At 46.4% G+C, this 122,257-nt stretch overlaps 4 protein-coding genes across 4 annotated transcripts; 2 read left to right on the forward strand and 2 right to left on the reverse strand.

Annotated features, from left to right (window-relative positions):
- The first annotated feature begins 50,905 nt into the window (after window positions 1-50,905).
- LOC146176745 (uncharacterized) lies at window positions 50,906-53,970 on the forward strand. Its single transcript, XM_084582946.1, has 2 exons — window positions 50,906-51,037; window positions 52,194-53,970. The coding sequence occupies exons 1-2, from the start codon at window positions 51,017-51,019 to the stop codon at window positions 53,625-53,627; spliced, it is 1,455 nt and encodes a 484-aa protein (XP_084439072.1). The 5' UTR covers window positions 50,906-51,016; the 3' UTR covers window positions 53,628-53,970.
- Window positions 53,971-57,736: 3,766 nt separating this feature from the next.
- LOC146176746 (uncharacterized) lies at window positions 57,737-62,764 on the reverse strand. The gene is made up of 4 exons (XM_084582945.1): window positions 62,219-62,764; window positions 62,052-62,159; window positions 61,896-61,967; window positions 57,737-61,204 (listed from the first exon to the last, which is right to left on the reverse strand). Exons 1-4 carry the CDS (start codon window positions 62,520-62,522, stop codon window positions 60,090-60,092), a joined length of 1,599 nt encoding a protein of 532 aa, XP_084439071.1. The 5' UTR covers window positions 62,523-62,764; the 3' UTR covers window positions 57,737-60,089.
- A 13,401-nt stretch (window positions 62,765-76,165) lies between these two features.
- Window positions 76,166-117,966, reverse strand: LOC146176747 (uncharacterized). The gene is made up of 10 exons (XM_084581375.1): window positions 117,660-117,966; window positions 105,216-105,304; window positions 99,126-99,483; window positions 97,152-97,235; window positions 95,202-95,252; window positions 94,994-95,038; window positions 90,050-90,133; window positions 83,030-83,148; window positions 82,257-82,479; window positions 76,166-76,813 (listed from the first exon to the last, which is right to left on the reverse strand). The coding sequence occupies exons 1-10, from the start codon at window positions 117,859-117,861 to the stop codon at window positions 76,674-76,676; spliced, it is 1,395 nt and encodes a 464-aa protein (XP_084437501.1). The 5' UTR covers window positions 117,862-117,966; the 3' UTR covers window positions 76,166-76,673.
- On the forward strand, window positions 107,411-108,926 carry LOC146176748 (uncharacterized). The gene has a single exon (XM_084580736.1). The coding sequence runs from the start codon at window positions 107,411-107,413 to the stop codon at window positions 108,614-108,616; it is 1,206 nt and encodes a 401-aa protein (XP_084436862.1). The 3' UTR covers window positions 108,617-108,926.
- Window positions 117,967-122,257: the final 4,291 nt, after the last annotated feature.

Raw genomic sequence — 122,257 nt, forward strand, 5'->3', positions numbered from 1 at the left:
ACGTTTTTTGCGGGGACGTATCTTTCGGGGACCTTTTTTCCGAGCACGTTTTTACCTACACCCGGTATTTGACCAAATGTAGTAGGGCAAGACTGTGGGCTAAAGATTATGTGCGATCGGAAACCGGTACGTCAGTGAAATGAAATTTATTATTTGGTCTTACCGCGCTAAATCGACTGTAATTTGTTTTTCACCAGGCAAAGAAGAAAACGCCATTACCGAGCTAGGCAACGCTGTGGCGGCGTTGGACGCCGTCGTGGCTGCTGGGGCAGAAGTCGAGTACTCTGTGCTCCGTGGCCTGCGATCAAATGGCCGCCATGAGGCTGAGCGACGACAGCGACCGTTTAACGTTTTACAGTCACGTTTAGCAACTTACTCCTTTGCAATGAATTACAACCTAACCTACCTGCCATGGTTACGAATGTCATTGGCCTAGCTAGAACAAGCCGGCATGGTCAGTCATACTGTGATATAGATATGATCTAGGCCTAATGCATCACCAATGGCCTAGTTGATCAGCCGGCTTAATATGAGGTGGCTGAGAGGTGTGTAAACGTGTCATGCAGGGCCTGCTACCTCGGGTCCACTGGGTTTGCAAATATTCAAATGTCCTTGACTCATAGTGCACCAGCCCTTAACAGATCAGACACTGCATATTTAATCAACCAGCTGTTAAAACGACCACTGCCAGGATTGGTCTGTCGCGTACAATGCGTGCCGTGCCGCGTATTTGGGTTTGCTCGGTACGGTGGCTCCGCAAGGGACAGAACGACAGAAGAGACGAAGAAAGCGGGCTGTTCCGACTAGCATCCACCGCCCCCAGGAGCCGAGCAGCCTAGCGATTAGGGGCGCATGCTTTTTCAATGGGCTTCATGTTGGACGCGGCACTAGCTTGAGAAAGTTTATAATACTATTATTATTATTATTATTATTATTATTATTCACGTGGTGATTATGTCGGTCTTTTCAATTTCTTCTCTTCCGTCGACTGGTCCCTTTTAAATGACATTAATGATTCAGATGGACAAGTCAGTCGCTTTACAGAAATAGTTCTTGATGGTATGCGTCGGTACATACCTTTGCATACTCCTACGCGTAGGAAGTTCCCTTCCTGGTTTTCAAGGGAACTAATAACGGCGTTAAAGCTCAAGGAACGGGCCCATCGTAAAGCGAAACGCCCTGGGTTTCACAATTGGGCAGATGAGTTTCGCCGTGTGCGTTCTCTTTGCAAACGCTTATACAAGCGGGACTACGACTCCTATCTTGAGTCTTTAGAGAGGTATGCCTCAAATCGTCCTAGTCAGTTCTGGCGTTACGTTCGCAAGCGTTCCATTAAATCAGATTTAAGTATCAGCTTAGTTGACTCTCAGGGTTCGGAAATTCGGGATGTTGCCGACAGTTTTGCACAACATTTTTCCTCCGTTTACAAACATCCACATTGTGATTCCGTTTGCCTCCCATCTGGTGCACTATCTAATTCCATTCTCTTTGACGAGGAGTTGATAACTGAGAGTCTTAAGCGTCTGAGACCATCTTTGTCTCCTGGACCTGATGGCATTCCAGCTGCCATAATAAAAGCCTTCAGTTATATCTTCGTACCAGTACTGACTGCCATATTTAATAACTGTTTAAAAAATGCTGCCTTTCCTCGCGTGTGGAAAATGGCACGCGTGTTTCCTGTCTTCAAGTCTGGAAACAAAACTGATGTTTCCAATTATCGTCCGATTTCTCTTCTATGTGCAACCTCTAAGCTTTTCGAATTAGCTTTGCACAGCGTACTTTCCTTCCATCTCAAACATATCATAGTACCGAATCAACATGGCTTCATGTCGGGTCGCTCTACTTCCACCAACCTAGTCACGTTTATGACGTATGCCTCTGCAGCAGTCCTTCAGAGGGGTCAGGTTGACACTGTGTACTGTGATATGAGCAAAGCTTTCGACGTTGTTACTCACTCACTACTTCTTGAAAAACTTCTACTCTCTGGCGTTGAAGTCTCTCTCGTAGCCCTCCTACGCAACTATCTCCTTGATCGCTTCTGCTTTGTCAGTGTCAATGGACAGACTTCTTTCGTTTACCCTGCAACGAGTGGAGTTCCTCAAGGTTCAGTACTAGGCCCGCTTCTCTTCTCCGTTTTTATTAATGATGTTTCCTCGGCGATAAAGAACTCCTCGTTTCTTCTTTATGCTGATGATATAAAAATATTCAAGGTAATACATTCTTTTCAAGATTGCGTGTTGTTGCAATCGGACATATCTGCTTTTTCTGATTGGTGTGCGATGAATCGACTTACCCTCAATTCTTCCAAAACTAGGGTTGTGTCCTTTACTCGTAAAACACATAGCTTTCTCTACCATTATTCTGTCAATTCTGTGCTGTTGGATAGGGTTGATGAAATTAATGACCTTGGTGTACTTTTTGACCGCACCCTCAGCTTCTCCTCTCACACTAAACGCATTGCTCAGCGGGCTATGCGCACACTCGGATTCGTTTGCAGACTTTCGAGAGAGTTCCATACTCCACTTCCGTTCCTAAAACTGTACCTGTCCATATGCCTCCCGGTCTTGGAGTATGCGTCGGTTGTTTGGAATGGCACTTGCAAATCGAACTTGGACAAGGTTGACAGAGTACAAAAAAAATTTTTACGGATATTTCATTATCGCTTTCCTTTCGCAACTTCCCCCTCTCGCTCCACCAGGAGCGCCCAACTGAATCTTCCTTCCCTTCACTGCCGTCGTATCAGACTTGATATCATATTTCTGTACAAACTCCTTCATGGCCACATTATGTGCCCTCAGCTCTTAGAGTACATCCTACTGCGCGTTCCGCGAAAGAGCATGAGGGAATTCAGACCATTTCAGGTTTCTCCTCTTCATTCCCACTCCCCTCTGGACAGGATGCAGTGGTTATTTAACTCTTTTTGTCCTCACCTTGACATCTTCCAAAACTCGCTCTGTTCATTTACATTGGATGTTCGTAGCGTTGTATTCTAAATAGTACTTTATCACATATAACTCCCACTTTCTAGCCTTAAATTGTATTTACTTCACTTTTTGCTTTTTCTCCTGTTCAATGCTGTCTGTATCTTGAACTACTTTTTATCCGTTTCTTGCTTATATTTCAATTTTAAACTTTATATTCGAATCTTACTGTCCCTTGTTCAATTTTACTTCTTTATTGTATTATTCTGTATTTCTAGCCTGTGTTTTAAGTACCATGCACTTGTTGCGCCTGGAATGGTTGTTTATTTTATGTATATTTCTATATTACTATAATCAATGTCAGTCATCTGTTTTTTTTTTTTTTTTTTTTTTTTCTCTTCTACCTACCGTTCTTTTTTTTTTTTCTTTATTTCCTGGTGTGCTAAAAAATTCTCTCACTGTGTATATAAGTGATGATACTCATTGTTTGCTTAATTTCCGTGATACTTTTCGTCTCAGTTTCATTTCATGTATTATTTATTTCTTTTTTTTTGTGTTCTCTCTGTGTGTGTAAACATGTTTGTGCTTTTTCTTTTTTTTTTTTTTTTGTGCTGCAGCACAAAGACCACATGGTTGTTCCTGCGCACATTAAATAAAGATTGATTGATTGATTGATTGATTGATTATTATTATTATTATTATTATTATTATTATTATTATTATTATTATTATTATTATTATTATTATTATTATTATCAGTAGTAGTAGTAGTAGTAGTAGTAGTAGTAGTAGTAGTATAGAGGAAGACTCGTTTCACTAAGTTGGCACTGAATTTTCTGTAGGTAACGGCCGAATTAACTGGCTAAATATTATCCTCACAGTTTTAATTAATGATAATAATAATAATAATAATAATAATAATAATAATAATAATAATTGATTCACAGGAAGGGAAAGGCGCAGTATCTATCACACTTGTGTCTGTGGACACCAACAATCGATGAAGGTGTCCACACACAAAAGGGAGGAAAAGGGAGAGGAGAGCCGTAGCGGAGGGCTAAGGAGTAGTTCAGGTGTCCACAGACACAAGTGTGACAGATACTGCGCCTTTCCCTTCCTGTGAACCAATTATTATTATTATTATTATTATTATTATTATTATTATTAATTAAAACTGTGAAGATAATATTTAGTCAGTTAATTCGGCCGTTACCTACAGATAATTCAGTGCCAACTTCGTGAAACGAGTCTTCCTCTATACTACTACTACTACTACTACTACTACTACTAATAATATTAATAGTATTTAGTAGAGAAATATTACTGTGTATTATTATTATTATTATTATTATTATTATTATTATTATTATTATTATTATTATTATTATTATTATTATTATTATTATTATTATTATTATTATTATTATTATTATTATTATTATTATTATTTACTTCTACCAACCTTGTCACGTTTCTGACGTATGCCTCTGCAGCTGTCCTTCAGAGGGGTCAGGTTGATACTGTGTACTGTGATATGAGCAAAGCTTTCGACGTTGTTACTCACTCACTACTTCTTGAAAAACTTCTACTCTCTGGCGTTGAAGTCTCACTCGTAGCCCTCCTACGCAACTATCTCCTTGATCGCTTCTGCTTTGTCAGTGTCAATGGACAGACTTCTTTCGTTTACCCTGCAACGAGTGGAGTTCCTCAAGGTTCAGTACTAGGCCCGCTTCTCTTCTCCGTTTTTATTAATGACGTTTCCTCGGCGATAAAGAACTCCTCGTTTCTTCTTTATGCTGATGATATAAAAATATTCAAGGTAATACATTCTTTTCAAGATTGCGTGTTGTTGCAATCGGACATATCTGCTTTTTCTGATTGGTGTGCGATGAATCGACTTACCCTCAATTCTTCCAAAACTAGGGTTGTGTCCTTTACTCGTAAAACACATAGCTTTCTCTACCATTATTCTGTGAATTCCGTGCTGTTGGATAGGGTTGATGAAATTAATGACCTTGGTGTACTTTTTGACCGCACCCTCAGCTTCTCCTCTCACATTAACCGCATTGCTCAGCGGGCTATGCGCACACTCGGATTCGTTTGCAGACTTTCGAGAGAGTTCCATACTCCACTTCCGTTCCTAAAACTGTACCTGTCCATATGCCTGCCGGTCTTGGAGTATGCGTCGGTTGTTTGGAATGGCACTTGCAAATCGAACTTGGACAAGGTTGACAGAGTACAAAAAAATTTTTACGGATATTTCATTATCGCTTTCCTTGCGCAACTTCCCCCTCTCGCTCCACCAGGAGCGCCCAACTGAATCTTCCTACCCTTCACTGCCGTCGTATCAGACTTGATATCATATTTCTGTACAAACTCCTTCATGGCCACATTATGTGCCCTCAGCTCTTAGAGTACATCCTACTGCGCGTTCCGCGAAAGAGCATGAGGGAATTCAGACCATTTCAGGTTTCTCCTCTTCATTCCCACTCCCCTCTGGACAGGATGCAGTGGTTATTTAACTCTTTGTCCTCACCTTGACATCTTCCAAAACTCGCTCTGTTCATTTACATTGGATGTTCGTAGCGCTGTATTCTAAATAGTACTTTATCACTTAAAACTCCCACTTTCTAGCCTTAAATTGTATTTACTTCACTTCTTGCTTTTTCTCCTGTTCAATGCTGTCTGTATCGTGAACTACTTTTTATCCGTTTCTTACTTATATTTCAACTTTAAACTTTATATTCGAATCTTACTGCCCCTTGTTCAATTTTACTTCTTTATTGTATTATTCTGTATTTCTAGCCTGTGTTTTAAGTACCATGCACTTGTTGCGCCTGGAAGGGTTGTTTATTTTATGTATATTTCTGTATTACTATAATCAATGTCAGTTATTTTTTGTTGTTTTTTTTTTCTTCTATCTACCGTTCGTTTTTTTTTTTCTTTCTTTATTTCCTGGTGTGCTAAAAAATTCTCTCACTGTGTATATAAGTGATGCTACTCATTGTTTGCTTACTTTCCGTGATACTTTTCGTCTGTTTCATTTCATGTATTATTTATTTCTTTTTTTGTGTTCTCTTTGTGTGTGTAAACATGTTTGTGCTTTTTCATTTTTGTTTCTTTTTTTTTATTTGTGCTGCAGCACAATGTCCACATGGTTGTTCCTGCGCACATTAAATAAAGATTGATTGATTGATTGATTATTATTATTATTATTATTATTATTATTATTATTATTATTATTATTATTATTATTATTATTATTATTATTATTATTATTATTATTATTATTATTATTATTATTATTATTATTATTATTATTATTATTATTATTATTATTATTATTATTATTTCTCCCCAAGATGGCGCCCAGTAAGGACGCATGTGCGCTGTGCTCCCACCCGTTTTTTGGCAAGCAGCAGTTTTTACGATGTGCCGACTGTGCGAAACGTGTTCACACGAAGTGCGTCACCTGGGCGGATGACGAGCTGCAACTTCTGAAGTCCGGCTCTCGGCCATTCTTGCGTAATTTGTGTGCGTCGTCGTCGCCTGACGGTGTTAGGCTTAGCGACGGTGGTGCTAGAGTCCCTGGTGACCCGCTCCTGCCCAGCCACCCGACCGGTTTTCCCCCTTCAGCCGCGACCGGCGAACATGGCGGTGAGTTTGCCTCGCTACGGGCTCTCCTCCTCGACGCGCTTGAGGGAATCTCTTTTCTGAGCGATGAGGTTGCCCAGCTACGGGAAGAGAACGAGCGCCTTCGTGTAGAGAACTCGCGGGCTTTCGTACAACAAGCCGAGGTTATCGCCTCTCTACGTTCCGATGTTCACGGCCTACGCCAGGAGCTTGTGCGGTGCGCTGCTTCGCAGTGTGAGCGTCCTCTCGTCGAGCGTCCTCTCGTTGTCTCCGTGGGCAATCCTACCCGTGAGGAGCAGCCATCTGTGGACTACTCCGCCGCTCTTCATCGAGGGATGACTCCTGGAGATATTACCTGTTCATCTTCTGCCTCTGCTAAACGCCGTGCGGTTGACTTACCCAGTGCGATGAAGAAGCACCGAAGTCGAGCCATTACTGGCGCATCGAGCACATCTGTCCTGAACGTTGCCATTTACCAAAAGAAGCGTCCGAAGACTATTTTCGTCTCTAAACTCAGTCCCGATACTACATCGGTAGACCTTACCAACCATCTAAAATCAGTGAATATTACTCCCATTTCCTGCCGGCAGCTGAAAACAAGGTACGACTCCTACTCGTCCTTCCATATTGAAATTGATGAAGAATCCTACAGTAAGCTTGTTGAGCCTTCGATGTGGCCGATGGGCTGCATATACAAGGACTTTCGTGGGAAGCTTTACGACGATATGCTTCATCCCTCTGAACTGACGCAAAATTGCAGTGGCCCCTAATTTGGATATCTATTATCAAAACGCCCGAGGTCTTCGGACTAAGGGATCAGAATTTTTTTCTAGCGTCTTGTCCTCTTGTTATACCGCTGTTGTGGTTACCGAAACCTGGCTGTCAAGTGATATTCCTTCCAATGATTTCTTTCCAAATAATTACTCTGTTTTTCGTAGCGACCGCCCTGAAACAGGTCCCAAATCAAGAGGAGGTGGAGTGCTCATTGCTATTGACAGTTTTGTGAAGTGTGTTCGACGTTCCGATCTGGAAACTGTTGAAGAATGTGTGTGGCTCGAGCTCACTTTAAATCGATATGAAAAACTTTTACTTGCAGCTTTCTACATTCCTCCGAATCTACCTCCTTCAGCCTATGATGATGTTCTGCTCTCAATCGAACATGTTATAACCCGTCATAGCAAACACAAACTTCTTATTTTAGGTGATTTTAATACTCCTGGTATCAACTGGAACTCACTTATTTCTTCTCACAACAATCATTACATATTAAGTAAGTGTAACGCTCTACTTGATTTTATAGCCTTTAACTCTTTGCAGCAACACAATTTCATTGCAAACTGTTGCGGTAATATTCTTGACATCTGTCTATCGAATTTTGAAAGTGTTCGAGTCTCGAGTTCAGATATACCGCTGACTCGCTGTGACAAATTTCACCCTCCGCTTCTAGTTACTACTGCTCTCTCTGCCTCACCTTCTACTAATTCAGATCGGGTGTGGAATTCGCCCCGTTTCGCGTATGCACGTGGTGATTATGTCGGTCTTTTCAATTTCTTCTCTTCCGTCGACTGGTCCCTTTTAAATGACATTAATGATTCAGATGGACAAGTCAGTCGCTTTACAGAAATAGTTCTTGATGGTATGCGTCGGTACATCCCTTTGCATACTCCTACGCGTAGGAAGTTCCCTTCCTGGTTTTCAAGGGAACTAATAACGGCGTTAAAGCTCAAGGAACGGGCCCATCGTAAGGCGAAACGCCCTGGGTTTCATAATTGGGCAGATGAGTTTCGCCGTGTGCGTTCTCTTTGCAAACGCTTATACAAGCGGGACTACGACTCCTATCTTGAGTCTTTAGAGAGGAATGCCTCAAATCGTCCTAGTCAGTTCTGGCGTTACGTTCGCAAGCGTTCCATTAAATCAGATTTAAGTATCAGCTTAGTTGACTCTCAGGGTTCGGAAATTCGGGATGTTGCCGACAGTTTTGCACAACATTTTTCCTCCGTTTACAAACATCCACATTGTGATTCCGTTTGCCTCCCATCTGGTGCACTATTTAATTCCATTCTCTTTGACGAGGAGTTGATAAGTGAGAGTCTTAAGCGTCTGAGACCTTCTTTGTCTCCTGGACCTGATGGCATTCCAGCTGCCATAATAAAAGCCTTCAGTTATATCTTCGTACCAGTGCTGACTGCCATATTTAATAACTGTTTAAAAAATGCTGCCTTTCCTCGCGTGTGGAAAATGGCACGCGTGTTTCCTGTCTTCAAGTCTGGAAACAAATCTGATGTTTCCAATTATCGTCCGATTTCTCTTCTATGTGCAACCTCTAAGCTTTTCGAATTAGCTTTGCACAGCGTACTTTCCTTCCATCTCAAACATATCATAGTACCGAATCAACATGGCTTCATGTCGGGTCGCTCTACTTCTACCAACCTAGTCACGTTTATGACGTATGCCTCTGCAGCAGTCCTTCAGAGGGGTCAGGTTGACACTGTGTACTGTGATATGAGCAAAGCTTTCGACGTTGTTACTCACTCACTACTTCTTGAAAAACTTCTACTCTCTGGCGTTGAAGTCTCTCTCGTAGCCCTCCTACGCAGCTATCTCCTTGATCGCTTCTGCTTTGTCAGTGTCAATGGACAGACTTCTTTCGTTTACCCTGCAACGAGTGGAGTTCCTCAAGGTTCAGTACTAGGCCCGCTTCTCTTCTCCGTTTTTATTAATGATGTTTCCTCGGCGATAAAGAACTCCTCGTTTCTTCTTTATGCTGATGATATAAAAATATTCAAGGTAATACATTCTTTTCAAGATTGCGTGTTGTTGCAATCGGACATATCTGCTTTTTCTGATTGGTGTGCGATGAATCGACTTACCCTCAATTCTTCCAAAACTAGGGTTGTGTCCTTTACTCGTAAAACACATAGCTTTCTCTACCAATATTCTGTGAATTCTGTGCTGTTGGATAGGGTTGATGAAATTAATGACCTTGGTGTACTTTTTGACCGCACCCTCAGCTTCTCCTCTCACACTAACCGCATTGCTCAGCGGGCTATGCGCACACTCGGATTCGTTTGCAGACTTTCGAGAGAGTTCCATACTCCACTTCCGTTCCTAAAACTGTACCTGTCCATATGCCTGCCGGTCTTGGAGTATGCGTCGGTTGTTTGGAATGGCACTTGCAAATCGAACTTGGACAAGGTTGACAGAGTACAAAAAAAATTTTTTACGGATATTTCATTATCGCTTTCCTTGCGCAACTTCCCCCTCTCGCTCCACCAGGAGCACCCAACTGAATCTTCCTTCCCTTCACTGCCGTCGTATCAGACTTGATATCATATTTCTGTACAAACTCCTTCATGGCCACATTATGTGCCCTCAGCTCTTAGAGTACATCCTACTGCGCGTTCCGCGAAAGAGCATGAGGGAATTCAGACCATTTCAGGTTTCTCCTCTTCATTCCCACTCCCCTCTGGACAGGATGCAGTGGTTATTTAACTCTTTTTGTCCTCACCTTGACATCTTCCAAAACTCGCTCTGTTCATTTACATTGGATGTTCGTAGCGTTGTATTCTAAATAGTACTTTATCACTTAAAACTCCCACTTTCTAGCCTTAAATTGTATTTACTTCACTTTTTCTTTTTCTCCTGTTCAATGCTGTCTGTATCGTGAACTACTTTTTATCCGTTTCTTACTTATATTTCAACTTTAAACTTTATATTCGAATCTTACTGCCCCTTGTTCAATTTTACTTCTTTATAGTATTATTCTGTATTTCTAGCCTGTGTTTTAAGTACCATGCACTTGTTGCGCCTGGAAGGGTTGTTTATTTTATGTATATTTCTATATTACTATAATCAATGTCAGTTATTTGTTTTTTTTTTTCTTCTATCTACCGTTCTTTTTTTTTTTCTTTATTTCCTGGTGTGCTAAAAAATTCTCTCACTGTGTATATAAGTGATGCTACTCATTGTTTGCTTACTTTCCGTGATACTTTTCGTCTGTCATTTCATGTATTATTTATTTCTTTTTTTGTGTTCTCTCTGTGTGTGTAAACATGTTTGTGCTTTTTCATTTTTGTTTCTTTTTTTTTTTATTTGTGCTGCAGCACTAAGACCACATGGTTGTTCCTGCGCACATTAAATAAAGATTGATTGATTGATTGATTGATTATTATTATTATTATTATTTAGTAGTAGTAGTAGTAGTTATAGTAGTATTATAGGCTCTCTCAAGCTAGTGCCGCGTCCAACATGACGCCCATTGAAAACGCATGCGCCGCTAATCGCTAGGCTGCTCGGCTCCTAGGGGCGGTAGATGCTAGTCGGAACAGCCCGCTTTCTTCGTCTCTTCTGTCGTTTTGTCCCTTGCGGAGCCACCGTACCGAGCAAACCCAAATACGCTGCCGTGCCGTGAATGCGTGCCGTGAATGCAAATGCAAGACTACGAAGAGGCATGTTTTTCAGCACCAACTCGGTCGAGGATTCCAGAGTTCGCCGGATGCCAGACCCCTCGAACACAAAAATGTTCAACAGCCATGGCGTCTATTGGGCGGTTGTGGTGAAAAAAAAAATCTGATTTATTTATAGGAAGGGAAAGGCGCGGTAACTGTCTCACTTGTTTTTCTGTGGACACCGCAACCGCGCCGTAAGGGAAGGGAGGAAGATGGGAGTGAAAGTGGAAAGAGAGAAAGAGGAGCCGTAGTGGAGGGCTACGGAGTAATTTCGACCACCTGGGGATCTTTAACGTGCGCTGACATCACACAGCACACGGTTGTGGTGAAAACATTTAATACGATACATAAACAGAGAGGTGTTGAGTGTAGTGACATGAAAGGTCACACCCTTAGAATCACTAGGAGGGATTCGGCGCTGCAATTCGTCCGCAACGACGCAGGTCTCCCGTGAGACGCGGTATAGAAACAGGAAACCGCTATACAAACCGTGTATGCGCTAGCGACCTCCAAACAACACAGCTCAAAATGCCATTTTTCAATTCTGGTAATCGATCAGCGATATTACGAAGGAAGACGATGCCGAATGCTTCGCTAATCATAGCACGCGGAGTATGAGACACACGTGCAAGTAATAAATCATATTGTGTGATCAATGGGAAGACGAAATAACTATTGCCTCTTCAGTAGGTCCCTGAACTGCATATACTGCCATGGAATGAATGAGGGGTGGAAGAAAACGATGCAGGGTATATGAAAAGTATCGGGTTATTTTTGGAAAAACCTAGAAAATTAACTTTTGGTGATATCGTACTGCACACGGCCGCTAATTCAATTTACTTTCGTTCCAATGTGGTGGCCTCAGCGATAATTAGAACCTGCCAAAGCCGGCTGATCCGTAGTACGCCTAACTAGGGGTGCGGTCGCTTCCGTAGGGCGAACATTGCGCACCGCTCACTACACTCCAGATAGCTTTTCGTTGTTACATCGACTTCCGCAGCGTCCTCGGGCCTTTCCCAGTTCTAGTAAGCCTTGGACAGTGCTCCCGAAACAACGCATTTTTAATCACTGCTACCTGCCGAGAAGTATATTTAAAACTGGTGCATACAAACCGGTTTTATGACGACAGAACAGTCGTGAAAATCCTTGCTTATTGTGTATTAAAGGGCCATAATCCGTCTCTTTTGGCTTTACGTATTAAATCGAAAGCTTTACTGGCCTAGGAGGAGCCGAGGACATCGCGGGTGGTGATGGTGAAAGAGTTTTAACCGTTCGAAAGTAGTATGCATACGGAGGTATGATTGGATCGACACTTAAGGGGCCGGCCCTCACAAGCACTATCGGTGGGGTCACAAGTAGGGGACCCCAGTGGTGTCAGCCACTGCCTGGGTGCACTCGACCAAGCTCTTTTCGGCCTGCAGGTCAGAGCCAAGGAGGTTAGTCAAATCAGCCGAGCAGAGTCATGTCCCAGGCCTGTAGGCCTGGGAAGGGGGATTAGGGGGATACCAGGGTTCGATAGGCAGGCCCACATCATGTGGAAAATGTGAGATGACTTCTCCGCACACTGCAGGCAGCTGCCCGAGAAAGAAAGAAAAAATTGTTTGAGAGCTGCCGGTCACAGCAAATTATTAGCATAAAGGAGGAGCAGAAGCCGCTCCTCAAACTTGTCTTTACGCAGGCGGGGATAAAGACCATGGCCAGATTGAGAGTTTCAAACGATATTTATGAAGGAGTAGGCCGGACTAAATTTCAGTCTCTGATTAACGATGTCGGAGAGGAATACCCGGCGAGAGGAATACCCTGTGTCACCGGCCTTATTTACATCAAGGCCCATGTGAGCAGGAGCCCAACTAATATTTCGGTGAGCGGGGTCCCCAGCACAGACGCTGTTTTGGAGAAGGCGGTAGGCTAGGACGGCACCCAGCCCTGTTCGATGTTCCGACAAACCCCTCACGAGTCAGAAACCATTGTTTTGGAAGTGGGATGAGATGTAGCGTAGAATTGGCGACCTCCTCCACGAGTATTATGTCACAGTGACCTTCAAGTGGAGGAGCGGTGGGGTTGCTATGTGGCTCAGGTGTCTACGAAAAAAAAATGTAACAGACGCAGCACTTTCCTTTCTTATAAACCAATACACAATGCCAACGGGGACTAAAAATGAACCTCTATATATGCCTTCCAGGAGTCAAAGTGCTGCTATGAGTATACAGCGCCGTCCATTCCCCAAAACTTCCGGTTCTGGGGCTTCAAAAAGTTGTTGTTGTGACTGTAGGAAGAAGGAAAAGAAAATGCACGGGCCTACTACTGGCTCTGTAGCTGAGCCACCTCCGCTGCCTCGTGCAGACAGAAGAGAAAATAGAGAAGAAAGAAAATGAAAAGGGAGAGAAAGACGCGCGAAACAGAAACAGCCATCGTCCATCACCGAAATGGTGGCTGGTGCAGTGACGGCTTACAAAACAGATAAAAATTCTGAAACAGGCTAGCCCCCGCCGCAAGCGGCGGTGACCTACCTGTCCCAGCCCCATCAGGGGAGTAGCTTCAAAAAGGCTATGCGACCTTGGTCTATATAAGTGCAGGTGTCCACCCAAAAGTATACTGCACCTTCATTTCCCCAAACCTAACACAAAATGAAAAATATGAAAACGTGACCTCTATGTGACGTAACCTTTTAAGGTGTTCACTATTCCGTGATGTCCACCCAAAAGTATTATTCGCTATTATTTCCCTAGCCCCGCCGGGGTGGTGCAGTGGTAAGACGCTGTCCGGAATTCCCGGGTTCGATCCCGACCACGGCGACTGCGTTTCGATTGAGGCGAAACAAAGAGGCGTCCGTGTGCTGTGCGATGTCAGCGCACGTTAAAGATAATAATAATAATCAATCAATCAATCTTTATTTAATGTGCGCAGGAACAACCATGTGGTCTTTGTGCTGCAGCACAAATAAAAAAAAAGAAACAAAAATGAAAAAGCACAAACATGTTTACACACACAAAGAGAACACAAAAAAAGAAATAAATAATACATGAAATGAAACAGACGAAAAGTATCACGGAAAGTAAGCAAACAATGAGTAGCATCACTTATATACACAGTGAATAATAATAATAATAATAATAATAATAATAATAATAATAATAATAATAATAATAATAATAATAATAATAATAATAATAATAATAATAATAAGGTGGTCGAAATTACTCCGTAGCCCTCCACTACGGCTCCTCTTTCTCTCTTTCCACGTCACTCCCACCTTCCTCCCATCCCGTCCGGCGCGGTTCAGGTGCCCCAAGACACACGTGTGACAGATACTGCGCCTTTCATTTCCTGTGAACCAATTATTATTATTATTATTTCCCTAAAACCTAAGCTAGAAAATATGAAAAAAACTCGCGGATCGAAAAGGCGGTGTTACAGGGATTACAATGGCTACTCACACTGCTTTAGCTCATATAGATAGGTTTAATCAATACCTAAACCCCCACAATTTTTTTTTGCCGCTGACGGCGAAATGCTGCGTGTGACACAAACTGCAGAGGCGCGGGTTGTCACGGCGACGGCAACCACGCCCCGCCTCATTTAGCAGAACGTCAGCAAACAAGCTATCTTCTATAATTATGAAACCTAAATGCTACAACTATAATGTCTCCGTCTTCGTTGATTGAAAAAGAAACATTTTTCAGGGAAGAAATCTGCAACAGCGACCCCTTGCAATGCCAATGGTTGTCTAAAAATCAACGCAAGTATGTCATGGGCCTTCGTTAGAAACTTGACAGTGGTTCAATAACTCTTCGTGCTTGTGCTATAGGATTCGCTATGAAGTGCTATGAAAACATTGCGAGCTTACGCTCGACATGCTCGAATCGATTCATGAGAAGCTGGAGGTTGATAGCCTCATATAAAACGCAATCACCCGATCTCCGGACGTCATGAATCGCGCGATTCTTTTACGTACATTGTTTGTCTAGATGGCCGCATTTAATGTCAACAAATGCCGAGATCAAAGGCTAAAGGTCAAAGCTCAAGGTCAAAAGTCAAGTTGATATAGCTCGAGGTCATGAGGGTCCACATTTACTTTACTGTAGATCGAACTCAAATGTTTGATCTTGAGGTTGGCTAAACGTCAAATGGCCGCACAAGCATGAAACTCAGTTTTTGCATTTAGTAGAGCTACTGTTCGTTAAGGAAAGGCTGCTGTCCCGTCCAGGCTCACGCAAATCTTCAAGGTTGCAAATGTGCAATGGTTTAGCGCCATGTGTTGCGGCGCGCAGGACACATCAGGACACACTGAGCATTGCAGATCATTAACTGAGCCCGGAGGGTAGAGCTGAGTGTGACATTTGCAGCGTTTTGTTTTTTCCTCGTGAACCTTTCTCGCAGTATTTGCCACATAAGCTCACGTGCCCTCGAGGTTCTTTGACTCTAGGGCTATAATTTAGAGTCCTATTAGGATGAGAAAATAACTTCGAACAAACGTTTCTATGTAAACGACGCACGCTTATGCAAGGATGTCCATCGTCTTCGTCACCCCGTTATATAAGCGTGAAGCGCGGTTCAGCTCAATGCTGCATTCCACATTCAGTAATGAAAGTATTTGTTTTCACAAGAGTTAAATGGAAAATTTTCAAGTCGGAGACATAACCACAGTGGGCCATATAAGTCAGGATAACCTTGTCCCCATGACGACGCCAAAGATACAAGCGAAGCGGAAAATTCTATTTGAGCAGCTTGTCCTCGTTTTACTGATAACCCAACGAGGCATTAGTGGAACAGCATAAAACCTGGGCAAGACAAACTAGTTATAAAAGACGCTTTTTAGCTATACAGATAACATTTATCGTTTCCCACGCGAGACAAGGCGAAAAAGCAGTCTTGCAAAGCATTCACGCTTAAAATACTCACTTAGTGGGGACCGCGGTATCGGCAGGTGTCGTTTTGGTCGCCTCCTCAGTGGTCACCAGCGAACCTATGTGTTGCGGCGTGCTCTTGTAAAGAATCTGTCCCAGGCGGAAGGTAACAAATAGCAGCGTACAGGGCACCATAACCATGAAGAACAGGAGCAGGCACCTGACCAGGAGTCCCACACACGTGGCACGCTTGCGCCGGCGCCTGCTAGACGAGCCGTTGGACTGCGAACGGTAAAGGCGGGAGGGGTTTGTCAGAGCCGTAGCTGAGATAAGGGAAAAGCGCTGTCGGCAGAGACAGGCGGAATCCCATTGTACGCTGTTACATCTTACTTGTGAGCATGTTTGCGAAAAAGAGCTCACAAAAGCGCATGTTCTCTATGGAGCGTTACAACCGACCCAAAAAACTTGTTTAAACAGGAACATGAGGACAAATGTAAGTTGCATCGTATCGGTATATCCGATATGATAATGACAAAGCAACTGCTTTCACTGAAAGCTAGGCTTTTTCAATTTACAATCTGAAAGTTGCTGATAATATATAATATGTAGGGGTCTCCACTATAGGCCTTTCTGGCAGAAAAGTTCTCGCTAACGAGACTACAATGCTCTTCATTTCTTAAGGACAATGGAGAAAGTCTGTTTCAGTGTAAACATCAACAGTGCGATTGGAATGACCGCAATGATTGTTTACAGCTCTTTCACATTGGTGAAACTTTGGTCATTCGAGTCCTTTAGAAAGTATTCAAAACATTGTAACACTTGAAGACGTGGTTATTTCTAGAGGCCGCTTAACAGATGTTAACGATTTGAAGGCTAGGCTTGAAATCAGATCTTACTGGCACCTGCACCTTTTTTCTTTCGACATGTTTCTCGAATATACGCCTTTTCTGCCTCCCCCTCCCTAACACACACACACGCACGCGCACGCACACGCACACGCGCACACACACACACACACACAGAAGCAGGAAGATCAATTTTTACATAATTGATTTAACTGTTATCTATCATTATGTTAGCATCATAGTATTATAAAGTTAGTGCTTAGCTATCGGGAGCCTTAACCCACATGAAATATTTGGGGTAGATTTCTTTAAAACGTTCACCTGGACAGCGTGGGTGAAAGAGAAATGAAGTCTAGAAACAATTTCGGCTTAGACGCTTCAAAGAAAAAATGTAAGCCAGTCTTTTTTTTTTTTTCTTTGCTGGTCCAGCTCATGAAGAGGCCACTCGTTGCCATTGAACGGTTATCAGAATATCTTCAAGTGTGCGTCTTTGTTGAAATGATTTGATGACTTTGCTTAGCAGAACTATGCAGGCCGTTTTGATCAACTTTGCCCTTGAAGACAGGTGGGTTCTGCCGGAAGAAGGCTGATGTATTGCTTAGAATCCGAGGTAACGCTTCCGTTGACGTAGGGTTACCTGACATTACATTTGGCAGGAGCTGCCAACTCCGGCCCCTCGTTTCATACGGGAGGGTGAAATCAGAATCAGCTTGCCAGGTCCCTTTCAATCACTCTACCCCTATAGACTACGAAGTGGTGTTCAACGGCTTGGTTAAAGCCAGACTTTATATGTGGACGGGTAGCCTGGGCTATCGCGCCATACTCTTAAAGGCGGGGCTTAAGTGTCCCCCATAATTTTCGTGCGGAGCAATGCAGTTCGCCCTGCGCTTCCTCGTGTGTGAACCCGCTTAGGCACGAAGTATCAACAGATTTGGTGGCTAACTATAATCGCACCCTACCGGAGTCAATATCGGTATCCTAAAAAAGGGGGATTAGGCGTGGAGCATGCACCAGTATTTGAAGAGGCGATTTTAGCAATACAACGGTCGTCGGTCTACCATTGTACGCGGTGAACAATTTGTTTCTTTGCCGTTATAAGACCGCTCTGAAGTTTAGCTCTTTTCATGTGTTTTACGTGTGAAGTGTAGGTGCATTCTATCGCCTCTGCCCTGATTGATCGCACCTCATTCACATTGCAAAGGAAGACGCAAGGCCGCTGTAGGGGAAATGGGGGCAGCGAATTATTCAAGCGTCGAATACAAGTCAATGTACTATTCGCCTGATGTAGCTGTACCCGACCACAAGGCCTTCAGGTGGCGTAAAGTCTTTTTCTCTGAACATTAATTTGACTGAGGCCTATTATCCACATTGTGAAATTTGGGCACCAAATTGTCACTCACGTACTGCGCCTGCCTTGTACTGGCTGAGCGTCAAGTTAAACCGAATGTAGACTGAACTTACTGCCCCGCATGCTCAAAGGTGTCGCGGTATACGCCCACAATCAGGGACTGTTGTATGAGGATTTTTGCAAAGGCATTAGTGCGTGCGTGCGCGCGCCTCAGCTTTCCCCATTTCAGGGCCAGTAGCAGATGAGAGGGAATCGGGGCATCTTCTAGGCACCCTATGCATCAGTCCTAAAGGACATCAAACAGAAGACAAGCTTCTTGTCACTGGGAGCCTCCACCTCTGAAAGTTCAATCTGCAGAGGAACAAAGAAAGGGACATCTAAAATCAAATTCAGTGACGCCCTCAGATGGGCGATCAATGCAAAAGGGAAAAAGGCAACCAGTACCATCCATTACGACTACCACATAGCTTTGCATTTCCATTGCATGATCACCGGCAAATGTTTAGAGCTTGCCTTGAATCGTGGCGCTTACTATTTCGGTGTCTAGGCTGTGCTGCAATCGTTGATCGATGTCGTAGTCCAGATAGTCCTCAATCACAGGCTGCGGGGCGGGCCTCCCGATGGCGGCAGGCGGCGCTCCCGTCCATCGATCCCCAGTGCCTGGAACTAAAGGACGCCAAGTCAGGTACGCAGAGTGGACGCGACAAGATGAGGTGCGTGGTCGAGTAGTTGTCCTGGTTAACATGGATTTCAAGATGCGAATATTCCAGGAGGTGGAGGCAAAGTACAAATCAGTCGTACAGACCTTGACTTTGGGACCGGGTTCATATAATCACACGCAACCGAACGTTATGTGGAAGCTCATTTCGTCCCTTGTCTGACTGCCTCACAAAGGCGCAGGAGAGATTGAAAGAATTGAAATCGTTTTGACATACATGTAAAATCCGGCAGTCGCCGAAAACAAAGGAAAACGAAATGAAATATTGATCTTTTTTTAGGATTTTCTTGGTGATTTTCATGAATAGAGATTACCAACATAATTATTTTGCCCGTGACATTATTGAGTAGAAAGCGGACGAAAGGACAACTGTGTGCCTCCTGCGGGATCCAAACCAACGACCTCCGTATCTGGTAAACCGGGTTTTACCAATTTGGCGATGATGAAGAACATGGTTTTTTAATCTTTCCTAGAGAGCTTCTTACTCTTCTCTAGAGGGGAACTGCGGCCCCATCTATAGCCACAATAGGCGCCCTAAGCCTCATTCAAAAATAAGCGTTGTTCAAGAAGCAAAATGTCCCAACCTTCAGTATAGAGTAAATTGCAAAAACCTATAGCAAAACAGCATGTAAGTGTACAATTTGTCTAAAATAAGTGATGGGTATCTCTCCGATTGCTTAAGTATAGAGCAGCACGGGCAATGCTTCGAAACTATTAGGGACACTTTAAAAAGAAAAAAATCTTTAAAATATATGTGGTTGCTCAATCACTTTAGAAAGTTATTTAGCGGCATTTCGGAAGACAGCACAATTTTCATGCAATCATCTCTCTTTGCGCCTTCGCTCAGTGGCTTTTCTGGTCGACGTTCGCGCCTCGAGATGATTGTGATGAGACAGCTTAGTAATGCCACTCAAAGTTTTCCAAAAAAAAAATAAAAAAAAATGACTGTTCCGCACCGAGCAGAACACCGGCCCATACGATGGCGCGCCTACGGTGGCTGAAGTGCAGGGCCGCCAGCTTTCGCTCTAGGTGAAGAATGTCCAGCCTTCTGTTTACGAGCGAGTTTGCGACAGTGGTCACCAGCGCCACCCTCGTCCAGGCTGTGGACGCAGAACCAGAGTCATTCAGTACTTTCAAAAGTATTGAAGGACGCTAGTAGAACGGCCGAGGCTATCGAAGAGTGATACCGTATACGCGTCACATAGAACGTGATCTAACGTGGGCAGACGCTGTCCAAGACGCTTTCCGTGCTGCATATGGCATCAATTAGGCGACTGGGCAGGCTAGACATTCATAAGCGTTTGGTGACGTATGTCTTGTAGTTGCTTGGAGAAAGTGAACGCGAAATTTGAACGCACAACTACACCCTTAATACTGTTTTCCCGTAGGCCTGATCGGTTCGGCATTCAAATCCTACCAAAACTTATATTTCTCACATTCCAGTCTGAAGAACGCTTCGTTAGAGATATAACATCGTGTTGTATCTTAAACTGCTTCACACGATCTCTTCTCGCATTTTTTTTTCGTTGTAATGGGACCACATTTAGTAGAACACTCTCCTTTTTCAGTAAATTCTGTGAACAGTCCCATGCGAATTGAGAGAATTAAAAGGGAAAGAATTGATATCTATCAAAGAGAGAAGGATGATAAACATTTATTGCTAACAATTCAGAGCATTCTTATTATGCAATAAATATGCATAATGAACCGGATTGAAAAGCATGCAGTCACCTGTTATGTCAAAAGTGAACACCGAAGGAAAAAAAAGTTGTTCAGATGAGGGTTTCTGGCTGCTATATGGAACGAGAAATCGCGTCCCGCACAAAAGGCTAATTTTGGATGGATGCTAGCGTTCTGTGTCCGTTGAACTGCACTGGACAGAAACGCCTTGTACCATTTGTAGAGCATTTGCTCTTGGTTGCTGCCCCATTTTCTATACTGCGGTTGTCTATAAAACAATCCAACAGCGCCTCTAGATGCGCTGCCGAAACACGACGGCCTTGAGCAACGCACCCGCATCGAGCGCGGCGGCATATTCCTTCAGCTCCTCGGCCATAGCTGGGGCCCGCTTCACCCTCAGGTTGGTGCGACCCAGTGCGCGTTGGGTATCGGCGACCGCCATAGAGTGCCGCCTCGGATGAGAAGCAGCGGCCCCTTCCTCGTGTCCAGCGGCCGAAGGACCCGGGTCCGCGTTAGCGAAAGGGCTCTGGAAAAGCAATGTTCGCGAATTCGCTCGATGAATTGAGAAATAGCAACCGGTCAATCAATGAAAGACATAAACCGCCTTTGCTACACAGCAAGTTCGATCATGATCGAGCCAGGTCCTGTTCCTTCCCAATTTCATCCCTGAAGCGCAATCGAGGGCTTCTACCACTCTTTTTAGAAATCAACAAAATCCGAAACAAAAAGAAAATGCTCAGAAAAGAAGAACTCTCCAGAATTCGAAACACATCGAAAGATGGCAGCCAGCACTCTCAAACGGCAAGCGCTCGCACTACAGCTTTGGAGAAGAACGTCAGAACAGTATTATTTTCGAATATGGAACTTAAAAACATACATCTTTGTCGCACATAAAAAGACAGCCCAGGAGACAAAACAGCGCACGTAATATACCATTGTTGCTGGCAACGCCAAATCAACCAGCACCAGATTAGTAGCACAAAAGGCATGTATGATATTACAGCTTGTAGAAGAGAGAAGTTCATCTCAAGAGCGATCAGAACTGCTATAAAAATTTGACGAAAAAGTACTTTAACTCGTGTCAAGTTGAACTTATTGACTGAGTAGTAACTTGCCTGTAAAATCATACAAAATGAACTAGCTTGCGTTGGCTGTCCATTATTGTGACATCCGGCGCAGTTTGATCACGAATATCAGCACTTCTGCTTTGCGTTTGGATGCTAAGAGCTGCTTAGGACATATACTCTGACTGTGCTGCAAACGCAGAGGCCAGCGCACTCAATCATTCACTAATACTAATACTTGTTAGTATGAGAGAGTGGACGTGAGTGTTGTCATGAGTGCAAAAAGTGAGTGAGTAGTAGTGGGTGTGAGTAGCCCGGAGTGCGAGTTATCATGAGTGTGCACGTGAATGTAATTGTGAGTGAGCAATTGAGTATGAGTGGACTTACGTGTGCTATATAATCGTGAATATGGGTGGAGACAAGTGAGTATGCGAGTGGATTTGAGTTTAAGTGCGAAGATGAGTGCTTGGAGGATGACTAGATGTAAGTGGCAGCGTGTGAGCAGTTAGGGTGAGTGGGTGTGAGCTTCAATGTTCGTGAATGTGATGTGCTAGCCGTCTGTCCAAATAAAGACCAATTCTGCAAATAAGAGAATGTCGAAAACAAAAGACCACCAATGGATCACCCAGACTGCTCCCCTGAACTGCCCTTTCTGCCCAGCTCCTGCTACGGAGGCCACACTTCCTAACAACTTGTCCTGGTCTTCGCGTAGACCGCTAGGCACACCTTAGAAGCCACTCTTACCACCATAGCAGACCGCCTGACACAAGGCCTGACCCCACACCTCCACCACTTGTAAAAGAAGGCAAGGTTGAGACGGCAAGGTCGTGACGGCAAGGCCAGCGATGCCTTGTCTAGCGTTTTAATCCGATGACAAAACTCAGGCACGTGCCGGAGCCGGTGCCACGGGATGATGATGATGGTATGTATAAATGAAAGAGGAAGATCATGGCATGAACAAATTAAAGAACATCCACGGAAGGCTCACAATATGGTCACATGGCCCACACCACCGAGAGCTGTCGGCATTCATTGGGGCCACAGGCCTGCATCAACCTATTTAGACCCTTATGCCGAATGGCATACTTGCGCAATAAAAAAAAAAGAATACAACGGGACACCAACTTGTGTGAGCAAATTCGTTTTGCCTAAACAGAGTGCGAGCGCATATGAATAATCTTCATACCTAGCACCAAATTAGAAGTACCACTTGCCGCGTTGACTTTTTAAATATAGGGCCTGCAATGTCGTCTATGGCAAAGAAACTTAAATGAATCACCTCTGTAAATCTAAAGTTAAGCTTTTCTAATTACAGTTAACTTCCAGCTCGTCTGAGCTATTTGTGTACCCAGAAACAAAGGATGGCGATTGTATACCATGTTTATAGTCATTTCACAAAATTGCGCGACAAGGGCAAACGTAGGCTAACTTTTCCGAGCTGGAAATGGATAACTGCTCTTGATTTGGCAGCGTTCTAACTGTGGCAGCTGTATGTGCCCACAGCCAAGATCGAGGAAATCCCATGCAGTACTGTGATGTTTTTGGTGATGACTCTCGAATTCTTTAAAATTCTGCGACATGAAGCGCCGCCTTGCGCAGGGAAACGGAACAATCGTATTTGTCAGTTTCTGCGGTATATCAGCCTACTCTTTACGAAACTAGTTCGGAGCAGGCATGAATGTTAACGATAAATACAGCTTACGTCTGCAGTGACCGTCACTGAGAGTTACTATGGTGAGAAAAAGTAGTCCGTTATTAAAGCTGTTTTAATCCCAACAAAAACTAGCCTCCGGACAAAATGATAAACTCAAAAATGCTGATGCCACCGGCTGACTATACCCACTACAGGGCGAAGGCCTCTTCCCTATTCCGCCACTTACTTCGGTGCTGTGCTAGCTGCATCCACTTGACTCCTTCTTAACCTCATCTCCCCGGGCACCTAACATTCTGCCTCACCCTGATACGCTGTCCTTCCCTTGGAATCCCGTTTGTTACCCTAAGCAACCATCGGTTACTTTCTCTGCGCCCTATATGCCCATTTCTTCTTGATTTCCACTAGAACGTCATTAACTTTCTGACCCACTCTGCACGCTTCCTATCTTTTAACTTTGTTTGATGCAGTACAGCATAAAAAAGGAGGTTTCGTTTCCTTTTCCGGTACACTGGAGTGATACGTTACCAAGTGTTACCAGCTATATGGTGTTTTTATAAGTTGTGTGCAGTTGTAGCGAAAAGGACAGCGAAAGATTGCCCGGATCTCTTTAAAAGGAAAACGACGCTGGCCGCGCAGTTTACCTATCGTATCTATTAATAATGTACAATTACCCCTCTCATTCCAAACCACGCTCCCTTCTACCGCGCTAAGAACACTAGCCGAATAATAAAGCCTCTGGAGAGAACTCGGCAAGTGGAACCCCCCAATGTCTCACAATATGTGTGTGTGCGCGCGCGCGCGTGTGTGTGTGTGTGTGTGTGTGTGTGTGCGCGCGCGTGTGTGTGTGTGTTGTCGTGACGCTGGGACTAAGTCGACCCGGCCTTCACTTGGTAGCGTGCAGAGACTCGGGGTTGATGAAGGATTGAATCTTCGAAGTTGGTGAAATATGTACAAGCAGGTTTAATGGCACTTTGAGAAACTTATTTACAAGATTATTTACACGAAAAAGAAGGGTACATCAGCAAAATGGCAAGCGTTAAGAGTTCATAGCGAGAAGCGACTGGATGAGCCGTTTACCCAGGGCCCAGAGCGACATATCGTGCTCTGCAGCGTCCTTAAAACCCCCTATGTCCAGCCCCTCTCTGAAGATGCTGACCAACCAAATCCAGGGCACGCCCCTCAGATATCGGCATCCAATCGAACACATCACTGCACTGATGGTCTGAAGCACTGACTGGTCCGGCATTAATTCGTTGGGCGTGATCACTTGTTGGCGGGAAAAGCTTGGGAACGGCGAGGAGAGGAGGTACATTTCTATTCTTCAGCAAAGAAACCACAGGCTGGTTCTGACAAGTGGGTTTACTTCTCAGAAACCCAAATGCACGTGGGCGCCGCATACGCTCCCAGCATTGTCCGTTTTCGCCAATTGCAAATCTTTCCTGCATTCCTGGGAAATCACTTAATGGCTGTATGCGTCATGCTCCTTTCTTGTCCTGCACGTCAGCGGACATGTCACTCTGTCGTCTCCTTTGGAAAGTAGGCATTCCTCACTGGACGATAGGGCTTCTCGACTGGAAGGGTGAGCAAAAGAAAGAAAGCACTTCCTGCATTTCCCGCAGGGGGACGTTTCTTTGTGTTTTTCCAGACGTTCTCTTGACAGGGTCAATTTGGCATTTGCAGGGTGTCCACAAAGCAAAACAGGCTTACAAAACAGGATTCCTGGAAACAGGCTCACTTAGAGCCATTGGACCATCACCACATATTCACAATACTTTTCCATGCCCACAGGCGAACAATAGAGCGCGCAAATGCGGATGCACGGTCGTAACAGCCTCCTCCCCCGCCAGAAGAGTCACGGAGGGCAGCAGTCGCCGCTGCTGCATGAAGAGACGACTTAATGGCCTGCACGTGAACGCTTGAAGCTCGCTGTTGCTTGTCGCGTTGTCTTGATTGTTGTAGGCCAAATTGCTCGAGCTGTCTGAAACTCAACCACATGTCTAAACAAGCACTCGGCTCCCGTCTGAAGAGACCAGGTTAAAAGAAAACTGCCATTGTTGTTCGAGAAAAGCCCACTCTCAAAACGTTCAGGACCCACGTATGCCTCAAAAACCAAACGTGCTGCTTTACATAGTCACACATATACAAGCGCACGAGAAAAAAAAAATAAAAACCTGATTATCAATTTGGATACATGGTGAGGAACACCTCGGACTGCTTAGAAACAGCGGCTAAGCGCGTCCGCATTCCCATTTAGCTTCCCCTTTTTGTATCTTATTTCAAAATTGTACTGCTGTAAAATCAAGCTCCACCTAAGAAGGCGACTGTTCTTCGATGTCGCAGTTTGCAGCCAAGCCAGGGGACAATGGTCCGTCTCTACGGTGAATTTGGCCCCTCCAAGATAGCACTGCAATTTTTGAATGGCCCATACAATGCAAGCGCACTCTTTCTCTGACGCGCAATAAGCCCTCTCTCTAGAACTCAGTTTTCTGCTCAGGTAGAGCACGGGGTGCTCATTACCGTCGTCATCTCTCTGGCAGAGAACAGCACCTAACCCTCGATCACTGGCATCACACTGGACCGTGAATTCTCGGGCATAGTCTGGAGCTCGCAATACCGGACGGCTAATCAGCACAGCCTTCAGGTTTACGAAGGAGGCTTCCTTTTGTTCGTCCCAGACTACATTTGTCGGTTCTGTCCTGCGGAGAGCGTCGGTCAGAGGGCTGGCCAAAGCTGAATAGTTAGGGATGTAGTGATTGTAGTATCCCAGTCAGACCCAGGAATGCTCGAATTTCCGTCTTCGTGCTCGGTCGCGGGTAGTCTGCTACCGCAGAAACCTTAATCTCGCTGGGTTTCCTGAAACCTTGACCTACATTGTGACCCAAGTAGTCCACGGTCGCCCTTGCCAGGCAACATTTCTCGGCCTTTACGGTTAGTCCAGCTTGACGCAAAAGGCTCAGTACAGCTCTTAGATGTACCATATGGTCCGCCCATGAGTCGGAAAAAACCGCAATGTCATCTAAATAAGGCACTGCGAATGTTTCACACCCCTTTAAAACCCTATCCATGAGTCGGGAAAAACAAAATGGAGCATTTTTGAGCCCGAAACTCATCATTGTTGGCTGGTAGCTGCCCGTCGGAGTGACGAAAGCCGCGTATCTGCTGGCGCGTTCAGTGAGCGGTACTTGCCAGTATCCTCGAGTAAGGTCCAGCGTAGTCACATATGCCGCTCTACTGACCTGTTCTACGCTCTCCTCAATATTCGGAATAGGATACACTTGATCCCTGGTGAGAGAATTTAGCTTTCGGTAGTCTACCACAGGCCTAGGGTCTTTACCTGGAGCTTCTACTAAGATCATAGGCGAAGCATAATCGCTTTCCGAGGGTTTTATTACTCCTAATTCCAGCATGCGAGTTACTTCCCTATCCAGAATTTCTCTTTGCCTTGGAGAAAATCGGTAGCACCTTGATCGCACTGGCACGTCTGAAGTCAGCTCAATATCGTGCTCAGTCAAATCAGTCCTGCCTGGCCTGTCCACGAAGCAGGCCTCAAACTCTGTTATTATCTCGCCCAGATCGGACAGCTGGGATTTCTTTAGTACTCCTATCTGCTCCGTCCTTTTGAGAAGCTCCTGTATCCTAGGATCATTGGCTTGCTCCATAGCTAAGTCCTCTCGGGTTCCACTTAAAAGTCTCGTGAGATTACTAGACACTGGTGGCAAGAGGTTACTCTCAAAACCGTCCTCATTCAGTGTCTTATCAAGCTCACTTTCATGTTGACTTATCTGAAATGCCTCGCTCTCAAAGTTTTCTGACCCGCTATCTTCCACATCGACCACTGTTTTAACTGCCGTTTCCTCCGCTGTGGATTTTTCTGGAATGAGCAGTGTAGCTAGTTCTCGCGCCTTTGAACGTGTTAAGGCTTGCACAACTCTGTCTCCGAAAAGGATGCCCCTCTTTCGCAGCAGCATGTCCGATTTGTTGGAGAACAAATACGGATAGCACTTAGGAAGCTTTCCTGAAACGGCAGCCTCGGTTGTTAATTCGCCGAAAGGGCCCTCGATGACCACGTTCGCGATCGGCAAGCACACACTCTGTTCCTCAACTACCTGTCGGATCCATGCACACTGTCCTGTATAGTCGGAAGGCGATACATACGCCGGATGGACAACATCCATCGTTGCGGCCGAATCGCGCAGTATCTTGCAAGGCTTCCCGTTGACTACTAGGTCATGCAGGTAGGGTTCTAAAAGCTGCATATTTTCATCGCAGTCACTGACATACGAGAAAGCAATCTTTTCTTTCCGGCAGTTGACGGCAATGTGACCCTGCTCATTACACCTAAAGCATGTGAGCGGCTTCCTAGCCTCAAACTTTTTCTTTGTGTTCTGCGCGTTGGTCACTTCCCCACTTTTCTCACTGCCGTCCTTTCTAGGGCGTTTGCCTGAAGAAGCCTTCCTTTCTTCGTTTGCAAATCTAGCAAAGTGCCTTTTCTGACGGTTATTCACACTCAACTTGGGATTGCGGAGCCTATCCACTGTTGGGTTGCTGAATTGTCGGCGCGAAGCATACTCCTCAATAAGTTCGGCAGCTTCCGTTGCCGACTTAATTTCGCCTCGGTCCTGTAACCAATTTCTTTCTTTTTCTGGGAGGCAGTTATAAAACTGCTCCAAAAGAATTCGCTCGACTACAGCGTCCCTATCACTGTAGGATTCTGTGCTCTTTAGCCACTCGCCCAAATTTACTCTTAAATTGTAAGGGAATTCAGGGTAACTCTCGTCCCTGGACTTAGTAGCGTTCCGAAAACGTTGTCTGAACGCCTCGGCGCTAAGCCTATACTTTCTCAGAAGGCAAGCTTTGACCTTCTCGTAGTTGTCCGCGTCCTCCTTGCTTAGCCGCGCGACAACCTCCGCTGCCTCGCTGGGCAGAACCGTCAATAATCTCTGAGACCAAGTGTCTCGCTGGAAGGACAGTTTTTCGCAGGTTCGCTCAAAGTTAGCCAGATACAGACCGATATCCCCTGATATCACATATGGCTGCATGTACTTTGACATCTTGAAATCTGCCTCCTTGTTGAGACGAGGTACCGCTAGCTGGGGACAATCGCCCGACCTCTTGCTCAACTCTAGTTCTAATTTCCGGAGCTCAATTTCTTGGTCCAGCTTTTTTGCTTCTCTTTCAAGCTTCTCACGTTCATGCTCCCTTTCCTCTTTTTCCCTCTCAAGTTCACGCTCCCTTTCCTCTTTTTCCCTCTGACGTTCGCGCTCCCTTTCCTCTTTTTCCCTCTCAAGTTCACGCTCACGCCTCTTTTCCTCTTTTTCCCGCTCTTTCTGCTGTCTGAGCTGCTCCTCCTTTTTTTGGGCGATGAGGTTCCATGCTTCACTGAGCTCCTCATCATCGGCTCCCAAATCTGTGATTGCCTTTATAATCAAAGGTTTTCGTGCCAAACCACTTGTATCAATTCCCAATTCCTCACGCAATTGCAACAGTTCCGGTTTCTGCAGCTTTTGTAGGTCCATGATCGCTCCGAGTGTCGGCTACTTCCAAAACAACAGTGCAAACTACCAAACCTAAAGGCGTTTCAACACTTTTTACCAGTTCTAAAATCTAACCCTGTTCTAGAACCTGGTCCACATCAGAAGAAAAGCCAAGCACTCACCCACACATGCGATCGATGTTCCGAGCTGCTCTCTTGTTGGCCGATTGTTGCTCCTGCTTGTTGCTTGAGACGCCACCTCCGATCACCAGATGTTGTGGCTTGTAGATCCTGATCCACCTCGAATCACCAGATGTTGTAGCTTGTAGATCCAGATCCCACCTCCAGTCATCAGATGTTGTGGCTTGTAGATTCAGATCCCAACGCTGGACACCAGTTGTCGTGACGCTGGGACTAAGTCGACCCGGCCTTCACTTGGTAGCGTGCAGAGACTCGGGGTTGATGAAGGATTGAATCTTCGAAGTTGGTGAAATATGTACAAGCAGGTTTAATGGCACTTTGAGAAACTTATTTACAAGATTATTTACACGAAAAAGAAGGGTACATCAGCAAAATGGCAAGCGTTAAGAGTTCATAGCGAGAAGCGACTGGATGAGCCGTTTACCCAGGGCCCAGAGCGACATTTCGTGCTCTGCAGCGTCCTTAAAACCCCCTATGTCCAGCCCCTCTCTGAAGATGCTGACCAACCAAATCCAGGGCACGCCCCTCAGATATCGGCATCCAATCGAACACATCACTGCACTGATGGTCTGAAGCACTGACTGGTCCGGCATTAATTCGTTGGGCGTGATCACTTGTTGGCGGGAAAAGCTTGGGAACGGCGAGGAGAGGAGGTACATTTCTATTCTTCAGCAAAGAAACCACAGGCTGGTTCTGACAAGTGGGTTTACTTCTCAGAAACCCAAGTGCACGTGGGCGCCGCATACGCTCCCAGCATTGTCCGTTTTCGACAATTGCAAATCTTTCCTGCATTCCTGGGAAATCACTTAATGGCTGTATGCGTCATGCTCCTTTCTTGTCCTGCACGTCAGCGGACATGTCACTCTGTCGTCTCCTTTGGAAAGTAGGCATTCCTCACTGGACGATAGGGCTTCTCGACTGGAAGGGTGAGCAAAAGAAAGAAAACACTTCCTGCATTTCCCGCAGGGGGACGTTTCTTTGTGTTTTTCCAGACGTTCTCTTGACAGGGTCAATTTGGCATTTGCAGGGTGTCCACAAAGCAAAACAGGCTTACAAAACAGGATTCCTGGAAACAGGCTCACTTAGAGCCATTGGACCATCACCACATATTCACAATACTTTTCCATGCCCACAGGCGAACAATAGAGCGCGCAAATGCGGATGCACGGTCGTAACAGTGTGTGTGTGTGTGTGTGTGTGTGTGTGTGTGTGTGTGTGTGTGTGTGTGTGTGTGTGTGTGTGTGTGTGTGTGTGTGTGTGTGTGTGTGTGTGTGTGTGTGTGTGTGTGTGTGTGTGTGTGTGTGTGTGTGTGTGTGTGTGTGTGTGTGTGTGTGTGTGTGTGTGTGTGTGTGTGTGTGTGTGTGTGTGTGTGTGTGTGTGTGTGTGTGTGTGTGTGTGTGTGTGTGCGTGCGTGCGTGTGCGTGTGCGTGTGCGTGTGCGTGTGCGTGTGTTTAACCAACGTTTCCGGTTTATGCCCCCTTTTCACAAAGAGTTCACTCCAGAAGAGCCGAGCACCAGGCCGGGGGAAATCTTGCACCTATTTCAAACCGGTGGGTACGCGGCGGCTACGGGGGTCGAACCTGGTACCTCTCCCGAATGCGATGCGGCCACCGCTTCCGTGGAACCCCACAATGTGTGTAGCAATATCAAAGATAGCAAATGCCCATTAGTGGCCACACAAGCGCATGCTTAGATGGCTGCCACCAATGAACTGAAATACTCTACTTACAGTCTGCCAAAGTATGCCTTAATATTCACATATATCAGCTTCATGTTTTGTGAGAAATTTGTCTGCATATAGCATGATAGTATAGTATAAACTCCTGCAACCCATAAAGGCGTAACGGTGAACCGCAGAAAAGCAATGTTGTCGCTCTCTCAACGTACCGAAAGCGTGTACCACCAGCTGGACTTGGGCGGAGGCGCTGGAGAGGTCGGAGAAGTGGCGAGTGATGCTGCGGTGCTACCGCGTTTCATGTCCGCCTTTGCAAGTGCGGCGATCTTGGGCAGAGAGGTCGCGTCAACGCTCGGTGGTGGTGGTGGAGGTGGTCCTTCTTCGGCCAGCGACTTCTTTAAGCCCTGTCCTTTACCCGTTACCTCTGCTTTCTCAGGTGGCGCCGCAACGCTCCGTTCTGGTGCTTTCGAAGCAGCAGCGTGTTGTGGCGCACCGGCCGATATTGACGGATGACCGGAATCTGCCGATGGACGTTTGGTATGCACTGACGGGCGTTTCTCGTCTCCCGGTGCATGTGTGGAGTCTGCTGACATACGTTTGGCTTGTACCGGCGCATGTATTGACTCCCCCGACATAGGTCCGGCTTGTACCGGCGCAGGTATTGACTCCCCCGACGTACGCCTGGCTTGTAGCGGCGCATAGGCTGACTCCCCCGAGGTACGTCTGTCTTGTACCGGCGCATGTGTTGATCCCCCTGACGTACGTCTGTCTTGTACCGGAGCCCGTATTGCTTCCCCTGACAGACGTCTAGTGCCCACAACAGGCGCATTTACAGTCTCTACCGACGAACGTCTGGTTTCTACCGTTGGACGTCTAACATTTAGCCGCGGGTGCACTGGAGTCGACGAGCTGTCATCTTCACTTCCCGAGGATGTCGACTCATCCTCAAGACGGCTTTGCATCACTTGCACGCGGTCACTATGTAATGCCGGCCTTCCTTCCTCAGGGGACAACACCTCCTCTTTCTTCCCTGGCAGAGGCACAGCAGCTCGCAATTGCAAAGGGAGGCCGACTGCCGGTCTCCCTTGTTGCACAACAGGTGGTGCGGCGACCGGCCTAACGGCTTGCCGGACTTGAGGGATGAGCTGCACCGGGACGAGGCCTCTGTCCCTGGTGAGCATCAGCCGCGGTTCAATCGGCGCAGGCCCACTGGTAACATGAGAGGGTCGGGTTGCTAGTAATGGCGGGCGAGGGCGTGGTATTGCAGATGTTGGCTGGGACATCGATGCCACACCACTAGCGGAGCTGTTGTCTCCGGGCAGCACTCTTATCTGTTGCACGTTGTCTGGTGCGGCACGTGCCTTGGGCTGACCGCCGTGCTGGTTTTGGCTTCGCCTCGAGCCCTGTGAGGATTTAGATGATGGTGTGAGATCCTTTTGCTTGATGGGACGGTCATCGTGTTCTGCGGAGGCATGCCTTGCACCGGTTGCATGCGGCCCAGCTGGCAAGGTAAGCGTCACAGGCTGTTGACTGGCTTGGTTGAGAGCCGTCTTGTCTGGATGCGAGAGAAGTCAAAGTTCTGTGCTGAGTTCGACGCACACTTCAGATAATATGCGGGGTGTGATATAAAAAGTGCAGGCTTATTAATAAATTCAGGGAGTTAAGGGGAATAAGTTAACATTTATGCGCTGAACCAATATGTACGATTGAAATTAGCTCAGGGTAACACTTCATCTGAGGAAAACAAAGCGCTGCGGCATACGAACGGGGGTACGGTGGCTCCTGTGTCTCAGTTTCTCAAACTGAAAATGTCACCTCGCGGTGGCGCAACTTGGCTTTTGAGCCCTTATTCAAAAGGCTGGTTTCTACCGCATAAGCGCTAATAGCTGTGGCGTAGACAAACAATTTTGGGGGATGTTATACGTCTCGGCGCTAAAAAAAATAGAAAAAAAAAGAATGGGAAGCCAGCGAAGGATTCAGCCCTCGGAAAATTTTGGAGAATGTTTTAAGACCCCCCCTCCCCCCTCCCCATCCCTACGGTCTACGCACCTGACTAGTAGAGCTATTTCTCTAACTCGCAGTATCAGAGTATTAGGAAGGTTATCAGCCGATCATTGATGAACGTGTGATGAGAAATTTTTTGTGGAAAGCTTTCAAGTCAGTGCCACAGTAGCTATGAGACTGACATTTCACATTCATTGCTAGTAACAAGTACTATTAACTCATTGCATTCACACCCTCGCAGAATGCTTAGTGTTTACTGATATCCGAAGTGTTCTGACCTAACGTGAATGTTTATCTTGCATTTCGGTTAATCAACAAAGGGGTACAAAAATCGCAGAGGAACGTGTCATAACTTCGCGATTTTCTGATAATTATGTAATTCGTTTACACTACGCGTTCCTGGTAGCTAAGGCAAAAGCAGCGTAGAGAAGGGGAAATATATTAAAAGATAAGTTCTTTTATGTCTCTTTGTTTTATATACACCTACGCGTCCATATTCTCTCCATAGTTAGCCCATCACTATAGTGCTCCCTTGTCTTCGCAATGACAAAATTATGAGTGAATCCTTAAGACCAGTCCAAAAACAAAGGACCGAAGGAAGAGAAAACGACAGCGCGTGTCATCTTCATTTCTGTTGGCTCCTTATATTTGAGCTGGTCCTAAATCTTAACTACTTCCAAATCGCCCAACACAGCATGCTGTTAAAGTTACGAGTTTCAACCGATAGGTATGCCTTGGTTACAGCTAATCGTTCAATTGTTTTTACAATAGAGAGATTAAATCGGTGAAGGGACGAATGTTACACGTAATTCGTCGATATAGGGAAACGACCGCAAAGTATGGTAGAAGTTAGCAAAGAGATGAGCTAGAACTTTCATTTCATCCTTGCTACACTTGTGCTTCTCTGTAGACTTGACAGGGACTGAATACGAGCGACCGAGTGTAACAAATGCCGCTGAAAAGAGTTGCGCACATCTGGGCACAGCTCTGTGATTTCTCGGAATGTTTTCCAATTGATTCCAAGTAAGTTTTTGCCGGTCTCAGTTTTTAATGAGATGTCTACGTCCTGTGCATTCAGGGCTGTTAAGATCTTCAAGCGTCATTTGCGGCGTGCTTCGTGGAAGGGAAAAATTTGGCTTCTCGCAATATCTGCAAGGATTAAGTGAATACTTACCACCTCTACGGCTTGCAATCCCGCTTTCTAAGCCAAGCTTCGGCGCCGCGACGGCGGGGGGTGCGGGAAGGGAGCCCATGCTCCTGGTTGCGGCGGCGTCAGTCGGCAGAACGGGTGGTAATGGACTGGTCGACAACACCGCCTGAACCAAGTTTGACGTAGACGAATGTTTGTCGTCATGCCTGTCCGGGATCTCGGTCTCTTCGGTGGTCGAAGACGGCGGTGGGAACATGGCGTCCGGTGAGCTCAACGGTTGGCTTCTTCTCGCCTTTGAACGCGCTGCACGCGTACCCCACGCGAAGCCGCCGTTTCTTCCTCTTTATTCATGGCATTTTCTGCAGAGAAAAGAAGCTGAACTGCATTATTTGCTCGACTTACCCTACTTGGAGATGTTGAAGCAAGAGACTTGCCCTCCCGTCGCCGCTGTTCATGTGGTACTAAAAACACAAACAGCCCATATAGTTTGACTCATGTATACGTGGAGAAAAGATCGCGCACGGCATCTCGCTTTGTTTCGACGGCTAATGCTTTGCCCTTTCAACCGAGCTGCACACTGTCACCCAGGAAGCAAAAGATACTTTAATGTCACCTCATCATAGCATGGTACTTCAAGTGAGGAGCTCCACTTATAAATTTCTTGGTCGTTTATAAATTCCATGCGCGTTGTGTTAGGGCCGTCTCATCAATATTGCCTCTTGATAACTTTTGCCGACTTACTTTTCGCTCCTTTTATCTCTTATAGGCCCACGGTAGTCTGTCTAAAAGGACTTGTGCCTGAAGAGAATCCCTATCGATGGAATCAATTTGAACTAACATAGCAGAAGGCAGAGCTCTCCTATTTCTGAGATAAGCCTAAGCGTTGACACCAAAACGAAATTGCGCAAGCCACCAAGAGAAATGGCCGTTATATAAACGCTGACCTGACACCATTTTAAGATGAAAGGTTTACATGGCTCCCACGATGCGAAATGTGAAGCCGGAAGTTGCTCGCAGAGCATCTCCGCAAAATGCGTCCATGAAAGTGGTCCCAGTCACGTGATCGCAATAGTCTGAGGATTGTGATTGTGGGAAAGCATTACGTTAATGAGGTGTGTAATATTTTGTAACCTGCAGTAATTGATGACGCCTCCCACTCATCGCAATTTTATGACGAGGCTTGCAAAAATACGTAATTAGCTTCATGGCAGTCATATGACAAGGATGACTTTTTAAGGAATGGTAAAATAGTGAAAGGCCATTGCGCTTTAGGCTCGCGTATTTTTTTTTTTTTTTCATTGTTACGCCGGACGCGTATTTTGGTTTGCTCGGTACGGTGGCTCCGTAAGAGAGAAAACGACAGAAGAGACGAAGAAAGCGGACTGTTCCAACTAGCATCTACCGCCCCAGAGGCAGCGCAAGTGATTCAGGTGTCCAAAGAAACAAGTGACAGATACTGCGCCCGGCTAGCACATCGAGCCGGTAGCGCGGGAATGTGTCGACGGACAGTCGTCCACATGCGCCGATTTTAACATGGGCCCCCACATGGGTTCCGCTTATTGCAGTCGCGACACCAGAACGAGAGGTCACCGAATAGGCAACAATATTTCATCTTGTGCTCATCTTGAGGTGCTCATTTTCTGCCATACACGTTGTGGCCTGTTCACTTCCAGCGGCGTCACAGCGTCGGGATCTATTGTGGATCCTGCCTGCATTCTCACAACTACCGGAACGACTTTAGTAGTATGCCCTTACTAATAATTGATGACGTCATCAATTTGTATAACAGCCTCATGAGAACTGCTTGCAAAAGTGATGACAGTGTCATGACAATTTCATATGACACGGGTGAGTTCTGAAAATATTGGAATGGTGTGTCGTAAATAAATAAAGTCCTAACATGGAAAAGTCCTAACGGAGAGACTAAAAATGAAATCGACTTCATAATGTGTTCAACCCCCGCCATTATGCCAGATGTAGAGGTAATCGGGAAAGTGCGATGCAGTGACCACAGGATGGTGAGGTCCCGAATTAGCCTAAATCTGAAGAAGGAACGCTACAGATTAGTAAGAAAGAAACCCATCAACGAATTAGCGGTGAGGGGGAGGGCAGAAGAGTTCAGGATCTCGCTACAGAATAGGTATTCAGCTCTAACTGAGGATGGCAACATTACCCTAGAGGCAAGGAACAATAATTTCAGAGATATCATTACTGAGTGCGCGGTAGAAGTAGGCGGTAGGATAGTTAGAGAGGATACCGGTAAGCTGTCAATGGAGACGAAAGATTTGATTAAGAAACGCCAGAGTATGAAAGCTTCCAATCCAACAGACCAGGTCGAATTGGCCGAGATATCAAAGCTAATCAATAAGCGCGAGGTGGCCGATATAAGGAAGTATAACATGGAGAAAATTGAGCATGCTGTAAAGAACGGGGGAAGCCTTAAAGCGGTAAAGAAGAAATTGGGCATAGGCAAAAACCAGATGTATGCGATAAGGGAAAAGGCGGGCAACGTCATCAGTAATATGGAAAAGATAGTCAAAGTAGCCGAGGAGTTCTATACTGATCTCTACAGTAGCCAAAGTAGTCAGGACCGTAATGAGATTGGCGGTAGGGAAAAACAGTCAGACGTTCCACCAGTGACGAAGGACGAGGTCAAGAAAGCACTAGAAACTATGAAAAGGGGGAAATCAGCTGGAGAGGAACAGATTTGCTGAAGGACGGGGGGGATATCGTGCTAGAAAAACTGGCCACCCTGTATACGCAGTGCCTGGTGTCATCGACGGTACCGGAAGCATGGAAGAATGCAAACATTATCCTCATTCACAAGAAAGGGGACTCTAAGGACCTTAAAAATTACAGATCAATCAGCTTACTGTCTTTTACGTATAAGGTATTTACTAAGGTAATCGCTAATAGAATCAGGACAACCTTAGACTGCAATCAAGAAAATGATCAAGCAGGGTTTCGGAAACGCTACTCTGCTATCGATCATATCCATACCATCAATCAGGTGATAGAAAAATGCTCGGAATATAACCAGCCCTTATACATAGCATTCATTGACTACAAAAAAGCATTTGACTCAGTTGAAACCTCGGCGGTGATGCTGGCATTGCGAAATCAGGGGGTAGACGAGTCGTACGGGAAAGTGCTGGAAGATATACACAGTGGCTCAACCATAGTTCTGCATAAAGAAAGTAACAGAATTCCCATAAAGAAAGGTGTTAGGCAAGGAGACACAATCTCACCAGTACTATTCACAGCTTGTTTAGAGGAAGGATTCAGAGACTTGAAATGGGAGCAGTTAGGGATAAGGATAGATGGAGAATACCTCAGTAATCTGCGATTTGCTGATGACATATTGCCTTGCTAAGCAACTCGGGGGATGAACTGCAAATAATGATTGATGACCTAGACAGGAAAAGTAGAAAGGTAGGCAAAATTGGGATGGAGAGCATTTGGCAAGCACTCGCAGATTATGACTAGCAGCTTACCGGTATCGCTCAAGAGGAAAGTATACAACAGTTGCATCTTGCCTGTACTCACCTATGGCGCTGAAACGTGGAGGCTAACCAAGAGAGTTCTACTTAAGTTTAGGACAACCCAGAGGGCTATGGAACGAAAAATGGTGGGGGTAACATTAAGAGATAGGAAGCGTGCAGAGTGGGTCAGAGAAATAACTCAAGTTACCGACATTCTAGTGGAAATTAAGAAGAAGAATTGAGCATGGGCAGGACATATAGTGCGAAAAGAGGATAACCGATGGTTGCTTAGGGTAACAAACTGGATTCCAAGGGAAGGAAAGCGTAGCAGAGGGCGGCAGAAAGTTAGGTGGGCAGATGAGGTTAAGAAGTTCGCAGGGGTCAAGTGGATGCAGCTAGCACAGAACCGGGTTAAGTGGAGAAATATGGGAGAGGTCTTCGCCCTGCAGTGGGTATAATCAAGCTGATGATGATGACGATGATGCAATAAATAACGGCAATGATGTCTTCAAGCCATGTGACAGTCACATGAGCAGGATGACTTGCAAATAAAACTGACAATGTCCTCAAGTCACGTGACAGCTACATGACCAGAATGACTTACAGAAGGTGATGTCATGAAGTCACATGACAGTCACATGAACAGATTGGCTTGCAAAATGGTGATGACGTCATGTCACGTGACAGTCACTGGACGACTTACAAGTGATGACGTCAAGTCATGTGACAGTAATATGACCGGGATAGCTTTCAGAAACATACTGCTTCATTTCTGTGGCCAAGCATAGCACCACCAACTGAAAAAAACAATCATTGAAGTCAATAACTGAAAAAGTTTTTGAAATGGAATTTCTAACAATCGCACTGAAGCAGTAAGGTTTTGCGATCACACAAGCTGCAGCTATTTATAAGGCTGCTACGTTGTCTCGAGTACCACGGCTAATTTTACCTTTGCAGGCCTGTAGTCTAACAATCTTCCCATAGCACCCATGTTATGCGGGAAGACGCGCGCGGCATGCCGCCGGCGGCTGCTACTTCAGTAGTCGCCCCTCTTCGCAAAAACGGCGATTGCTGGAAATTCCGGTTTAGCAACACGATTTTTTCCCGTATTCGGCGGTTATACTCTCTCTTGGGGAATCTATGCTTGGACAAGCAGCGAAAGTGCATGCTCTGCCATTGAATGTTTTTTCTTCTCGAAACAAAACGCCTCCCTGTATAATTTTATACTTCTTTCATATTGCCAATCGAAAGGACGGGGTAGTGGCAGTGCCGTAGTAGAGAAATTAGACGCTAGCAATACCCTGAAGGAAACTTTTCTTCTAGCGTGCTACACTGTCCACACTCTCGCTGGCTTCGCATGGTTGTGGGGCGACCGTACTGCGCATGCTCGACGAGCGAGTGACGTCACTGCTCTCGGACTGCCGCGGCTTCCAACGAAAGCGAGCGCTCTTGCAACAGCACTTAGAGCAGAGCGAAGAAAAACCTTTAGCCCCTCAGGAAACAGAAAAAGGTCTACCAAAATTATCGGGATATCAGGCGTTCCACGGTGACCGTGGAGAAAAATCCCGCGTCTCCACGCTAGTTAAAAGATCCATAGCGGTAGTCGAGCATGAGGTCAACTCGCGAGACATCGAAGCTGTAATAATAGAAATTATCACTTGTCGCAAGGAAGAGGCTAGTCTCTTCATCTTAAACGCGTACAGCACCCCCCAGCAGAGGGCGCGGAAACGTGTACGTTTCCGCGCCCTCTTCCGCAAAGCGATCAAAACAGCAGGAAACAATACTCTTATAATTCTAGGAGACTTCAAAGCCGCCCACCAAGAATGGTGCTACAATAGACACGACCCCAAGGGTAGGCAACTGTGGGAGGACATACATGAGCTCGCGACCTCACCCTCCTGACGGACCCTAGCTGTCCGTCCAGGATGGGAAACAGCGTCTGTGCAGACACAACCCCGGACCTTACCCTAGGAAAAAACACGGGAGACGCAGTCGGGAAAAACACAGCTCAAAGTTTAGGCAGCGACTAGTTTGTTCTGGCTCTCATACTCAGCAAAGGCGTCAAAACTCGTCGCCTCGAAAAACCCAAAATCACCGATTAGGACAGGTTTAGGCAAATCAGAGAAAACTGCGAATCGGGAGATGAAATCCAAAACATAGAGCAATGGGCAGAGACGCTTAAGAAACAAGTAGAGAAAGCAACCACGACCCTACTGGAGGACGATGCGCCGTGACGGTTGACAGCAAACTCCTTCATATGTGGAAAGCACAATGCGGCATGGAGAGGCGTCTCCGGTCGCAAAGATGGAACAGGAACCTTAGGCGAAGGATAGCAAGATATAACAAAGAGATTGAAGATTACGCAGTAAAACTTTGCGAACAAAACTGGTGTAGTAGGTGTGACGAGATGGAAGGGAACATGAGCCTTGGTAATACGTGGAGCCTACTCAGACACCTACTTGATCCTGACAATTCGAAAACTCAATCGGGCATAAGACTGACGAAAGCCAGACACGCGTTCGAGGGCACGGACGGGGAACTTATGGCGAAATTAACATGTACGTAGGCGACGGATTACGAAGGACCCTTAAACGAGGCCCTAGACGCGCCGATCACGGAGGCGGAGGTTCGCGCCGAAATATTAGGCCTAAAAGCAAAATCGGCTCCCGGCCCAGACGGAATCACAAACAAGGTTCTTCGAAATTTGGACGATAATTCCATCCGCACGCTCACCAAATACACGAGAATCGTATGGGACAGAGGCCGCCTCCCACAACAGTGGAAGACGGCAAACGTAATTTTGATACCGAAGCCAGGCAAACCCCCTAAACTAGAGAACTTGCGATCAATCTCTCTAACATCCTGTATAGGGAAATTGATGGAGCGGGTAGTCCAAACGCGACTAACGCGTTTCATGGAGCTTAACGACCTGTGGCCGCACGAAATGGTTGGGTTCCGGCCCAGCCTGTGCACACAGGACGTAATGCTCCGCTTGAGACACGACATCATAAAAAGCGAAACCAGGGACGTGAGGGTACTACTAGGTCTAGACCTGACAAAGGCGTTCGAAAACGTAAAACACGCGGCAATTCTTTCTGGCCTCCAAGAATTGGGGGTCGGAAAGAAAACGTACGACTACGTAAAAGACTTCCTGTCGGGTAGAACGATAAATTTTCAGGACATTGAATCCTCCACCGTCAAACTATAGGAAGCAGAAGTACGCCACAAGGTTCGGTGCTGTTCCCGTTCCTCTTTAATGTTGCCATGCGAAACCTCCCGGCAGAACTGAGGAAAGTGGAAAACTTGAAATTCAGCATGTACGCGGACGACGTCAACCTGTGGGTCACCCAGGAGAGTGACGCGAGCATCGAGGAGCGCTTGCAAGCGGCGGCGGACACCGTGGTGTCCTACGCGGCCGAAAGGGGCCTCTCGTGCTCTCCACAAAAATCGGAACTGTTTATCTACAAGCCGAAAGCGCTCAGGTGTAAACGCCAGATAAACATCACTGTAACAGTAGACGGCCAAATAGTGCCAAAAGTCGAACAAATTAGGATTCTGGGGCTGTTTATACCAGCAGATGGGTACAACGATACAACGGTAAAGAAACTGAACGCGTACGCCACGCAAGTCACGGGTCTGTTCAGGAGAATCGCACTCAAGGGTCGGGGCCTTAAGGAACGAAGCCTCCTGAAACTAATGCAGGCTTACATCACTAGCCGCATATGTTACGCCACACCATTCCTAAACATTAGATCAGACGAAAAGCAGAGAATAGACGCACTCATCAGACGATGCGCGAAGAGGGCTCTGGGACTACCCATCTCGACCTCGACTGAACGCCTCCTCGAAATGGGGGTGCACAACAATTGGACGGAACTAGCGAAGGCTGTGCGCATGGCGCAGCTAGAAAGATGGAGTAGAACCACCACGGGCAGAACCATCCTCGGCTGGGTGGGACTGCAGTCAGATAGAGGAACAAGCCACAAAGTAGACATTCCCCGAAAGTGTCACGAATATATAATAGTGCCCCCCCCCCCCTACCTAAAAACACGCACCCTATGTACAACAAAGAGAGGAGACAAAAGAGGGCCAAGACTCTCGCAAAGAAAGCGGCGAAAATGAAGCCGGGGGAAGGTCGCCTACGTGGACGCTGCTAGCGGGAAGTCGGGGGCGGCGGTGGCTGCGGTCGTCAACGGCCGCGGCGTGCCCGCCGCCGCCGCGTCCGTTAGAAGCCGAAATGTAGACACGGCTGACGAAGTTGCAATAGCGCTCGCTTGCGCTGGAACGGAAGCCAGCATAGTTATTAGTGACAGCAAAACAGCTATCTGGAACTTTGGAAAAGGGAGGGTCTCGAAGGAGGCAGCCAAAATTTTAGAGAAAGGAAAACTTGAAAGAAATATTCGAATTATTTGGACCCCGCGCACGAGTCCGTCCCCGGCAACGAGGCGGCGCACGAGCTAGCCCGAGCTCTTTACTTCCGGGCAGCCGTAGAGCCGCCTGATTGCGATGGGATGGACGAGAGGCTGCAAACTTATAAGGAAATTTTAGAACACTACAGACTTAGCAGAAGGTCCCTGCCACCACCGGACCGAACGCTAACTAACAAGGAGGCCGTCGCTTGGCGGCGCCTGCAAGCTGGGAATTTCCAAAGTCCCGTCTGGCTTTTCCACACGCAAGTGGAGGAAAAGGCGGACGATAAATGCGAAACCTGCGGAGAAAGGGGTACTCTGGATTACATAATCTGGCAATGCCTTGATTCCCCTGGCACCAAGGAAAACATAAATAGTAGAGAAGCCTGGGAACTGCTACTGCGGAGCGAGTCCCCCGCCAACCAGCAGCAAGCTATCCGGCTGGCGGCTGAAGCCGCGAAGAAACACTGTCGCTTCGCCTGTCTTTAGTCGCGGAGGCCCCGGCCTCCGTCCCATAGGCCTGCGTGCCGGGGGCGGGGAGTAGGGGGCCTCCTATAATCGTCGGTGGAAAAATAAAGTTCATAACAAAAACTGGCGAGCCTCGACCCACGCTCGACCTACTTAATCTCTCATGTTGGGCGATTCTCAGCGCTTCAGCAAGTTCCGTACTCCCATGCACTCCCATTTCTACCAGGTGTTCTGTAGAGGAGGAGATGGGTAGACCCAGCGCCCTCTTGACGCAACGCCTGATGAGTGCGTCTATCTTATCTTTTTCTATGGTCCTGATGTTGAGCAAAGGTGTGCCATAGCATATTCGGCTTATTATGTACGCCTGCATCAGTCTCAAGAGGCTTCTCTCTTCGAGGCCTCTGCCTATGAATGCAATCCTAAATATCCCTGTTACTTGCGTCCCGTAGGTAATGAGTTTTTTGTCGTTCCGTCGTTATACCCGTCATCTTGAATAAAAGTCCGAGGATTCTGATTTGCTGGACTTTTGGTACGGTTTTGCCGTCGACCTTAATTTCTACGTTAAAGTCGCCCTTGCACCTCATTGATTTTGGGTTATATATGAAAAGTTATAATTTTTGCGGAGAGCACGCAAGACCCCTTTCGGCCGCGAAGGACACAGTGGTGTCCACCGCCGCCTGTAGGCGTTCCTCTATGCTGCCGTCGCTGCCATTGTTCATCTAGAGATTAACATCGTCCGCGTAAATTCTGAACTTTAGATCTTTTATGACCTTAAGAGCGACGAGAAGGCCTCTCATCACCACGTTAAAGAGGAAGGGGGAGAGCACCGAGCCTTGCGGCGTTCCTTTACTTCCCAGGTGGACAGTGGAGGATTCTGGGTCCTGAAAATTTAGTTTCAACGTCCTGTTTGCCATGATATCCATTACGTAATTGTATGTCCTCTCGCCGACTCTTAATTCCTGTAGTCCTGCGAGAATTGCCTGGCGTTTTACGTCAAAAAACAGATAGGAGCACAGCCGACGAGGTTGCCCTACAGCCAAAATGTCGCGAGAACATCATAGTCCGTCCTCTCCCTCGCAACATGCACCCAGAATACCACAAGGAAAGACGAGAGAAGAGAGCAGAATCACTGGTTAAAAGAGCAAAAGAATTCAGAGTAAAAGAAGTTGCCTATACGTAGACGCTGCAAGCGGCCGATCGGGGGCGGCAGTCGCCGCGGTAGTCGATGGTAGCGGCGCACCAGTCGTCTCCGCCACCATTCGAAGCAGAAACATAGACACGGCTGAAGAGGTCGCAATAGCGCTCGCTTGCGTCGGAACGAAGGCTAGATTGATCTTTAGCGACAGTAAAACTGCACTATGGAATATCGGAAAAGGCAGGGTCTCGCAAGAAGCCGCCCGAATTCTAATAGCTGTAGCTAAAATCGCTCGCAAAATCACCCTAATTTGGATCCCAGCTCACACACCCATACCCGGCAACGATGCGGCTCATTTTAGCCAGAGATCTCTACTTCCGGGTAAACGTGGAGCCGCCCGATTGCCAGGCGATGGACGAACGTTTGCCAACCTATAAAAATAATCGAAAATTATAAATTAGAAAGACGTCTGATGCCGAAACCGGATCCTAGCTTAAATAATAAAGAGGCCATAACCTGGCGGCGATTAGAAGCCGGAAATTTCCCAAACCCTGTCTGGTTGTTTCACACCCAGACAGATGAGAGAAAAAATGATAAATCTAAAGCGTGCGAAGCGAGGGGAATTTATACTTTGGGAATGCCCTAAGTCTCCGGGCGCTAGGGACAACATTAAAAGTAGAGAAGCCTGGGTAACCCTGCTGCGAAGCAACGTCCCCGCTGACCAGCAAAACGCCGTCCGCCCGGCGGCTGAGGCCGCGAATAACCAATGTATATTCGCCAGTCCTTAGTCGCAGAGGTTCCAGTCCCCGTTCCTCAGGCCTGCATGCCAGGAGCGGGAAGAAGGGGCCTCCTCAATCGGTGGAAAATAGTTTTAATTAATCAATCAATCAATCTGGCGAGCCTCGCCGTCACCGCAGCTGCGAGAAGCCAGGTGACCTCAGGAGTCTGGTGACGTCACTCCATCGGCGCCGCCACATCTGGCACCTTCTGGAGCAGAAGCGGCGCGCGCTCATGCACTCTAAGAAAAAAGGGTGTGCGAAAGGGGTAAAAAGGGGTTAGCATGGTCATTTCCCCCTTTAGAAGGCCTTGGGGGTACCTTTGCACCTGCTGGAAGCAGGTCCCTATTCACTTACCCCCTCTTAGAAAACTTGCACCCTACTGCAACCCTACTTACCCTCTCTACCAGCGTTTGTGTGTTTGTGTGTGCGTTCGTGCCCCTTCATTCATTCATTCATAAACCTTTATTCATGAGGATGACCTGAGGCCTAGAGGGGAAGGGGGTGGGTTAGGTGAGGTTGAGGGCACCAGACTCCGACATGAAGTCTAGCAGGGCACTAAGCTTGCGCTTGGCGTTGGTATTGGGGGCTGTCCAGTCTTCGTAACTCTGAATGTGGTGAGCAGATGTGTAGCGTGCGCGGAGGCCAGCCGTGCCAGGACAGGTCCAGACCAAGTGCTGCAGGTCAACGGAGTCAGCAGGGCAGTTGGGGCAGCTGATCTTGGTTCGGCGCCATTGACTCAGGATGTCCGGTGTGTACGCTGCACCGGCTCGTGCCTTGTGAGTTAGAACTTGGGCTGGGCGAGAGAGGCCGGAAGGGATCGGAGGATTAATACCGGGGACAAGGTCCCGCAACAAACCCCTCCGCTCACGTTTAAGCCGCGTGATGACAGAGTCCGGTATGATGAAGGAGACGGGAGAACAGTAAGGGTGGTCCGAGTTGGACGGGCCCACATCAAGGCTATGCCGGCGGTCTTCCTCTAGCTGCGCGCCAGCGGCCTCGTGGGCCATTCTGTTCCCAGTTCCTTGTGCGTGATGTCCAGGTGTCCAATGAATTCGTACCGAGACTTGTGAGGTCTCTCGCAGGTATCGGCAGCGCTCTTTGATGCTGTGTTGTACTGAGGTCTTGTAAGAAGGGGCTTGCAGGGTTTCTATAGCCTCTTGACTGTCGGTGTAGATGTGGATGAAACGATCTGTTCCTTTGGTGCAGTGTTGAAGGGCCTCGTCGATGGCTGTTAATTCGAGTTCAGTTGCGGACCAGTACCTGCGACCACTGTGGCTAGTAGCGTGCAGCTGTGAACCCTCTTGGTAGTAAGCGGTGGTTGCAAACGTGATGCCGGTGTCATCGTCATGATATAGGGCGGCGTCGGTATAAATGCGGAGACCGATGTGCTGGTCTTGTGTATCAATTATGTGGCATTGTCGGTGATCTCTTCCTGGCCCTTTGGTGTTGGTTAGAAGGGGTTTTGGATCTGTTACCAATGTTTCTGTCCATGGTGCTGTAAGGTGGTTCAATATGGGCAAGTGTAGGTTAGCTTCGTCAAAGATTCGAGTGAGGAGGCGATGCCCGTTGGGTGTGTGACGCAGGCGAGTTTCATGATTGGCTCGGTGCGTAGCAATAAGTGCATCCACTGGTGGGAGCTGAGCGAATCTGTGGAGCTCCGTGGTGCGCGTGTGTACGGGTAGACCAGTTATAACCCTCAAGGCAGAGTTATAAAGTAAGCCAAGTGTTTTGTAATTGGCTGCGGTCAAGTCAAAGTAAGGGGCACCGTAGCGGAGCTTAGCGAGCAGAATAGCGACGGTGAGGCGACGCGCTACCTCCGTCCCTGCGCCCCCACTCTTGCTGCTGAGCCGTTTGATTAAGTTGAGCGTTGGCCTCCATTGAGATTTTAGCTGTTGGATCCAATCCTTAGCAGTACCATGCTGATTGATGGGAACGCCAAGTATCCGGAGATAACCTTCCGGGGCCTTCGTGCCCCTTAGACAGCGCTGTGATTAGTTTGGGCACATGTCACGATGGGGCGCTCGTGCAGCATTCTGTCCCATCATGTCTCGTTCCTGCACCGTCGCTTTCAGAGAGGGGACTCCTTTTGTGCCACCTTCGCCACCGTTTCTCTCTGGCGGCGTTTGGGTCCCTCTCCATGTTTACTCTTCCCAGTCAGGAACTGCAAGCTGCAGGTGTGTCATGTTTTCGATAGGGTGATGTCATGACTGCAAAACTGCGCCTAAATTGTAATGAAACAGCAGATACTTTTGTTTTGCTTGTGGGAGTAATGCTCTGGCAGTGCACAGCTGTTTCAGGCTTATAGTGGAGCCACTCCGACTGCATAGCGAACTGTCACGGGCCGTTCTGCAAACGTATTTCCTAAGCTGCTTAAAGGAAAGAAAAGGCACAGTATCTGTCACACTTCTTGGTAGAATCCTGAACCATACCATAAGGGGAAGCTTGGGAAGCTTCGAAGGAAGGTGGATTAAAAGAAAAGAGAGAAAGAGGTGCTGGTTGTGTTCAGCAACAAAATTATGCACATATTTGATTTTACCTGAAGCGCATACAGCTCGTTCGGCCGAAAAGGCATCGCCATTGCCATGGTCGTCGCCGAAACTCGCAACTCGTGGAAAAATATATGCTCTGATTTATATTAAATCTTGATAAAATCAATTCCTTATACAGCTTTCAGGGTGGTGTCATACCCTTTTCGCGTCACATTTAGCATCCATCTGCTAGTCATGTTGAAGGTTAGTTTGCGACAGAGATTGGAACCAACGACATATGTACAGCTGCCGAAATCTTAACTGACGTTCGTGACGGCAGTACTTTCTGTGATTCTGAGCGTTACAGAGCAGCTAACCTGAGAAAATTCAAGTATAAGAAATGGCTCACCAAGCTCTTGCGTAATCTTGATCATCTGGCAAGTACTTATTAAGGCGCAGGAGCATAGAAAAGGAGGTCGTCATGCGCACGCCATTTAAAGATTTGGGCGGCTCTACCTCCGGTTTTATGCCTTTCATTTTAAGGTTCGCCGTTCACCGAGAAGTAAGGCAGATACAGCACCTTCCGTTCCTCCAAACAAAGTAAACTAAAGGCGTTAATCACATTGCCAAACTCTGCGTCTCTTAACGGCAAGAATTCGCGGAATGAAAAGGCCGTGTTAACGGCGCTATCGCGTCTACAGCTTTGGTGTCATGCTGGCTTGAAATTATTTAATTTTATAGCGTTAACTAGAGACAGGCTGGTGGGCAGCTGATAGCTGTGACACTCGAGGACAAATTTCATCAAAAGTTGTTTCTTTCTACTCGTTTTTTGGTGAATGCGACCAGCTACACTGAAAATAAGGATTTCTTCACCCTCATTTACTGTACCGCGGAAAGTATGTCAGTCGGAAATTCTTAGTTTACAAATGGACACACACACACGTATAATATATATATATATATATATATATATATATATATATATAGGCTTAAAATTGAACATTAAAAAGACGAAGACCACGGCGTCTTCCCCTATGAAGTCCTGGAGGATCAAGGGACAAGAAGTGGAAGCTGTGACAGATTTTCTCTTCTTGGGCTCCAAGATTACCCCGGAAGGAGACTGCAGCCATGAAATTAGGAGACGCCTCCTTCTGGGCAAGAGAGCCATGGCTAGCCTTGACCGCCTAGTAAAGAGCAGAGACATTAGACTGCCAACCAAGATCCGTATAACTCGTGCTATGGTCTTTCCAGTTGTGATGTATGGATGCGAGAGTTGGACTGTGAAGAAGGCTGACCGCCGAAGAATTGACGCGTTTGAATTGTGGTGCTTGCGGAGACTCTTGAGAGTTCCTTGGACGGCCAGAAGATCAAATCAGTCGATATTGTTGACCATAAACCTTGACTGCTCATTGGAGGGTCAAATTCTAAAGTTAAAGCTCAGCTACTTTGGTCAACTGATGAGAAGAGAGGAGTCGCTGGAGAAAGATTTGATATTGGGAAAGGTTGAGGGTCACCGGAGAAGGGGTAGGCAGCGAACGCGATGGTTGGATGGCATCCTCGAGGCGCTGCAGACGAAGTTATGTGATGTTAGGAAGATAGTGGGAGACCGGAAAGCATGGCGTAATATGGTTCACACACACACACACATATATATATATATATATATATATATATATATATATATATATATATATATATATATATATATATATATATATATATCAGTTCAGGCGTTCAGTCGTGTCCGACTCTTCGTGACCCTATGGACCATGTCACGCCACGCTTTCCGGTCTCTCACTATCTTCTTAACATCACATAACTGCATCTGCAGTGCCTCGAGGATCCCATCTAACCATCGCGTTCGCTGCCTACCCCTTCTCCGGCGACCCTCAACCTTTCCCAACATCAAATCTTTCTCCAGCGACTCCTCTCTTCTCATCAGATGACCAAAGTAGCTGAGCTTTAACTTTAGAATTTGACCCTCCAATGAGCAGTCAGGGTTTATGGTCGACAATATATATATATATATATATATATATATATATATATATATATATATATATATATATATATATATATATATATATATATATATACAGCTCAAATTTCGGGCAGAAATGGCATTTTGTCGATGGTATGGTTCTTGCCTGATTCGATCAGAAGTCGGATGTTCCCATAATATGCGGCGGCGGCGATGCAAGACAAGCCACTGCCTCAGCGATAGCACCGGCATCGCCGCCGCATACGATGGGAACATCCGACTTCTGATCGAATCAGGCAATTACGCCTAACAACTTTAATATTAAAAATACTAACGGCAACATGCCATTTCTGTGCGAAATTTGAGCTGCGAGGATTTTGCGGTTTAGTTTGGAGGAGCATTCTACAGGAATATACAGTGCAATGCCCTGTATATTCCTGGGTCTCGTCTTTTAGAGAGTTTTTATGTTTCTGCAAACGACCTACCTGCCTGTCTGTCCTATAAATGCACTTTTCCACGTGCCATCGGAATGCGGTAAATAACTCGTCTTGCCTCAGCCAAGGTTTTCATTTGCTTGATCTTACTGTTCTACACACATGCTCCCTTCTTCATTCTTTTTTTTTTTTTTCAATTTTCAAAAATAGGCTAATCAGTTTGGAAAGTGAAGAAAACAGAATGCGTACACCGTGTCGTCGGGCTCTGTATTAATATTGCAGGAGACGTTATTTTTGCATGTCATCATTCATAATTTTTTCATTCGTTCCAATCTCAGCAGGTTCTTCAGCGTGTTTCGTACTTGCTGCACCAGGCTGTCGGGTGGTTCCAATCGCCGCTTCTCGGACGCTTTTGTGATGAAACACGACGCATGCATATTTTCCGCCACACCCCACACCAGGCACTTCGCGTTTTTCAATGCAGCACACACGTGTTTGCAGCAGCATTGTGCGACACGATTCCTTCGAGCATAAGTTGAGTGGAAAACTTACAAAAGACCAGCTAGCTGGCTGCGGAGCCACGTAGAGCCTGTGATACTTGCACGTGGTCACTTATCCTTTCTAGTTCCGAGAACTCAGGAAACTGGGCATTGATTCCTTCGCTCGCCGTATGACACAGCGCAAAGGTGACGCACGCTCTTTTGTCCTGATAAGCCTGCCCCTGAAGTGAACATCGGAATTTTGGACACTGAATCTCAAGCGCCAATGATGGAGGTGGGGTAAGGAACAATCAGAAGAACCTGCTGCTCCCCGGAACTCTTTTCTTCACAGCATAAAGTCATTTTTCGTCGGACTTTCAAAAACCAGTTTGGCTGTAGCTTCCACAGTGCCTACGCGGGGTACACAAGACTGTTCATTGTGAACAATATGGCCGGGCCCAGTGAGCCCAAAATGTGTGCCTCTTTTCGACGGCGAGCACGTGGTGGCTCTGGACACACACTCCTCTCAAGGCTCCGTGGGGTCGCGACTCGCGAGTCATTTCAGCAGAAGCGATGTCCTGTTCGGACGCGGACGCATCGAGCGGTCTCAGTCTTATGCCTATGGGCTGCACTGCCCTTGAGTTGTAAATATTTGTATCATACTCAAAATGCAAACAGATATGTGAGAGCAAATTCTTTCGTTGTTACTGCAGGGAACTACCCCATGTAGAGACGTAACCTTAAATTAACTGACGCGGCAGAATTCTGTTAAGGGCACAGCTCACCACGACTCTGCAATCAGCGACGACGTGGAGCTTGGATAAAGCAAGAGGTACGCATATTCTAGCGCTGCAACAGTCTTGGGTTGCCCAAAAGCAGCAGCGGAGGAGAGATCACGTTAGCGGATTCGCTGGGCCAGCGTTGAGAACAAGTATGGTATGGACTTGAAAGGTTGCTGCGGCTGCGGTGGCGCCATGTACCAGCTTCGAACTCCATTACGCATGTCAATGATGGGCGACAGCAGCAGGTGCGGCGGCAGCGGTTAACGTAAACCGGCGCATGGTGCTTGTAAGTTCCATTTTTCAAACTTTTTGCTGCCCTTATTGTGGGTTTAAGCCGGCATACTCGGTCAATCAGCATGCGTCGCAATAGTGAGCACAGTGTTGAGTCCGATGTTCGAGTGGTCCCAATCTCTATGATCAGCAGGCGTGACTGCATTTGAGTGACCACCCATACGTATAGCATGTGTTTCAGCGAAGGTGAACTAGAAGTTTTAAAACTGCTTTTTGTGATATTGAGGTGGTTTCATATTGCAATTGTTTACATCAGGATACAGTTTAATCAAGCTAATTTGGTGGTTAACTAAACTTGTAACAATTGACTTCTTATGGCACTTACGTAATCAATATTCGTGGTTACCCAAGTTTGCAAGTGCGAGATGCCAGGTTAGTGGCTACTGCATTCTTAAAGAACAGCGCAAGGAACAACACGGAAACGCACAGAATGGATGGACACTGCCGCTGACTATACTTCGTCTCACAAGATGCCTGCAGCACTGCGAAAGGCAGAGGCACCCCAGTGTAATCAGGATCACGTGCACTGCAATAGGCAATGGACCATTTCGGAAAGTTGCGCGCGCCCCCTACGCGACCGCCGCAAAGCAGGCTGGGAATTGTGAGCGTGGCTTGCCGGGCAGGATCCGGCGCAGGAGTGGTTCGACATGGACGTCGCGCAAAAGCAGGTAAACAAAACTTTTTTTTGGGATGCTAGCAATGCTTTTGTAGCATGCTTGCGCCGCGCAAGTGATCTTTGCATTGCCGTACAACTTTTTTTGTGGTTTTGCAGCCGACGCTACGAGCGCGAAGCGAGTATTTTCGCACGTGAGCGCTCGTGAAGCGCGCACATGTGCCAGTGTATAGTTTTAGCTATACTTCAGAAGGCACGAGCGCGATCCTACGGCTAGCAGGCGTGTTTTGCTGGTAAGCGCGCGCTAACAGTGCATTTATTTACTGGTCGCCCGTCGCGAACCTTCAAAGTTTCTGCGGCTGTCCCGGCGGCAGGCGTAGTACGTAGCGTACGCATTCATGTTTGTTGCAACAGTGCGACATAGTCTTGTGAGAATGTACGCGCTATATTTTAGCAAAATACGTCGTTATCGCGCACTGCCCATTCAATCTTTTGGTTATAGCGTGCTATTTAGTCTACGGACGAGTCTGAAACAAGTATATCGTCGAAAGAAACGGACAGCGCATTCGTTCAATGAGTACATCTTGGAAGAAAGTAGTAGTTGAGTTGGTGCTTAGCTTGTGCGAGCGCATTTTCTTGCCTATAGTGTTGTTCGAATAGCACGCAGCAAGTGCGAAGCAGAACCAACAAGCACTGTTACATTGTGTGTAGCTGAGCATATTTTTGCGATACAAATAGTAGTTGCTGTCTGTGCCATATTCAACGAGTTTGACGGCTCGTACTATCTCGGTCGCGGTGTCCATTTGTTACTACCGTGGAGTGCAGATAGGCGCAGCCAAAATATGAACGTGCCTCGGTGGCTACAAGTAACGCGAACGCGGTCGAAAAAAACTGCGGCGGATATTTTGCTAACGTGAAAAACATGGACGCGCCAGTACCTTGTACTTGGGCGGCCTCGGAGTTTTAGTTAGCTGGTGGTTTACCGAGGCCGTCCTTGTGCAACATTCTTCACGACCGCGCGTAGTAAATGAAATGGGTTCAGCGTTGCTTTTCAAGCATGCTTGCCACAAGTAACCAAGACACAATGAATGAATACTTTATTTCAAGATCGCATTGGTGATGCCATGATCAGCTGTGTATGCTTCCATGCTCTGTTTATATGTGGAGTGCCAAAGAAAACATTTTGACACTTGCTTATACCCATGTTGCAGGTACCACTGCAAGCCATTCATAATGCACTTCCTCTCCAAGCAAGGCTACCGAAAGGGCCATGGACAAAACAGTTAAAAGACGTTCCAGATGGGTTCTCAGAGCAAGGAATCTTGACACATCAGAATTCACGTGGTGCTCAGAAGCATACTGTAAGCGGATACAGGATGTTCAAAGCAGAGAAGGTGCACAATGTTCTTATTTGCAAGGCTGACAGATCCACTTTTCTTAAAGCAACAGTGGAGGCATCATTCTCTTTGGCAAAATTATATGACACTGCTGCTGTGCTCTCGTCAAATGGAACTGTGGACGAAGGAACCTGCAACTGCCGGGCTGGAGCTGCAGGTGTTTGTAAACATGTAGTAGCAATTCTATGGTTTGTATTAGACCTGAAGCGCTCTGGGGCAGCCTACGTGCAAGACACACAGTCGTGTACAGACAAACCCAGAGCATGGGGTACTGGGGCAAAGAAGGCCAACGTGCACACACGCGAGTTCTCAAAACTGCGTTTTGTGAAACATATGCCAATGAAAGCTGGCAGGTATGCAACTCAAGAAACCACAGTTTCTCTGACAGTAACAGAAGACCATATTAAGAGAATGTATCAGACACAGAAAAATATTCCAAACGCCATGCTATGCAAGACGCTGGAGGACAACCACTTTCAGCCCGTACAAGTGAAAAGAACACGTCAGGAGGAGGCTCTCAGCCAGATGCCAATCAGGTTGCCGGTGCAAGCCCTGTGGGTTGAGCATGTGCCAGCTGGGTACACGTTCGGCTCCTGTGAGCTTACTTTAGAAGACTCATGGGCCCTTGAGCAAGCGACTAGGATGCAGAGCGGCTCTACAACATGGAGCTTCGAGAGATCCAAGCGCCTGACTGCTTCACACTTTGGAGATGTGGTGTCACGGAAGAAGCCAGCTGATGAGAAGTTTTTTAAGAGGTTGTTCGGGTCTAGCCAGATGCAGACCAAATACATGGCTGATGGTTTAAGGAATGAAGATGCAGCCGTGCAGCGTTACATAGACAAGAAAAAGGTCCCAGTTAGGATTTACTGTTGTGGGTTGTGCGTCAACCCTGGTGTCCCTGTTCTTGGTGCAACGCCTGACCGTGTTGTAGAGCAGGGAGGAGATTTTGGTCTCCTTGAAGTTAAGACCCTCTCAGCTGCCAAGGAACGGGGTGAGGAATTAGAAAATGCTGTGAATACGGCACCCTACCTGAAGAATGGAGTTCTTAAACCAACGCACAAGTACTTTTACCAGGTCCAGGGGCAAATGGCTTTGACTGGACTCTCCTGGTGTGATTTTGTGGTTGATAATGGCACAGACTGCACTCTTCAGAGGATCACTTTTGACAGCTCGCTTTGGATTTCCAAAATGCTGCCTCGTCTCCTGGAATGTCACAAGAACTACCAAGAGCACTGTGCTTGTGTGTGAATTTCAATGACTTATTTTATGTTACATTGGTCTGCAGGACAAAGATGCTCGGACTCGTAACATGCTTTGGCATGTGTTCATACTTATGTATATTTGTTTCTTAAATATCTTGTATTGCATTTTTTTCCATGAAGAAAGTGTTTTTCTGCGTAATATCGTTATGGCGATGTGCACGTTGTGCCACAACCCATTTAAATGTGTGTGCCACTAATCTGTGTGTAAAAAGTAAATGTCAAGCACCACACGTCTTGCTGCCTTGTCCTCCAAGTTCCTGTCTCTACATTTGTCGGCTACCTTCCTTGTGATTTTTCCCTTGTCCTTTGCCTGAATTTTTTTTTTTGAACCAACTTTTTTTCTCGTGTTGCTTGTCGATAAGAAAGTCGTGCTCTCTTGGCAGACAGAGGAAAGGTATTTTTTGGATTCCTTGTCCACTGTCGTTTCCTGCCACTTGATTTTCCCACCTCCATTTGCTAACCTAACCTAACTATGAAGGAGCATTTTCACATTTCAAATGTGTTTTGAATACCAGAGCATCACTCCTCATCGATAATTTTGTAATAAAAAGAAAGCGCTTAGGTTTAGCCAATAGGAGCAGTGCGACCTTTAAAGTTGAAAGTCAGGTTTGATGAAGGAGAAACACTGTGCAGCCTGATGAGGTTAAGGTTTGTGTTCATCTGTTTTGTCTTGGTATCAATGCTCATTAAGTCTGTTGGTCTGTCGGGTAAACTCCTAAGAAAAGAATGTAGCCACTGCGTAGCAACATCACGCACCTTCCTTACAGTCGTTGTAGCTTCTCCATCTGTTTTGCCAAGGTTTCATGCGACATCTGGAATTTAATTCATTTTCACTGCACGCAATTTTCTCTTGTAGCTTGACAGTTTGGTAATTGTTTTATCAACCTCACTTGTAAGGGTAAGGAGAAGCTGAACTCAGCATTGTCTGAAATGCCTTCAAGTAGTAGTGAGTTAAATTCTAAATGCTCTATTTTTTACTTCATCCAGTCATCACATTGTGAAAGCTGATTTGGTTCGACACACATCATTGCTATGTTTTGAGTCGAGCCTACGTTTTTCTGGTTTAACATCCTGTAGGCAACGAGGGACATGGGGATGGAGGGCTCCCAAACAGCTTTGACCATCATGGATTTTTAATGTGCACATTATATTTTGCCTCCACCAAAATGGGACTTTCATGTCTGTGATTTCATCCCATGACATTGGGTCAAGCAGCCAAATTCCATAGTCGCAGAGCCATCGTGGTGGATGCTTAACTCTTTGCGGACGGAGATGACATTCCTTGGTGGTCTCGTGTCATGCCTAATAAAGACAAAACGGCAACTTCTAATGAACAGATCGGCCACTTTGATTCGGAAGATGTGGGGTCCTTCTGCTGAAGACAGATCAATTGATTTGGTACACAGGCGCTTTGATACATCTTGATCAAGGCAAGGTGCAGAAATGCTTGTATGTAAAAAGTTTTGTGCGTGATAATAGGCTTCACATGGTTTCATCTGGTCTGGAGCCCTTGACAACTGTGTGCCCATAGCGGAAGTATGGAATGTAAAAATCGTTTCTCACTTTGTGTGCTGCTGTGTCTAAAGAAAGGAGGACTGAGATTTGGACTGCTGAACCATGTTTACACTGACCCTGTGCTTCCTTTACCTTTTTTTTTTGTTACTTTCTATTGGCGGCATCCTTCTCCCCTTGTACTGAAAACCTAAATAGAAAGAAGGGAAAGCTGTCGAGGCTTTGGATTTAACGTCTAGAAATGAGAGTGTCAAAACCACTGCCAAACAATGTGCCCCTCTACTGTGGAGGTAGACGCATCTTGTCTGTCTGCGTTTTGGTGCGAGTCGTCCTATGCTTCATTTGTTTTGGTGTCCCCGACGCTTTTTTTCTTGTCATTTGTACGAGCTAGAATTCATGAGTGTGACTCTGTATAGGTTCTGCTACCTGATCCTATGAAGTTCATGTGCCTGCATGTTAAATCCTTCCTGCTACACTTTCTGGATGTCAGGACACACGCACTGATTGATGTGTTGCTGTCTAGCAGGTTCGCGTGTGGTTAATTTGGGCAAACTACCGACTTGATGATAGTCATTTATATTTGAAATATGATGTTTAATTCTGTTCACACCATGTTTTCTCATGGTTACTTTCATCTTCTATATAAAATCAAAGAAGAATTTGCAAATGCGGCGGTTAGTTGCTAGTTGGCATACACAGGTTCAGTATGTCTACTTGCTGTGTAGCTGTGATTGAGAGTTGTGTGCAAGTTCTTGCTTGTGTACTGCAATCATTGCTGTGCAAGCGAAATCTGTGAACATTTTGATTTTGTGTCTGGCGTAGTATTTGTACTTTTTAGGATGACTTGTTGCCGTAAGAAAGGTAATTCTTGTGCAAGGTTTTACTATGTACTTGCAAGCTGATGTATATGCTTCGATGCAAAATGAGTGTATTGAGATCATTAATTTAACAGTTTGTTTTTGCTTCATCATTATTGCTCATTTGGAACCAGCACTTCATTCGATGCAAAATGAGTGTATTGAGATCATTAATTTAACAGTTTGTTTTTGCTTCATCATTATTGCTCATTTGGAACCAGCACTTCAGAAACATATGAAAGTCCTTCTTTCTTCCTTGCAGAAATACGTTCTTTGGGAGGTGCACAGTTTATATGCTCATATTGGTTGCTTGGCTTTCTTCATTTCTGCACTTAAGGCGTCAAGACAGTTTTGCGTACTTCTTTTTTGTTATTGTATTTTGTAAGACTGCCACATTACATACTATATATTCTTGATTCAAAGCAACATTTTGTTTTTTAAACGTAATAGGTAGGAAAAAAACTCCCATGTGCGCATAAAAGTAGCCAAATTACAAGCGAGTGCTCGGTAGGTGCTGCATCTAAAATTTTACATTCAAAATGGAAGCAGTATCCTGGAAGATGCATGCACTCTTGTTCTCCAAACTGTCATTTAGCTGTGCATCCTCTTCTGTGATTAATGGACTCCACTACACTTTTGAACCAATTTCATTGACCCACCATCTAATTGTAGGGAATTCAAAGCACCAAAAAGAATGATCATGGCATAACCCAATAACCTCTCAAACCAAACCAGAGCTCAGCACCGTAGTGAGGCTAGTAGGAAAGCCTAACTACTAATTGTTAAGAACACAAATACCTCTTGCATAATGTCACGCATTGCAATGTTTTGTTCATTTTTTCACACCAACGGAGTTGCTTGAGATTTTGATAATTGAAGTTATTTATTTCGTTACACTTATGTTTGAACAAGACTGTATTAAAAAAATTTTTCTGCAACGTGCTTATACATAGAGATGCATTGCTTAGCATGCTTTTGTGTTATGCTCTTAAAATATATTGGCACAAGATGTTTAAGTGAGCTGTGCAATACAAGAGCCTTTCTTTGTAAGAAAGCCTTTTATTTATTTATTTATTTATTCATATACCCTCAGGGCCCGAAGGCATTAAAGAGGGGAGTGGGAAAGATACATTGGTACAGGGTACAGTGCAGCATAAAGCATCATAGGAGAAACAATAACACGGCGAAAAGTGATCAAAAAAAAAAAAAGTATTGGCGGAAAAAAAAAGAGAAAAGCAGGTGAGACAAAAAAAAATCATTTCCGACAGTCAACAATGTCACCGAAAACGAACAAAAACATTTGACTACCATTTATAAATATAGATTACATACGGCAGTCTTAAAAGAATTTGGGTCCGTAATATCAGCAATGTGCCTAGGAAGGTGGTTCCAACTGACAGAAGTGTTTGGAACGAAAGAACAAGAGGTGTGTTTAGTACGACATGACGGAACACCTACTTTGTGAAGATGATCAATGCGACCTGAAACATATGTGGGGGTAGTTAGTAGCCGGCTCTTAAGGGCAGGATTGTGGTAATAGATTTTGTGAAATAGACATAAGCGGGAAATATTTCTGCGTAGTGAAAGCGGTGGCAATGATAATGTTGTTTTCATAACGGTAACACTGGAGTTACGGTTATAGTTGGAAAGTATAAAACGTGACGCGCGGTTTTGAACAGATTCGATTTCAGATTCTAGAGATGCAAGGCCAGGGGACGAACAAGGGTTTTATAAAGAAGCAGTTTTATTGAACTAAAAGAAAGGTTAAAGTTTCGGCGCAGGTACCCCAACATGCGGTTAGCATTGTTAGTAATAGATTCCACATGCAGATTCCAAGAAAGATTAGAAGTTATGTGCACACCAAGGTATCTATACGAAGACACAGTTTCAAGAGGAGTATTATTGAGGTTGTAATTAGCTACTTCATTGTTACGACGAGAAATACGCATATGTTTGCACTTGTTAATGTTAAGCTTCATGTGCCATAATTTACACCACTCTGAAACTTGGTTAATATCAGACTGAAGAACAGAAATGTCAGAGTCACTGTTAATTTCACGGTAAATTACACAATCGTCAGCAAAGAGACACACAGAAGAAGCAATGGTGTTAGGCAAATCATTAATATAAATTAGAAAAAGTAGGGGCCCTGGTACGGAGCCCTGGGGAATGCCTGCGCCCACTGGAGAGGAACGAGAGTTCCATTTATTTGCTGTCACGTATTGAGAACGGTTAGTGAGGAAAGACTCAAGCCACGAAACGATGCTAGGGTCGAGTTTGAGGTTACTTAATTTGAAAAGTAGTAATTGGTGAGAAACTTTATCGAAAGCTTTGGAGAAATCGAGGAATATACAGCCTGCTATGGAACCCCGGTCAAGAATGAAATGAAGGTCTTGTGACAAGCATAGAAGCTGAGTCTCGCATGAGAATGTTTTACGAAACCCGTGGTGGGAATGACTGAAGAACGAATTTGATTCAAGAAAATTGGCGAGATGAGAGCAGATGACATGTTCCATGATCTTACATGGGATGCTAGTAAGTGAAATGGGTCGGTAGTTATTAGGAGAATGTTTGTCCCCAGACTTGTGCAGGGGAACCACCTTGCCCACCTTCCAGTCACTAGGAACACAGCTACAGTCACAAGCACATGGGCAGCTACATACTTCACATTGGTCTCTGTAAGGAAACCGCAATGAAAGTTGCAAGCAAAATCTTTGCAAAGTGACAAGTGTGTTGTCCGTATTGTAGATACTCTTGCACTCGGTACGACTTGTAACATATGTGAAGTGAACCAATGAAGGCTTATGCTTTACAGTAAATCAATGTGCCGTCATAGACAGTGCCCAAGGTGCAGATTCAGCATACTTAATCTCTGCTTTGAGGGGTTAATGCACAAGTTTCGAGTAGCACTGAGCTCGCACTTCTTTGACGACAAGCTCAAATCTGTCGCATCTCGGGTATTGTAGCTGATATAAGTTCTTTCTGAAGGATTCCATGCAAGACATTACATGAGAGTTGGTAATAAAGCTTTCAAATTTCAGTGCCATGAAATACTCGCATACATGTACAAATTTTTTACATATACAGTACACATATATACAATACATATCACTTTTTTTTAAAATGAGTACATCACTAACACATGTAAAAATGACAAAGTGAAATTCACTTTACAGATTTCATTCCAAAAAGTTAGGAAAGACAATCTGTCGTAGAAAAGACAATGGCTGCAAACACCAACTTTCCATCTTGTCTGTGTAGATCAGCAATGAGACTGGTGATTTCGTTTCCAGTCATGACTTGGATATAGTACTGCCACAATCTATGCTCAAATCATTTGCACAACACCGACAGAGAAATAAGGCGTTGCAGCTCTATATAGCCTGTACATTGACTTCAGATTTACTTCAGCAGAGAAAGAAAGGCTCCTCTAGTCTGCTGTACATGAAATAGTGTAATTCAGTGCAAGTTCGATGCCTTGCACTGCAGCAGGGATTCTCAAACTGCATTTTGGGGAACTCTAGGGGTTCTTGGAACAGTTCCTAGAATCCCCAAGCACCTATGTTCATGCATGTCTTCATCCACTTTAGCCAGTTATTTTGGGACTAATGCTGTAGCTGCTTACAGCTATCTCACTATACAGTCAGTCATAACAGAATTTAAGTACTTGTTCATGTGCTGCGCAGCTTGCATACCCCTTTTACATATGTCGGCCAGCACCTTTTCAAGCCTCAGCCGCAGCGGTCGAATTTCGATGGAGGCAAAATTTTAGAGGCCAGTGTACAGTGCGATGTCAGTGCACGTTAAAGAACCTCAGGTGATCGAAATTTCCTGAGCCCTTCACTACGGCGTCTCTCATAGCCTGAGTCGCTTTCGGACGTTAATCCCCCATAAAACAAATATTTTCAAGACAGGCTCCGTGACCAAAGCTGGCCAGAACACAAATGAAACATGTTAGAAGCCGACTGCATTTTAGCGAAATGATTTGGTCTTCAAATGAGAAGGCTAAAGAGTTTGAGCACCCCTGCATTACAGTAGATCATGCATAACATACAAAACATTAAGAACACTACCATCGCTCATCGGTTTAGAATGGGCTCATGCATGAAATTATTGAGATAACAACAAATTTTCCATATCTTGTTCAGCTTCTCTGCCATAACATTAGGAAAGACAGCACGGAGTATTCTGAAGTTTTTAACTTCCCTGATGACACGCTCAACATGAATTCGCAAACTCGCTATCTGCCGTGTTGCTATCTCATCTGCCAGTGACAACTGCGAGCGGCCATTCAACATAGGTGGCATGTTTAATTCGACTCCAAGCTGACGGAGGTCATCTTCAATGAGGAATCCTCTATCCGCCATTACGCTGTCCCCTTCCTCGAGCAACTCATAGAGGCCACTGTGTCTCGTGATTTCTCGATCGGAAAGTCTCCCAGGTGCAAGATTTGACACGAAAGAAACGAAGCCGTTTGGAGTGATGCCAATGAGTCCTTTTGCAGTGTTGTGTCCTTTGTACGAGCTGAAAGTGTCGCTTTGCGTACTGTAATCAGACGGGTTCTCGATAAAAATTTCTGTGCAGTCCAGTACAATGCGTGTCGATGGGTACAATTCTTTAAAATTGTCTGGCATGAACATGTCCACTGTGTTACGGGATGGCCACATTGGTATCTGGATTAACATTTCGAACAAAAAATTTACCCAAAATGTGAACATTGCACTCACGGTTGACACAGACACTTTCAGGCGATATGCCAAATCCTGCTCCAGTAACCCAACCCGGAGCCTGCAAAGCACTGCAATGACCTGTTCTTTCATTTTCAGTGCTGGTGGCCTGCCAGCACCTGTTTTCAGTGTCTGGTACATGCCTTCAACATGTTCCAGAAACGCATCAAATTTTTCAAAGGAGTTAAACCCTGTATAAAACACTAGTCGCTTTTGATCTGAAACAAAACCGTGAACTTTTGAGACAAGGTTTTTTGTTTTTAGCTTCTCTTTAAGCGCCTCAACTTTCACATGGTGCAACTGAGCCTCCAGATCCTCAACCGTTTTCTGGAGCACAGATTTCTCTTTTCGAAGCAAGTTATTTTCATGCTCCAGTTTTCCACATACTTCGAGAAGGTGGTTGACTTTCCTTAGTGCGGCAGCAGATGCTGTGTCTGGAGGCCCCATGGAGTATGAATGCTCGGCACCTAGAAAATAAAAACTGTTTATTGATTTGCGAACAGTTAGGCCGTGCTTTAATACAGATTTCAGGGCTTGAAATAGTCACTTCAGCCCACAATGTGTGTTCTGAACCCTTGCTCTCAGCTTACACTGATATACAGACAACAAAGAACTAGGATGACAAAGCCATAGAGCCCAACTCTCTTTCACTCCACTGATCCACCTGTGCAAGCAGCTTACCAACCAGCATGGAACCATAGGTTTCATGCACCCAGCACATTAGCCAAATCTACACTGTATATGCATTTGGATAGCCTGACTTTTGTGTCATTTTTACAAGCTGTGGTGAAGGGAATAATGTCGCGGTGAAAGAAATGAAATGGGTAAGTTTCACAATGCGTGCACTGGTGGAAGAGGTACCGCGTTTATCAGAAAACTCGCTGAAGTAATAACACATGCACGGTACAAATCACTGATGACATGTCACAGAATACATGAGGTTATGCAACTCATAACATGTAGACTTCCCATGGCTAGCTGCAAAAGCTTGCGAAAAACTGGCTTCGCGGGAAAAAAGTTTGGTCCATTTATTAATATACCGGTCGCCACAGCACCCGTGGACCTCACAATGAGTGGGCGCGATAGGGGTCCGTTAAATGCGAAAAATAAGTTTTCATAGTGGAATGGAGAAAGTGAGAATTTTGAACCATCACTAACCTGTTTCCGTGCGAGACGAAGCCGGTGCACCGAAGGTCAGCTGGGTGGGCTCCTGGGAAACTACGTCGCTCTCTGCGTACAAACGCTTTGATGAAAATGCGAACACACAAAATCGAAGCCTCAGAAAAAAGATGGCACAGTTAAAGCGTCTCTTACGTTGATCGCATTGGGGCACGTCAACTACGTAGCCGATCTCCAACTCGTTCAGGACGAGCACAGGGCTGGCAGAGGCAGTTTGGGAGCTCGTCTTCTTGCGTTTCGCGACTGGAAGAGATTTGGCAGTAATGATAATATGCGATAACCGCCTGAATATATATATTTACCGGTATTAAAGGAAGGAGATAGTTGACTGATGACTTTATGAGGGAAAATTGTCGGCAACCGGTCCATATAGCCACGGCGTCCACTTGCGTTGAAGTGAGCTCCGCAGATCCGGTGGTGCTTAGAAGGTTGCCACAAAGAGAAGCGACCAGCACTTCCCTGGCGGTTGATTCTTCTCACCCACTCCTTTTTTTCTTTTTCATTTGCAGGGAACGCGTGAAATGAAACGTTCTTGTCTTTCAGCGTGTTGTTGTCGCAGCCAGGCACACAACAAGTCTGACCACCGCCTCGGCACTTCGACGACATCGCGCGCAGTAGTGGCAGCGGCCACTAAGTAACCCACAGGCACGTAACACTTTATATAACGCACCTGCAACCGCCCACCACCAAAAAATACACGAAATCTTAAAGCAATCGAAGCACGTACACACACACACCGCAGCTATGCGAACGCAGGAGGCAGGAAAGACGGGCGGTCGGTCGGCGTTCGCTCACTTTTCCCATAATGCGTCGCGCGCCCGCTAGGTTTTTTCGCGGCGCTGCGATTTCCGAAATGGTGCATTGTGCTCCTACGCGGCTCTTGCCGCCAAATTGGCGGGGGTAACAGTATAAAAGCACAATTCTCTATTATAGTGTGCAGGGGCGATAGGCACTTCGGAGCACAATTGCAAGGACTCCCTGCCTTTTGCAGTGCTACAGATAACTTGTGAGACGAAGAACAACAACTGAAATTTTATAACCGAGCAAAACATATATAAACATGCAAAAAGAGGGGGAGCCAGGGCGATTACTATAGTCTGTTTTCAGTGATCGCACAGCATCACTTTGGCTTCACACCTTTATGCATGTTTATATATGTGGTGCTCCGAAATAAAATTTCAGTTGTTATTGAGCGCCTGTGTCCGTCCATTCTTCTATGTGTTTCCTTGCTGTTCCTTGCACTATTATTTAGGCATACCTAAGTTTGGTCTAGTTGTGGGAGATGTCCTTCAGAGTTATCTGGCGTTGAGAGCTTACGTTGTTGATTACTGTCTTAACAGAATCATGCACACAGCTTTGAACTTCAGGCCAGTTCGCGCAGCTTAATTTCATGTCTCATAATGGACATTTTTGCAGTAGCTTCCTGCGATTGCACAAAGCCCCCTCATCTACCATTTTTGATGACCATGCTTGCGAAAATGGAGGAGTTTTCTCAGCGTGATTTTTCACGAACGTCCCCTCAGTTATCGACGCCCTGGCCTGCTGCACAATGGACCTTTTTTTAGCTGTGCACCCATCTTGTGACCGCCAGGTGAAGTACCCTTGACGGGACGGCTTACTGAGGTTCCCTCGCATATTTCCAGCAAACATTTTTTCACAATAGTTGAGTGGGCTTATTTTCTGAGCAGTAGTTGAATGCAGGGCTGTCATGTATGAAGCAGGTCAAGAGCAGGGGGAAGGTATATCAGGGAGTGTCCACAGATGTCTCAAGCATATCACTGCACATACTAGCTGAAAGCAGCCCAGCACTTATATATACTGCTTGGAAAACAGGCCGGCACCACTACTGCGAAAGAATTTGTGTAGAAAAAGTAGGAGCGATCCTCGGTAACCCGCCCCGTCAGATGTTCCTCGCTTGGCGGCCACAAGAAGGGTGCGGTGCTGGAAAAATGTTCTCCATGCAAGAGAAAGCGCTTGCTGTATTTGCAGCCGCGACGCGGTTCCAACACGCTTCCATTCTTTTTTTTTTTTTTTTTTTTTTTGCCGCGCCGCCGCAGTTTAGTCGCCGAGGTGTTTCCATCGCTTGCATGTGTATACATTGTGAATGTGTCTATTCCCTCCACATCTCATTTTTCTCTCGTTTTTCTCTCACACAGGTTCCCTCGGAGTATGGATTCAACCACGACGATGACAAAAGACTGCTCGGTTATCCTGCCATTTTCAAACGCAATAAAAAGTAAACCCTGCCTTCCGTCCTCATGTACTAATATCGGTGTGCAAACTGCACCCTGAATGGCTACATGGCCCGTCACAAATATGTCGCTCTAGCACGAAGAAACCAACAATGCGCTTGCGTTGCAAATAAAGAAAATGTATGTCCCGTATCACTTCGATAGCGGCGATGTCTTGTGACTGACTGCACAATCAGTCGAAGTGTGGTTGTTTTCAAATTACTAGCGTACCAGTGTGCGCCTAGACTATATTTAGAAGGGCGCAAACATACCCTTCGAAGGAAAATAACATTATCTTAAATGGGTGCAAAAACACTATAATATGAATTTATTTTATTCCTCTGGTGGTAATATTACCCTTCCAAACGAAGCATAATGTAAAAGTGCAAAGTTACGCCCATTCATAGGGCGCAAAGATGCACTTAGGGGTGCTGTAGTAAGCTCATTACGCTGGCATAAATGCAGGCCCTGTGAGGGTAAGTTTACGCCTTATGATTAAGCATAAGCTTATTCCAGCTGGGAGCAAACATGCACCCGATTTTAGAGCATATTTTTGCACTTTTATGGCTTAACCTTTAGTCCTTCTGAGAAAGGGTAACGTTACTCCCCAGAAGCATAGATAGATAGATGGATTTATTGAAAGGAAAAGGCAGAGAGGTTGGCCCGAATAATTCAAATCTGGCCTGCTACTCTGCACTGGGGAAGGGGAAGGAGAGAAGAAAGAAGGTCATGATGGGTGACGATGTGGGAGAAGGCATATGAAATATATATACAGACACAGCAGCTTGCTTTACAAACGTGAATCAAGTCCGCTGGCGCTCAAATAACGGCAAAGAGCGCGCACTGCCTGGACGCCCTTCCCCTTGTCCTGCCAAGCGCCCAGCAGCAGTTCCTCCGACAGAGGCCTCTTGTCTAAACGCTTCAAGGAAGCAGCTAGCACATTTCTTTCGTTCGCATACTCTGGGCACACCAATAATACATGGTCCACAGTCTCTGGGATGCCACAAGTTGAACATTCCGGTGAGTCCATCTGTCCAATTAAATGTAAGTACTTGCGCGTGAAAGCCACGTTTAAACGAAGTCGATGTATCAAGCATGTCTGATGACGCGGAATATCACGCGGAACATTAAATTTAAATATTCGATCGAGCCGTCTTAGACGGATGTGTCGGGCGTCTGGTTGAGCCCAGTAAGCTGCTGTAGCAATATTCATATAACTCTTTAGAAGACACGTCGTATTCGCTCTTGAAAAGGCACAGCTGTTTGGAAGCCATTGATGAGTGCGCTTTTCGCTTCAACATCGGCCTGCTCAATCCCATGGAGGCCGCAGTGGGCAGGGATCCATTGAAACATTATCATGTGGCCTTGCAGCTGGGCAGATGTGATGAGCTCCATAATGTTTAGTGTCAGGGACTGATAGGCAGTGTGGCGCAAGAAGTTTTCCAAAATTTGTAATGTAGTCTTCGAGTCCGTGAATATACACTATTTTTGAGGTGGTTCCCCACATATATAGCGAATAGATTCCCGAATGGCTACAAGTTCGGCAGCGGTTGATGCAGAGGTATGTCCCAAAAGGAAATGCAGAGTCGTTTTCTGAGCTGGTATGACCACAGCTGCAGCGGATGCCTGTGCTGACACAGATCCATCGGTGTATACGTGAATATAACTGGGATATTCTGACCAGATGTGTGCCAGAGTAAGTTGTTTGAGTCCACTAATTGGTACCATTGATTTCTTTAGTATTCCGGGAACACGAAGGTGCACCAAAGGTTTATCCATCGTCCATGGTGGTTGGGTGGGACGATATGGGAGGGCATATCCTGTCGGTACTTGCGACTGATGGCAGCGGAGTGCACTTGTAAAACTGCAGTCCGGCCTCTCATCCAGAATCTCGCTGAGTGGGTGAAAACGGTGTCTTGTAAGTGCTCGTAAATATACACGAAGTGGTTCGTGTGACAAGTATATGGACATTGGGCGAGCGTGTGCCTCTTCAATTGTGCCTTTGTTAGAGGGGCATCTGGGCAGTCCAAGGCATATTTTCAGTGCCTGCGCTTGCACGCTCTCTAAAGTCCGCAAGCAGGAAATGCTCATACTAGAGAGTACTGGGAGACTGTACCGGATGTAGCCAACAAACAGATCCTCGTAAAGCCGTATTAAGGAGCGCTCAGTTGGACCCCATTTGATGCCAGCTATGTAACGAAGTACATGGCAAAAATTAATTAGCCTCTTTTTCACCATAGCAATTTGTTTCGACCTAGATAGTCGGTGGTCAATAATTACTCCCAAGAATCTGTGCCTGGAGACCTATGGTATTACGACTCCATGAAGGGTAATCAGGTAGCGGCTGACACATTCTCCCGTAAACGCGATCACTGCACACTTTTCTGCCGCTAAAAATAAACCTTGACGCCGTAAGTACATCGATGTTGATGACACGGCTCGTTGCAGTCTCGCACGTAGTTGTGGGCGCGTCGAACCAGAGGCCCAGATGCAGACGTCGTCAGCATATGCACTTATGTGGATGTTAGTTGGCAGTTCACTCATCAGGCCAATTAGCGCAACGTTAAATAAAGTTGGGCTGAGAACTCCTCCCTGTGGAACTCCACGACCGACCTGAAAGTGGGTAGTATCTCCTTCAGGCGTAGTCATGCAAACAGAGCGGCCGCTGAGATAGCTTACAATCCACAAGTACACCGGCCACCAACTCCCACGTCGTCAAGTCCATCAAGAATAGCTTCATGGAGGACGTTGTCGTAAGCTCCCTTTATATCTAAAAATGCAGCAGCTACTAGTCGACGGTGACGCTTTTCGTGTTCTACTGTCGCCACAAGGTCGATGACGCTGTCAATGGAAGAGCGTCCGCGGCGAAATCCAGTCATCAAATTCGGATAAAGATCATTACTCTCTAGATACCACTCAAGTCTTGCCAGCACCATGCGCTCCATAACTTTTCCAACACAGCTTGCAAGGGCAACTGGCCGGTATGAGGTAAGTTCGAGAGGAGGCTTTCCAGGCTTCAAAAGTGCAACCAGGCGGCTAATTTTCCAGTGTTCAGGAACAGTACTAGAAGCCCATATATCATTAAAATAATTAAGTAGTGCAGTTCTACCATCCTTGCCTAGGTTCGATAAGGTTGAATAAGTAATCCCGTCAGGATTAGGTGCAGATGAATGCCGACAAGAAGCAAGAGCGGCGTCTAATTCAGCTATTGTAAAGGGCACGTCGTATTGATCATTCGGCGAAGGTGGTGCAAAAACCTCTGAAATTGGTAATTGTGCCTGGTTTGTGCCCACAACCATTTTACAAAAATCTTCAGCTACGTCAACTTCATTGCGGCGTTGGTAAAGGGCCAGGGCACGAAAAGGGTGCCTTTCTCGCGGAGGTGTGCGCAAGCTTCTCGCAACATGCCAGATACGCGACAGGGGCTTACGGGGATCCAGTGATGAGCAGAACTGTCTCCAACGTTGTCGTCCTAACCTCTCCAGGTGACGCAAAACTTGTCGTTTAGCTCGGCGAGAAAGTGCGAGATCTTGCGCGGATTTCGTTCTTCTGTACTTCCTTTCAGCCCGCCGACGGATCGCGCGAAGCCGCTCGAATTCCACGTCGATGCTGGACACTGACACTGGCCCACTAACATAGCGAGTGTTCTCACTGAGAGAGGAAGTAACGAGTCCCTCTATTTGAGATAGTGACTGGAGGTCCACGCTGGAAGTCTCCACCGCTGCCCTAAAGGCGGGCCAGTCTGTGTATTGCATACGAGGTGAAGTGGCAGGTGCAAACCACTTGATGTATATGTACGTTGGTATGTGATCACTCCCATGTGTTTCCACATCACTACACCAAGAAACGGAGGGATGGAGGCTTCTGGAAACAAACGCCACATCCAAGCAGCTGCTGTAGGTTGTTCTGCGTAGAAACGTCGGTGAGCCGTCGTTTATATTGACGAGATCTTGCGTATGCATAAAGTCTGCCAGGTCTCTTCCTCTATTGCTCATTATTGCACTACCTCACTGAGGTTGGTGAGCATTAAAGTCCCCCACAATAATACGAGGAGCTGCACAACACTGGATAGTTGAAAATAGATATGATTTGTCCAAGCCATCCCTCGGTGGAATATAAGCGCCAATTACAGAACATACTCGTCCTTTCAGGGTTAACGTCAAACAAATGTAGTGGTTCGTGTTGTGGGGCTGCAGAGCATGGCGGACGTGCGCAATGTCTTGGCGTACACCTACCAGCACTTTGCTTGTTTCCTCTGCTTCTCTAGACCATAGCAGAACATATTCAGAAAGGCGGAAAGCAGCCGGCATGTTGGGCTCACAGATCACAATCACAGGAAAGCGGTACTTCTGTACCCGCTGTCGGAAGTCACTCAGCCGACCACGCAGGCCTCGGGCATTCCATTGCATCACTACACTGCGGCGCAAGTGCATCGTCACAGAGGTGGGGTTAGTTTGTTTCGCCATTGTGAATTATTGCAATGCCGCCAAGAGCGGCTCAAATGCGTCCAAAAACTGAACAGCAAACTGCTGTTTGCGTGTTGATGCTGGAGAGCAGCACCCGCATTGAACGAACCAGCTGTTTCAGCATTTCTTTTACCTGCTGGCTGTCGGGGTTGTCGGAATTTTCAGTACGTGTGGCAACCAAACTGGGATTAGGCCTGGCGTTGGCCTTTGATGGTAGAGCTGGCCACTCAGCATCAGAGGCGGTAGGTAATACAACAGCCTCTGTCTGATCCTTGGCCTGTGACACTGTCTGCGACATTACAGCAAGAGTACTCTTAACGGGATTAGACTCAATCTGTTGTGGCACCTGAGCTGACGTTAACTCTGAAGTTGACTTATCCAGGCTAGGCTTGCCTTCCAATTCCTTGTGTCGGCGTCGGGAACGGTGCTTGCGACGACGAATAGACGCGGCCGCTTCTTGATGAGTCGAGTTATCTCTCACCATCTTTTTTAGTATACGTTTTTCATCCCGAATTTTAGGACAGTCCTTAGCCGTCGCTTCATGGGCACCCGAGCAGTTCACACACTTGACAGTCTCCGTCTGGCATGCGTCATGAGGATGCGTACCACCGCATCGACGGCAGGATACCTCGTTTCGACAAATGGCGCTCACATGTCCGATCTTGTGGCATTTGTGGCACTGAACAGGTCTTGGAACATACATCCGAACTGGATGTCTCACATAGCCCACTTTAACGTGGGATGGGAGGGATTCAGTTTCAAAGACTAATTTAACGCACTTTGAGCGGCCGAATCGATGAACATCCACAATGCGCGCCGTAGATTTGATCAGCGTGCAGAGATCGCTTTCACTTATCTCGGGGTCAACGTCGGTGATTACACCTGCAGTAGTCTTTTTCCCATGTGCAAGAAAAGAACGGACCGGCATGTTGCCTAGCGCACCAATTCCTTCCAGCTTGTCCACTGTAGCCTGGGATTTGACATCCACGGTCAGGACATTCTTCCAGGGATTAATTCTGACTTCGTCAACTTCACCGGGAACCAGCTGGTCGAAAAACTGGGTCAGGTGCTGTCTATTTATCACATTCAGATTCGCCGTTGCCGTTGTTGGTACGAAGGCCACGGAAAAGATCCCTTGCTTTTCAGCATTCTTCTTTGGTGTCTCACTCATTACTGATGTTCGGCGCAGCTTCCTTTTCAGGCGGCGCGACTGTACAGGCATGTAGCTGTTGTCAGAATCCATCTCAGTCACTGTGGAGTCATCTGCCGAGTCTGGAAGCTCCACGTCCGCGACGTCAAGGTGACCCGTCGAGTACGCTGTAGCCTGTTCGATGGTGGCGGGTGGGCGCAGGGGTCCTGCGCCCGCCATCCTGAAGGATGTCGAGATCACAAATAGCTCACAGCGATATAAAATCCAGAAAAGTGGAAGAGCGCTAGCTTCAGACGTTCGGAAACCTCCAGAAGCATATACTTGCACTTCACCATATGGCATAACGTTAGCCTCGTTGTAGCGTAAACTTTACACCAGACATAAGCCCCCGTCGAGGGTGTAACTTTGCACCCAAAGGGGCTCCCCAGTGCGTCAATGGACTTACCCCCCTAAAGGGGTAAGATCACACCTTTTTTTCTCAGAGTGTGCGTATGTGCGAGGAAATAGTCGCGAATATAAATGTGGGGCAAAGAACGCAGCCTAGCCCCCATGGTGGGGAGGTGGTGAAGGGTGGCAGTTCCTGGCCCTATGTGGCTGGGACTAGGGTGCCTCGATACCAACGGCGGCGCGCTACATCGAGGCACCCTAGCTGGGACGGTAGGTCAACGCCGCTTGTGGCTGGGGCTAGCCGTTAGCCGGCCACTGATTTTTATCTGTTGTAGACTGTCATTGCACCCGTCACCGGACGACGGCTGTTGTTGCGGCGCGCGTCTTTCTTTCCCTCTTCTTTTGTCCTCACGCCGGGGTGGTGCAGTGGCAAGACGCCCGACTACTGTGCCGGAGTACCCGGGTTCCAACCGGACCTCGGCGGCTGCGTTTCGATGGAGGCGAAACGAAGAGGCGTCCGTGTGCTGTGCGATGTCAGCGCACGTTAAAGATCCCCAGGTGGTCGAAATTACTCCGTAGCCCTCCACTACGGCTCCTCTTTCTCTCTTTCACTCCCATCTTCCTCCCTTCCCTTACGGCGCACTTGCGGTGTCCACAGAAAACAAGTGAGACAGTTACCGCGCTTTTCCCTTCCTATAAATATTGCCACGTGCCTAGCGCCGCGCGACAGCCGTGCTTGGGGTGCCGACGACGACGAAGCGGTTGTTGGCACGAGCGGCGCACTGGTGTTGGACTCTGTGATTGGAACTACAAGCCGACCTTATTCTCAGGTCCTCGGCTACGTGTAGTACCTTCACGGCTCCCTGTGACTTGAGTCGTGACACTGGTGGAGGTGCAGGGTGCCTGTCCCGCTCGCCCGTCGGCCCTCGTTCGTCAGATGCCACCGACGACGATAGCTTCCTCGGAGCAGTCACTACGTCCGATCCCGTTTCCAAACAGCGTGCCGACGACGAGCTGCGACTGATTATTGACCATCTTGAAGGTGGGCATCCTACAATACCCCGGTATCTTGCTCGGGGGTTGTCGTATTGCCTCCGCAATGGGGTGCTTTATAAGAATAATTCTACGTCGAGTGCAAAAACATACCTGCTAGTCATACCGGCTGATCTAAGGCACGAAATCCTCCTGGCCTGCCACGACGAACCAACTTCAGGGCATCTTGGCTCTACACGCACCCTAAACCGAGTCCGGCAGAGCTATTACTGGCCACATCTTTCTCCGAGCGTTAGACGTTACGTACAGACTTGTCGACAATGCCAGCGGCGAAAAAATCCCCCGCTCAAGCTATCCGGTATGTTACAAGCTATTGAACCACCCCTCACACCCTTCGAGCAAGTGGGCATGGACCTTTTAGGCTCATTTCCTTTATCCTCGAACGGACACAAGCGGATCGTAGTCGCCACAGACTACTTAACACGCTACGCTGAAACGAAGGTCATTGCCCGAGGTACTGCCGGCGAAGTTGATCGATTCTTTATTAACGACATTGCGTTCAGACACGGAGGAAAGGCGTTTACAGCTCGGCTACTGCGGGACACCTTAACTCTCAGCCATACCGAGCATCGCACAACTACAGCGTATCACCCTCAGACAAATGGATTAACGGAACGACTAAACAAAACTTTGGCGGACATGATCTCAATGTACATCGACGTTGAACATAAAATGTGGGACGAGATCCTGCCGTATGTCACCTTCGCCTACAATACGGCGCAGCAGGAAACCACGAAGTTTACGCCATTCCGTCTCGTATATGGCAGAGAGGCCCGCACGATGTGAGACGCGATGCTCCCGTGCGGGGGGTGGTGGTGAAAACATTTATAATACATATAGGTATGTACACTAGGTGGGATGCCTAGACAGGCACTCCATTGGCGTTTGCCGCAGCCCGGGCGCGCTGCTTTAAGACCTTTTGGGACTCTAGGGTGCAGCAGCCGGACAGGGTCGCCTCCCAGTTCTCTCGGGTGGGGTTGGGGATAGGGGGCAAAGATGGGTTTTTCTGGCAGGCCCACACCAAGAAGCGGTCGAACCCGATGCCGCCCATTTCGCAGAACAGGCCGAACAAGCCCGTCATTTGGCCCGCTTGCACATCAAGGAGCAGCATGCCACCGACGCTCGACAATATAACCTTCGGCACAAGTCCACTACGAACCAGGGGATCAAGTGTGTGTGTGGACCCCTGTGCGCCACAAAGGCTTGAGCGAGAACCTACTCCACCGCTATTTCGGACCCTATTAAGTCCTGCGCCGCTTAAACAGCGTTAATTACGAAGCCATTCCAGATGGAACTGTGACCGTCAGTGTTCGACGCCAGCGGCCTGAAATTGTGCATGTGGTGCGCTTAAAGTCGTACTTTTCACGTGACTGAGCGCTTCCTGCAAGTGAAACCTTGCGTTATTGTACAGTTCACATCACGCCTAATTTTTTAGAGCGCAGCTCTTTGGCGGCCGTTCCTGGGTTTCGCTGCGGCGTCGGCCTCGTAAACAGTTACGCCCCCCTTTCAGCCCCCCCGTTCGAGCCGGCGCTTTGGCCACCGGAGCCTCGCAGGAGGAGGGGGGGGGGGGTACACTCAGCGGCGAATGATGGGGGCAGGAGCGCGCGCAGCTACCGGAGCACACGAGGAAAAAAAAAAGGGGGTCGCCGGAGGCAGCGCTAGCAGCGACTGACTGACGTCGCTAGCTAGTCAACACAACGTGCTGCGTAGAACACCGTCGCCGCCACGCAGAAAGAGGAGACCCCCCCCTCTTCCTGAGTGGAGGCGAGGGTGATCTCTGGTTGCGGAAACGCCGACCCGCTCCGCAAGTATGCGGGCGCACCGAGACGACCGGTCCGGAGGGGGATACAATAGCGCTCGCATCCTTCATCCGCAGAAAGCAACCGTACAGCGGCGGATCACGGTGCGTGCATCCCGTTCTCACTCGCTTCCAGGCTCGCTTCACTCGCTAGCGGCGTCAGCGAGTCGAGTCGCTGCTATCTGTTCGTTGCGCAACGTTCCTATGGACCCACGCGCTGCCTCCCGCAACCTCCCGATAACTCAATTGCCCTCTTCATTTCTCGGACCACGAAGCTTCTTTCATGACAGCCAAGAACTGTCAGTGGAGTGTTTCTTGACGGAATACGTGCGAAAAATTAAAAAAAAAAGAAGTATGTAATTGTGCTTGTGTGCCTTGCTCGAAATCCCTGCCTCTTTTTTTTCTCTATTGGTTCACGGGAAAGGAAAGGCGCAGTATTTGTCACATTTGCTCTGTGGACACCTGAACCGCGCGTAAGGGAAGGGAGGAAGGTGGGAGTGAAAGTGGAAAGACAGAAAGGGGAGCCGTAGTGGAGGGCTACGGAGTAATTTCGACCCCCTGGGGATCTTTAACGTGCCCTGACATCGCACAGCACACGGACGCCTCTTCGTTTTGCCTCAATTTATCGAAGAGATGAAACAGCTGATGAGCTGCGCTCAAATTTCTCATTAGAAAGTAACACAATCTTGGGCATTTTTTTTCTCCTCTCACCTTGTCATCGGGACGATGTATTCTTTCACAGGGGGGGGGATAATGCCACGTGCCTAGCGCCGCGCGACAGCCGTGCTTGGTGCCGACGACGACGAAGCGGTTGTTGGCACGAGCGGCGCACTGGTGCTGGACTCTGATTGGAACTACAAGCCGACCTTATTCTCGGGTCCTCGGCTACATGTACCTTCACGGCTCCCTATGACTTGAGTCGTGATAATATAAATAAATAAATCAGGTGGCCTAGGCGCCCCGCCGGGGTGGTGCAGTGGTAAGACGCCCGACTACTGTGCCGGAGTACCCGTGTTCGAAGCAGACCTCGGCGGCTGCGTTTCGATGAAGGCGAAACGAAGCGGCGTCCGTGTGCTGTGCGATGTCAGTGCACGTTAAAGATCCCCAGGTGGTCGAAATTATTTCGTAGCCCTCCACTACGGCTCCCTTCTCTCCACTTTCACTCCCACCTTCCTCCCTTAAGCGCGGTTGGGGTGTCCACAGAAAACAAGTGAGACAGTTACCGCGCCTTTCCCTTCCTATAAATCAATCAGGAAGGTGGCTTAGCTACAGAGCCAGTAGCAGGCCCCGTGCATTTTCTTTTCAGTCTTCCTACAGCCACAACAGCGCTGACATCGCACAGCCCGCGGACGCCTCAGTTTTGCCTCCATCGAAACACAGCTGCCAGCGGTCGGGATTGAATCGGGCACTCCGGCAGAGTAGACGGCCAGTTAACTTTCAAAACCATTTTTCCTTCGTTTCATAGAGCATGTTATGGACTACGTCTGTTTCAATATTTTAAAAGGCGATTTTGCTGTAGCAGCCAAATATTATACTTCACTAGCAGATCGCCCCAGATGTGGATTCCAGACTACAGCGTTGCATCTGATGTTGGAGAGCGCGCCTCTTGGAGACCATTTGAGTACTTTCCGCAGTACGTTTCAGATGAAGTGTGGATAATGATAGCAACAGCTATGAATACAGCTCATGTGGCGGAAACCGTTAAAAGCCTCTGCAGAACACCCAGCAAGCTGAAGAAATTTTTTGCCATTTCTATCATGTCGTCTAGGCTGCCCTCAGATTAGAATGCATTAGGCCAAATGAACGGGAGTTCCTTTAGTGGCAAGCATTCTAACTAGGGAACATTATTTCCACCAGTCTTCATTACAGTCGCTGCTTATGGTGTCCAGCAGCGACTGTAATGAAGACTGGTGGAAATAATGTTCCCTAGTTAGAATGCTTGCCACTAAAGGAACTCCCGTTCATTTGGCCTAATGCATTCTAATCTGAGGGCAGCCTAGACGACATGGTGATAGAAATGGCAAAAAATTAAGGTATAATCGCATGTAGTAAGCTCAACTAAACTACCGTTTTCATTAAAACTGAACACTCTTCTTTAAAGGTTGGTTCACATGATGAACAAACGTATGCATGTACTCATTGAAAATTTTCTACATCGTTTTGACCAAAACCGCTATGGAATCGAACATTTTAGACAATCTACCATTGCGCAAAAAAAAAAAAATTCCAAGACCTAAATTCCAGTGTTCTGTCCCTTTAACTCGAGCTATTTCTCTGACCCTCCCTGTACCCATGTATAATCGCATGTAGTAAGCTCAATTAAACTAGCGTTTTCATTAAAACTGAACACTCTTCTTTAAAGGTTGGTTCACACGACGAACAAACCGTCCACATCATCAGACGTCACTAGCTCCGCCTCACCTGCGGGCAGAAACCGCTGGAGGCCAGAGCCACACCTTGCAGCTCCGCCACCAGAGGAAAATGGCAGGCAACGACATTCCAAGCCAACTACGCCGCATTGTTGAATAGGGTGCCTAATGGCCAGGGAGGCGAGAGCATAGACGCACCCCCACGCGCGGACTCCAGCAATTCCACCCGTCGAATGAATCTGCCTTACCATGCACACTTTATTTAAATGACTTTCCAAACTGCTGCTACTACACTAAATCATGTCAACACTGGTTAAAGCAAACATAGCTACTTATGCTCACCACGGTATCTTTACCAGTGTGCACACCTACCTTTCAGTCTCTCGCACTGCTATGAAAAGGAGAACGGTGTAAATGTCACAGCAAAGGTAAGAGTTCATTTTATCTCTAAGCCTATATAAAATTTATACTCTGAAATATTTTTCCCCCCACCTCAGCAACAAGCTAAAATACAGGCTTCGCAAATGAGGTCACTCAGCTTTTATACTCCATCAAATGATTTATTTGCATCTCTCACAGTGTACAGGTGAGGCAGCTGCCAAGAAACATTACCTTGCGTAATTTTACAACACTGAGACTACTGCTATGAAAGTGCTATGCAAGCAGTACGAGCATAACTTTAACATTGCATACAGAGGCAAAATTCAAATGCTCGATAGTAAAAGGATCAGATGCAGCATGCATGCATAACAGAATGAGAGCAATTAAAGCTTGATACTGCATATGCTCATTAGCAAAAAAAAATCATGATGGCATGAAGAGCATTACAATACCGTCGATTAAAAGCAGTAAATATAAAACTTCCATGGATTCCAGAGTAGGTTCAACACTGACAGCACTCACAATGAACCTTTAGCTTTGTACTTAGCATTATGAGCGGTGACAGTGCAACTGGGAGCATGCACTTCGAGAGCATTTAAGAAGGTGATTAGTGCCAGGCACTAATAACCTTGGAATGGCACTAATCACCTACAAGGCAAGTCCTCGCCTAAGGCGAACAAGTGGCAGTGATATCCACGATAACTAAAAAAAAAAAAAAAGACTTCGAAATGACTTTTTAGAATTGCTTTGGCACAATATAAGGCACATTCTGCAGGATTCAAGTTGTCTATCACACTTTCACAGGCAGCACAAACTGACGGCCCAATATTGGAGTCGTTGGCCCTACATAGGGCCATCATAATGCCAACACACCCCCAATATTTGACGCGAACACTTAGTTCTGCCTGGGAGGGTGTGTCCACTAAATGTCGTGCTTAAGTTGCTGGCTAGATGACTTGCGGCGCTTCCGCACGGTGCAGAGATAGGTTGAGAGGTGAGGACGGACGTTTTTCATCCTCCGCGACATTAGTGGGTCCTTGCCGACGTAGACTCTGAACAGGTCTGTAAGGGGGAAATAAAAAGACATCCATCGCATTAGCACACGTTTCCACAGAATGCGTCAGGTAAGCAGTAATCCTAGCGACCAATGGCAGGCCGCAAAGGTCTCTGAATAACTTTGGGCTCTACCTCGGATGACTCACTTCTGCCCGGCGTAAGTTCATTTGCCAATCTGAGACAAGGCACTTTATTCCAGCCATGAAAAGTAAAAATAAAGTGAAACGCAGGAAGAACAAGGCAGATCAGATGGCAAGACAGGGGTCCAGGTACACTAGATGCCCATTTTCTCTCTCATATCTGGCAAGCACAGTTAAACACCAATCATATGGACCATAATTATAAATATTGCAACAATGAATATAATTTGATATAAGAGCTTGCAATAGGAAGAAAAATTATAGTTACATGTGTGCTCACGATTATGATGCAAAATAGTAACTTTACAAAGAACTGATCTGATCTAACACATTGTGAAGCGTCACACAGGCTTGACGTGACCAAAGCTGTTTTGGCTGTGAAGCCTGCTGCGTCACTGCACCATTGATGCACAGTGGCACTATCCGGCCTTTCCTCACAGCCTTTTTTTTTACCCTGCTTTGTTTTATGGTCCAAAGGTTGCCATTAAGTTGGTGTTTTTCCTGGTAACACAACATCTTGGCGGTGGAGCTGCCTTGACGAGCAAGAAAAAAAAAGTACGAAAATAATAATTTGCTTTACGTTCAGACATTGGTATCGAATATTATGCAAAGCGTGTTCTTGGCAACGTGGTTCCTGAAAAAAGAAAAGCGCATTACAGTCGTGTAAACACGGTAGAGGGGAGCGCACCTGACGTTTGCTCCCACTACACTAGCGCTGCCTGACGGTCATTCTGAACTACTGGTCGGGAACGTCGCCAGGGGAGCGCATTGAATCACCCACCTCCCGACTGGTATGCGTGCTTCTTGCGCCGCTGACACCCTCTCCTTCATTATGTGCACTTTAAAGCGTTTTCACCCACACAGATGAGCGGAACTCTGTTCAAGTTTTGTTCACAGTACTGAACATTCTCTTGCATTCAGCATTGCTGTGGGGAATAGAGAGGATGCCCAGCATAACCATTGAAATTCTGTGGAACTTGGACGATCCGTTGACACTTCGAACGTTTCTTAATAGTGGCCACTGCATGCCGCACCTTGACTGATCCAATATACGCTAGCAAGTTGGCAAACTCTACTTCAAGTGCGTAGATTGCATCTTCTCTTGATTTCCCGCTCTGCTGGTGTAGAACAGCAGAGAACGCCATAATAAAATGATGTACGCAGCTAAATGAAGCAGCCTCGATGCCTTGCACTTGAGCAACTTCAGCTATCTTGAAGTTACATCTTCCAGCGGGAATTTGTGGTGAATGTAATCACACGCTGCTCTGAAGTAGAGCCGCACAACAGAGAAGAACTGCTTTCTCACATTTACGCTCAGCGCCACACAACTGCAGAGTAGGTTGTGCTGCTAATGACACTGTCTTCATCCTTTTGTTTTTGGTTCTCTGCAACTCTGTAGTCAACTTCCAGCAATGAATAACATCCCTTGATAACGCCTGGGTGCAAAAATCTAGTCAGGAGATCCTCGAAAGGTGGTTTAAACGGCCTTTCGGTGCTGTGCGATGTCAGCGCGCGTTAAAAATCCCCAGGTGGTCGAAATTACTCTGTAGCCCCTCCACAACGGCTCCTCGTTCTCTCTTTCCACTTTCCCTCCCAAATTCCTCCTTTCCCTTACAGCGCGGTTCAGGTGTCCACAGAGACAAGTGAGACAGATACACTTAAATCTCGTTATAACGAATTCGAAAGGGCGCCGAATTTTTTTCGTTATAAGCATTAGTTCGTTATAGCCACTAACTAATAATTATGAAATTAAATATTGCATACGAGGGCGCACTTACTGCAAGTAAGCCGTAGCCGAGGTATCAGCTTCCCGCTGCGGCCGAGTGGCTGCGTCCGCGGCAAGAGCTATCGTTCTTGCCTGTATCGCATACAGCAAGAACTAGAATCAAACACATAAGTACAGATTTTATTGCCTTTCATGTCGACGGAACAAAAAAAATCAGTGATGCTTCGCTGCTGTGTCTTTCTTAACCAAAGCACGGCCTTCTCGGCAGCAGCAGCTATCTGGAGCCCATCTTCTCCGTTTTCGTGGCCGCCGAAGAAGCGGCGCAGCAGGTCCACCGCGTCCAGCGCCTGGGACGATGTCGGTACATCACAAGCGGAGGGCGGAGTGTCGTTATCCCGAGCGACACCTTCATCGTCGCTTCCTTCGGGCTCCAGGGCAGAAGGCACAAAGTCGTCGTCAGCCGGCTGCTCCGTTGCCACAACGTCGGCGTCCACGCCCACGTAGTCGTAGAAGGTTTCGCCTTCACACACGACGCCAGCGTCATTGAGCTCCTTCCATAACGCTACAGCTTCGTCTGATGCGGCGGCAGAGGTGGCAGCAGCCGTAGTACCACTGGGTGCGGCTATTTCGTCTGCTGAGTCGTCGCTGTCATGGATACTTCCGTTGGCAGCAAATGATGCTCGTCGAAAGCAGTTGGCGATGGTGCTGGCTGTCGCATCCATCCATGCTGCGTGAAGCATCTCTATAGCCATATACAAATCGACCTTCGTGTCGCGGCTCAACTTCATGTTGATCAAAAGTCGGTCTATAACCCGCTTCCGGTACCCAGCCTTAAATGACATTATGACACCTTGGTCAAGGGGCTGTATAACTGCCGTGCAGTTCGGGGGCAAGAACCAAAGTTCAATGTTTTTTAGCCCCACAGTTGTGTGGTGTGCAGCGCAGTTGTCCAAGAAAAGGCATATCTTGCGATTCTCCTTCTCCAACTTCGCGTCCCAGTCACGTAGCCAACCAGCAAAAATTTCCCTGGTCATCCAGGCCTTCCTGTTTGAATGGTAATGCGGCTGAAGTCGCCTCTTTCCTTTAAAGCATCGTGGCGACGCACTTTTTCCTATTACCAAAGGTGGCAATTCTCGGAACCGTCCATATTCGCACAAAGAAGCACAGTGATGCGGACCTTACTATGTTTCCCGCCGCGACAAAGCTCGCCTTTTAAGGACAGGGTCTTCTGGGGCAACATTTGATAGAACAGAGCAGTCTCGTCAGCGTTGAACACATCCTTCTCTTCATATTTCTCAAGGAGAGGACCAACGTTGGCTTTCACCCACGCCGTTGCAGATTCTGTGTCGACGGCCTGGGACTCGCCAGTTATGACCCTGCCAACGATATCGTGGCGCTCCTTAAAACGCTGCAGCCAGCCATCACTTGCAACAAAACTGTCATTACCCATGATGCAAGCAAAGTCTCTCGCTTTTCTTTGCAGCAATGCCCCACTCACGGGCAAATTAGAAGCCCTTGCGTTTAAGAACCACTTGAAAAGCGCCTCTTCCACGGCCTCAAAGGCGGGAGGCCGCAGCTTCTTGCGGCTACCTTTCACTCCACGTACAACAGCGTCAGCGACGGCTTCTTTTTTGCTGAGGATGGTAGAAAGCGTGCTCGGCGCGATGCCGAACTCACAGGCCACTTGAGATTTCTTCTTCCCTGACGCAACAGCCTTAATTATTGCTGCCTTCTGCTCTAAGTCGATGACTTTTCGTTTTCGCTTCAAGTTGCTGCTGCCGGCGCCGCCGCTCATGTTTCTGTCACGAAACTGGTGACTTGGCCAACTCGGCGAAGAAAGCAACCCGACTGCCCTACGCGGTGGTTAAACCTAGCTGACCTAGCCCTACACACCGTGAACAGGCGTACTGTGTACAGAACAAAGCGAGTTATGGCGTGCGGAAGTGCGGAACGGAACGGACTGAGAGGCTTGGCTACTTGGCCAGCTTGGCCTGGCTCGGAGCGTTGCCGGATGGGCTGCCGCAGGAGATTCGAACTGCCGCATCGGAGGTCCACAACGCGCCGTGCAGTTTATCAAATATATTATTTTGTGTGCAAAGTGGCCGGTCAGTCGTCATTTTGGAATAAAAATTTTTCGTTATATCCGTTGATCGGCGAGTTTTTTTTCGTTAAAACGAAATTTTAAACACATTGGTTTCTATGGGGACTTTCAAGGGGAATTACGATTCTTTCGTTAAATCCATTATTTCGTTATAAACCGTTTCGCTATAACGAGATTTAAGTGTACTGCATCTTTCCCTTCCTCTGAACCAATTAAAAAGCACATGAATCCGAGGAGCCTGTGCCTCAAGAAGGGAGTTTGTCTTCTCGGAAATCGATACAACATTCTGGAAAAAAAGGCAGCACGCCCTGCTTAGCTCCGATGACAGGCGTGCTTCACGGGTCACATGGCAGGCTTCTCTGGATTCCTCGGGATGAAGTTTAATTTTTTCGCTTGAGGTCCAGAATGAGCTCCTTTTCTCTTCAGCGAGTGTTCATCACCGTCGGTGCTTTTCTTCGAGAGGCCTGCAGCAGTCTTGAGAAGGTGAATAGCAGACTTTGGGGTCGGTGTAGAGTTCTTGGGGGGGGGGGGGGGGGGGGGGGTTTGTGAGGAGGTTCTTGAAATATTGTACAACTCTTGCACTGCTTTGTTTCTGAGTGGTTTCCACTGGTCTAGCAGCCTCTACAAACACTTCCCCAACGACAACCAATGTGTTGGCCCCCCCCCCCCCCCCCCCCCCCCCCCGCAAATAAAATATTTTCCGTAAAAACTCAAGCAAGAATCGTAAAATTTCAAAACTGCTCAAAATTCGTACATTTTACGAAAAATTCAGAAGAGTTGGCAGGTATGGGATCATTGCTGCAGTTCTGGAAGTGGGTCTAGCAACTTGCCTCCTTCTTTCATTACTCAATTTGACTTGCTAACAGTCAGCACTAAACCATGAGCGGCCATTGCGTTATTTCCTCTTCAGATTCCTATGTCCCACGTGCGCACAGTACAAAGCCAAGAACGCCGATTATAGAATGTCACTAGCCCTATATACATGAACTCAACAGCACCGGGTCGAGCGAGCGTCGAGTAAGCGAGGTCACCATTACTCGACCCCATTTGTGTCTACATGAACTCGCTTTCTAGCGAGTATCACAGCGGCACGTAGCGTCGAGATTTGAAGTTATTGCGCAAGTTTCTTACTCATATTTAATTCTGTTGCCTTTTACTATCGAGAGCTTCGATTATTATATTTTATCATTGATGAGGGCTAAAAAGCATTCAACTTTGCTTACACTCTTCGCCGCTCCGGTTACTTTTTAATCCTAGAGTTCGCCATAACTCGACTCCCTGACTCGACAGTGTCTGCATGCTTTTCGACAAGCGGGTCAAGCGAGTTAACCTACCCCCTGCAAGCGAGTTAACGCGACCCGCTTCGCGGCTATTTTACTCGACCCGACTGCGTATACAAGAACCCGACAACTGGTTTTTTACTCGACAAGCTTACTCGACCCGACTCTGTCGAGTCCATGTATACAGGGCTACTTACTGTACCTTTGAGAGCAGAGAGCTTGTCCGGCGACAGTGGTGGACGTGGTATCGTTTCGCCACGAGATATGGATGCATTCGAAAGTCGGCCGGTCACGCAGCGTTCGGCAAGCTCCGATTCGGTCCAGAAAAGGCTGGCAGCTCGGCCGCAAAAGTTGGCGTCAGATTTCGCACTAAACATCTTGCTCCACTGCCCTTTGGTAAACCAGTATCCGCAACCTCCGTAGACCTGAGAATAAACGCACACACACACAGTTGCACAGCCGCACCAAGGAACAACACCTGGGCATCAAACTGCAGTCCGTCTCAGCAAAAGTGAAATAGTGCCCACAGCAAGGCAACGATACTCTCCCACACAGCTATGTGACTTATTTTGTTTCTTTAACCCTAACCCTTTTACAGTCATTATAGTTTGGCATAGTCACTGATAAATTAAGACAGTAATGTCTCAATGTTATGACACTGCCTTTTCGGCCGCGTTTGGTCGAAGTTACCCCATTTACTGAACTTTATGCCTTAAGTTGAAATACTACAATGTTTGCATGTGGATAGTTGGCCGAACTTTCAAGACACTAGTTACAGTGTCATAACTGCAATAATGCAGGGCCTACATAGTGTACTTTTCCTTAACAATAGTCAGGCAGGAAGAAAACATAGAAGGAACCCAACCACAATGCATCTTAAAATGCATAAGGGAGGGCAAATGTCAGCGACAATCAATCATGCAAAACGGACAAACCCACATTACAAGGCGAAAATCGAGTATGTGAGCAGATTACCTTTCCATCCTTTCTAACGGTGCCAACCTCCGGTTCGCCATCAACTTCTCTCCCAGAGTATGACAGGTCCATACTGTCTGGTTTGCAGTCTGTGAACGTTTCATCCAGATCAGGCATAACTGCGGAAGAGAGCACGCAAATTCTACTAATCAAGCGACACTCTCACATTATGACCATATCTAAATTGACACGAAGAATGCTCTTGCTATTTCAGCTGCAAAAAAAGTATCTTTTATCCCCCTTGTATAACCAGCGTGCCTCCATATTCGCACTAGAAGCATATGTGTGGAGATACTCGCAAAAAGGCGTTTTGTTGTTGATGAGGTACAGATAAGCTCAGATTCCTACATGCTGAGTAAAGGAAACAAGTGTGCTAAGTTATCCGGTGCTCTGGATTAGCACAACAGGAATCCACTTGGCATTTTAAGCTACTGAAAAGTGTTCTGCAACGTACAGAACAAACGTGCTGGTGACACACCATCTTGTCAAAGATCCACCTTCTATCCCTGCCAAGCAGACCATCTCAGTGGCCATAGAGATGTACCACTGCTGCACGGATAGTTTAAATAGTCACCGAGCAGCGAGCATATGATCGAACAGTTGGCATTAGGTGTAGTAAGGTTGGGTAGGGATAAAGTGAAGCTCCTAGGGAGTTAATGAAATGGCGGAGCCTTTCGAACTAAAGAAAGTAAATCCCCAACTGATTTCTAATCTTTTCAACGTAAAAATATTTCAAAATCAAGAATTTAAAGATAGTGCGCATTTTCAGAATAATGTAGATTTATTTTTTTCTTATAATCAAGGTACTCTAGTACTACGAATTCACCTGAAATTGACAGCGCCGCAACTCTCGCGTGAAATAGAAACAGTCATTTCTATGTGTATGCTGCGGGCTAGAGCTATCATCTTCACCATATCTCGTGCCAACACCTAGCACCACCACAAAGCTGTGGTTTTCTATGCAGCAGCCTGCCGGCCTAGCCACCTCCATTTTTTTTTCTCTCTGCGATGTGTGTCGTTCACTGGTCGGTTGTTGATGCTATTCGCGCGTGTGGGCAGGTATTTTTGTTACGGATAATCTTATTGCTAAGTTCAGGAGAGATCTGATGATGAATGCAGCCAGTGATGGCGGTTTGCGAGTCTGGCAGCAGCATGGCAAACAAGTAATTTTTTTAGCGCACTGCATTCCTTGCGAATTTTGTTGCAACTGTCTGGAGATGTCGAGACCAATCCAGGCACTAAGCCAGAGGAAATGCTAACAGAACTTCTAGCCGGACAAGCACGAATCGGAGCAGAGCTTTCTGCGCTCCACTCTGGAATGCCTTCTTTTGAGCAGCATACTACCAACATCAAGGCGTTGGCTTCAACTGCAAACGATGCTATTTAGCGCGTTCATGATCTTTAAAAAAAAAAAATGTTGAGAGCGTTAAATATGCCATAACCAAACTTAACCGCAATAACAATGGCCTGGAAAACAGATCGCGTAGAAATAACTTATTCATCTACGGCTTGAAGGAACCATCAAACGAAACTTCTGAGGCGCTTTTAGCTTCTGTATCGGAGCTGCTGTCTTCCAAACTTGGAATCCAATGTGAAGGCATTGAATGCTGTCACAGACTTTGTACCCAAAGGAAGGAAAAGATGGAACCTGTAATTTTTAAACAGTTAGACTTTAGAACCGAGCTTTCAATTCTTACACTAGAAAACTAAAGAGATCTGATATGTACATTAGCAAAGACTTTTCTGCGCATGTACTGGAAATTCGAAAGGCTCTCTGGGACAACTCAGCTGATACCCGCAAGGAAACAGATTCCCCGATAGTCAACTGTGTTCGTTACACTTGGGATGATGCTAGCAAAAGGATCGTTAAGGCTCCACATGCTGCAGTGTCTAAGGACACTGAGTGACTCGTTAATGAGCAGAAACTAATCCTTTTGAACATAAATGCTCGAAGCTTGCTTAAGACGGTTGAAAATCTCAACTGGCTTGTAGAGTGCTACAGTCTGCGAATTATTTGCATAACAGAAATGTGGTTGAACAACACCATATCAGATGTAACATTTTTGCCTCCAGATTACTTAGTTAAGTTTGCTAAAGGTGAGGGTATAGCTCTGTTTATTAAAAAAGGCATTTAGATTTTAGTACTTCGTGTGTGCTGTATACCATCCGTATGGTTCTGAACACGTTTTCTCAAACATTACAGAATACATAGCGAAACACAGGCTCCACAATTATAAAATGATTATTGCAGGCGATTTCAATACTCCTTGTACAGACTGGACCTTGTTAATTTCAACAGGTTGTGAAAAGGCTGTTTGTGAATCCCTAATTAATATAGCTATATCATTTGATTTAACACAAGTGGTTGAATGTCTGACTCGAGTAAACTCTGTTCTTGACATTGTTTTTGTTAACAAACAGTTGCTAGAGTACGGCTTTCAGTGTGACCTAGTCGACGGTCTGTCAGATCAAAGGGTGTTTTCATGAAATTTAACGTGGTTTGTGGACCCCATAAGCCGAAATTCAATATGGTTAGATTTTAACCACGCTATTCTTGAATTGCAAGAGTCGTGTTTCGGAGATTTCGTAACAGGCAGTGAAATGTGCGGTGTTGATACTTTGTTAGAGCAGTTTAATAATTTTGTACACAGCTGTGTGCGTCAGTTCGTCATCACAAAATGCATGAAACATAAGCCAAAGCATCCATGGTACACAAGAGACATAATTCACCTCATAGGACGCATTAAGCGCATGCGCAAGCGGAGCCAGTCACAAGACGTAATCCGCAATTCACAACTTTCTTTACTCAAGTCTGAACTAAAGTAAGAAATGACAGAAGCTAAATACTTTAACTTCAACACTGTCAACATTCATGAAAGAGAACCCATTGAAATTTTGAAACACAATATTACCCTCTTCTTATGCCTCTGTACCTCATTATCAATGACATGCCTTGCACTGATTCCGTAACCATCTCTGAAGCCTTTAATAGCTACTTTCTCTTTCACCTTGACGATGGCACCAATCCTCCTTTCATTCATAGCTCTGAATACCAATTACCCAGCCTCGAAGCAAGTTATGCCAGGGTTCGCAACCTGTTATTAACAACTGATATAACTAAAAGTGCAGGAAAAGACGTCGTACCTAATAAAGTAGAACTTCGGTGATATGAATCTCATGGGGCCGTGAAAAAAATTCGTATAATCAAAACAAACGAAAATAAGCATGCAGAAGCATAGGAAAGGCAGTCGCGCATATCTATTTACGTCCGAGGTTTATTACGGTCGCGCGGTCACAGCTCACCACTCACAGCGACAGGCAATTGCTACGACGGCAACGCGCGGGCTGCGTGCCTCCGCGGACTTCTTGCGGCGCATACAGCATGCCAAGAGATGGCGACGTGCCAGCCGCGTGCTGCCGCAGACTGCTCGCGATGCGTACAGCGCGACTAGTGGTCGCGAAGTCTATGATGTGTGGCCCGTGCGCACCCGCCGCCGGTCACTGCTACTCATGGCCGTGCGCAGCTGCTAACCTTTCGCGGCGTGGAAAACGATCGCGATGCGCGGCCCGCCCGCCAATGCATATTTCTTGCGGTGCGTACAGCATGAATGGAGATGGCGACATGCGGGCTGCGTGGCACTGCAAACTGCTCACAATCGCGGAGCCAGCGATGTCCAGTTCGTGCGCACCCGGCGCCAGCTACGACGTCTGTGGTTTGTGGACCACGCGCCGCTGAAAGCTTTTCGCGGCATGAGCCAGACAGAAAGTTGCGACGTCTATGAGGTGCGGACCACGCTTCACCGCAAACTGCTCGTGATGCATACATACAGCGCGGCTGCCGATTGCAGTGTCAACTGTGTGCGGGCAGTGCGTAGTGCTCAAGGTTGCGGTCGCAGTTCGCACGCTCGTATCATCCATAATGGCGCGGGAGAGTGTTCGGACCATCCGAAATTTTGCACATTGTACACAATGCACTCTGGCCAGGCAATTTCGCGAATTCGTATCAACCGGATTCGTATCACTGAGATTTTACTGTATGTTCTTAAAGAGGTACTGGGAATGCAGTGATCGTTATCTTAGCCATTTTCAATAAATTATTGGACACATCCTCCATTCCCCAGACTTGGAAAATTGCCAATGTCATTCCGGTGTATAAATCTGGCAATAGAAAACAAGTAATTACCAACCGATCTCCCTAATTTCCACTTGCTGCAAGCGTCTTGAGCACATTATTCACAAGCACATTATTCAGTACATCAGCTGTCATAACCTACTCTCACACCGTGAGCATGATTTTCGATCTGTCAACTTGTATTTTAAGTTGTAATCGAGATATCTGTTCTAAGACGTCTGACCTGCAACTTGTTTCCGTTTTCAGTGCTCAAAAATTTATGGAAAATTTACCCAGCGTAATGATCGCATCCCGAAATTTGCGTCAGTTTTTTTAAAAAGTGCAATCATCATGCGAGTAAATACGGTATCCCCCTCCTTAGCTAAAATTGTTATATTCAGCGAGCGAACGAGAATGACGCAAGGGGAACAAAGGCGCAGACATGTGCAGGGACAAAAAGAGGAGCTCCTGCCTCGCCACTAGTGCGAGAATTGCACCTCCGGCGACGCCGGTAACCGAGACGTTGAAGCGGCGCAAAGGAAACACTGTTATATGGTTCGGCCTTATTACTTTGCTGTCCACGCCTATTCCCATCGATAGCCCGCTATCGATGGTTTCACAATTAAATTTTCCCACTTTCAAAGCGCTCCTTAACAAGTGCAGTCATCCAATGGGAAATAAAGGAACCCTTTTTTCAGTTTTGCTTTTGATTTAATTTTTCCGCCGTGCCGCACCCATCCAGAAGGTCTCCGAAGTCAGTTGATTGGCGCTTCTTGTTTACATCATGGCGTCGACGTCGCGTGCTCCTGCTGCGTGGAAAGGGGCATTTCCGTAGAAGTTGACGCATCGGTAAGCTCATTTTTGGATTCGAACAGCAGCAGTGATGACCCTGAAGACAAATTCAGCTCTTCAGACTTTAGCACTGATAGCCAAACTACGTCAAACCAACCCAGAATGTGGACAGCTATGCCTGGACAAGTTTCGCGTTTGATCCCCAAACTTTTTCGCTTTTGCTGCGCACTGATCAGAACAGATCATTGTTCTGAAGGTCACAACTGTTTTCTGCAGGGTGACATCATCTTTGTGTAGTACAGTCGAACCCGGATATATCTAATTCAAAGGGGATCACGAAATAGTTCAATATATTGATAATTCAATATACAAAAATTGAGACGCCACTTGCGGTCGCGAAAAATTACTGCCGTGTAATCAACCCACTCGCACAATGAACCCAACGCCCACTATTGCGCCAGAGCATAAAATAAAAAAAAAAAAAAGCATTAGGTGATGCGTCCCTCTGTTTAGGCCGTCGTATCTACAGCTCATTTATTGCAGCGCGCCAAGATGCTGCGCAGCAATAACGTCATAGCGTGTTTATCTTTTGACTATATTTTTGATAGAACCTGCGGTGGCAGAGAGCAACCTTGACAGAGTGCCCGTGATGGCTTGATTGCACAAGCCTAGTTCGATTTATCACACCGCGCTTGGGACGGGCGTTGTCCACAAAATCATTGGAAGGTGTGATAACTGCAAATGCCGTTTGAAGCGAACAATGCTAAAAGCCAGTATCATGATTGCAGCTAACCGCATGCTTTCGTTGATTCATAGATGCAAGAATGAACGACTTTCACACACACAAAAAAAAAATCTGCCCCTTCTTAATGTTCGCACGTTCAGCACACCCCCAAGTAAGGACGACTCTCGCCAAAAAAAATTGCTGCTTCTTAACGTCCGCAGCCACTATAGCATATGCTCGACGCACGTTTAGCGTGACGAGAATGGTCGGAAAATCACACATTCAGCATGGCGGTCTGCCACGGGCCGAGTTGGCTTGTCCGCGCATGCATAGTGCGTGCTGCAGCGAACGAGGACCGGGATAGACAAAGGAAGAAAAGATAAAGCTCTGCAGAAGAATGGGCTTACGCTTGCGCTTTGCTCTATTGTGTTTTTCCCCTTTCCCGAACACCATGGCTGCATTGGTTCCCTCTTGTTCCTTCATGTGCCGCGCTGCCCCAGACCAGCCGTTGCCAAACTGTGCCCAATCATTCCTTCCGCGCGTGGCTTGAAAACATCATGCGGCAAACGGCCGAGGGTGATTTGATCGTCTTTGGGGAAGGCACACCATCCAATGCGTAGTGCGAAGTTTGATATATCGAACGACCGGTGAAATTGAGTGCGATATATGACGCGGCTTTCCTATACTTTTACAGTGGATTTTCAAGGGGATATTCCGAGAGTTCGATATAACCAAAATTCGAATCATCCGGGTTCGACTGAATTACTTGCCGCCGGCAGCGCAGGGAGTTGTGGTTTCCGCTAGAGGACAGCCAGGAGTCGAACTCAACTACTGTTTTTTTTCCTAACTCAGCTAATATTGCACACAAAAAGCTAGAATTGCTGCAATGTTGCATTGGTCCTTGTTGTAAAAAAACGTGTTTTTAAAATATTTTATGTTTTATTTGTATTAAAGAACTGATATTTTTGTGTTGTTTTTACCTATAATTTTTTGCTGGCAGTACTTTTTGTCATCATTTATAAAATAATTACATGCATTGTCACTAACACCATTGTGAAGAGGAATTTCTCCTCTACAATTTGATACTCAGCACTCCTGTACCTAACAAGTTTTGTTGAAAAAAAAAAAAAATTAATGACACCACCCAAAAACCACCCCTTTTCCCGTGGACAGGAAAGTGTTAAACTTCTTGTTGCTGCTCAGCTGGCAAGAACATACACAAAAAAATGCGTGACTTTTCCCCAAGCAGTCAAGCCCACAAATGTTGTGCTCGACTTTGATTAAAGAATGTGTTTTACATGTTACAAACTGCTCTCACATCTTAATGAGCGCAAATGTTAAATGCACAAGCTATATTGCTGTGGCAAGCAGAAATGCCAAACAAAAAACTTACCGTATGATTCATCGACAGCAGGTTCGGAGGCTTCGACAGGGTCCATCGAGACATCATTCCCTGTTACATCTGCAGAGCTTTCTTCTGGAAAGATACATAAATTTTCACTTCTGTGCCAGCAATATTAAAATTAGTAAGCTTTTTTTGTCCACATTATTCACACAATGTTTTTTTTTCTGTCCCACCTAAGCACCTCGGTGTTTATGGGTGGGCTGCAAAAGCAGTGCATACTGTGCACTGGATGATGCAATGGCCATTGGTAATATAAATTCAATCTCAAATAAATTCATTTGAGTAGAAATGAGAAAAACAAAAAAAGAAAAATTAACTTGACTATCATCAAAACCGACAACACATTCATGCTAATGAGCTAGAAGACAAATATAACTACACAAAGAAGGAACACGAAAGTAGTACCAATTTCAGCACAATTCTGGTGAGCAGTGAAGAGACTAAAACAAAATGAAAACAATGCCCTTTTACAACAGTCAAGTACCAGAATATTCATCAAAGCGAGACATCACGAAAATTACAATACTTTTAACATCACAGAATGTGCCAAGAACGAAAGGGGAAAGAATACAATGCATTATGAAAGTACCCTATCTCTTAAGGGCTTTTGCTTTTTTTTTTTGCTGATTATACAGTTGAACCTCTTTATAAGGGACATGCTTTGGGGAGCAGTTTTTGTCTCTTATGTGAGAGGTCCCTTATAAGCAGGGTACCACGTTCACATTTTCTAACTAGATCTTATTTTAGCACAGGCATCCTAGGGCTAAAATACGTAAAAAAAGATGGTCGGTTGGTTTGTGGGGTTTAACGTCCCAAAGAGACTAAGGCTATGAGAGACGCCGTAGTGGAGGACTCCGGAAATTTCGACCACATGGGGTTCTTTAATGTGCACTGACATCGCACAGCACATGGACGCCACTCCGTTTCACCTCCATCGAAACGTAGCCACCGAGGTCGAAGAAGGGTACATCATGTCACAAAAGTTATTACAGTGCAGTCCACTTATAAAGATACCAGATATAGCGATCGCTTACAACGATCAAATTCTTGAGATTTATCATTTTTCCCATTACCTGATGTAAAAATAAACCAGATATAATGATCGATTATCGGCGGTACATTGGATACAATGATAACTTTATCGCCACCCGGTAGGTGTATGCCATGAAAGTTTGACCGAATATTCAATAAAAAGACAATATCGTGAAAACTCGACATATGCAGCGAAAACGGAAGAAAATGAGCACTATCAACATCGCAATCGCGCAAAGGGTGCTGCTGCAGCCGTATAGGCATCGCCATCGCAGATTCTGCATCCGTGGAAGATGACTGCGATCAGTGACGGACGGTGCGATAGCTCACGAGATGAAACGACAGATTCATCGGGATTTCGGGCAGAGTTTCAAGGTTGGAAGCCCCGTGAAAAATATGGACATTCGCACTCTACTATTTTAATGATCATCAAGGCTGGGGATGTCCTTCAGTTTATCTGGTCGCTAATCGGTTTCGTGCATGCAAAAAGGACTGCCGCCTACGTAGTACACGCTACTGGAAGCGATGTTCACAGTGATTGTCAAGCGTCAGTTGCTGCTCAAGTGAGCGCGAATTTCTGACTTCTTAAGCATGCTTAAGTTATTTTATGGCTATTGATGGATACTGTAATAAAGTGTTTAGTGCTCTTTATGATGAATAGCGTTGATCAATCAGATTTACTCATCGCTAGTAAGTAGGCAAGCCCACATGTGTGGGAAAACACGTGGGTGTGCTTTTTTTTCTTTCTTTTTTTTTTTGGCGGTCCAGATATAACAATAATCAGTTTTAACGATCTGATTTTCTTGCTTTCTCAATATCGCATTCTCTTTTTGTGCCTCAGTGTTGAAAACTTCGCCTCAGTGAGAGAATAATGGAACACTTTCTTGAGGCTGCTCGGTTATTCCCCTTATACGCGAAAATCAACCGATGAGCGATCATCGGCAAAGCATTCGATCTTGCAGGCGAGTTGTTTTCATATTTGAGCGCCCGCTGAACATTCACGTCTGGGAAAATGTGAACAGGACAGTAAATTTGTTTCGAATGCTCGAGCGGTGTGCTGCGGAGCAAATACGATTGTCGCGGTAGATGATGAGGGACAAGGAGAAGCTGGAATGAGGTCTGCTGGCCGAAAAAAAGAATCGTAGATCAGCTCACGCAGTCGGACACAAGGCGAGATCGCTGTCACGTGACCAAACCGATGTGACCTCTTTGCCGCGCGGGCGTCCTGCCGTTGGCGGCACGCCACGCGCGTTCTCCCGCCAGTGTGTCCATACCCTTATTCTTCAGACTAGCGGACACAACACCTATGGTGATTCCTGATAGGGAGCTCCACTGATTGGAGAACCCAATGCCCACTCCCAGTATGCTCAAGAAGATTCTCGTATGAAGTTATAATTAATAGTGACGGTGCAGGTGTGTTCTTCTGCAGCTAAACGATGTTAAAATATCTGTTATAAGCAAGACTAAACTTCAAAACTAGTTTGTCCTCTATAGCCAATTGTCTTCTACAATTAATGCCTGTTAAAGAAGAGGTCCAATTAATTAATGGAAAGTAATAGGGTGGCAAACTGTTTGGGTGAATGGTGTCTCCTATACCCAATTGTTTGTTCGGGAGTTCAGCTGCATTCAGAAGGTCTTCAGGTAAGACGTTCTTCAGGTTAAACTACCATCCAGAGAAGCAAAAAGTGCATGCATTACAGATACATGGGGGACATTTTGAATTTGTCTACTGTCACAGATAAAGCATCATGGAAGCAAAGAAATAAAAATAATGAGCATAACCTATGATAATGATCTACCCCAGCACGCTATCACCGCCTGGTAGCGCGCGCACACGAGGCCAGCTTGGTTTAGTAGCGCTCCGAAGATGGCGCTTGTTACTACCAGCAGACTCTCGAGTGGTAATATTGGTGGTGCGATGATTATGCGAGTAAAGAAAAATTCAAAATTTCGATGCCCAATGTTGGGAGTGCGAGCATTACGCAAGTAAATACGGTAATTTGAAAGAATACCAGAGCAAGGTACAACTCGCAAATCCAGCAATCATCAAAACAGACCTCTCCGAACCTGGATTTTATGGAACAGGAGTCACTGTCCGTGCGGTAAAGCATCCTCAAAGTACAACGGGGCCGTTCGTAACGAGGCACCATCGCTGATGAGTTCCAATGCGAAAAGGGTTGCAACGGCACTCTAGATTTGGGAGCAATTTTCTGACATTCCTTACAGGTGTAAAACAAAGCACTTTTAACTCCACGAAAAATCATTGCTGTCATTAAACTTTCCCCCAAGTATAGAAAAGACAACCATGTTCCACGTGTTCCTTAATAAAAATTGCTGCGATGCAAATGGCTTTTGGCAATGCTTTCGAGCCATTCAATAATTCAAGCTTTTGGATAAGTTGACCATTGTTCCTGGTCCCTCAAGGCTGAATTATTGAGATTGTTTTCTATTTGCAATGTGGTCACTGCTTTCTTCTCTTATTTGATTCCATTATTGCTTATGTTCCTGAAGAGATGCATTTTCTATTTCATGTAATCTTACCACTAGTACTATTTACGCATTCAAAACGTTTCGTTGTTCAGCGCGGTGCGATGCCATCGGGTGTCCCGCATTTGGGCAAGGCCAGGGCAAACTCTAGCACTGGCGAGGCATTGAAATGTAGCCAGTCAACGAATGATTCAGAGTTGTGCCATGTGCTGGAGATGGGTCCAAAAAGAAAAGCTATGCAGTTATCTGTCGTTGGTGCTGACAATTTTCTCTTTCGAGATGTAAGCTGTGCTGTCATCATTCGGTCTGTACCCCCCTCTTCCGGTCCTCAACTGCCTACCTCAAAATTTTCTGGACAAAACCCCTGTCTATATTTCAAGTTATCCTGTCTCCGCGACAGGATAACTTGAAATATAACTTGAAACTGGACCGGCTTTATTACATGTACGCTTCTACGGAGCTTGGCTGGACCAGGCCGTATAGTCTGCACTATCGAGAAATTTTGATAATTAAGGTTACAATTAATGAGGAGTCAGCATACTTAAAGGATTAAACTGCCTCCTACCTGACCAACATACTCCATTTCTTATGTCATAACTTGCAGTTGCACCTTACTGGAAGGGAGTAGCCGAACCTGTTGTCTCCTCTTCGTGCCTCTAATCACCACCACCCATTCGGCTGTGGCCCAGAATCTTCCAGAATATCCTTTATTAGCTTAGGGGGTGGAATATTTTGTCACTCTGGAGCAAACAGGATCCCCGTGACAGCACCTTGGATGCCAACCAGCCACAAAAGAGTAGCAAAATTTGACAATGGCACAAAGCATTTTAGCAGGGTCATTTAAACGCCCCCTTCACCAGGAAGTCCAGCGTCAGCACTGTTAGCAAGCAATCACAGGCACAGCTCTGGCTGGAAGTAGTTGGTGGCTGATGTGGCCCAGACTGATCTGTTGTCGGGTTCTGTTGCGTCACGAGATCACATGACATGGCCCATTTGTACGGCTTGGGTAAGCCACACTGGACATGGCGCCTCAAAGATGCTACAAGAATGAAAACATTGCAACATTTCCTACATTTTTCTAACTAATCATTAAGCATGAATAAAAACATTCCTCTGAAAATACCTTAATCCTTCAGGACTGGGACACCTGTACGCAACCAGAGTATTACATACTGCTCTTGTACGAAATGACGGAGCGTCGCGGACAGAGTGCGCCACTGACAATTTCGGCATTAAGACACCGTGCCCACGTTCGTGGACGTGAAACCCTGAAAGTCCGCTGAAGAACTTTTTCGGTGTCTAACAATGAAATCTGGCATGCAACTTCTTCTACATTCCCTACAATTTACTACAACAAATAGCATTATTAGGCATCGGTTTAGAAGGAGCCATGCTAAAATAAGAGCTACTCACTCGTCTCGCCGTAAAATGTTGCAACGTCCACACATTCCGCTGCGCCTGCAAGAAATGGCACCCTATACTTGACAGGCCGGGTACAAATCTTAAGGGTGCCAAATTCAAAGGTGGAAATTGGCCCTCGTGCAAAGGTATAAACAAAATTCGGGTCACGTCCACATAAGTGGATGCAGCGCATACACACAAAGAGGTGCCAGTTCCTTACCTTCTGCTTGGGTGTCTGGCGCTGCGCTGTCTTCAGGCTCAGTTGTGGGGCCTGCAGATAAAAAGCAAGAAAGTACTAATGGGAACAAGATATTGTAAGCAGCTGCTGTACAATCAGATGAAAGGACCTCTGTGGCCTTGTGGTAACACAAAAAAAAAAACGAAAGGAAACGTCTCTTTGCATGGCAGTGCTTGAGCCACAGAAAATAAAGCTGCGTCTCCCCAAAATTTGCTAGAACTGATAAACGCTCGAGGCTCTTCATCGATGAAAAAATCGCGTCGGTTTGGCACAACACAGCTAATTCAGACTTCAACAGAGTGAAAAAAGAAAGAGAATGCACAGATGATTCGCAAGCCAAAAAATGGAACAGCCTACACACTACCAGAAACCGTTCGACCCGCCGGGGTGGCGCAGTGGTAAGACACCCAACTACTGTGCCGGAGTACCCAGGTTCGAACCCGACCGCGGCGGCTGCGTTCCGATGAAGGCGAAACGAAGAGGCGTCCGTGTGCAGTGCAATATCAGCGCACATTAAATTACTCCGGAGCCCTACCCTACGGCTCCTCTTTCTCTCTTTCCACTTTAACTGATCTTCCTTCCTTCCCTTACGGCGTGGTTCAGGTGTCCACAGCTACAAGTGTGACAGATACTGCGCCTTCCCTTCCTCTGAACCAATTATTATTATTATAATTATTAAAAGTACAATTAAATGAGAGCACCGGCACCAATAAGGATCTCTTTTTAGGGTGAGAACAGCGCTACAGCAGGAATTTCTTGAAATGAAACAGGTTGCACACACCATGCGGAGTGGAGGAAGGAGAATTGCTCCACAATAGCATTGCAGCTTCTTCACACAAAGCACCAGGTGCAACCAGTAATGACTGTTGTCGCAAGTTCCCCATAGACAAGAGTCATGTTTGTAAACAAAGGTGGCGCTGCGATTGGCAGCGACATGAGGTGTAGGCAAAAACGCAGCGTGCTTACACCGGGGTGGAAGCAGGCTCAAGCATTTTGGAGCAGCTCAGGGAGCAGTAATAAAGCTATTTTGGAGCATGTTTCCAGGCTCAAATGCTTTTATTAATGTAATTTTTGCTTTCTAATATAAAAAAAACAAAACAATCTGATTACTTTTTATTCAACATTCAATGCTTTAAAGATATGCATGCATCTCTGACAAGATGAAACAAACAGGCAAAACATGCACAGATCCTTAAAATAACACATCCTAATTAATCCAGCCAAAAGACACAAGACAACAGAAGCAAACAAGATGAGGCTGGCATAATTACCAACTTGCCCAGTAGTCAACCTTGTTACTTAACTCTCTCCCACCGCGGCCATTGAGCATAGTTAGCCCGCTAGCGATGACTTAGCGCGCCGATTTTGAACCCTTCCGCGTCACGGACAGGCTATACTACCGAGTGAGTAGTCGGATAACTGAATTTTTGATTTTGATGCTGCTTACATTTTTCCCGCGAAGCGGCTATTTTTGAGCGCACTCCTAACTAGCGGCAGCGTTTCAGTGGCATGCGAGAATGGCAGCATCTGTGTTGATGATGCGCGCTTCGAAACGTCGCAAATCTGACTACGCATTATCTACTATTGATGTTATTGAAGACCCATGCAGAAACGACTATGAAGATGCTGCCAATTATCGTCAGAATTCAGTTCTAGCCTCGCTAACGACGGAAACCAGCCCGGAACATCGGTGAGTTTTGTGTAGTAGTTATGTTACCGACATCATTTGAATTCACACAACCGCCCTTGGGTAGAGAGACTAAGTGAAGCAGTTATCTTGCACTTGTAAAGAAGTTACAGTCAGAGCAAGTGTTTTTACGCCGCCCACCGACACCAACCCATAGAGTGCAGCTTAATGAACACTGTAATAAGCACGCTCCATTAACAGAAGCCAGAAGTCTCAATCAAGCAGAACAAAAAATTACAACTTGCCATTCTGTTCAATAGCAATAGCCTGCAACGGGATGCTGATTTCAAAGTCTTCACTCTTTGCCGAGTCAGTCGGGCGGCTTTCCTCTGGAAGGGAGCACCTAAGCGTCAATTACGAGCGGGAAATATTGCCACGCCAAATAGGCCAACTGCACGTTTGCTTTAAAGCCATCGGAGGCACACTGAGGTTGGCCTGTATCAATAGACTACCCCAATTTTAATGACAAACTCACTTCATTTTAAAGAAGCAGCTGAGGGTTTTGAGGAGTGGCTGAACAGCTGTGACCAGGTTGCAGTGTTTGATATTTCATATGAAGGTCTGAATCTGGAGAATGTATTTGCCTGGAATGCTTTTTCCTTCTGGCGAGTCAATTCAATTCGTTGATTCCAGTGCATGTGTGTTGATGGACTGATTTTTTATGGCGCAAGGGCATCTTTGGTCAAAGAGCGCCAAACATATGGTGAAGTGACAACTGAAGTTAATAAAATGTCCGAGGTGAGGCGTTTAATGATGTGCTTAAAACGGTGGTGTATAGGGCCTAAAAAAACATTGAATTGCAGTGTTTAGTGGTCTGAGTAAAAGTGAAAGATGTACGTGTTAAAAGGCTAAGCTGCTTCAGCAACTATTTCTTTAAAAGAAAGCCATTCAATTTAAAAGAAACGGGCTGACGCCCATGTTGATAAATTGTTCCATATAAAAAGTCTACTTTTAATAAATATTTAAAAATTCTTTCTAAAGAGAACATTGGATGATCGCCAAGAAAGATGGATGGATGTGTGGGTATTTGTTTCATGTCAGTGCATGTGTGTTGCAGCAAGCTGATAGAAGCACACAATTTCCCAGCTCACCCATAAGGGCAACAGAAATTTCATACCAAAATTGAATAAACACAAGCATTCGCACCATTTCTGAATATATCCACATCACGTTCCATGGGAACCCTACACCACTGGAAATCAATGCTGCCATGGCCTCGCCTTGGGAAAGGTATTTAGGGCCAGCAGCATATCAAGTCACGTAGTAAGGAAGTGAAATAACAATGCTAGTGCATTCTTGCTTACTGCTGACTATCCAAATTCAAAAGCTCTCAATTTTTATTTGATTTCATTATTCCAGTTGCCTCAATGAAATCTGCGAACAAAACCTTGAATTCAGCACGCAGGCTCTAACAAACTTATTTTTTCACCGATAAGCTTGCAATCGAAAACTATGTTCGTCAGGCTCCTTTTGAATTGAAACTATCCTATTAGAATGCGACCACTTCCCAAAACCACCAACATTCAGCTCACAAGAGATGCTACCGATAGGAATTCCATTACAACCCAATAAACAGACCTCTTGCAACACAACCTTGGCAAGGCCCTGTGTCTAAGAGGATACACCACACAAAAAAACTGCGCAATGAACGAAGGCAGCCTCCTTTTGCCTCACTACCTTTCATTTCTTGTTGCCTGCCATTTCAGGCTTAAAGGGGCTAACCCCCAAATTTGCAAGCGTGCCTTGATTTGAACTCCTACTCAAAGCAGTCGTCGAGGACTTTTCTAAGGTTTCAGAAACCCAAACCCACTTGAATTGCTCTTCGATTGAGAGAAGAACTCTAGGATTTCGTCCAGCTACTAACTATAATGCCATGATGAATAATGCTGTGTCGCCCGTTTTCTCTCTACTTTAGGTTTCATGCACCCAGTTATGTTCATTTACTGAACAAGTGCAGTTTCGCTAAAGCGGTTGTTTTGTTCTGTCCAGTACTAAAGCAGAAGTGTTTTTCTGCACATAAACAAAATTGGAGAATTGTCAGGCCACTCTGGAACAATTTTTTTCTCCTTCAGCCCTCAAAGCAAGTACCAATTAAATTCAATGCAATCCCCGAGATGCAAGGCCTTCATGCAAAGACTCAGCAGACGATGCCGGAGCCGTCACTGACAACCAGTTCATGCCAGTCAGAAACTATCAATACGACCGTCCAAAGCACTCACCATCCTGCGAAATTTTGGACTTGAGACTTCTCTCAAGCTCAGAGTTACGAGTCTGGAGCTCCTCGATGTCCCGCTGCAAAGCCTCGTACTTCTTTTGGAGGACTGCATAGTCGCTTCTGGGCACGCTGTCATCGCTCTCCGCCGCCGACTGTGAACTCTGTCTCCGGCTGCCTGGTTCTGCTTGGCTCAGCTGTTCTTCCACGGCCTTAAGCCTATTTTCCAATGTTTTGAGACTGTTCTCCGGGGTCAGTTCCGCCTCATAGTCGTGCAGGGCGCGCTCAATCAGTAGCTGCCTCTGGGCCCGCTTAGCGTGACCTCTCTCCAACCGCTGGGCTGACGTACACGAGGCATGAGGTCCCTAGAAATGTAAACGTCACAACAAAGTTGCGTGACAAGAGCAGGGAACTGCAGAAAAAGCAACACGAGCAATGCGATGGTAAAACAGTCATAAGCAAACTCTTAAGGTGTAGGTGCAGTGTATGGTAGGCCAGCCAACACTTTGAACATACTGAACGAATTCTAACCATGCATGACACAGACTACTGTGAAAGGTCGTAACTGCCTCGTCATGATGCAAAATTAAGTATACACTGAAATAGTTGCTTTGTCGCAAACGCTTATGTCGAATTACTTGAGCGCGTGAGTATACTTAAGGCTTGAAACAGCTTGCAAATAATATGTGCTGCTCTGTTTATCCTTTCCCATCGTCTTTCTCTATTTAGGCGTAAGAGTCCCCGTTTTTTACTTTCTTTCCTGTGAACCAATTTAGTTATTAGTTTAAACAAGGATACACTTATTTTCTTGTTAACCTCTTGCTGTTCAGTTTGCATTGCACTTTTACTTCATATAGCAGTGGCATTTAAAAACGTCTAAACCATTTGAAGGTGCCACAGACCCACACAACATAGACTTTAGCATTGTTCTAAAATTTACAGCTCTAACTATCATGTCCACTCCTTTGACAGCATGCACCTTTGCGTGGCAAATTTCCAGGCTCAATATTTATCTATTTTGCTCGCAATTTTGTTTTTGCAGGCTCTGATTTGAGCGCATGAGGTGATATCTCGGCAGAGCTGCGGTGTGTTGGGTTGGGTTAGTTTTTGGTAACGTGGCACTGCCCATGCTCTATTTGCATAACGAGAGATAAAACTGCGCCACTAAAGCAAAGCGAGTGAGGACTGCATGACTGCTACTTCTGCAGTGCTCACACTTTGAGCATGGGCTGTATGTATTGATGCATGCCGTTTTCTCGTGTACTGTTCTTTCGCAGCACCGAATTCCTTGTTTATCTGAACTTGCAGCCACACATTGAGAGTTCTCCAAAAAGCTTTATCTCGCATTAGTCAAATGAGCTTGAACAATTTTCTCTCAGAATCAGTCACCAATATGCAGCTCGAACCCAAATGCGATGGCTGCATTTCAAAACAAGGAAATGCAGGCGCATCCGTGGGCTGCGCAATGTTAGTGCACTTTTACGATTCCCAGGTTGTCTAAATTGTTCCGGCACCCTTTTCGTATTTTTTTTCTTTTACTCCCATCTCCCTCCTTATTCTCACAGTGCTGTTCAGGTGTCCACAGAGAAGCGAGACAGATAACGCACCTTCGCTCTCCTCCAAAAAAAAAAAAGAGAAAAAGAAATATGCCACAGTAAAGGACTCTTGTAATGACCGTAGTTATAACGAGCAGTAGTTTATTACGCACGAGTGCGGCGCCCCCATCAAAATGTGTACTGAGGTTATCGCACTGAACCTGAAATAAAATGACCAGACATAGCTAAATTACTCTTTTACAACAAAGAGAACCGGTGACTCGCCACCGTAGTCAACAGCGCACTTACCACCAAAGCGGAGACCGGAGAGAATCTCCCAGATACCTACCGCATCCCCTCCTCCACGAGAGGAATTGTCGACCTTGCTATAAAACAGACCACAAGGCCAATCGGCATGTGCATGTTCCCCGGTAAGCACGTGAAAGGAGCTACATCAAAAGAAAAGCTGCTATACGTGGCTGGTGATCAACCACTATCAGTGATTTGGGGTCCGAATGGTAGTCACAAGGTGCCACCTGGAGAGTAGAGTAATCCACTTCAATGGTCACCTTAGCGAGCTGGACGGCCGCACAGACGCTAATGGGCAACTTCTCCTGCAGCTGGCTGAGGTTCGACCTGACGGTTGTCAACCTTGAGCCACGGTGTAAGGGGCAGGCAACATGGTGAGCGCGTGGTAGTTCCACAACTATTGATTACGCGTTGGTTTCGTCCAGCCTTATGCTTGCACTGCGGGAGATAGCAGTCGACGAGGTCGGTCTTTTCAGCTTCGGAAGCGACCAGAACCGGCTATGACTCGTCTTTGGCAGCTCCCGCAAGGAAGATAGAACCAGCTTGTGCACCCCACATCGGGCTGGTGTGTATCTTCCAAGCCAGGCGACTGAGCGAGTGGTCGACGAATTTGAGACGTCTCTGAGGAGAAGGGAGGAGCGGACCTATGCCCAGTACATGTCTGCGCTACATGCAACAATACTGGACCACATGGTTCGTGAAAGCTCACGTCCTCGTAGAGGGAGGAATCCGTGGTGGGACCGAGAGGTGGAAGCGGCGTGCGGAAAATCGCAACCACTGGATGACCATTAAGAAAGGTGTTCTGAACGTGATAGCGGCCGCTTGGGCAGACTATCTGCACCTAAAGCACAAGGTGCAAACACTGATGCAGGCGAAACTTGTAGAACAAAACCTACGGCTCATGAGGCCCCTGCGCGAGGAGGGCAAGACGGCAGTGCAGAAATTTTGGGGCTATGTGTGTTCGATGAACCGGTGTGATCTCCCGATGGCCTCAATCATTGATGCGACGACAGGACGACCAGCTGAAAATCAGCAGGAGTACCTGACGGTATTTTATGCCACCTTGTATGGAGTGACAGTAGCGTGTGAGGAGCCCGAAGAGGAGACTGGCCTCGCAGATGGATGAGGGAACTCCGGAAGAGATGAAGCCGCGGTGGGAGGTCTCCAGCAAGACCATGGAGCGCGCCCTCACTCGCATAAGTGCTCGTACAGCCCCAGGACCTGATGTGCCGGCTTGTTTGATGAAGAGCCTCGGCCCGGAGTCAAGAGAACAGCTCGCTGGCCTCTTGACAGCTGTTATCAAAGGAGCACCGATCCCGGATAACTGGCGGCAGGAGAGAGCCGTTCTCATTCCAAAGAATAGATAAGTGACGGGAAACCTGCCTGACTACCGCCCGATTACAGTCACCAGTGTCATGTACCGACTCTTTGCCAGGGTACTAAAGGAGCCGCTTAGTGGAGGCTCGGGGTGTGTGCACAGAGCTACAGAATGGCTTCCGGCCAGGCCGCCGGTTGGATGACAACTTATTGTCATCACGCAGTGTGCAGGCATCGCGCGGAAGGAGGGGCTCGTTGTGCTGCTTCATGGACGTCAAGTAAGCGTACGACAATGTGCCCCATGAGGTCTTGTTGTTGCTATCGCGCGGTCTCCCAAGGACACTCGTGTTGACCATCTGGCACCGATAAAGGCGGAACTACATACTGTGCGCTTTGGTGATGCACATTCAAAGCACATAGTGGTGACGAAAGGCCTTTGGCAGGGCTGCCCACTGTCGCCGCTCTTGTACCTGGTGTGTGTCGATCGTGGAACGGTCCCAGATTGCATCAAGCCTGGGATTTTGCCTGCGGCTGAGCACAAGCGGAGTTGACGAGGGCTGCCGACTGCCAGGACTTGCTTTCACTGACGACCTGGTCGTGATGGCAGAGTTGGCGAGGGACCTTCAGCGGCCCGTCGATATTGGGAACCAAAGCTTGAGTTTGCTCCGCGACGCCAGCGCTCGGTTTCTAGCGGAACGGAGAGGAACCGCAAAACCTATGCGCATCCGTGCCCGCGCTGTGCATGGCTGTCAGCGGAGTCCGCGCAGCCCGCTCGCTCGGGAGCGCGTGCCACAGGAAGCCGCACGTGCACGCAGAACGGGAGAAGGAGAGTGAGGACGAGGGGGGATGGTCGTGTGTCTGCGCGTGCAAAGCCGGCGTTGTTTGCCAGTGGGGTTTCTTATTGCTGTTTTCTGTGCCCTGGCTGACATAGAGGCTGGCTGGAGGCACTTTTTTATCGTTGCTTTTGAACGTGAGAAATTACAATTGATCGCCGCGGACATTGCTTTCAAAGAGCGCTTGTTGACAGGCTCAGACATTAAAAAAAAAAAAGAAATGAACGCGAATTCGCTACTCGAAGGCAGAGGCAAGCGACAGGTATTTTAAAGGAATTGAGGCGGTACCTCTTGATGTCTTTGTCATTGATGTCTCTGTCCACAGGCACTCGGTTTCCCCTCAACTCCACCCGCAGCAGTAGGCGGCGGCGCCGGAGACAGCGTGGCCGCTGACTAAGCATTGCTTAAAGCAGCTGCGGCGACGAAGCGAAGGCTTGCCGAATGGTGGGGTGCAGTTCACAAACTGTGATGGAGTTTGGGCCGGGTGTGGGGGTGTGTGTGTGTGGGTAGGCACGGAGGTGAATTGCTGCGTGTGAACATCTTAGTTGCTGTGTCTTTCGACAATTGTGTGTGTGTGTCTTTTTTTCACTTTTGTTTTTAGCTGGGACACCAATCTGGTGTCCATCCGTTACAAAGGGACTAGCTAACATTATCATCATCAACCTAGCCTCTGAGCTGCCGCCGCATGGAGGCAGCGTAGCAAGTCCATTTAATACAAACTTCGGATACAACGAACGAAATCTGTGTGACTGTTTAAGTTTGTCATAAGTGGGCTCAATTGTATGGCAAACTTATGTAATTTTCCCGCTATCATCTTGCATAGAATCCCCTCTCCTGTCTAGGCACTGTTTCATACAAATTTTCCACTGTTGGAAACTGTGGAAAATTGTTGGATTATTTGGGTCCTCATGTGTCGCCTCCTTTGGTAGCTCCATCACTATCTCCTTTATTATCTACGCTCTTAGTATGAGTGTCAAATTTTTTAACGCATCTTTCACCTTAGGAAGAGGGTAAAGTGGTAAGGAGCAGTCTAGCACTGCCATAGTAAGCCATAAACTGTTTAACCTTATTTACGCCATTTTGTACACAGTCACATACCTTAAGAGTGTAACTTTCAGTGTAACTGCAGTTAGGGCGTCTATCTCGGCGGCGGGAGGTAGTTGGTTCGAAACCCACCGCCGGACACCCACCTGTAAAAATGGGTACAAGCACCCCCGGCCCGGTGCCTGGTTTTCTCAGGCAGCGCCCTAGGAAGAGCGTCCACTAAGCCCGCTCCACTCTTGTCAGAATCAGTTTCAAACACCTCAGCCTGAACAGGTGGTTCAAGGTTCAGTTGATATTGGATTATAAAATGATGTCGGATTGATAGAGGATGCCCACGATGTGAAGAAAAAATGGCCACACAGGGCTTCTGCCGCACGAGGCAGACTTGTGGTTGTTCGATGGCAAAACGGATCCCAAGCATTTCACCCAAGAGCGCCGACCACCAGACCAGGGGAAATCTTGTATCCACTGCAAACCGGTGGGTATTCGGTGGTACTGGGGATCAAACCTGGTACCTCCTGAATGCAAGACGGATGCTCTACCATGAGGTCATCGCTCCAGTTAGGTCCTTGGTGCTGTCGTGCACCCACCAGTTTTCAATGGGTACAAGATTTCCCTAGGCCTAATGTTCGGCTCGTCTGGGGTGAAATGCTTAGTGTGCTTTAGATAGCCCTAAATTCGTTTTATGCCACTTTAGCTTCCTTCACTTTGAAACAGGTTATTTCTTAATCCAGGTAGGGAGATTAGAAAAATACATACAAAGATACGTTGTTCTGCGTTCGGTCATAATTCATCACAGGGCCAACAAAACAGGTCATTCGCACACACACAGCAGCAACTGCCTTTTTGTTACCACGATAACAGTCACCAAAATGCTCTGCAATTGCAACACTCGAAAAATCTTAAGAGCACCGCGGTAAAAATACACGACATGGCACACCAAGGTTCCATGCTAGAAGCTGCCTAAGAAGAAAGCATGCAAATGCTAAGAGAGGTATTCCAGTTTTGCAGAAAACCCACTTCCAATATGCTAGCTGATATGATTAAATGTGCTTTTACCTTTTGTTTGGGCCTCTGCGGGTTGACCTCTTGGATGAAACACCTCTTCGGTCGCTTTGATTTGAATGCTACCATTTCCTCCAGTGTTTCTGAAAAAAAAAAAAAAAGAACAAATTCAAATATATAAGGACTCCAAACAAGCCAGCTGCATTTCCTTTTCGTTTTGCACAGAAAGGAGAGAGACAGACTTATACTTCTGTCACACGGGCAAGTCCCAACTCCCTCGAACTTCTTTTCCATAAAGGACCACGGAGGGAGTTCAGCCCTGAAGGAGTTGTAGCCGTGTCACACGGCTAAGAACCAGCTTCTCCGAGACGCCGTCGGGGTACCATTAGGCGCTGTTCGTTTTGTGTATGCATATAAAATAATCAAGTTAAAAACACGTGAAATAATTTTTAGCTGCTTTCTTTTCAACAGTTTGAATTGACTTTAAAATATAAATGTATCTTTATTCACGTGAAAGGAATGCGCTGTTACTTTTACTAGCATATCGTATTTGTCTGTTCTGCTGGCCACAATGTGCTTGCGAAATTCTTGCATGTGCTTGCGTGCATGCTTGGATATTTGCACATTTACATTTTTCCATGCTTTGCGTTGTGCTACAGTATTAAAATTAGTTATAAACTCAAAATTAATGCATATGCGTTTATTTAACACCTGCACTGAAGCTCACAGGGAACCAGAGTACTCCCTTTACCTGCTCGAGGGAGATGATCAGAACTCCTTACGCTAGGAACTTCCTTAAACTTCCTTTCCTAAAGGACTGCCGTGTGACACGGCACGTATCTCCATTGAGATAAAGACTACCTTGGTTGAAGGGAGTTAAAAGGAGTTCAGCTGTGCCCGTGTGACAGCAGTATTATTTAACTCAAAGTAGCTACCGGCCGCGTTAAATATCCCTAGACGGTCAAATTTACCAGAAAACCTTCCATCATGATGACCCCATAACCCAATAGGAGATGCTCAGCCTCCTAAATCACACCTAACTGCTTTCATTGAATATTAAGCTATTTAAGGCCAAATTATAAGCTGTGGACAAGACTGGACTATTAGAGAATTAACCTGCTGAAAGTGACAGTAAAGTGACATTAAAAAAAGCTTGCTATTGTGAAAGCTGAGATCCCAGCAAACACCGCTACACAATGACAATCCGTGATGGGACAGGGCCTCAGCAAATACACTTTGCGGCCACAAACAAAAGCATTATCCTCAGAAATGGGCGCCCGAAGCATGCGCCCTTCGGCACTGATATTAGCTGAAGCAATCCCTCTGTTGCGCGAGCGTCAATGCAAACAAGGCGTTGATAAATAAAATAAGCACAGAAAGGTCGCGATAAAACAAATACATAACTGGCCACACTAACACTAGAGACTTTTAGTATAGCGTACACAGACACACGCAGAGGAATAGCGCACGCCAAAAATATTGTGACACGCACTGCGCATGCGCTCTACGATAGCCGAGACCGAGCTCTTTCGTACGATCGGCCAGCGTACGCCGAAACTTGAGTTTATCGTGCCCGGCCCTCACGTACGATGGGAGTTTAGCGTTTACAAGATGGCGACGTCCAGGCCGCCCGCTTCAGAGTGAATTTGTCTTCGTTACCGCGTTTTTGTGCGCGCTGCCGCCTATAAATGGCACACGGGGTTTTCGCTTTGCCTCATGTAGCATTGAGCACAAATAATTGGCGAATATTTACCTCTATTTTTTATTTTGCACCGCGTCAGCGCAGTCCCTAAGCCTGACGAGTAGCGTTGCTTTGTTGGTATGGCAACGCCATGAAGTGAATCGTCTTGGCTTGACTGCTTACACGCGTGTATCCGTAAAAATATGCTTGGCAGTACGGGTAGAGTGTACTAGAAGGATCCGAGTGGGCCGAATAACCGGTTCCGCGCTTGCTTGGAGGTGAGGCGCTCCGCGTGGAAATTGCTGCGGTGGCGCTGCGGTCGAAGTAGATTGGCTAGGCACTTGTTCCGTGCAGACCACGTGCAGACTTCTGGGGACTCCGAGGGAATTTGCCAGCGACGTCGTCCGAAGCTAAGTGCGCTTTTATATTTATTGTTTAGCTTTGAAAGCGTATTCTCCTGCATGCGTTAAAGCACTAATTTCAATCATAGGACCAGGGAAAGCGGAGGTAACCGATTTTCCCTAGGTAGGTGGGCGGGCTGCCTATGGGTCGTAAAGTTAAGGAAGACATGGGGGGCGAGGGGCTGGTGCAATGTGACGAGTGCAGGCGCTGGTGCTACATGGACGAAACTGGTTTTGAAAGCTTAGATGACGCGGGGGAGACTAGTTTCTCGTGCAAGTTGTGCGTTAGATTTAAGGAGACCATTCTGAGGCTGGAGGGTGAATGGGCCGTAAAGATTCAGGAGCTCGGGAGGGACCTGAAGGTTGAGAGGGAGAAAAGGATGGCGCTGGAGGCACAGGCAGTAGAGCTGGTTAGGATGGAAGGGGCAAAGACCGACCAGCTAGAGGAGATAGGGTCTCAGCTCAGGGAAGAACAACAAAAGCGAGCCGAGCTGGAAGGTCAGGTGAAGGCGCTTATGGCGCGGACAGCGAAAGACCCCGGGTCGGAGCAAAGTCAGGGGGTGGATGAGACCAGTGTTAAGACCCCTCATGATGACGGAGATGGAAATGAGGCGGGCAGAGAAGATCACCCGGTGGCGGTGGAGTCGCAAGAGGCGGCTACACGATGCTACAGCGAAGTAGCAAAACAGTTGGCGGGAGGGCTAGCGACAAGCCCGGAATCGCGCGAGAAAGGTGAAACGCCGCTACGACAGGAGAACCAGCGAGAGCGAACCGGGCGGCAGTTAGCGCAAGCTGGAGATGAAAGGCTGGATCGTAGGAGAGTTCTGGTGGTGGGGGACTCAAATGTAGCAAGGTTTGAGGAAGCTGTCCTAGCAACAGTGAAGGGTGACAGGCGTTTGAAGGTGGAGGCCCAATCGGGGAAAGGTATGGTTGAAGCGATGACCAAAGCCCAGGAGGTGGTAAGGAACAACAGGGATGTAGAAACCCTGGTCATCATCCATGCTGGACTCAATGATGTCTTGAAGGGGACGAGCCGGAATCTCGGGAGGCAGTTAGAGGTAGGTATAAACAACATAAAGGAGGCCTCTGAGAAAGTAAACGTGACTGTATGCACAATCCCGGAAGTAGAAGGGCAGTCCAGCAGAACAGAGGGGAGAGTAGTCGAAGCCAACCGGGTCATTAGGAGCCTAAGCCGACGACTTGGGTACACCACAATGGAGGTTAACAGGGATGTGTACGAGGCCGGCCTCCACCCGTTTGCACGAGAAGGCATCCACTACAGCCGGGCCACCGGTAGGAGGGTAGGAGGCAGGATAGGCCGCCAGGCAACAGCTTTTTTAGGAGGGCCCAGGGCCCTGAAGCCACCAGTTTAAACAAAGGCGACCAAGAGGACGAACATAGACTAGGGAAACATAGAAGCCATAGGAGAAGCAACAGGCATAAGCGCAAGAGCCAAATTAATTCAGACATAGGGTATATTAACATGCAAGGAGGCAGGAATAGGCTAAAATGGGAGGAAATAGAAGAGCAGCTTAGGCAGGAGAAGTTAATGGTTTATGGATTTGTGGAGACGCATCTTCGGGACATGGAGCAACCACCCTGTAACCCTGATTATGCATGGGAATACTGCAACAGAACAGAGGGCAGCAGAAAGGGAGGGGGAATTGGGGTATTCATCCATAAAAGTACAAATTGGCAAAGAGTCAAACAGGAACGTAAGGAACATTTATGGCTAAAAGGAAAAGTGGCAGGGGAGCAAACACTCCTTGGCTTTGTATACCTGTGGACAGGAGCAACTGCCAAAGAGGAAAACAAAAAAATGGTAGAATGTATAGCAGGTGACATTAATGAGCTAGGAAAAGGATGCGAAATAATTATAGTAGGGGACATGAATGCTCATATAGAAGATATAGATGGATACACAGACTCGACAGGTACCATGCTGCTGGATATGTGTGAAAGACACGACTTAGTTGTCTGTAACAGTACTGAGAAGTGTGACGGGGTCATAACGTGGGAGGTAGGGAGTCGGCATTCGACAATAGATTATGCGATAATGTCACACAGGATGTACGATAGGCTAAGGGTCATGAACATAGATGAACATGGTGCCAGGAGTCTAGGCAGTGATCATAAACGTATCAAGATGAGTTTTGGAATAAAAACTAATTCAGGAATGAAACATGATGACCAGCCAGATGGGATCTTTTACTCGGAGCAGCAAATAGAAACAGCAAGCACCCAAATTGAAGCAGTAATCTCTAAGGATAAGAAAGCAGAGTGGACATACACAAAGTTAATGGGACTGTTTGGGCTAGAGTTGGCTAGGGTGCGAGTCAGGAAAAAAAGGACAAGACGAAAACCAAAGAGCTGGTGGGATGGGGAGGTGAAGAAGGCCATAGAGAAACGCCAGGAAGCCTCCAGGGAACACAGATATTCTAAGCATAGGGGAGACCCAGAAGCAGACGTTGAGAGAAAATGGGATAAATACATAAAATGTAGAAGGGAGGCATCCTACTTAATCAATGAGAAAATTAGAAGACAAGGTTCCCAGTGGCTGTCAGAAGTAAACAAAAGGGATAAAAATGCAGCTAAGAAATTCTGGCAACACTTGAATTCCCTGAATAATAAGACTAGCCTAGAGCAGAGGTCTATTGTTACAGATCAAGGTATTCGGCTAGAAGGGGAAAAGGCAATAGAGCATATACGACTAACGATGTCAGAAAAGTTTAAAGAACAAAGAAATGTAGTAGGTGCCTTAGTAGAGGACGATAGACCGGTTAGTGCAATTGTTCCAATTGGACAAAGAGAGTGGGAAAGGGCTGAGAAGAGAGTACCAAGTAGCACATCAGCAGGCCCAGATGGTATTCCTGTTAGGTTATTAAAGATGTTGGGCCCAAAGTCTAAGGAAACGTTAAGAGAGGTGGTGAGCAAAATGTTAATGGATAGCAAAGTTCCTGATGAATGGAGACTAAGTAGAATGAGCATGATATATAAGGGAAAGGGGGACAAAGCTGACATAGGCAACTACCGTCCCATAACAGTAACATCAGTGGTCTACAGGGTGGTGATGCAGATTATAAAGGACAGACTGCAGGCATGGGTAGAGAGCAAGGGGGTGCTGGGAGAGCTGCAGAATGGCTTCCGGAAACAAAGGAGGTTAGAGGACAATCTGTTCTCATTGACACAGTGTATCGAGGTAGCAGAAAAGGAACACAGACCCCTATGGCTAGCTTTTCTAGATATCAAAGGAGCCTATGACAGTGTACTTCAAGAAGCCTTATGGAGTATTCTGGATGTGTTAGGTGTGGAAAGCGGAGTAACTAATCTTTTAAAAGATATTTATAAGGATAACCAAGTGCTAATAAAATGGGAAAAAAAGGTGTCGAAGCCTGTAGAGGTAAAGAAGGGGCTTAGACAAGGATGTCCCCTGTCACCTTTGTTGTTCATGCTGTACCTGCAAGGATTAGAGGCTAAACTAGAGGGGAGTGGACTCGGCTTCAACCTTTCTTTATTCAAGCAAGGAGAATTTATCCCACAGTCATTACCAGGACTAATGTATGCAGATGATATAGTACTGATGGCTGACAACAGGGTAGATTTGCAGGAGTTGATGGATATCTGCGGTACAGAGGGAGATAAGTTAGGTCTGCAGTTTAGCAAGGAAAAATCGGCAGTCATGATTTTTAATGATAATGAGACCGGCGAACATAGGATACAGGAGGACATGCTGGAAGTAGTGGATAAGTACAAGTATCTTGGGGTGTGGATAAATACTGGAGCTGAATACCTAACGGAGCATGAAAAATATGTGGCAGCTAAGGGAAGTAGAAACGCAGCCGTCATGAAAAACAGGGCGCTTTGGAATTACAATAGGTATGAAGTGGTGCGAGGGATTTGGAAAGGGGTGATGGTTCCTAGTCTGACTTTTGCCAACGCAGTCCTGTGTATGAGATCAGAGGTCCGAGCACGGTTGGAAATTAAACAGCGCGGGGTGGGTAGGCTTGCTTTGGGAGCTCATGGGAATACGCCAAACCAAGGTGTGCAGGGTGACCTGGGATGGTCTTCTTTTGAGAGCAGGGAAGCTGGCAGCAAGATAGCGTTTGAGCAACGATTGAGAAAAATGGGAGAAAAGCGGTGGGCTAGGAAAGTCTTCAGCTACCTCTACATGAGGAATGTTGACACAAGATGGAGAAGGCGGACAAGAAAATTGGCAAGCAAATATTTGGACAGCAGTAGGGGGACCAGCCAGGAATTATCAATTAAGAAAAAGGTTAAGGAAACAGAGAGGGGTCTGTGGAAAACAGGGATGGAGACTAAATCAGCATTAGAAATGTACCGAACGTTCAAGCAGGAAATAGCCAAAGAAAACATTTACGATAATTCTAGGGGCAGCCCATTGTTGTTCGAGGCTAGGACAGGAGTATTGCGGACTAAGACGTACCGAGTCAAGTACCAAGAGATAGACACGCTGTGCAGGGTGTGTGGGGAGGATGAGGAAACACCTGAACACTTAATAATTTCCTGTAAAGGGCTCCGCCCTATAGTTCAAGGCAATGGGCCAGATTTAGCCAAAGCATTGGGGTTTAAGGATAATGAAGGGAAAATAGACTTTAAAAGGGTAGAAATAACCAAACGAAGGTTAGCTGATTGGTGGCTGAAAGGAAGGCAAGAATAGGTCCACACTATATATTACTATTCACGGCTAGGCGGCCTGTGGCGCCGCCGCCCGATTCAAAGGGTTCAGCCTTATCCATCCATCCATCCATTGGTTTGCGCCGGAGTCCCCGGAGTGGTTGAAGCGGCCGAAGCACGGCCGAAGCGTCAGGACTCTTCACGAACAGCTAGCGGCAGCGGTTTTTTGCGTGGCGTGCTCTTTTGTGTAATATCCTGCTGTTACCATCAAAGTGTGTGGCATGCCTAAGCATCGTCATTGCTACGCACCGGGATGTCGCACCGGCTACGCGGGCGTCAAAGCCGAGAAGAAGTTATCGTTCAGCGTCCCGAAAGATTCGGTTCGAAGGAAAGCCTGGGAGCGGAACCTTCATCGCGCCGACAAGCCTCTGGATGAGAACTGCGCAGTGTGTGAGCTGCACTTTAAAGAGCGATATATACTTCGTGACTACGTGCACATAGTGGCCGGCAAAGAAGTAAGAATCGCGCGCGGAGTGCCCGCGCTCACGCCGGAAGCAGTGCCCACGCTTTTGCCCATTGCACCGAAATATTTGAGCTCGAAGGCACCCCCGAAACGTGCACCATGCAAACGCGGCACGTCTACCTTACTCGGAAGCCCGGGCAGCAAAAGGAAGAAAGCCTGCACAAGTGTACTACCTACAGCCGTGCACGACAGTGGAAGCTGCGACGATGAATCGCCAGTGGAGCGCACGCTATCGCCAGCCCTTGACTCCAACAATCTCAGATACCTGAAGACCCCTTCAGCATACTGGTCAGTGCATAATTTTCCCGACTACGAAGACACTGTTTACGCACTGTCAAGCTTGGAAGCAAGCTCTGGCACGGTGACTTCAGAAAAGGCTGTTCTGTTCAGCCTGAGCGCGACCGAGATTACACACAGAACATTCCTCAAGGGAAAACTCGTCGCTGAAGGTGCTGCGAAGACTGTGCTCGAAGCAGAGCGAGTCATTTTTGAAGCCTCTGAATTTCTTGCATGTCCTGGTGCGAACTCTGCCTCTGCTATTTTAGAGAATGATCTCACTACAAAACTTCTTGAAAAAACAACGGTCATTCATGGTGCCTTCCACAGCAAGACATACACAGGGATGACAACAACCAAAGGTAAATTTGTGGAGCGAACTGACATATGCAGTAAACTGTGAAGGTCGTTCCCCGTGCTACTGGGTGCAAGATTAGGTTGAAAGCTTAATCACAGTGATTAAGATGCACACTGCATGTGGTATCATATTACTAAAATATATCTAATTTCCTAGGTGTGTTTGCTCAAGCATGGGGACAAAACCTTTAGTTGTTCGTACAATCCCTTCATGCATTGTGCACTTGTATAAGTAGAATGATAAGTGAGGGCAAATTTCTCAAGTATTTTTCTATGATCTTTGGTAGTAGCTTCACTGCTTTTGACATTCATGTTTATTTAAAACAATATTACTCTTCACATATCATTGTGAATATATTGTGTGTAGCATGAGGGCTTAACAAAATGAAATGCCTTATTTCTTTTCAGGAGTGCCATGCCTTTCATGCCGCTATCTGCGCAAGTCCCTGCTCACACGGATGTCTCGGCTTAGAAACCGTCGTCACAAACAAGCCACGACAGCGGCCAAAAAGCTCAGGGCTGTATTGCAGAAGCACAGGCGTCTGTCCAAGAGGCTATTAAGCCTGAAGGGGCAAATTGAGAGCATGAAGGCACGAAATTCAGCAATAAAAGAAGAGACCTTGGCAGAAAGTATTGCTATGTTGCCCAGAAAACAACAGGAAAGCGTGCGGCACTGCTTTAATGCCTGCAAAAGAAAGAGTACAAGGGGCATGAACTTTACTAAGGAGTGGGTACTTGAGTGCATTTTAATGAAAATGAGGAGCCCAAGACTCTATAGGCACATCAGGAAGCACAACATTCTTGTACTTCCAAGTAACACCACTTTGAAGAAGTACACTGCAGCATATAAAAGTGGCTTTGGCTTCAACAAGAGGGTGATGGAAATCCTCAAAGAAAAAACAAGCAAAATGGACAGCTTCAGTCGTCATGGCGGCCTTCTGATTGACGAAATGAAGTTGTCAGAGCACCTTTCAGTGGAAAAGTGTGCAAAGTTGCGTGGATTTGTTGATCTCGGCCCGTTCACACCTCCCGAAGACGCAGGCCTTCCATGCGACCATGGAATGGTTGTCATGTTTGTCCCGTTCACTGGGAAGTTTTCACAGATAATAGGAGTATCTGTAGCGAATGAAAATGTCAAGGGAAACCTGCTGTGCAAAATAGTTGTTGAAGCCGTGATTTTGGCTGAGCAAGCGGGGCTCTTCGTAGATTTTGTAACCTGTGACGGTGCCTCCTGGAATCGTAAAATGTGGACACTAATGGGAATTAAAGCATCTGCCAGCAAGATTACGTGCAGCGTGAAACATCCTGTTGACGCAAAAAGGAACCTGTATTTCCTTTCAGACTTCCCGCATCTGCTGAAGTGCCTACGCAACTCACTGCTGAAAGGAGGCTTTAATACACCAGATGGACGAGTAAGATTTTATCTGTTTTGAGTTTTCCAACATAGTTATCCTGCAGAGTGACTAACAAAGTGTATTTTTATGATGCAGGTTTCAACATATTTTGTTAAAGAAGCCTTCAACTATGACAAAGATAACGTGACGCTGAAGGCGATGCCTGGGCTGACTTCAAGCCATCTAGACCCGAATGGTTTTGAAAAAATGCGGGTCACCCTAGCGTTCCAGCTTTTTGGTGACCGTGTGCTGCGTGGCTTGCATCATTACAAGGACAGGCTTGAATCCATTTACGGAAAAGGAGCCATAGATGCTACAGAAAAATTCTTCAGGTAACATGTTTTGTACTCTTCATCTGTGCATGTGGAGCCTATGTGACAGAAAGTTAACTTTAGTTGTTAAATTAGTATTGCTCTCTAATATCTGTAGTGACAGATAGATCTTTGTTTTTTCAGGATGATCAACCAGCTGATAAAAATAATGACATCACGCTACAAGTCTGAAGCTCTGTGGCCAAATTCAAGAGGTGCTGCTGCATTGTCGGATTTCCTGGACTACATCACTCAATGGGAGCAGCGCACAGTCAACGGGGTTGGCTTCATCAGCAAGACAACGACTGTCGGCTTTAGAGTGACACTGTCTGGAGTGCTTTGCCTGTTAGTATTTAACCAAAGAAGTTGGATTTAAGTACTTAATGACGGCCAAGTTAAGTCAAGATCCTGTTGAAAACTTGTTCGGTGTTGTACGGCAGTCGTCGGGGTGTAATGACCATCCTACACCTGAGCAATTCTTGATAACTGTCAACTGCCTTAGTTTTTACAGCCTGGCCAGACCTGTGGATGGTGCCAGTGTTGAGCCACTAGTCCTCACAGCTCTACTTGACACAGGAAACACAGACCTAACAAATACCACAACCTTGGAAGACACAATTGACAGCTGTATTTCAAGGGGGGATCTTGATTCCCTCGAGGATACTACCAGCCAGAAAGGCAACGGTGTTCCCGGTGAGCATATAAGTTTAGTTGAAAAAAAGAAGTGACTCACGCCTCATCTACCACATGGCAGGATATGTCGCCAGGAAGTTTGTGAAAAAAACTGGATGTGATGCATGTCGCACTCTTCTGCTTGTGAGCACTACAGAGGGGAGGTCAGACCTACACTCAAGTTTTACGAGCTTCGCTGATGTAGGTGGACTGCTGTATCCGTCAAAGGAGCTCTTTGAGTTTATTAACTACTTAGAAAGTGCCTTTACGGGCTGCTTCAGCACGAATAAGTTGCATGCTGACAGCATTCTTGATGTTCTGTCTCTGCTCAGGACCAAAGAAAAAGCAATTGGATGCACAGTCCATGAACGCGAGGTAAAGACAAAGGTTATGAAGTTTTACATTGTAACATGGCTCGGCTCCACTTCCTGATTAAGGGCCTAAACAAGTCTAACGATGAAAGGCGTCAAAGGATGAAACACCTAAAAGTGCGCAGGTGCCTGTGATGCTGACTAGCAGTACTGCTTGTTGCTGTCGCAAAATAAATGTTGACATGTTTTGCATCAATTGGTCATTATGTTTGAGTTGCACTTGCCATCAGTGGTTTATAATACACATCTTTCCTGTCCAATTATTGACATGCTTCAAGGCCTTTTATTGCCAAAACCAAGAACTTATTCATCCTTGCACAATACTGTAAGAAAAGATTTTGCTTGTACAACAGAACTTTGATCAGTGATACCCTGCTTGCTCAAAAGAACAAGTTGATAGAGAAGTAAATTGAGCGCTGGGTGGTGTCTGAATCCCAATCTTGCACTCAGCTGTTGCGATTTGCGCACGCGGGGGCTCTTGAATGCGCCGACCTTGTGACATTTCTCGACTCTGCGATTCCAGACTGTTTCATTCGGAAGCGCGAAATTGCGCACCGAACGCATTCCTGCGCTGTGTTTAGTTTTGTTCGCGTCCACACATTCCGTGTAAATTTATTTCGTTCCTGCGCTGAAACCATGGCGTTTCGTGATTCCGATGTCAAAAACACATTATCTGGTTAAGGACTTATTTTATTATCAATGCATGACGACGGATATTTCATCAGTATTAAAAAAAAAGTTTGCTAATGGTAGATTTCGTTTAAGCTGTGAGGCCAGATATACACGTGAGCTTGTGGAGTGCGCTGCAGCTGCAACTCGCCTGACACGCACACGGAGGGGACGACCAATTACTGGTTTTTGTCGAGACAGCGACTACAAGCGTTCCGAAACACGCCGCGGGGACCTATCTTTTGCACCACTGCGCCGATGACCCCCTATTTGAATAAAAAAAAAAAAAAACGTACACCTAGACAAGGCCAATGCATGGCCAGAGTCCTTCAATGCTTTTTTCGAAAAGCATTGAAGGACTCTGGCATGGCCCAAGGGGCCGCAGGGCCGCAGCGCACAGCTTCTGCCGCACCGGACGGCGCGCCCAGCCTATCTAGTTCGATCACAGCGCCCTCTCTTCTCTCGACAGCCAGCGCCTCGCTTTGAGCGCCGCGTTCGTCCCACTCAGACCCTTCTAGTACACTCTAGTACGGGGCTGAAAGGAGGCCGTTATGCACCATGACGGCAATACAAGGTAAACGTATCAGCGCACGAATACCTACGCTAGGGAGTACAACAAAACTGCCGCAGCAAAGAAACTGGCTCCGGTGCGACTTGGCTAGTTTTGGCTTGCGAGTAACAAAAAAAAAAAAAGCCCAAATGTGTTTTTTTAATTTTAAACCTAGATGTCGTCACTGTAGTTTGCGTTCGCGTTTTCGTACGGCCAACTAAAAGCGCCGCTGCAACACACGGAGTAGCGTCCCATAATTTTTTAGCGTTTATCGTACGAAAGCGTCCATACGCTATACTAAAAGTCTCTACTAATGCGCTAATTAGCAGCTTGCGACTCTCGTCCCCTGTCGTGTCATGTGGAGCCTGTAGACTAGCGAAATAGCATCAATGTTTGTATCACCTGAAGCGTATACTACGGCCTACGGGCGGGCACATGCATATAGGGTGAACTATAGCACTTTTAAACCAAATTCGTTAGGCATACAAAAATCCGTCCATACAAAGGAACGGTCAAGCAGGCCTGTCAACTGTCATCCGCAGTGCAGTCGCATGGCATGCATTCTGGGTAATTTATATAAACGCCTTTTCACGTAAGACTATCGAATACGATTACAGACACTCATTACATTCCTTTGAAATCGTGTCTCAAACCTTACCTGTTATGCGGATGATCTTGGCGTTGAGGAATTCACAGTTGTCTCCATTGTAGTACGTATGAACGCGATATGACTCGGCCGCGTCGAAGTCATCCGCGTCCAATGGGTTAAACGGGCCCTTTTTAGAATCCACATGCCGAACCTGCGTGTGTTCGACCACTGCCGTCTTCAGGTTTGACTCAAACTCGACGTACACGAACATCTTGAAGTGCTCTTTGGAGCGAAAACAAAGTGACCCGCCAAAGCGGCCGGAACCTCAGCAGCACGTGACAGAACAATCGTACAATATGCGCGCGTTTTTTCAGCGTCGCTTCGCGTTTCGAACACATGTAATCCCCCTGGTGACAAAATTGCTAAAAAAGAACGCTAAAATGAGAACACTTAAAATAAACAAATCAGCATATTTAACTTTTACAATTTAGTACGAAATTATATTTTCGAATTTCACGCATAATATAATATATTTAAATTACCGTTACTGTCGAATACGAAACCGAAACGAGGCTAAAAGACTTCGATATATTTTGACTGGTGCGCTAACGATGAACTTGAATTATGAGTAATTTACAACTACAGTGAACTATTGTAACCAACCTCTTTTCTAAATTAGGGCGTTTTCCTTCCTCAGGTGTTACAATATAAACGCCGATAAAGTTTGAGCGTACCTGGGAGTTGTATGGTTGTATTAGCTCTATGTCTGGGCTAGATTTATTTTTATTTATTTATAGGAAGGGAAAGGCGCGGTAACTGTCTCACTTGATTTCTGTGGACACCGCAACCGCGCCGTAAGGGAAGGGAGGAAGACGGGAGTGAAAGTGGAAAGGGAGAAAGAGGAGCCGTAGTGAAGGGCTACGGAGTAATTTCGACCACCTGCGGATCTTTAACGTGCGCCGACATCGCACAGCACACGACGCCTCTTCGTTTCGTCTGGGCTAGACCTGGTTCAATATGCTAGGGGGAGAGAGAGAAACTTTAATTGTTTAACGGAATAGCGTGGGTGGTTTCCTCAGTCCAGGATAGCTGTCTCCCAGGCCCTGGTGAGCAGGCTGCGCTGCTCAGAGAGACCCGTGTGGGCCAGCTCTGCCTCCCACTCCGCTTGGCTGAGCGGAGCTTTATATTTTTCTAATTGCTCTTTGCAGTTCCATATCATGCGAAGGATGTCCGAGACTTCACTGCATGCAGTGCATGTGTTATTTTTGAAATTTTCGGGCCAGATTTTGTGGTACTTTGCTAGGTTTGGGAATGTCCTAACCTGTATGTTCCTCCAGGTTACTGCCTCCTGTCTGCTGAGGTCTTTGTGCAGTTCTGCGTATCGTTTTCTAATTTGAAGTATTGCATTAGTTCCCCGTATGTGAGAGGAGTTGAAGGCTCTGGGGCAGCTGGCGCAGGTGCCCGGAAAGTGTGCCCTCGGGCTATCCTGTCGGCAGCCTCGTTGCCGTCGATTCTCTCGTGTGCCGGTATCCACATGATTGTGTGCTTCGTGTTGCCCGTCTTTTTTTCCTGCTCCATTATTCGGTGTGCTCGTTTGCATACGCACCCCAGGAGGAAGGCACGACAGGCCTTTTGGGAATCGCTCAGTATTATGTGTTTTTTCCTGGAGGAGAAAAGGAGGGTGGAAGGCAGGGATCCATTGGATGCATAGAGCTAACAAGGTTCTACTTCCGCCATGGAGCTAATACAAAGATTGTATTATTGGATGGATGGAATATAGGAGCGCCACTGCTATCATGCTCATTTTTCTCCCTATATCTTATTATTGTTTTAGATTGGTTAACTATATATCATTCTATTTATTGAATTTTTGTTTCTACATTACTAACATTATGTCACTTTTCTGCTTTTAAGCCACCAATCTTCCAGTCATTTTTTGCTAGCTTCCACTGCCGGTTTATTCAACCGGTCACTGGCACCTCTAAACCCCAGAGCTTCAGGAAGAGTGACGGCGCCTGCTTCGACTTCCAAATGGATACCATTAGTATAATATGGTCAATTGTTTCACTGGAGTTACCACATACAGCACATGCGTCATCTTCATTGTTTAATTTCTTTTTATAGCTGCGTGTTCCAAGGTACCCTGATCTAGCTTCCAAAAGTAGGGCACTGCCTCTTGAGTTGTCAAAGAAAGCTTCCTTCCTGATCTGCCTTTTCCACTTTCGGTATAATTCCACACTCTCTTTCTTTTCCATCAAACTTTTTCGATTTTTACCTTTTGTGCTTTTCACCTGTTGCTTAACGCTCTTTATTTCTTCGTCCTTGTGACCAGCATACTTACTGGTTAGATTCCTAGTTCTTTTCCTCCATTGTGAGTCAACACTTTTTAGGTATAGGTATTTAAATACTTTAGCTGCCCATCTGTTACTGTCCAATTTCCTCAGGCGTTCCTCATATAATATTTTACTCTGAGCTTCCCGTACTTCGAAAGATGCCCAGCCCATATCTCCCTATGTGCACTATGCCACTAAAAAAGTGAGGCTAGTAGCTGTTTCATAATTCTAAATATAAGCAAGAAACAGCACGTGCAGAACAGAAGATGCAATAGGAATGCTAGTAGAATCTGGAAGCTTTTATCACAGGTGAAGCACTGCAAACACAGAAAGTGAGGGTGTCAAAAAACGAGCTTGATCGAATGCTACTGGGAAAGGTGTTCGTTTTTTCAGAGCCGATGGCACTGTTTGCCCATTGACAGTTAATCACATGTTGACGTGGTTTTTAATTTATGTTCTTCGAGGTTTTGCATATATATGTGCTCACAAACCCAAGCACAGAAAGCAGCCAATGCAAGCACCACAAGCAGCGCTTGCTTGCACATCACAACTGATTGTATATAGGATGTAAATCTGAGCTTGCCGAGCGTACTCGCACAGACATGTAAGAGTTTGCCGGACCTCTCCTGCGCACGCCCATTGACGGGTGGGTGCAATTGTGGCCACTGCGAGTGAGGGGTCTGGTAACAAGTGTTTTGGTATAGTGCCTAGAATATACTGGGCAATATATTCCGATATAAATTCGTCAGTCTCAATATAATTCTGCCTTTTTCTAAGCGTGAAATGGTTTATACTGTTTTATCCAGAAATGCCCGCAATGACCGCTCAAATTTGCTACTACGGCCTAATTTCCTCTCCCCAAAGTAACGCCGACAAATGCATATATGATGCTAGCCGGCAACAGCATGGCATCATCGCTTCATGGTGATTAAGCACGTCCTAGCTTCAATAGCTAGTCAGTCCATTACTGTATACGGGACTAAAAAAAAGCCTTGAGGACAAACTAAATGATGATACGAGCTATGTAAAAGAGTGCTAGCTTGCAGCGACATATGGGCCTAGAACGATGGTATGGAGGCGCCACTGCTCCAGAACAAGTAGCGCCACCTCCTGCCGGCGCGCCCGTATATGGTATGTCTGCTCGTCAGAGAGAGGTGGTGGAGAACGCAAGTCTACTTTTCTCGGCAGAAACCTTGTTAGAAGAAAACTTTTGTCGGTCATTTCTTGCCTTGTGCCACACGCGTACATAACAAACACATGTACCATGTGTGTGTGTGTGTGTTGAAAAAACAAAAAAACAAAAGCAAAGCGAAGAAAGCCGCTACCCATTCATACCCGTCTAGTAGAAGGAAGCCGGCGCTTTGGGCGCAGCGCATCGTCGCCGTGCGAGTGCTTCTGTTGGCGGCTCTATGGGTTTTTTTTTTCCTTTGAAGTAGGAATTCGGGACCCGAACAACATGGCATTTTGAAAGTAAAGACATAAATAAAACAAAAACCAAGCCAGTGTGCAATGCGCAGCACTGGCTTTTCCCCTCGCTGGCAGTGTATGTGGAAACGGCATGCTAGACCCCCATGAAGCGACAGCCGAGAGCTGGGCTCCGTTGGCCAATAGAAAGGCTCTTAAAAAAAAGAAATCACATCTTCCCCAGGACGGGACGAGCAGGCTGTATATGGAGATGTACCCTAAGGCGACGGGCCTTGCGTGCACGTGCCTTTTCGGCGCTCGGCAGTTCTACCGTAGTTTTTATTTTCTACTCGATCCGTCGAAATGAGTGGTGACGGTTCAGTGCGCGGAAAAACAGCCATGGCTGAGCAAGCTCCATAGCGCGTGCTGTTCGGGGGATTTTGGGCGATCGGGAATGTTGAGACTTAATTTAAGAATAACTGCTTGGTGCGCGGTCAGAAACTGTACGAAGCCAGCACGTGCATGGAGTGCGCTGGGAACTTCACAGTGCAGAAGGACCCTCGGATATCTTCAGAACATACGCTGCCGAAATGAAAACCGCCTTCTACGTCAGCTTGGAGGTGTTTTATTTGGCCCTTTCGGCGTCTCTTCACCACATATGTAATTTTTTTTTTTTTGTATGTAGTTGTTGGCAAACCCGCACAATATCACGGATGCCAGTTGTATCTGCAAGGCCGGGTGCCACTGTTAACGATGCGACACATTGCTCTCGTATGATTTCCAAGGAAACCGCAAAAAAACTTAATTTTCGATTGCTTCCCAACAGTTTTTTTTTTTTTTATAACTATTATGACACCCATAAACACAACAGCAGATCGAGCTGTTGGTTTAAAAGGACGTTTTCTCTTTGCGGGGGGATCCATGAATGTG

This window comes from Amblyomma maculatum, chromosome 10 (genome assembly GCF_055883805.1).
Source record: "Amblyomma maculatum isolate TAMU_Amacu chromosome 10, ASM5588380v1, whole genome shotgun sequence".
Classification (NCBI taxonomy): Eukaryota; Metazoa; Arthropoda; class Arachnida; order Ixodida; family Ixodidae; genus Amblyomma; species Amblyomma maculatum.

Excerpts from the sequence above, each read along its gene's own strand:
- LOC146176748 (XM_084580736.1), top strand. The coding sequence starts at position 107,411 with ATGGGGGGCGAGGGGCTGGTGCAATGTGACGAGTGCAGGCGCTGGTGC.
- LOC146176746 (XM_084582945.1), bottom strand. The coding sequence starts at position 62,522 with ATGTCGTCGAAGTGCCGAGGCGGTGGTCAGACTTGTTGTGTGCCTGGC. Across the intron at positions 62,160-62,218 it reads ATCTCCTTCCTTTAATACCG|TCGCGAAACGCAAGAAGACG; the intron begins GTAAATATATAT and ends AATCTCTTCCAG. Across the intron at positions 61,205-61,895 it reads TTCGTCTCGCACGGAAACAG|GTGCCGAGCATTCATACTCC; the intron begins GTTAGTGATGGT and ends TTTATTTTCTAG.
- LOC146176745 (XM_084582946.1), top strand. The coding sequence starts at position 51,017 with ATGGACGTCGCGCAAAAGCAG. Across the intron at positions 51,038-52,193 it reads TGGACGTCGCGCAAAAGCAG|GTACCACTGCAAGCCATTCA; the intron begins GTAAACAAAACT and ends CCCATGTTGCAG.
- LOC146176747 (XM_084581375.1), bottom strand. The coding sequence starts at position 117,861 with ATGTTCGTGTACGTCGAGTTTGAGTCAAACCTGAAGACGGCAGTGGTC. Across the intron at positions 97,236-99,125 it reads GTCCAAAATTTCGCAGGATG|AGGAAAGCCGCCCGACTGAC; the intron begins GTGAGTGCTTTG and ends GCTCCCTTCCAG. Across the intron at positions 90,134-94,993 it reads AACATTTTACGGCGAGACGA|AAGAAAGCTCTGCAGATGTA; the intron begins GTGAGTAGCTCT and ends GTATCTTTCCAG.